The following is a 124790-nucleotide window of genomic DNA, read 5'->3' as shown; positions in this document are numbered from 1 at the left end:
ATACATTTTAGAGTAATAGCCAATCGTGCAACAGAGTTCTACATTCATTCACAGGGTATCATAGCTAGGCTCAGAAACAATCAGGAAGGAAACTTTCCTGTTCAACAAGGAAACTGTGTCAAGTCTCCTGCCATTGCCTTTCTAAGGTGATCTTCTCAACCTTCCCAGTCATTTACATTCATCAGTAATGTTTTCCTTAAGACAATAATCTCTGAGCAGTTCTTGGCATTTCCCTTAAATGGTGGAGGAGCAGCTTAACAATCAATTATACTTGAAAGCAAAAACTCTTCAAGCAAATTAAATTATAGTCTCAAAATATTCCATCGTACACAGCAAGTTTCACAGCTTACAGTTTAGAGCAGGATAGACTTATTTTTCATATTGCAATAAAAATGAATTTAAAAAAATAAAAACATTTGCTCTTGCATCTTATTTAATACATACAAAGTCTTTTTAAAAGCATTCATTCATCATTTTACTTTTTTTAAAGCTTAAACATATTTTGATATAAAAATCAATGAAGAAATAAAGAACATATTCACATTCTGGAGTTTTTACATAAAGTAAACACATAATATGAAGAAAAACAAAACAAAACTGGTTACTATGGCATATAGACCCCTAGAGTAAGAAAAAAATTTTAAACTAGAGTCTGTAGATACCAAGTTGTCTCAAAGATTTAACTTCAATACATATTATTCCATGTATAATTTTTATAATTTTCATAATCAGAAGTCAAACAATTCATTGCACAAATTACTTCTATATATTATAAGCAAACTTAAATCATCTCTCACTTTGGCTGTAAGAGAAGGGAGAAGGGCTTAGTACCCGAGTAAAGCATTTGTCTCCAGTCTCATGGCAGAATTCACAAAAGACTTAGTTAAATGCCCTTTTCAAGTAGCTCTTCTCCCTCTTCCCCCACCTCCCCTACCTCACACAGTTCTTACTAGAATTGAAAACTCAGAGTCTGACAAGATATGAGACAAGGAGACTTCCCAAAATAACAAGTTAACTTTGACAAACTGGAACACACCTATTTGAATATGAGAGTCTTTAACCAGAAAGGCACTCTGCAAAAGTCCTCAAAGACATAAAATCATAGCATTTCTTGTGTAATGGTTTCTCAAAATTACAATCCAAGGAATTATGAGCATAATATTAACATAAAACAATATCATACAGATTGGGTACACAAGTAGAAGTAGTAAATGGCCATAGGAGTCTACTGCAGCACTTAAACTTTTTTCACTCCAAACTCCTTTTTCACTTTCAGTGGCATTGACACTGCACAGCCCAAGGGAATGCACAGTGCAACGTGCACGTGCTTTGCGTGTTGAGAACCAAGACTGCAGTGAAGTTGTCCAATGCAACATTGTCAAGCACTGCCACTAACTCGTTGGATTCATTACATGTTTGATTTTTGGTCATTGCATGTTCAAAAACCTTTTATTTTGCCAAATTTTTCATAACCCATATGGGGTTGCAATCTGGTCTAGTGTTTGATAAACCCAAAGATCTTGGGACAAGTTTTTGGGACAAGAACTCACTATTTGATCAAAACTGCTAGGAAAACTGGAAAATAGTATGGCAGAAACTAAGTATAGATCAACATGTTATACCATATAACAAGATAAGATCAAAACAGATGCAAATTCAAACATAAAGCATGCTACCATAAGCAAATTAGGAGAGCAAGGAACAATTTACCTATCAGATCTATGGAGAGAGACCAAACAACAGACAGCATTACTAGATGTAAAATGACCAATTTTAATTACAGTAAATTAAAATGGTTTTGTACAAACAAAACCAATGAAACCAAGATTAGAAGGAAAGCAGAAAGATGGGAAACGACTTTTATAGCAAGTGTCTCTGATAAAGACCTCATTTCTCAAGTACGTAGAGAAGTCAAATTTATAAGAATAGAAGTTATTCCCTAGTTGATAAATGGTCAAAGGACATGAACAATCAGTTTTCAGATGAAGAAATCAAAGCTATTTATAGTCCTATGAAAAAATGCTCTAAATCACTACTAAGTAGAGAAATGCAAATGAAAACAACCCTGAGGTACCTACCACCTCACAGCTATCAGGTTGGCTAATATGACAGAAAAGGAAAATAATAAATGTTGGAGGGGATGTAGGAAAATTGGGACACTGTTGGTGAAGTTCTGAATTGATTCAATCATTCTGGAGAACAATTTAGAGCTGTGCCCAAAGGGTCATAAACTGTGCATACCCTTTGATCCAGTAATATCACTACTAGATCTGTGTCCCAAGGAGATATTTTGTAAAGGGCAGAGGGAAGGACTTATTTGTACAAAAATATTTATAGCAGCTCTTTTTGTGTTGGAAATTGGAAAATGAGGGGAATGCCCATCATTTGAGGAATGGATGAACATGTTGTAGTATAAGATTGTAATGAAATATTACTGTGCTATAAGAAATGATCAGCTGGCATATTTCAGAAAAAACCTGGAAAGACTTACATGAGCTGATGCAAAGTGTACTGAGAAGAATCAGGAGAACACTGTACACTGTGTACTGTTGTCGTTTGTCCTTTGTTCTCAAAGAGAACCATGATATCATGGAGGTGATGCCGTTACATGCAAGTGAATTGGATTTAAGTGAAGGAGGTCTGTGCAAAGTTACCAGCCTCACTTTTTCCTCTGGAGTCATCTGGGTCCAGTGGCCAGAATGACTGGAAATGGCCCCCGGTACATAGTAACAGCAATACTACATGATGATCCATTGTGAATGACTTAGCTATTCTCAGCAATAAAATGATGAGACAATTCCAAAGGACTCATGATGAAAAATGCTATCCACCTCCAGAGAAAGAGGTGATGGAGTATGAATATGATTTAAAGTATACCATTTTTTACTTTCTGTATTTTTTTCATGTTTTTCCCGCCTTTGGATATGTCTCTTTTTTTACAACATTACCAAAATGGTAATATGTTTTCCATGATTGAACATGTATAACCTATACCAAATTGCTTACTGTCTCAAACAGGGAGAAAGAAAAATTGAGACTCAAAATTAAAAAAAAAATAAGGCTAAAAATTGTTTTTACAGGTATGCAGAGAAAAAATAAATTATTAAAAAACAAAACAAAACAAAATAAAAAATCCAGTATCATAGATTTAAAACATTGACTCAAAACGAAACAGAATGCCAGTCATGTCTGATTCTTCATGACCCCACTTGGGTTTTCTTTGCAAAGATCCTTGAGTGGCTTGCTCATTTCCTTCTCCAGATCATTTTACAGATGAGGAAACTGAGGCAAACAGGCTTAAGTGACTTGTCCAGGGTCATACAGCTACTAAATATCTGAGGCCAGATTTGAACTCAGAAAGATGAGTCTTCCTGACTCCAAGCCCAATACTCTACCTGTGGAATTATGAGACACATGTCTATCACCTAGTGAAGGGGCATGTCACACTCTTGAGTGGACAAATAAACTGCAATGTACCTGTCTGTCTGTAACCTGTGCTGGTTTATTGGGGCAGTGGCTAGTAAGAACCTTGAAAATTCTTGCAACAGTTCTGATGACCACAGATTCTCATCAGAAAAGGTGATTTCAACCAATCTTGGAATATCTAAAGAGGAAGACTGGGGAGAGCCATCACTTTTATCCTCTAAACTGAGAAAACTACAGACAGGTTAGTGTTTTGTACTTCCATATTGTCTGTCTGTTTTATCTTGTGGCCAAGAAAACTTCATGTTTCAGCATGGGTAGTGTAATAGTAATTTAAATGGAGAGATCTTTCTCATTAATTAATAGGCCCATATGGTCTGAAAGCCTGGGTCACATGTGGTGGAAGGAGCTTGCTGAAGAGGCAGAACAGGAAGGGTGGAGTGGACTGGGAAGAAGTGAGTGAGTGGAGTCAGGTCAGAGGGGAAAGAACACAGGTCAACTGACACATTGTGACAGTTGATGGTGAGAAGGCCCTAGCTGGGAGAGGGAAGGTTTGAGACTGACACATTGTGACAGTTGATGGTGAGAAGGCCCTGGTTGGGGGAGGGGAGGTCTAAGACTGACACATTGTAACAGTTGATAGTGAGAAGGCCCTGGTTGGGGGAGGGGAGGTCTAAGACTGACACATTGTAACAGTTGATAATGAGAAGGCCCTGGCTGAGGGAGGGAAGGTTTGCTCTCTGCGTGATCATGTTTATTAACTTCTTGGTCACCATGACAGATTTGGCTTTCTGGTTCTGGGATTTGGCTTTCTGGTGTTTAAATAATTGTTTTTCTTCTGCCTTCTACATGGACAGTCTTTTATATTTTGTGATTGAGAACTTTGCTGGCACATTCATAGTCACCACCAGAGCTGTGAATATTGCCTTGGTGATGCATTTGACATCATGAACAGGATCGCAAAGTAAAGAATCTCTATTTGGAAGCAGAAATGATTTAGAGAAAGACATTAATATCCCAGGATGGGAGGATTTGCCATATTCCTTACTAGGAATATGGCAAAAGCACTGGACTCTATGAAAACTGGAAAGTGAGGTTACAGTAAGGGGAACTTGGAGATCTGGAAAGGTGTTTGCAAGGAATACCAATAAGACCAAGGAAGGAGTTGGCAGGGGTAAGCAGGAGAGGCTGGATTTTATTAACAGCTTACCATATTATGTGTAGAAACAGAGATGAGCTGCTTAAGGAAAAAATTCAGATGGAAAAAAGAGTACAAGAGCAGTTGGGGGAGGGGGGGTCCTCAAGTGGAAGGAAAGGCTGTTCATTTAGCTCAGAAGTAGTTGAAGGCAAACAAAAGAAATGTACATCTGACCTTTGTGCAGACCTAGCCTAGTTGCCACAGTGGCAAAGGAAGTGAAATAATTTTAGAGGAAGAAGTTTCTCAGTCAGAAGCATGCCAAATAGTGAGGAGGAATCAGGAGAACCAAGGAGGTAACTCAGTGTTTAGGGAAATAATTGAGGATTTTATTCAGTAGGAGGTCACAGAAATTTTGAGTAAATTCTCCCAAGGGATGGGAGAATCATAAATATCTTGGATGGTGAGAATCAGTGATGATGGAGCTGGAGGAATAGCTATAGATCCTGTCAACTGCATGAAATTTTTAGGTATTAGTCAGAATCCTTTTGTACAGCAAACTTTTGGAGATCACAATGTGCAATTAGGTAACAATAGAACTAATCTGTTAGCTTTGGCTGCAGAAAGCTGCAGTAAGCTGCAGTAGGCAGTATCCTACTGACTCTATGTGGCCTACTGGAGACAGACCCTGATATTCACTTAGGGACTGTATAAGAAAGTTAAAGGAAGAGGTAATGAAGACTGCCGTAATGACCAAAAATGCAGATACATACTATGATACTTCCTTTGCAATTTACCATAGGAATATAATAGTGAAGAAGGCTCCTCCTATTTACAAGCACTTGATTTTGATGCTAATAATTGGGGAAATAAGGCACCCTATTTCAGAAGTGCTGGACAAGATTTCACAGGTGACTTAAAAGACTGGGGAAAAGACAACATTGCTAGAGAGAAAAGAGTAGATAGCCAGGAAATTAAAAATCAGAATAAATTGACAAGGAGAGAACTGTTTACTGCTCTATTGAGATCAAAGGTAGATTTTAGAAGCATAGATGGTATTCCAACTAATGAACTATACAGAATGTACTGAGAAAAAGGACTTGATATTAGACAAAATAGAGAAGCAAGAACTGCCCCTACAGATCCTGCTGAATCCTTGTATCTAAGTTTATCACATCTTCAGGGAAAATAGGATGTTGGCCAAACCCTAGCTCAGATTAGGATTAGTAGCTCAAGGAATACATGCATTGGCTGGAGTGATAGATTCTCATTATCAAGGAGAAATTATTGTAACGTTCCAAAATTTAGGTGATGGACCCATACAGTTTTGTAAAAATGATAGAATAGTTCAAGTGATTGTTATTCCTTGTGAAACAAGACCACTTGTGAAAACTGACCCTCCTTCTGAAATAACCAAGAGAGGAACTGAAGGATTGGTTTCGACTGACAGAATAAAATTGGGAGCTAAAGTATGGGTAAAATGGAAGCCAGACAACATTCCAAAGGCTACAGAAATTAGAGCACATGGGAAAGATAATACCATAACGATTGTTTATTCAGGAGAGGATGATTACCAAATTGAACCCTAAACTCATATATTCTACCATGAATGAGGCTGTAATAGTGGGTTTATGGACTCCAGAACCACAGCTGACCCTATATCTACCCTGTTTCTGGTTATTGTTTCCTTGTTTTTTGGTTTTTCATCTGTTAAACTTGTTTTCAAGATTTGTTTCCTATAGGCTTAGTACCCTCCACCTGAAGATGCCTGATCCCTTAAGCTGGATGTCACCTCCTATCCATGATGGTGATGTGTCATCTCTGGACATGAAGTTGACCAAACTTCAGATGCCAGTTAAAGAACTGATCTCCCAAATGGGATCACTTGGGGCAGGGACAGCTCTACGTCCAATCTCAGCAGGAAGTAGTTGTGGAAGAAGAGACCTTAACACCTTACCCCAAGATTTTGGGCCCCATTTGTTGAGAGGGAATGATGGGGGGCTTGTAATAACAGTTGCCCCATTGACCTATGTAATGAATATGAAAGATCTTGGGGCCGAATGTAATTGTAATTTAAATGGAAAGATCTTTCTCATTAATTAATAGTCCCATATGGTCTGAAAGCCTGGGTCACATGTGGTAGGAGTAGCTTACTGAAGAGGCAGAACAGGAAGGGTGGAGTGGAACTGGGAGGAAGTGAGTGAGTGGGGTCAGGTCAGAGGGGAAAGAACACAGGCCAACTGACAGATTGTGACAGTTGATGGTGAGAAGGCCCTGGCTGAGGGAGGGGAGGTTTGAGAATGACTTTGGTGCCTGCTGAGATCATGTTTATTAACTTCTTGGTCACCATGATGGATTTGGCTTTCTGGTTCTGGGATTTGGCTTGCCGGCGTTTAAATAACTGTTTTTCTTCTGCCTTCTACATGGACAGTCTTTTATATTTTGTGATTGAGAACTATGCTGGCATAGTCACCATCAGAGCTATGAATATTGCCTGATCCTAATGACCTTATTTTCTGAAGGCAAATAAGCATGTTACTTTGTTTATCTGATGATTGTCAGTCTGTCATTTGTAACAATTGTATTGTCTTGATCATCCTTCCTATTTAAATGTTATATTTGGTCTCTAAAGCTAAGGTAAAACTTGAATGTCTCCTTAGGACTTTCTATATGGGTAGGGTGCTAAGATATCATCAATTCCATGAGAGAAGCTACTAAAATAATGAAGTTCTTTGATGAAAAACTAAGACCACATGGGAGGACCTACAAGTTTGCTTATAATACACTGTGAGTTTTATCTGATCGTGTTCATCCTTCGTTGCCAAAGAAGACCATGCCATCAGAGAAATGATGCATGACTTGCACTTGACTATCCTGTCCCAAAACCTTAAACCTACTATCGAATATATTATTTGACCATCACCCAGGTAAATTGTGAAATTGTATTTGCTAATAGTATGTATTAAAGTTACATCTTTGAGGCTAATTAGCAACATAAAACCTTAGTTTTAAAGATTTTATTTCACATTAGGGGTTAATAAGCAATATGGATATCTGTTAGTCTGGAGTCTTATGATAGCCAGTTTTTTTCTGTTTTTTTTTTTTTTGAATGAACTAACATGTATTCATGGTATGTAGGAAATACCAGAATGTCACTATTCTTAATTTTTAATGATTGATCTCTGTTCCAGGATGAACTTAAATTAGAAAGGATGAATAATATAAAGCTTTATATGTGCTTATTCTTCACTATTATTGCAACAACATGAAAAAAATAATAACATAGCCTTAAGCTGTGCTTAGTGGAATTTTGCTATTTGAGGTGAAATCTCTTCTCCCCCCTCACTTAATAGTATTTTATTTTTTCCAATTACATGTAAAGATAGTTTTCAACATTCACTTTTATAAGATTTTGAGTTCCAAATTTTTTTTCTCCCTCACTTCTTTCTTTCTCTCCTCCCCAAGATGGCAATCTGATATAGGCTATACATGTACAATCATATTAAATATATTTCCACATTAGTCATGTTATGAAAGAAGAATCAGAACAAAAGAGGACAACCGCAAGAACAAAAAAAACAACAAAAAAGAAAATAGTATGTATGCTTCAATCTGCATTCACACTCCATAATTCTTTCTCTGGATGTGGACAGTGAGTCTTTTGGAAGTGTCTTAGATCATTTATTTGCTGAGAAGAGCTAAGTCTATCATAGCTAATCATCTGCACAATGTTGCTGTTGTGTTCAATGTTCTCCTTGTTCTGCTCACTTCACTCAGCATCAGTTCATATAATTCTAGGTTTTTCTAAAATCCACTTGCTCATCATTTCTTATAGTACAATAGTATTCCATTACTTTCATATACCACAACTTGTTCAGCCATTCTCCAATTGGTGGGCATCCCCTCAAATTTCAATTCTTTGCCACCACAAAAAGAGTTGCTATAAATATTTTTGTACATGTGAGTCCTTTTCCCTTTTTTGTGATCTCTTTGGGATACAGACTTAGCAGTCACATTGCTGCATCAAAGGTAACGCATGGTTTTATAGCCCTTTCAGCATAGTTCCAAATTACTCTCCAGAATGCTTGGATCAGTTGGAGGTGAAATCTCTTGGGAATGTAATTTGATATTGTTCTGAGTTTTGATTTCAGGGTATAAATGTCTGCACTGTCAGTAAGCCAATATTCCACCATTCAAAGGAAATGCCATGTGCTTCCCAAAGGAATTACAGTCTGAAAACTGTGGAAGTTTATCTCTGTACCTGAGAAAGTTGAGAGGACAACCTTGTGTAGGCAAAGATAAAATCCTCTTGATTCAGTTTCCCCATTGTGCTATTTCCTTTCTGGACTGGACATTTTCTGAACTGCTTAATTCTAAACCTGGCTATATCACCCTGTGAATGGTGTGGAACTTTGCTGTGTGACTGGCTGTTAACTAGGTCTATTACTTAGTATCAAAGAGAGCTAAGGGAGATTTTCCCCTATTATGCTTATGTATGTGCCCTTGAAGAAACAGTCTTGATATTGACCATGTCTCTCCATTTTCCCTTTATAGCAAATTTCTATAATCAGGGAAAATGAATTGTAGAAATTTTTGTGGCTGCAATCCTAAATTAATTAATAGATGAATGCTCTTTTAGTTACTATAATGAGATGCAAGTACGAAAAACTTTACTGTTTTTAATCTGAATTTATGGCCAACTCCATATCTTAAGCACTTAGGTAAAAATGAGTTCTTAGACTTGTCATCCCCTTGCTAATAGTTACATATTCATGTATAAAATTAGTTTCTTAAGGTACCTCATTCTTTTAGGATGATGTGAAGATAATATGTATTCTCAAAAGAGGGAAACAGAATAAAGATGTAAAAGTTTTTAAATTTTAATGAAGTAAACTTTGAGAAAAAAATATTAAATTTTTTTCCCCTAACCAATATTTACACACACACACACACACACACACACACACACACACACACACCACACATATATCTATGTAAATTGACTTTCAAATGTTTCTCATGGAATATACTGGTTTTGGGTATGTTTTAATAATAACTGGATTAAGGGTTTTACATGTAAAATTGCATGAATTACTCTAAAGAAATCTTAAAATTATGTTTTTTTTTTCTGTTTTGAAATCCCTATCTGTTAATATTAAGAAGGGCTCATTTTACAAGTCAGGTCCTCAAAGATCCTTAAAATTTTTCAGCCTGTTTATAGCATTGTCTACAACAGGTATAAGGTTCGAGTAAAGATAGAAAGAGAAAGTGGTATGTAAAAATTGAAATTCTCTGGACTTTCATGTGTAATTATTATAAGTTCCTAACTTGATGTTCTTCCAACAGGATCAGCTTGAGAAAGTTTGAACTGACTTCCACTGCATGAACCGTTTACTGGAAAACCAAATTTAAGACATAATACAAAATTGTATATTGTCTTATTACTCACAGATTTTAGCAACATTAAATAGGAAATCTCTCCTTACAAACTGGAGGCAGAACAGTGGATTTACTAGGAGGACGCTCCCCAACCCTCCCTGAAAGCTGCCCTGAGAATGAGGCCTATTCCAGAATTTCCAAGGGAAGATACTTCCAGGGATGAGACACATGGCAGGTGAGACTCAAATGTAATGTCTCGTTCAATGGACATTGGGAATGGGTTACAGCGAGATGATGTTATTTAATAGTGATGATTACCATTATATTATTTTGGTTTTTTGTTTCATAGTGTCTGTGTTTCCCAGCAAGAGGGGCATGTCCATATCCCATTTATTTATTGTTTGGGGATCAGGGACATTCCTTCTGCAACTTTTGGTTAACTGAAAACTTGGCTTCATCTTACCAAAACTTGATTTATGGAGGAATAATTTACCTGTTTCTAACATAAAAACATTACCTGTCCAACAAAGGGAATTTTGAGCTTCCTGAAGTGATTTCATTATTTGTCAGCTCCCCTAGTGGTGTGCAAATCTCCCTTCTTAATCCATTGTGAACCCTCTAAATGTAGTTTAATCTGTAATCTCAGTTTACCTATAGACTGGTTAACACTTTGTCTCCCTAAGGGAAACATGAGATTATGACTCTGATTAACTAAATTCGTTCAACTTTTATGACATTGAAGGAAGTACAGGATTATGATATTTTTCTGATACTTATGGCCACAGTGCACTTCCTAGTGTAAGATTTAGCTCCCTGACTTACTCAAATTTATCCCTCTATGAGACATTGGGAAAAGTTTGTCACCAATCTGGTCCTTACCCCTTAGAGGAATTCTTTTAAACTCTAGATGAAGTAGGCAGTGAGAAGAAAAATATTGAGTTGGGTAATTTTAATGAACTCCCTTTGAAATCATAACCCAGCTTTCTTCTTCAGTAATTGTGCTTCTGTTAGTATGAGAATGTTGGGCTTTACTAAGCCTAAGAGAGGGAAATTGATAATTATTACTTATCACTTATTATATTGTTCAGAAAACTTATTATGTTGTTTAACTCCAACCAGAGATTGTCTGAATCCAGAATGTTGTCCAGGAATGCCAGAAATGGCTACAAGGGTTCCCCTAGGCCCTGAACCTCTACCCAAAACAAGTCCACCCAAACTTGTATTTGGGGTGCCTCCTGTGTTTCGATTTTGTTCACATTTTATTGACTTTACATTTACTCATATCCATCTCAAGCGACATTGATTTCAAGTTGCCCTCTTGGCAAAATTGCTGTTCATGTGCTGGTTCCCTTGTCTAAATCCTACTGTATATAATGTAAATTTTGCAGACCTTGAATGAGACGGAGCCACACCTCCCTTCTGGCTTGCTCTCCTCTACTAAATGAATTAATCCATTTCTTTCTAAAACAGATTTTGGGGTTTGATTTTACACTTATCAGCCTAACAACCAACAAAGATTCCAGAGGACTAATAAGGAAATATGATACCCACCTCCTGATAGAGATGAAAGTCCCAGAAAGCAGAATGAGACAAACATTTTTAGGTCGAACATTTGTTTTGATTGAATATACATGTGTATAATGGGTTTTGTTTTTCTTGAGTTTTCAGTGAGAGGTTGGGAATGTTGGTATGGGAGAGTGAGGAGGATCTTGGCTGACTAAAAGAAATAAAATATTTTCAAAGAAATCACCTCAAATTGAGCTTCTTAATTTGGGTTTCATGAACCCCTGTAATTTTACCATAGTTATGAAGACTAGCCAGGTAATAACCACTGCAAATTGCTGTATTTATACATATTCTCTCATTTGATCTTCACAAGAACCTATTCTAATTATTCCCATTTTACAGATGAAGAAATTGAGACAATGTAACTTGCCTAGGATCAGATAGCTAGTTTGAAGCAGCAAGAACAATGGATAGAGTGTTGGACCTTGAATCAGGAAAGCGAGTTCAAATCTTGACTCAGACACTTCTTAGTTGTGACACTGACCAAGTCAAGTCATTTAACCCAGTCTGATTAATTTTCTTCATCTATAAAGTAGCAATAATATAATAATAGCAAGAATATATTAGCAACATATATATTATAGATATTACGTTATATGTTATTGCTATTACATATTTTGTATATTGCTACATATTACATGATATTATAACGATAATAATAGCAATAATAACAGAGGCGTACTTAACTCCCAAGGTTGTTGTGATCATAAAATGAATTATTTGTAAAGCATGTTGCAAACCTGAAGGTGCCACTTAATTGCAGAAGCAGCTAAGTGTTGAACAGATTCTAACTTTCCTATAGGTGAATCTTTACCCTAGGCATAAATCTAGTGCAGCACCTACTGAAGGCTTACTCCTCCAATCTGCCCTAGCAGACTGGGTTCCTAGAAGGCTGTAGCTACTCTTAGCTAGGGTGGTGGGCTATCTACCTGTAGCTTGAGACCCCAGTGGTATGCTTCCAGCAGACTCAATTAGTTAATTAAAAAAGGAATTTACTCAACCAGCATAAGTTGTACATTTTGCCACTAACATACACAGAATGTGAGGATGGAAGAATGGGCCTGAATTTAAATACAATGGTATTGAGGCACAACATGTTGGGAATATACATGGGTAAAGCAACTCCCACCTCTAGAGCAGAAGGGCCCTTAAAAACCTTTCTTTCTCCAGATAATCCTCAAATTCACTGTGGGGTGGAGCATCAACGAGTAGTTGCCCTGCTGGGCTGGACTAGTTCCTCCAAGGTTAATCTGCTGCTGGGCAGAAACAGGCAGATTGCTCAGCACAGAAACTCAGGCCCTTCATAGGGTGGGGTATTCAATGGCCAGTTGAAGTCTTCATCTCCACCCCCAGTCTATGACTTAGCCAGGCATTTTAATGTTCTTTTCAGCTAAACATTACAGTACTCTTATAGTACTAGTTTCCACAAGAGCAAGTCCCCCTGGCCTGAGAATTGGCAAAAATCTTTTTCTCTCTTACTCTTCATTCTGAGGTTAGTCACCTCCAAGAAAGAAGCAGGAGAGATCTTGTCTCTCCTGTTCAACAATTCTTCCTGGTTCTGAGCAAATTTCCCCAGGGAGAGTCTTCTTTTACTTACGGTAATCAGCTGGTTACAATTCCTTATTTCTCTTGGGGGTCTCTGGCAGAAGAGTAGCTGGGGATAAAAAAGCTGCTTAGGACTAGGTTCATTGTTTCTGCTGGCCTATTTACTTGCAGTTCAACTACTCAAGCCTCAGACTCTTTTTAAGGTTCAGGGGTTTTTTCCTTTCAATCTGAAGGTGCTTCACTTTTACATTACAATGTTTTTATTTTCCCCCCTTCAAGCCTTCAGTCTTGCTACATTTAAGGGGGGGGGCACATCTTCATCTATTTATTTTTTAGTTTTCAACTTTCATTTCCACAAGATTTTGAGTTCCAAATTTTCTCCCCATCTCTCCCCTCCCCCCATCCCAAGACACTGTGCATTCTGATTACCCCCTTCCCCCAATCTGCCCTCCCTTCTATCACACCTCCCCCTTCTCTTATCCCCATCTCCTCTATTTTCTTACAGCACAAGATAGATTTCTCTATCCCATTGCCTGTATATCTTATTTCCCAGTTGCATGTAAAAACAATTTTCAACATTTGTTTTCAAAACTTTGAGTTCCAACTTCTCTCCCTTCCTCCCACCCTACCCATCCCTACTGAGAAGGCTAGTAATTCAATATAGGTTATACATGTGTAGTTATGCAAAAGACTTCCATAACTAGTCATGTTGTGAAGGACTAACTACATTTCCCTCCATCCTATCCTGCCCCCCCCATTTATTCTATTCTCTCTTTAGACCTTGTCCCTCCCCAAAAGTGTTTACTTCTAATTACCCCCTCCTATTTGCCCTCCCTTCTATCATTCCCCCACACCTCACTTATCTTCTCTCCTACTTTCCTGAAGTGTAAGCTAGCGTTTCATACCAAATTGAGGGGCACATCTTTATAAAAGAATCAAATAAAATTTGCAAAGTGTTTTGCAAACTTTAACACACCATATGAGTTTGTTAGTATTGCCGTTATTATTTGGTTCAGGCAAAAACACAAGTTCCTCAGCTCTCCCAGTATACAACAGAGACCAAAAGACAGTCAGGCCTGGGATCTCCCAGTTCCATGAGTCTAGCAATAACTGAACAATAACAGTAGGGCTCTTAAGAATTAGTAACCTCTATTTCCACATTGGAGAAAAAATCCTCAAGAGATGTCATATCAGAAAGTGAAAAGAAAATGACTTTTTAAGAATTTGACCAAAAGACAGCTTTCTCCTGAGAGGCATAAAAGGAAGGTATTGTGGAAAGAATAGATGAGGGGGAGGATGTTATCTTTGGGGTTGTTTTGTTACAGTAAGGCAGTGATTCATTCTTGTTTACAACTGTTATAGGACCAAAGCAGCAGTTGGGAAGAGGGGCATTGAGAAGAGAAAGAAAGAAAAGCCAAAATGCTTTTTTGCAGTTACTATTGCTGATTGATTGCCTGAAAATCCAGGAGCCCAGCCAAGGAGAAAAGTGCAGGGTTGGCAGGAGCTGTGGTACACTGTGTATATGTTTATAGAGTCCAGCCTACAGCACAGTGCCCTCCGCAGTCCAGTTGGAGAGATTGCTGGCCACGGCCCCAAGCCACATCATGTTCCCATATTATTAAAGGTGAATATGCTGGGGTGAATTGGGGTGGAGAAGGAAGGGATTTAGGGAAGGGGGAGAGAAGTGAAGATTATCTGGCTGCAGAATGTGTGTCCTTCAGAAGGCCCTGGTTGGGACTGAAGTCAGTGGGTACTGACTTTCTACAGGATGGGAATAAATTATTTTCTTTTAAATCCAAAAGATTACTTTTCTTGTTTTAGGGGCAAATGAGGTATTCCTCAGAAGTTCCCATATAGCCTTTTGGTTATTGTAAGACAAAGAGTTTTTAAAGATTCTGAAGTTTCAACTTACTGTGGTTAGCCTGCTAGAATGGTTGGGAATATGGTTCAGGTCTTTAGCAAAAGAATATTTGTGGAAAATGCTTTCCAACCATCTGGCTGTGAAGTCACAATTTGAAATACCTAAAACTAACTCCCCCTGCCTTTCCCCCTCCCCTCCACCCCACCCTCCCACCTCCGGGAATGTGACCATATAGTTAGTTTCATTTCCTTCCTAGAATTGCCAATTATTAGTATTATTTTTCTTAAACTAGGTTATTTCATGTCATCTATCCCTCTGGCCCAGAAATAACTTGTTCAACATTTCCTTTAGTGAGAGCTGGAGTCTCTTAACGATAAGTGGTATTAAAACGTTGTAAAGCGATATCCACAGGAGGTTTCTCAAGTTGTTGGATGCTCCTCATCCTCCTAATGGGGCAAACCAAAAACCTAGGGGCAGCTAGGTGGTGAAGAAGATGGAATGTGAGGCCTGGAGTCAGGAAGACTCATATTCCTGAGTTCAAATCTGGCCTTAGACACTTCCTGGTTATGTGATTCTGGGCAAGTCACCTTGCCCTGTTTACCTTGGTTTCCTCATCTTTAAAATGAACTGGAGGAAGAAATGGCCAACTGCTCCAGTATCTTTGCCAAGAAAACCCCATCTGGGATCTCAAAGGGCAGGACATGACTGAAACGACTCAATTACAAACTTTTCAGGGGCCCCTTGGAAGAAGCTTTTGTCAGTTGCCTTTTATGTTGAGGGAGAAAAGTGGTGAGCTGTGGCAGTTAAGAATCGTACAATCCCAGAGGTGGAAAGATCTGTACAGATGGCGCTTCCATCTTGCTCATGGTTAAGTTAGAACATTTATGAAGTTGCCTATGGTGTGCTCAGGGGCTGTCTCCCCCAAGCCTGAAGCACTTTTTCTTCATCTTTTGCTCCTGGCCTCCCTCGAATCTGTTAAGTCTCAACTAAAATCCCACCTCCTACCTTGCCTTCTAACCCTCTTAATTCCAGTGCCTTCTCTCTGCTAATTATTTCCTCTTTATCTTGGATATAGCTTATTTGCATATTTCCCTAACAGATTATCTCCTCCATTACTGTGAGTTCCATAAGGGCAGGGACTGTTTTTTTGGGAGGATATCCCCAGAGCTTGGTACAGTGCTTGTCACGTAGTAGACAATATTTATTGACTGGAGATACAAAAAGAGGCAAGATTCCCTGTCATCAAGGGGCTTCCAAGGGAAGACAACATGCAAACAAATATACATAAAGCAAGCTACAGACAGGACAAATAGAAATTAACAGAGGGAAGGCTCTAGAATGACGAGGTGTTGGACAAGGCTTCTTGTAAGAGATGGCATTTTACTCTGGTTCCTTGTCCCACATCTTGTCTGATATATTCCTGCTCCTAGTGCAAATATCTCACGTCTGGCCTAGACTCACCATCCCAAACCTGTTCCACTTTGTGTACCTTCCTAAACATGCTTGGATAGCCTGAGTTCCAGCTTCCTTCCCCTGGAACTCAAACAACTCACTGCATTGTTACTGGGGAGCTTTCAAGATATCTGTTCCCTTCTAAGGTCCACCACATGACTACTATTTCCATGCCAGACTCCTACAGGGTACTTCCAGTTGGCCCTGCCTTTACATGCTATCTTTAAGTATTAGGATGTAAGATATTTGAGGGAAGGGTGCTTACTTGTATTTGTTTATCTGGCACTTAGTAACATTTAATGAACGCTTTATAAAAATCATCTGGAAGTCCTCGAGGGTTTGCCAAGTACAATCTCTTAGTCTTTTACTAAATTCTTCCTTGGTATATGTTTAGGGCTCAAAATAGGGGTTCTGAGATCAGATGATTTAGAGCCAGATGATAATAAACAAAGTGTCATCATAGTTGGGAGACTGTGGGGAACAAAAGACATTGTGGTGTGGCGATGTCAATCAACTTTACTAAGCACTGTATGTATGTATGTCAAGCATTGTACTAATGGGAATAGAAATACTGGGGAAAAGAGAGAGTCCCTCTCAAGGACCTTATATTCTAATGGAGAAAGATAACACACAAAAGGATGCTGACAAGCTGGTGAAGGAAGGAGATAAAGGTACCAGGTGGGGACAGGAGTACAGCCTGGAGAGGAATGAGACATGGGTGCTCTCCTTAAATGGAGGCTCTGGGAGAACCTCAATATGTGCATTCTAGGACTACAGTGATGTTTCAGGATGAAAAGCAAGTTCAAATCCTGCTCTTGACATTTCCTAGTTATGAGATCACGTGCAAATGATTTAGCCCTCTCTCCCAGCCTCAGTTTTCTTAAGAGTTGTGCAGCTGGAGAAGGAAATGGCTGATGACTCGAGCACCTTTTCCAAGAAAACCTCAAATGGGGTCACAAAGAGTGGGACACAACTGAAAATGGCTGAACAACAACAGTGGAAGGAGGGCTGACCTTGGCGTGAAGATGACTTTGCCTTTAACACATTTTGGTTTTGTCTCTGGGTCTCATGCAACTCTCTAAGATGGAGTTACAGACCTGTTGCTAACTAGTTTCCACAATAAAAAAAATCAGAGGCAGACCAAAACGACAAAAAAGAAATGGGGATAATGCCTGTATTTATTTCATAAGGTTGCTGTGAGCATAAAGTGAAAATATATATATGAAGCACTTATAAAAATTTTATTTTTTTTCCCAATAAGCATTTATTTCCCCTCCACCTCGTTTAAAAACAAACACCAAACCCCTGTGACAAATATGGACAGTCAAGCAAAGCCAGTGTCTATATTGTCCATATTCTCAAATGGCTCTCATATCTATCAGTTCTTAGAAGGTGGGCAGTATGTTTCCTCATAGGTCCTCTGGAATCATTTCCTTGATCCAAAGTTCTTAAGTCTTTCAAAGGTATTTATAATGCTGTCATTATTTCGAAAGTTCTCCTGGTTCTGCTCCCTTCACACCATCAGTTCATACAGAGATTTCCAAGTTTCTCTGAAACCATTATTTTCTTATAGCACAAGAGAATTCCATCACATTCAGATACCATAACTTGTTCAAACAATCCTCAAACAATGGGACCCCTTATTTTTCGGTTCTTTGCCACCAAAAAAAGAAGTGCTCTATTTTTGTACTTATGGTTCCCTTTCCTTTCTTTGACAGGCAGCTAGGTGATAGAGTACAACATGCTACACCTAGAGTCAGGAAAACCCAAGCTCAAAGGAGCAGTAAGTCAATTACCACCTATATATTCCTCAGCAAGTGTCACTAACTGCTCTCACTCTCCTTTTCTTCATCTCTAAAATGAGGATAGTAAAGGGGTGCATAGAGTGTTCAGGAGGTCTAGCATCTCTGGTGTGAGGGCTTGCTGAGGCCTTTCCAGGGCTGTTCATCCACCATTACCCAACTCTCACCTGTGGCTCCAAGAAGCTGTAGCATGCACAGCAGCCACACCCTACTAAAGCCATCTTGGCACATGGACTAAACCAGATTGAGGGTAACCGACAGGCCTCAAACTCATTGTTAGCGGGATGTCAATTCCAGGCAAGTGAAGACTTCCCCTGGCAGAATGTTTGGATGAGGACAATTTGTTCCAACTACCACAAAGGCAGCTGAAGCAGGTGCTGTAGAGTGCTTAGAACCTGGTCAGATATGAAGATGGCAGTCATTTACTACATCCTTACTTCTGTCCTGCCCCTGGACTTCGAGAGAGTGCGGAGGAAGACTTGTGCAACTTTGTCTCACACAAATCCACTTCACAGCATGAGTCAAGACATCACCCTGCAATGTCATTGATCTTCAAAACAAAGGACAAGGAACTTTCCAGGGTTGTTGTGAGGATAAGATGATGTTTTGCAAACCTTAAGAGTTACATAAATACTATTATCATCTCTTTGGGGTGTAAGTTAGGTCAAAGAGTATGCACAGTTTACTAATTTGGGGGGCATGAAAGGAGGAAGGAAATAAATATTAAGTGCTTGCTATATGCGTTCAGGGAGCACTATATAAGTATCAGCTATCATTATTAGTAGAGATTGCCTTTTGTAATGAAAACAAGTCTGTGCAGAAGTCTTGCTTCTGCCTAATAGTGAACTACAATCTACATTAGCAAATGATATGTTTTATCTTCAAAGAAAATAAAAATTTTTGGACTGAGGCTCTTGAGACTCTGGGAAAAGTTTCCTAAGCTTGACAAATCACAAAGTCAACTTGATATAAAACTCCTGATTGCTTGGACTGACACTTTTCACCTCCATTCTCTCCCTCCCTATTCTCAATGACACCTGGTAAGACCCTTGTTATCCCCTACACAGACTGTTACAATAGCCTCTTAATCCATTTTCCCAAATAATACATATGGGAAATGTTGAGCACACTGCCTGGCACTTAGTAGGTGCTTCATGAATGCTCTGGGCAGCTGGATGGCTCAGTGGATAGAGTGTCGGTTCTCTTCTTCATATGTTCAAATCTGGTTGCAGACAATTATTAGCTGCTCTAGGGAATGAGAGTAATAACCACTGTCATTTATAATGCAGGTTAGGCTTTGCACAGCACCTTTCTTAATGTTCTCATCTGGCCCTCACAACTCTGGGGTAGAGCACTATGCATGTCATTAGCCCCAGAGCTTAGCTGATTTACACAAGAGGCACAGGCTCACAAATGTCTGGGACCAGAAAGAGCATGCATTTTCCTTGCTCCCAGGCCAGAACCTTATCCATGAACCTTCAGATGGTCACAACCTTATCTTGCCTGGGTCCACTCCACATGATTCACTAGATCCCAGGTAGCAGTGACAGTGAAGACTGAGAAAGCCCCATTGTGCTAGGCAGTGAGTGAATCCTTTCTGATGAATCTATTTCAGCTACTAGGACATTTCCAACACCAGCCTATGCAGACAGATCTTTGGGGACTAAGGTCTGCTGACCTTTGATTTTTGTCTCCCAGTGTGTTTGGAACTCCCCAGTGAAGGTATAAATGCCAAGGAGGTAACCACTGTGGTGATGGGAGGGGTCACCTGCTCCAGGAAGCCTTTTCTAATCTGCTTGGCCATTAGCTTTTGATGCCTTCTCCTCAAACCATGTATTGATTTAGCTACTTACACGCTCCTTGAGGACAAGGACTGTTTCATGGTCCTTGTGACAGCTATCCCAGGAACAGGAGGTGCTTAACAAACCCTTGCTGAACTGACTGTACTACGTATCTTGCAGATGACCCAGGGTACTCTGCAAGGGAAAGGCCCCTCAGTGAAAGAGCTCTTTGACAACAGAGAAGGATCCTGCCCCCAGATTGTTTTTCAGCTAGAGTCTCTGTTGTCTAAGTGACTGAATAACTAAGGGTATATAAGTCACTTCCTTCGCTTTTCTATCCTAAGCTCCAGAATCAGGGGTTGATGGTAGCTCCTGAATCCAAGCCACCAATACTCTCCCAAAATATTAACGAATAGCATGTCCTTAATCAGTTTTCAATTCAAGACATAAAAATCACACCCAGACAAGAGTGATTCCAAAGCTGAGCAAATTTAATGCAATTTTCCCATCCAAGGTAGTGTGGGGATGGTAAGTGGCCCATTTCCATCTTGGAAAATGCAGTAGCAGCTTCCCTCCCTAACCCCACCCCCCTCTGAAATTCAGTTAAATTCAAAATACATGAATTTCAAAACAAACAATTTTTAAAAATATACTTTGTCTAGTTAAGACTTTATGATATCTACCTTGATATAACATCTTCCCCTCCAATTATTACCTTTACCTTTTGTTTATTTCCCTGGTATAGCCTTTCATAGTATTTCTTAGTTCTACCCCTTCTGAAAAATCACTGCTTTCCCACCTGGTTATTTTCTTATTTTATGGTGTAGTGAGCCTGTAAAAAGGATGCTGCACACTTCTAAGCTAACTCTAATTCTCTTAATTAGGTCACTATTCCAGCTTCTGAACAGTCAAACATGCAACATAAGCTCTTGGCCAAAAAGCAGGATTCTAGCTAGTGTAAAAATATATTTTAAATAAAATAGAATTTCTATAGGAGAGAGAATCTGATTCAGTTTCACGCGCCCACAAAGGTTTTAAGATAGCTCTGTACCTAAGGCCAAGTCAACCTGTCTAGTAGATCTATACTAGAAAAGGACTGAGAATGTTTAAGAATATTTACGTGAAAAAAGCTGCTTAGAAATACTGTGGCAGCAAGTCAGAAGAACAGAGGGGGAAGATGCAGCTGGTGCACTAATAAGATGTAGATGAAAACTTGAAGAAAAAGGTGATGATGTAGCCCAATCACCATCAAAAAATAATTCTGAAATGTGATAATTTGGAGACAAACTGATTAACTGTTGCATTAAAAAATCTAGGACTTAACAGTATTTGCCATGGAATTTACTCTGCTGCTTGCTTTACTCAAGGTTAAAGGCTGACAGCCAATACTGTCCTCACTTGAAGTTTGCTCTGCATATCCACAAGTCATGCTATAGTTTGAGATTCTAGATTAAGCAGCTGACCCACCAATGTGGATCAAAACAAATGATCATTTGTAAAGGGGCTATGTCAAATTCCCTATTCCCTAATTCAGGTGCAATTTAGTCTTAGGAGACATTTTTCTTTTCAAGTTTATTTCAGCTTCTAGCTCAACATGGAATGTAACCTATATGAATATTTAATCAGAACTAAATTCAGCAGAAAGCACAGCTGGTAGGACATGTACGCCATATACCCCCACCTAATTTAAATGCCCAACTTGGCTGTGTTGCTTGGTCAGTTTATTTGGCTCGATCTACTGAAGCAAGAGCACTTATGAGGGAGAGGGCTGTTGGTAAGACTCTGGGCAGAAATCACTAAACCTTCAAACTTCAGTGAGACATAATAAAATTAGGTGGAAATAAAGTGGAAATGCTGTTGCCATGTCCATGGTGAGTGTGCTCTGCCCAATTTTGCTTGTTTTGTTTTATTTTCCCCTGGCTATGCCTAGAACTGGAGTAGATGCCACAGTAACATACATCTATGTCACAGACTTCCCCAAACAGGATGATGTTCCCATCCCCTCTAGCAGGGCACATACATCAACAATATTTGATAGAAAGTAGTCATGCTCATCAGTATCCAACAGGACCAGCTTCTGACAATGTTTTCTAGAACAACCAAATGGCTTCTCCAGCTTTAATGTGCCTGTTTTCTTGACCTCTGCAGCTGCTACTGCTCCAAGGGTCCTTTGGTACTCTTGTGTCTAGGAAATTTTCACAGAGATTTCAAACTTTTTCTTAATATAAAAAATTGACCCCAGGACTTCAGTGTGAAATATGCCAACTCAGTAAGTACAGCTGAAAAAATGTAGAGTTAGTTTTGGGTAAATTTGGAAGGCAAAATGGTAATTAAAACATGTCAAGAGGTTAGCTAAATATAACAGTTTAAAGAAAAACCCTTTTAAATACTGCCAATTCCCAGTAGCTGTCCTGGTCATAAACCCCTATAACTCATTAAACAACACATTAGGAAAAAAAACGATCCAAACAATTTCATGTTGATCCTCACTTGGTGTACTTACTTATTCAGTAACCAACCTCACATTGAGCTGGCAGCCCCTGACAACCTCCTGGTGACAGGGGCCACTGTCTTAGCCACAAGTGCTTGCTTAGAAGAGGCTCACTTGCCCCTCTTGCCCCGACCCTTCCTGGAGGGCAGTTTCCCTGTACCTCCGACTGAAGGGGAGCTTGCCGCAGCAATGTTGATCTGTCCCTCCTGGATTTCCTGCCGGGTCTCGGCTGGCAGGTGATTAATTTTCTGCTGGGCTTCTAGGTAGAACATGACATCACGCAGCTGCTCCTGGATCTCTGTGATCTGCATGTCCTTCTGATCACAAGTTTCCTTCAGAATTCTCTCCTCCTCTTTGAGCTTGTTTTGCAGGAGGACTTGATTGGCTCGCAAACACTTGTTCATTTCCTGCTCTTCCTTGAGCTCAGTGGAGAGTTTGGCTAGTTTTACATTCAGCTGTGTGCACCTTTCAAAAAACAGAGTAACACAAAAGCACATTTTCTATTGTTATTACCCTTTCTGCTCTGAAAGCCAATGGGGGAGCCAAGGCTCCAGGGCCTCTTTAGCAGGTAGGCCTTTTCCCACTTTAGTGAGGTAGAGCATTTCACTACCACATTAGGATCAAGAATTTCTGAGCAATACTCTCTCTAGCTAACACATTTAGAGTATCACAGTAACATACTCACGGATTATTTAGAACATTAAAAAAAAAAAAGTATCTGGATTTGAAAATTCATAAGCATGTTATAGCCTAGCCACAACTACTAATCCTTTCCAAAAGTTGTGTCTGTCAGCAGCTGGGTGGGTGCTTGGGAGATGGCAATGTTGATGAGGAAATTATGAGGAAAAGCAGCATTCTTAGAAATTCAAGGGCTCTGACCTCAATGGATATACTGCATAGGGAGGGGGATTATATTCTCAAAATTAATTTCAAGACTAAGTGGCCTATGGACCTCCCTTCCATTCTCTCAGGGCTCATAAGAAATAAGTGCCTCTGAAGGGCACCCAGAAAACCCAGGAAAACTCTTTTAACTCTGTAATACTCGCCTTTCTTCCCAAACACCTGCAACAGGCTTATGTTCTGACCCACAGCTGGTTAATCGTTTGCTTAGTATTCATCACCTGCCCCTTTCATCCCCTCCCCACCCCAGACAAAAAAGGGAGACTATACTAACATACCTTAATCATACAGATATCAAGAGAAGAAGGAGCTCTATTTCACACTATCATTTAAATTATTCTGACTATTAAAGATAAATAGCCCATCTTCTACTCCATAGGAGGTCCAAAAGCAGACAGGGGCTATATAGAAAGGGAGAGTATATGCCAAGCCATGGAAGACTGATGAGGAAAACATTTTTCTAAGTATTAACACTACTTCATAATATCTAAAATGTTCCCATAACTGCTATGGAAATTATTCCATTATCTGAGGACTGACTTGAAAAATCCTTTAAAGACAAATACCTAGCACCAAATACGCACTTTCTTTCCACAGACTGCTTTTCCTTCAGGAGATCATTGAGTCTGTGCTCCAGAGTGTCACATTTCTCAATTGTTTCTTTAAATTTAGTCTTCATGTTGTTAATCTGAAAGTACAAACAGATATCATATCTACACTTCAGGCAGGACAAAGTCCTATAAATGTGTCATTAACAGTGATTATTTTCAGTGGTAGCTTCTAGACTTTGAACAACTAAACTACAACAGAAATGGTCAACACCTTAACCTGCTTTTCCCCACTGTCAAGTATTTTTTCTGCTCCACTTACCACTTTCTCAAAAACACAATCAAAACCCCTTGTAACAGTTAAGTATTGGAAAACAAATTCCCATCCATGTTGGCCATGTCAAAAAACATGTGTCTCATTCTGCATATTAATGTGTCATTAATTTGCCAGAAGGTGGACAGCATTCTTCATTATCAGTCCTCTTGACTCGTGATTAATTACGATGCTGATCAAAATTCTTAAGTTTTTTCAAAACTGTTGATTTTATACTTTTGATGCTATGGTATAAACTGTTTTTCTGGTTGTGCTAACTTCACTTTGTATCAGTTCATAGAAGTTGTCTCTAGGTTTCTCTAAATTCAACTTCTATCTTTTCTTATGGCACAATAATATTGGGTTACATTCATATACCAAAATTTGTTCAACCATTCCCCAACTGATGGGCATCCTTTTAGTTTCTAGCTCTTTGTCACAACAGAAAGAGTTGCTATAAATATTTTTCTATCTATAGGACCTTTTCCTCTTTCTTTGATAAAGAATGAGATCAAACACTTCTCAACAATCCAACGGATCTCTATGCTCCTTGGAAATTGTATCAAGAAAATCAATGAGAAAAATAAAATTTAAAATAAACTCTTGATAAAAAATGTACATGCCACAATAGGGCATAAGAGGATAAAACAAATACAAGAGATATTGCAGAGGTGCCCTTGAGACTTTGCCCTCATGTCCTATGACCAATTACATCTTGCCAAATTACAAATTTGGATTGCTCCCATCCATCCTCCTTTCTTCCTTGTTGTGTACCACTGAAAAGAGCTGCAATCCCTTTATACTTCCCTAGTCACTTTGCTATTCCACCCACCAAAGAAAGTTATTCCAAACATTGTGTTCTTTCCTCAAGTCTCATGGACTCCTCTCTCTACACCCTCTTAGCTAAGAAGATGTTAGCTTCCTATGAGAACAAAAATATCAAGGTGTTTCTCTAAGACTTTCTCTTCTCTCCTCTGCCTTCCTCCTCTCACATCAATCAGATATCATCCTCTACTATCTCTTCAACAGTTCTCAATTATCACTTTTATGCAAATGATTCTCAGATCTCTACATCTAGCTCTAGTCTTTTTCCTGAGCTACAGCCATACATTTACTGTCTCTTGGACATCCAAAACTCTTTGTCCCACAACCATCTTCCATCTACTCTGTGTATATATATCTTGTATGTATCTAGTTGACATGGTGTTTTCCCAAACAGAATGTAAACTCCTTGAGGGCAGTGACTGTTCTTTGTCTCTGTATCTCCAGTGCACACTGTCTGGCACATGGTAAACACTTAATATATTTGCTGACTACTTAGTTATGAGAGAAGAGTCAAAGATAACATGAACAAGGGAGGTAAGAGCAAATAAGGATGCTATAGACAGAAATAATGAACTCAGAAGGAGGAAAAGATTCAGTGGGAAGATAAATAAGTTTGGTTTTGGACATGCTGAGTTTGAGGTTTCCACAATGAGATGCCTTGTAAGAGATCCATGTTTGGAGTTCAAAAGGGAGGTCAAGATGGAGACGGATTTAGAAACGAGACCCATACCATCTGCCCTACTGACATTTTCTCCTGAACATGTCAGTACACCTATGGCCTCTTATTATTACAGGGCAACAAGATTATACATGGTAAAAAGTTTCAGCAACAAAAAAAAGTGCTACAATTAAAAGCACTCAAATTAGAACAACATCTCATCATGAATTAGTTGGAAAGTGTGGTTTGTCCTTGAGTTGATGACAGCTCTTATGTCTTTCCAAGTTGTTTATTTTTACAATATTGTTTTTATTCCATTAATTGAACATCAATTTAAATTTAGTTAATTTTGGCCTTCTTCAGCCAGGTACTAACTTTTTACAAGAAATTAACAAAAACAGACTAAAATGCCAACAAAACCCAAAAACTAATTAAGTAATTTGACTGAACAATAAGTCAAATGATTTCAGTTTTACCTCTTCTCGTGGCAGACTCCCAGCTTGAGTGTCTAAAGGCCAGTAAAAATGTCAAAAAATAGACAGCAGGAAGGAAAACCAAAAGGGCCAAAACAATCTGTCACCTAGACAAACAACTTCTAGTTAAGAACTGTACATAGAAAGCAGAAAACTCATACTAAAAGTCACAGTTCTCTAGGAGGGCCCCATGGTAAGAAGATCTCACTTCAAAACTTTTCTTTGTATTGGTTCCTTTATTTGTTGCATCACTGCTGTGAAGCAACTAAGCCAAAAAAATCCTAAAGGGTAAAATACCATGAGATGACCTTTATGAGTTGTTTGCATAAAGCATCCTAAATTGCAACATCAGTGCTAGTCACCATAAAACCTGTAATCAAGGTTGTAGAGTAGTTTCCATCATATAGCTTCTCTCCCTAGTCACTAATAAATTTCCAGTGGGTTGATCTTTGGCTTTGTCAAGGTCATCTTCCATGGCAGTTTGAATGGAATCAGTTAATTTTTAGGGATTACTGAAAGGGTAAGGAAAGTACAACAGTTAAAGTGGTACTTTAATGACATACTTAGGGTGGAGAAGGGGCTGATCCTGGGCTCTTCTCAGGTTATTTCAGATGAACATAACCTCTAGTTAGTTTTACCAAGCCAAAGAGGCTTCAAGTACGGGCTCAGAGATGAATTATAGTGATGATATACAAACAAGTATCATATGAGATCACCTGAGTGAGAAAGCACTAACAACTAATAGAGGGAATGCCAACAACCAAATACCCTTGGAGAGCATACTCTTTCCCACCTATTACAATCTACAAAACCCCAACGAGTATGAAATATTTTATAAGTTATAAATCCTTAACATTAAGCATTTCTCTTGTTGGGAAGATTACAGTATCTTTGTTTTTTTCTCTTATTAAAGATGTGGCTGTGACAGCATATTTTGAGCTTATGTCTATTAGGAACTCAACAGATCTGGTTCCTCCTCTTTCACAGGTTAACTGGCAGGTAATCCAAGGGTCACTTGACAACTAGGCACTAGCCCAAGCAGAGAGAGACTGTGCCTTGGATCCTGAGGTCTGGGAAAGGCCTAATCCAACTGAAAAGTAGTTCTCAGTTCTAGCTTTGCAATATCTACAGTGATTCCACTTAACAAAAAGGAAGGTCACAAAATCCTTTAATCAAAATCATTTTAATTCACTTTAAAAGAATATGCCACCCATTCCACTTTACGAGGAACGGAGAAATTATAAAAGATTAAGAATCACCATACTAAATACTCTTTTGGAACCCAACCACCTCCTTTCATCCTCTTTTTCCAGAGTGCCTCACACACACTAGGTGCTTAATAAAAGCTTACTAAACTGAACCCTCCTCCCACTCAAGGAAATAGTGTCTGCATCAATAAGGCACATGGTAGGAAAAAAAAATTTTTTTGACTTGGATCATTGTATTGATAAGTCATTCACAGTTGTTTCACTATACAATATTGTTGTTACTGTGTACAGTGTACTCCTCATCCTGCTCACTTCACTCTGCATCAGTTCATGTAAGTGTTCTCAGTTTTTTCGAAACCATCCTGATTGTCATTTCTTATAGCACAACCATATACTACAACTTGTTCAGCCATTCTGTAATTGATGGGCATTCCCTCAATTTCCACTTCTTAGTTACTCCAAAAAGAGCTACTATAAGTACTTTTTGTGTAAACAGGTCCTTTTCCCTTTTTTATGATCTATTTGGGATACAGACCTAATAGTGGTAATACTGGATCAGTTTTATAGCCTTTTGGGCATAGTTCCAAATTGTTCTCCAGAAAGGTTGGCTGCATCACTTCATAACTCTACCAACAATGCATCAGTATTCCAATTTCCCTACATCTTCTCCAGTATCTATCATTTTCCTTTTCTATCATATTAGTCAATCTGACAAGTGTGAGGTGGTACCTCAGAATTGCTTTCATTTGCATTCCTCTAGACAATAATAATTTAAAACATTTTTTTTTTTACAGAATTGTAGATAGCTTTGATTTCTTCATCTGAAAACTGCTTCTTCATATCCTTTGATCACTTATCAACTGGTGAATGACTTGTAGTCTTATAAATTTGACTCAGTTCTCTATACATCTGAGAAATAAGGCCTCTATCAGACATACTTGTTGTAAATTTTCCTCCCAGTTTTCTGCTTTCCTAATTTTGACCGCATTGGTTTTGTTTGTGCAAAAACCTTTTGACTGAGTATAATCAAGGTTATTGATCTGACATTTCGTAATGCTGTCTCTTGTCTGGTACTAATATGATAGGTAAACTACTCCAAGCTCCCCTAATTTGGTTATGGTATCACCCTTTATATCTAAATTTTACATTATCTTGGTATTTGGTGCATAACAAATTTCTAAAGTCCTAGTAAGTTAGCCAAATCTTGTTTCCTTTAATTTACAATGGTGCATACAAAGCACCATTGTATGTTCCTAGGAATCATGGTCAGGTTCTGAGCATTAACTACTTCTAAGTTGCTGAACCATATGGTTAATTCAAATGACAAGCCTCATACTCTTAGAAAAAAAACCCTACGCACAGCACTAGATAAGTTAAGATTAAAAACAAAAAAGGCTGTCTTCAAAATTAAGATGTGACTTAAATGTTTTTACCTAATAGGAAAAACACTTTTTTCTTTGGATAGCAGATTGGGAAGGGAAAGATTTTAGAACTCATCCTCCTCCCAAATTTTCCCTTCTCCCCACAATGTTAGAGACCAAAACAATATTTCCCCAGCTACCAACAAGGAGACTTACTTCCTCAGCAGTATCTTTTTCTATCCGGACTATCTTGTTTTCCCAGTAGATTCGTTGAGATTCTAGCTGGCTTGTCAGTAAATAAGAGTACTAGAACCAGAAAGAATAATATAGATATGAAATAATTGTTGGCAAATTGCTGAAATCCATTTAGAAAGCTGAACCAAAAATAATTCTGTAGAAACCTATGAATAAAAGTTACAACATTTTTATCTTGATTGAACCTACTATTCTAAAAGAGCTGGATTGGACTCCATACTTTTCTGAATGACACATACATATACACATATGCATGTATGTATATTTCCTAGCATGTATGACTTATGTCAGCCATATCTAATGGACCATTAACATAAAACTACATATGGTCATAATGTAAAAGAAGTAAAAGGCAGTATGATGTAGTGGTATGACTGTCAGCTTTATTGTTAGGTTCAAGTCCCGCTGGTGATACAAACTTGCTATGTGACTCCCAATGGGCAAAAAATCATAAGCTCTCAGTCCCCTCTTTAAAAACGTCTTTTTTTTTTATAAGATATAAATGAATTGCAGAACTTCATTAGGGAAAAGAGTTTCCACACCAAGAATTCCACCTCCCCCATGCTAACTACCAAAGTAATGACATTTATATGGTGCCTTGTGAAGCCAATATGTGTTAGTGTTATATATGTGTGTTAGAGATTATTAATATTATGAGGAAAACATGACTGCATTAACTATTTTCTGGCTTATTTTTTCAATACCCCAAGTAGTATAAAATTCCAGGCATTATCAGATTTGATTTTCTTACAATCAATGTAATGAGAGAGTGAGAGAGAGAGAGAGAGAGGGGGGGGGGGAGAGAAGGAGAGAGCGAAAGAGAGAGGGAGAGAGAGAGAGGGAGAGAGAGGGAGAGAGCGAAAGAGAGAGGGAGAGAGAAAGGGAGAGGGAGAGAGTGTGTGGAGCTTAAAGGAAAGGCTTTTTGTAGAATATGGTGCTTAAATTGAAATTTTAAGGAAAGTAGGAATTTTAGGGGATTGAGATGAGGAAGTGGATTGTAGGCACAGAGCACAACCAAAACAAAGGTACAGAGACAGGACGTGAATAGTCAAGGGTGATGAACAATGAGAAAGGGGGTTTAGATGGATCATAGAATCCATCCAGAAAGGTAGTGTGCATCCCCATTGTGAAATTTTTTAAAAAATAGACTTTATTGATACATTTTTTACATAGCCTGGATTTCCCCCTTCTCACTTCCTATCCCTTGTAAAAAAGATTTTTAAAAAAGAGGAAAACCGATCAACAAACTGAAAAGATATACCATTATATATGTTGTTCCATACTTGTGGATGGTTCTCTACTTCTAAAAAAGGTGTCTTCTCTCCTCTTTTTCTTCAGGCCAACCAAGCTTGGTTTTTGTAACATTTAAAGATTCTTTGTAGTTGCTCTTCTGAATTACATTGTTGCAGCCATCGTAGCTTAGGGTCTACAGGCACATGCCACCATGCTAAGCTATCATAGCTTTCTGATTGGTCTGCCTGCCTCAAGTCTCTCCCCTCTCCAACCTATCCTATACTTAACATTAACAGAGTTAATGTTCTGGGCTGATTATGTCATATTCCTCCCTCCCCACCCCCCAATAACCTGCATGGTCTTATAACTTCTAAGATCAAATATTAAGTTCTCTTCAGGGCCCATAAAGCCCTTCACAACTGAGATTCTTGGAACCTTTCCAGTCTTCTACCTACTCCATGACGCAGCCACCCTGGTCTATCTGCTGTTTCTGGAATATACTATCTACCAACCCGGCACCTCTATGCCCAGAATACTCTGCTCCCTCACTTCTGCCTTTCAGTTTCTGCAGCTTCTTTCAAGCCTGAAGCTTAAATCCCACCTTCTACAAGAGGCCTTTCCCAGTCTCCCTGGTGGCTAAGGCATAGGTCATCTTCCAACGGAGTATACGCTTCATGAGGCCTGTTTCTGATTTGTTTCCCCAGTGCTTAAAATAATGCCTGGCACACAGGAGATGCTTAATAGATGCCTGTTGATTTGCTGACTGACTGACAGACACCCCTCTTCTGCAGACCATCATGATTTTTTGCGCTTGGACTACCACAATCACCTCCCCATGAGTTTCCCTGCCCCAGCTTCCCCCTCTCCAATATGTTCCCCACAGTCACCCCACAAATATTCCTAAAGCATAAGTCTGACAGTGTCACTCCACGGGTTAAGAAATTTTCCTAGTTCCTTACTGCCTCTAGGATAAAATGCAAACTCTTCTTTGGCCTTTAAAGCCCTTCACAACTTGGCTCAAACCTATCTTTCCAGGCTGATTACACAACACTCCCTCACCATGCTGTGTTCCAGCCAAACTGGCCTATTTGCTGTTCTCTGTACACAACATTCCGCCTTCCGTCGCCACACCTTTGCACAAGCTGTCCCTATGCCTGGAATGCGTGCCCTCCCCTTGAAATCCCTCGCTCCCTTCAAGATTCCAGTCAAGTGACACTTCTCATACATAGCCTTTTTGGATTCCTCCCAGATGTCAGTGGCTTCCTGTATTTATTTTGCAGTGACTTCTCTGGGGATAAAGGGTACCTCCAACAGTCTTTGAGGGCAGGGACTGTTGCACTGTTACCACTGCATCCAGCCCCTAGCACATAGTAGGTTTTTAATAAATGCCTGTGAAATTAAAGTAGGCAAGAGCAGAAAATCAAATGATTTTCATATGAGAAGTGGTGTAAAGTTGACCACTAATCTATTATAGCTATTTAGAGGTGGTAGATGTGAATGAGGGCCACTGATAATTTCAGGATCTATTATTTGATTTGAGGAGTTATTCTCTCCACTGAAGCAGATAGCAACTTATATAACTTAATAAATGGTCTCCCTCCAGCTATAGCAAAAAAAAACTAACCAGCCAAACAAACAAGATATTACCTTGTAATGATGAGGCTCATCCACTGACATAAAGACATAAAACATCAATAGATCCATACCTGGCGCTTACAGCCTGAGCCACCCCCAGGCTGGCCTAGATTGCAGGAATTCAATATTACTTCCACATCCTAATGAGGCATCACAGCAGGAAGAAGGTGAAAATTGCACTGCTCCTACTACAATATACTGGCATTTAAAGGACAAGAAGTAGGGAGGCCTAGAGAACGCCACAAACAAAAATATGCAGGATGAAAGGGTGTGAGGGGTTGTGATGAGCAGGTGCACGTACTCTAATGAAATCACTGATCCACTGAAGTATTTTCCCCAGCAATGTGGAGAATCTTTCTTCAATTGTTTTTGAACCAAGAAAACACTATTATCAGCTTCACCTAACAATAATACATTTCTATTTGGGGACCACCTCCCCCCATACCCCACATATGTATAGTATTCTATGCACAGTTATAGAGCACTTTACATGCATTATATCAGCCATTTGAAAAAAGCAATTCTTTAGGTCATTTGGCACAGGTAGAGAAATCTGTAAGGTCAAAGGCTGATAAATCCAAATTCAAACAGTGTTTGAAGTACTAAACAACAAAAATAAGTACTGATTCAAGAACTCAAATACTTTACCTCTAATTGTAAGGCATCTATTTTCTCTTCTTGACAAGTATCACCCTCACATTCATATTGTACTATCTTTCCATCAGTTTTACTTGCGACTAATCGATGAACATAATTATCTAGAGGAAAAAATAATCAAAATAGTTTTCTTAAGACACAAATGGGCCTCTATAAGCTTTTAAATCACAAAAAGAACTTTCCTTTGAAATTTTCTAAACGATGGGGTTGGTAATATTTTGTTCAAAAAAGGATTAGTTGAGGCTCTGCAGTTTCATCAGTGAGAGGTTTGGCAGTAGTAGGGTATAATTACCATGCTGTTCAAGTTCATAGGGACACTGAACATGTTATACTGTCACGCCAGTAGAGATCAATGTTTGCAGAAATTTAGAAAATATGACAGCTATTCACTGTTGGCAACAGAGGGAAGCTAAAGATGCCTGCTCCTAATAAAAATGGGGAGGCAGACTGATAACAAAAGTGACAGCAGTGTGCTTGTACCTCCAGCATAATCCCAGACTCGGTGATTGGTTAGTTGCATTGCATAAGTGTGCTGTGTTTCTTCAAAGTGCTTGTAAGCATGCCGACTTACATATCGTCCACATCCTATATGGCCACATATCAAACAAATCCAGAGGTTCTGTCAGTAAATCACAAAGGCAACCATTAGGCAATGTAGCTGATAAACCTGGTACACTGTGGCAGAGACAGTGTCTGAGATACAGATGGATACTTTGGTTTGTACCACCTTCAAGAGTTCTGAACAAATCCACTTTGAGACCCACAAACCAATGAACAGTTGTAATGATAAATCATTTCCCGTCTTGTTGGAGAATACTAAGAAAACAGCAAGAGCAAAGTTTCAGAATTGTATTAAGCACATACCAATTAAAAACAGAACAGATAAAAGCATCAAATCACAGTAGAATATTAGAGGCATATTAGAAATGAGGTAAGCAGTAATACTTCCTGCCTGATCCTTAAAAAAGATTTTAATGTAGACCCCCAGAGGATCAAGTCAGCTCAATAGGACCTAAAAGGAATTTAACTGCACCCAGCAGAGCATATTCCCAGCTAAGTCAAGATGAGTTCATTACTCTTTTAAAATCCATTACTTACTTCTTGAACTCCACACTCAAAACATTTATTTTCTTCTACAGGTTCTGGAGTTTGACAGTATCTGCAAACAGGACACCTATCAGGGTAATCACCAGAAGACAGAGGAAGATAAAGAAATACATTTCAGATGAGATAAAAGAGCATCTTTTAGTATAAGAACAATGAATATAATCAGAGAGTACATTGCTAATAACCTGTCTTCCCTTTTCTTAATTTTTTTAATTAATTTTATTTATTTTCAGTGTTCTACAATCACTACCATATAACTTAGATTATTATTTTTCCCTCCTCCCCTCCTTCTCCAAGATGGCATACAATTTTGTATAGGTTCTACACATACATTCCTATTAAATACATTTTCACTGTAGTCATGCTGTGTTGAAGAATTAAAATGAGTGGGAGAAATCATCTAACAAACCAAAACACAATACACACACACACACACACACACACACACACACACACACACACACAAAATGATCTGCTACATTCTGCGATTGAATTTCATAGTTCTTTCTTTGAATGTGGAAGGCATTTTGCCTTAGAAGACAATTGGGAATTTTTTTTAAGTCCCTGCATTGCAATGAAGTTCCAAGTCTACCACAAAAAACTCTCGCACACTATAGTAGTTGCTGTGCACAAAGTTCTCCTGGTTCTGCTCCTTTCACTCAGCATCAGATCATTCTTTCCAGGCCTCTCTGAAGTCTTCTTGTTCATCACTTCTTACAGCACAATAGTATTCCATTACATTCATATACCATAATTTATGCAGCCATTCCCCAATTGATGGGCATTCCCTTGATTTCCAGTTTTTGGCCACCACAAAGAATGCTGCCATAAATATTTTTGTACATGTGGGACCCTTTCCCATTTTTATGATCTCTTGGGGATACAGTGCTAGAAGCAGTATTGCTGGGTCAAAGGGTGTGCACATTTTTGCAGCCCTTTGGGCATAGTTCCAAATTGCTCTCCAGAATGGTTTGATCAGCTCTTGTGTACAGTGTCAGGCATTGGTCTATGCCTAGTTTCTGCCACACTTTTATCCAGTTTTCCCAGCAATTTTTGTCAAACAGTGAATTCTTATTCCAGAAGCAGGGGGCCTTGGGTTTATCAAACAGTAGATTGCTATATTCATTGTCTACTGTGTCTTGAGTACCTAGCCTATTCCACTTGTCTACCTTTCTATTTCTTCGCCAGTATCAAGTGGTTTTGATAATTGCTGCTTTATAATACAATTTGAGATCTGGTAGTGCTAGGTCACCTTCCCTAGCATTTCTTTTCACTAGTCCCCTTGATATTCTGGACCTTTTGTTCTTCCAGATGAATTCTGATACTATTTTTTCTAGCTCTAGAAAATAATTATCTGATAGTTTAATTGGTATGGCACTAAATAAGTAAATTAATTTAGGTAGAATTGTCATTTTTATTATATTGGCTTGGCCTCTGACTTTATTTGTGTGAAAAGTGTCTTGTAGTTGTATTCATATAGTCCCTGGGTATGTTTTGGCAGGTAAACTCCCAAATATTTTATAGTATCTACCCTAGCTTTAAATGGGATTTATCTTTCTATCTCTTGCTTTTGGGCTTTGTTAACCAATACACAGAAATGCAGAAGATTTGTGTGGGTTTATTTTGTAACCTGCAGCTTTGCCAAAGTTGTTTATTATTTCAAGTAGTTTTTTACTTGAATCCCTGAGATTTTCTAAGTATATCATCATGTCATCTGCAAAGAGTGATAACTTACTTTCTTCTTTGCTTATTCTAATTCCTTCAATTTCTTTATCTTGTCTAATTGCTATAGCTAACATTTCTAGTACCCCTTTTCTTCTTTTTAAAAAAATTATTTATTTAGTATATTATTTTCCCCCAATTACATGTAAAAATAATTTTTAACATTTGTTTTTAAAACTGAGCTAGAAGTTCTTTCCCTCCTGGTTTCACTCATTTTGCTTTACATCAATTCATGTAAGTCTTTCCAGGTTTTTCTGAGAGCATCCCACTCACAATATTTTATAGCACAATAGTATTCAATCACAATCATATGCCACAACTTGTTCAGCCATTCCCCAACTGATGGGCATCCCTTCAATTTCCAATTCTTTGCCACTAGAAAAGGGTTGCTATAAATATTTTTATACATATAAGTCCTTTTCCTTTTTTTTTTTTTTTTAAACCTCTTTTGGGATACAGACCTACTAGTGCTACTGCTGGATCAAAGGGTATGCACGGTTTTATAGCCCTCTGGGCATAATTCTAAATTGCTCTCCAGAATGGTTGGACCTCAATTTTTTCACTTCCCCTCCAACATTTGTTATTTTCTTTTCCTGTCCTATTAGCCAATCTAATAGGTGTGAGGTAGTACCTCCCTTTCCCCAGATAAATTAATTTTAAAATATAATACAAAGGATAACACTCAACTTGCAAATTTATAAGTGAAGAACATTACTTATCCCAAGGATATAATATGAGAAATATAAGATATGGATATGAAAATTTTATGAGTAAAAAGGCAAAGGACAATGGATGAGAAATGAGGGAGAAGCCTAGATCATACTACGAACTGTTTTCTATTTTTCTATCTAGAGTTCAAGACCAACAGTCAGAAGTCACCAAGTCAGAATTAGGGATTTAAGATAACTTATCAAGTTTACTATCTAAGGTTACTGATTCTTTGAGTGTTTTACTAGCCATCTCCTTCCTAAAGCCTTTAGTTTAAGACCTCAGATTTCACCCAGGTGGGAATCCCCTCCCACTGATATAGACTGCAGCCTCACAGTGACTCAGCAGATGACACTTCATGCACAGTTAGGGCCAAAATAAATTCATCCTCTGGTGGCCAACCTAATAATAAGCTTCTCCAAATATATTTAGGCTGGTCTTTATATTGCATACATGTGGATCATTTCAAGGCTTAAATTTTTAAGCTTTTCCCAGGGTTATACTTCCTATAGCAGAGGTGGGGAACTATGTGGTTAGTTTTGCAGAACTGTTTTAACAAAATTCTTTGTTAGACGGGAAGGGAAAGCATATATTTGGAAATGAAGATGAAGTAAAAGCTGAAGATACCAATAAAAATTAAAAACAAGAAATCAGCTTCAATCTCCACATTCAAGGCTACCTTAGTTAGCTGAACCATCCTATCATAGCTTTTACCAAATAACAAAAACCACCATAGATGTGCTTTCCGATATTCATAAGGCATGCTACTGTACAAAGATCATCCGAGGCACCCAGGTATAGCAGCAGATAGAGCACTGAGCCAGGAGTCAAGAAGACTTCTAGAGACCAATCCAGTCTCAGACACTGAGTGGCTATGTTCCTGGCAAGTGACTTAACATCGATTTGCCTCAATTTCCTCAAATGCAAAATGGAGATGATAGAACCTACCTCAAAGGATTGTTGTGAGGAGCAAGTGAGATATTTGTAAAGAGTTTAGCACAGAGGCCAGCACATAGTAGGTGCTTAACTAATATTTGTCCCTCCCCTCCTCTATCTAGGTAAATATTAAGTAGATCATGCTTGCCCCATTATAAATACAGAATCAGCTTCCAATGCAGTTTTCAACCACTAATGTCTGAGATTCACAACTTTTTTTGGGGGGTGGATCAAGCAAAAAATCTAAACATTTTTAAAAACCCAAGATTTTCATGCAAACTCTTGGCTATAAACACTTTGTCATTTAAGTTAAACAGCAATGGAAAGCGAATTTATGGTTAAAATGTCCAAATTACCTGAATTAAACAAGTCTATGGGTGATATCACTAAGTTATGAAGAAAAAGAACCTAAAACAAAGCCTTCAGTCGAAGACGGTAAATAAAACTATTATGAAATGGCAACAACCAGGAAGAATGCTATCTATTTGACACAGGCAGGGGGTGAAGGGGGTGTAAATATTTTCTATTACTTCTACTGTGGATTCACAATTTTTCATAAGTTACTAGGAAAAAGAAAGCCTCAATGCTCTCTGAACTTCCCCTCCTTCTCCTCCCTTCCTTTGAGGGCAGGTTTGCTTCTATTTGTGTCGCCAGTGCTCAGCAGAGTGTATTACAAATATTACCTTTTCTTTTCCCTCAGAACAACCCTGGGAGGTATATGCTATTAGTATCTGCATTTTACAGATGAGGGAACTGAGACAGGCACTGGTTACTTGGCTTTTACAGGATCACACAGCCAGCAAATATCTGAGACCACATTTGGACCCACTAGATCTTCCTGACCCTGGGCCTGGTGCTCTGTGCACTGTGGCGCCCCCTAGCAGTCTCTAAATTCCTTCACCTCCTGAGTACATATTTCTGTATCTGTAAAAGGAGAGGGTTAAGACTAGATAATCCCTTCCAGTCAGTGACACTTGACAATGGACGAGCTGAAGTTATCACAGAGTTGACACAGAACTCTTCGCCAGGTAGCTGACCACACTACAGAAGGCCAAGGATATAGTCCGGCTGCTATATAGGCAGAGAGCTAAGCCTCCTGATCACAGGCTGCTCGGTAGTTTTCACAGGCAACTGGCAAGTTGCTGACTTGTCCTTCAAGGCAATCCCACCTGCTAAGTCATCTGAAATATTATAAGTAAGAAACCTGAAACATGTCTTTCGCTTGGCAATGACCATGACCTTTGGCCAGTGAATCCTAACACTCACAACAGATTAAAACGGCAGGCAGCTGCTGCTTCATTGATGAGAAATTTGGAATAACAAGCCAAAAGTGTTAGATGGCAAGCATGATTATGGAACAAGATTTGGCCAGGGCATAGATCATGTAAATGAGAGCTTCAAATTTAATCATTAAGCTTCTGGTGAATGAGAGAAAAGAATAACTCATGATGTACTGAACAAATTCCACCAAAGGACTCAGAACCCAAATTCCATGCTGCTAAAGAGAGTTTGGTCCAAGAATGTTGATTATTCTAAGGAATGACAGAAGAAGAAAGGAAAAGGGAAGAAAATGAAATCTGCTTAGTACCAACCTCAATTTGTAAAACTGAACAGAAGATCAAGACCTTTTTTGTTTTTTATTCTAAAGAGACTTGTCAATGCATGATATGCCTCTTAGGAATAAAAAAATGGTAGAGCTTAAAAATAAAATTTAAAAAAGCCAGTATACTTACGTAGTATCATCCCAGCGTTGTAAACACTGGCTATGAAAACTATGGTTGCATAATGTAGTAAGTATTCCATTCACAGACTCATCCATCCTCTCTAAGCATACTGTGCATTTAGGGAGCTCTGTCAGGTCCATCACTGGGAGGCTGGCACCCTGGATATAAATGAAACCACCACGTTTCATTTCAACAAGTTAGGAGTTCATAAACTGTCAAAGTAGAATGAACAGACTGCTACTAACTAGAAGTTTAAATTCATTATGAGAGTTTTCAACCAAAAACATACCAACCTCCTGTTTCTAAAGTCCATGAAGACATGGGTCTGGGAACAACAACAAAATATATAACACCTTGATTTATTCAGAAAAAGTAGCCATCAAAAGTAGCACTATCAGATGCAAGTTCACAGGCAAACTGACTTTTTAAACTCAATATTCCTCATTTTCCCAATATCTTTTATGTTACAGTAACAGTTACCAAGTTTGAATAGCCCTAGAAATACACAGGCACTTCTGTGTTATTTAGCTGGTAACAATCCAATAAAATCATCAACTACATAGACCCCCTCACCCTTAATAGTATTTTATTTTTTTCCAATTACATGTAAAGATAGTTTTTGACATTCACTTTCATAAGATTTTGAGTTCCAAACTTTTTCCCTTACCTCCCACCCCTCCCAAAGGTGCCAAGCAATTTGATATAGACTATATAGGTACAATCATTACATGGACTTTTAATATAAATATAGTACATGATGAAAATCATCTTCTATTTCCAGAAGCATTTTGGAAAGATCCTCAAAATTTAATATTCATTTTTTTCATAGCTGGCCAATAAGTTCGTTTTGTTCAGAGCAAAAGTGCCTAACTTGAGGCTCAGAATTTATTCTCAACCTAACAATGTAGTAGTCTAAATAATTTTACCTCAATCAAGCCTAATGCAAGGTAAAGAATATTAAGTACTACATTTTGGAATAATGTAAATCTAGAATGTAATGCAACTAAACTGATAACTACTCAAGTGACAATCAACTGGGGTGAAGAACTGTGCCAGAAGGCACCAGATCAGGGAGATTACAAGGTGCTTTTCAAAACTGCAAATACTAGCTATGAAGGCATGGGAAGAGGATTTATTGTTGATTCCAAAACCAACCCAAATTCAACTGTCAGAGCTTCACTTGATTAGCACTGACAGTGACTTAACATAGTTATTTTTTGTTATGGTTGATATATTTTTGTAAACTAAACTATTTTACCATTATGAACTTATATTTATAACAATTTAATATTTACATGATCTTTCCTCACAATATCCCTGTTAATGTATCATTCCCATTTCATATATGATGACAACAGGGCTCAAAAAGGATGACTTTTCCCCAAGGCTTTGGACCCATGTTTCCTGAATGCTTTTTTCATCAAATTTCACTGCTTATGTCCATTTCTAGAAATCTTAAAACAGGACAATCCTTCAAACTTACATCTTCCGACTTCACCACTTCAGCCCTCTCTACATACACCAACTGGCAAACATCTTCTTCTATTGAATTAAACTGTCGACCATTGCATGCCATATAAAAACTATCTGCATCAGCCTATTAATATAAGAAAGGGAAAGAAAAAATAGATTACACAGAGGAAGTGACATTTTCTCTACATTTAATATGTGTGTACCTCCAAAGAGACATTTTCAATACTTTTATTTAGAAAAATTAACTCACTAAAAACAGACAATCGAGAGGCACATCACAGGCTATCTGAACCCCTCTCAGGTTCCCACCTGTTCACAATGTTCTCTGGGCCACAGACATTTTCTACTTTAAGTAGCAGGAAATATTTAAACTCCGAAAGCTGACAGCTATTCAGATTTTAATATTCAACTGGAAACAAACAGTTTCCCCTCTTGATATAATTCCTCCTCCCCTCTCGATATAATTCCTCCTCCCCTGCTCTCCCCATAAGCATTTTCATAGAAGCTGAAAAACAAATCTCTTTTTGCAAAGCCTGGAACCAAATCAGAACCGATGGACGCTTAAGATGAGTTCTATTAAAAACTGTCAACAGTCATGTCAGAGGAAAAAGGCATCAGTGCAAGTGGAATAAAATAAAGAAAAAAAAACCCACCTTCTTTTCAGTAAGCAAAATATAGCCCCCAAAGGGCTGTCACATAAAGGTCTCATCTTGAGGGTTCAAAGAACTGAATGACCAATATCCAATATGATAGTTAAAGGGGCCCAAGTTTAGACTGACTGTAAAATAAGTCATTCTCTAAGGTTCCTAGGGATTTAAAGACAAGTGGGAAGGGAAGACACAAATTTTTTGGCTCCTACAGAGTAAAGCTGCTACAAGGATTAAGAGTCTGTTTTCTTTCCTAAACACACACACCTTTAAAATGGTGAGATGGAATATGTTTGTGTGGGTAAGACACTGCCTTTTGGTCTGGTCTTAGGAGACAGAGAACAGATGACTTCACTAAAAAAAAAAAATAGCCTTTTAGGAGCAGTTGAGAGAGCTGAACTCATTTAGATGTCTCATCACCTTCCATGTTGTAGGATCAGCAAAATTTCGAAAAAGGTACAAACCTAAACACAGGAAGTAGGTCTGCATCAGCTCTACCAACCTATGTAGTTTGCTTTGTTATGGTACTTAGTAGCAAAAGGAAACATCACACGAATCTATCACCACAGAGAACCTACACAGATTCAGAAAAAAGATTCCCATTATCTTTGGGAAACAAAGAAATGTTCTTCATCCCAAAGCTCTCAGTACTTTATCTTACAGGACCAGGAAGTTTTTAGAGTGCTCTTAATGCCCAAAAAGGATGGAGATTTAATTTTAATTATCTTGATTAAGTTTATTAAATGTAATCAAGTGAACCAAGCATTTAGAGGACTGTCAACTATTAGCTTCACGTTTTAAGGTGGTATTCCTCCTCCCCAGAAAAAAATGTCTTCATAGGCAAAGTACTTCTTAATCAACTCTGTAAGATGTTAATAAGCAGAATTCTCTATTACACCGATATTACAAAGGAGAAAAGGGCCTCCTTCATTCTCTCACAGACACAGCTTTTCGAGGAATGTGTAATTATAAAGAGGCACCTTAAGACAACTTAATTCTTGTCTGGAGAAATTAGGGACAGCACACTACGTAACCAGACACATGTGAGAGCTCCTCTGAACCATTATACTTGGCCAAACTGGCACAGATTGCTGCTGAGACGAGGCACAAACGCACCTCATATCACTCCTTCTCATGTCTTTCTAATATCATTCAGGCCCAGAATTCGTCATCCAAGGAAAAGAGAAAGGGTAAAAGATATTGGGCATGAAATAAGGAAATAATCAAGATGGAATTTTCTCTGCTTCATTCAATAATCAGAAACACTACACCCTTTTAAAAAACTTTTCCATCACAAAGGACACTGTGCATAAATCTTGCACATCTCTAAGGCAGCTGTTTGAATACAGCATCCCCTTAAATGAACCTCTTACTATTAAAAATATAGCCTATCACCTTTTTTTTTTTTTTTTTTTTTTAGGCAACTGGAATTAAGTGACTTGCCCAGGTTCACACAGCTATGAAGTGTTGAGTGTCTGAGGCTGGATTTGAACTCAGGTCCTCCCAACTTCAAGGCTGGTGCTCTATCCACTGCACCATCTAGCTGCCCCCAATTTATCACTTTTTATAAAATGACCAAGGATATATGATACTGTTTATTTTGGGGAACACTAAAAGAATTCCTTTTTGGTCTAGAGTCCAGTAGGTCCAGGTGACCTACTATATAATTCCCAACGAAAGGCCTTCTAGAGAGCTCTAAGCATTCTGAGGCTGAAAAAGGCTGCCAAACTCTGCCCTATCATGCACTTTCTTTTGTCAAAAATGCAAACAAATTTAGAACTCCCTTCACAAGCCCGAATGAATTATAAGTTCTTCACCTATAAACTCAATTCCCCAAAGGTCACAGCAAATGTTAGTAAACACACCTGTTCACATGGTCTACAGAATAAAGCCAAGGAAAACAAAATTTCACATGAGGTTGGAAAAGGTACAGAGCAGCTCTACTGATTATAAAAGACTGAAGGAAAAAATTTAAGAAATTAAAAGATGGCCCAAGGGAAAAAATAAGTCCATACACATCACTTTTTAAGAAATGATACAAATGAGACAAATTTGTACTTATGCTGTGCTAGTGGTTTACCAGGTGCTAAGAGCGGACTGCTAACACTTCTAGGAAGGGCCTATTAAAAAAACTGGAGGTTAGAGGGGTATTATATTGGAGTAATGCCCATTCTAGCAATGTCAGATATCATTTGGTGAGAATACAGACTTAGTGATACCAAGGTCATAGAATAACTCCACATGACTTGTTCCTGACCTTGGACTTAATCCCTAAACTTGGCCAATAAACATCAGCACTTTGTTGCAGAAGGACTAGATGGATGGTCTGCTACAATAGCAAATCCACCATCTCTTCTAGAAAAACAACTCAAAACACAGTCATGGTGGATCAATAGTCATCTTCATGTACAAAGAATGGTACTTAATTACTTGGAAAAATTTGTAAAAAGAATCGCAAAATGCCTAGATTAAATTAACAAGTGGATAAACTTGGTGATCCTGGTAGTCTCAAAGATAAGCCATAATCCTTTTAGAAATGTGCTTTTTTGAGCCCGTTCACATCTTTTCTCCATTTGGTCAATACACTGATCTTATGAATGTAAAAGTAAAGAATCTGTTTTCTGTGCTGACAGTCCCAGGTCAAATAATTTGATGGTTAAATGGCCACTATGATTGTTCAAGCAAAAGTCATTAAGATATACAAAGAGCTGGAGCTAAATCTTGTATAAACCAGTAGCTTTCTTCCTTTCCCTACATCTTCATCCCACTTCTTCCAGAAAGTGCAAGACATCATCTAAAAAGAGTTTTAGGACACCATATGCTCAATTTGCAGTTTCCCAATGATTTTTAAAGGAATTTGCACATGTAGTGAAAGTGACTGATTTAAATGCTCTTAGATGCTTAGCTTAGACCCATGGTTTTTTTTTTCTACTTGTGAAGTATGTCTCATATGGACAGGTGCTACGGATGTATACGCTCAGCATCACTGTGTAAGTGGACTTCACAAGATGTTTTCTCTTTCTGATGCTGTAAGAGCAGAGGTGTCAGACTTGAATTTCGACCTGAACTATAACTGGGAAATGTTTAACAAAATGAATAAAAATACAACAAAGTCAATTTATGATTTCCTAAGTCAGTATGTGGCCTATGAGCATTTGGCATCACTGTTGCAGAGCATGTAGAAAACACAGCGCCTTCCTCTCCAAGTCTGCTCCCTTCTGGTCACTGTGCGGCTGCAGCTGCTGCTGGTATCAGTCTTGCATTCTTTTAAGAAGGAGGGTGGTGGGAAGTCTGTACACCTGTGGTGACAATTATGTCCTCCCACCCACAAATTCTTGTGATCTGTCAGAGACCAAGGCTAATAGCACTGAAGACACACCTTTTTCCACCCAGCTAATCTGGACTCCATTTAATTAGGGCAAATTTAGGGAGGATTTTTTACTGGCAAGATGAAGGAATCACTGTGACAATTTTAAACTTTGGCCCAATTTAAACAAAATATGTCAGGTAAAAGAAAAACACATCAATGAAAAAGGGCATTATAATTTTCAAATTATCTGAAATGTTAAATGTTTTTCTAAGTTCTTTCTTCAAACCAACAATATGATCCACACCTAGCAATTAACTGAATTTTTGGACCTTCTTCTTTCGCCTAATAGTATCATCCTTTTAAGAAGTAGAGAAAAAAAATATCATTTTATCAAGCTTCTCAGTATTTACCTATGACAGTGATTCCTAACCTCAATTTTGCAAGTTTAGTAATCTCAAGAGGTAACAACACCTGGTCTCTCACATCTAAAAACTAACTTTAAAATGATGTGCCTCAGCACTTTTACAGGGGAGGCAAAGAATTGCATGTGTAGGGAAAGAAAAACAGAGTACTACAATTCTAAAAAAGATAGGGATTACTCATTCTACTGAAATTATTACTAAATGAAAACTAGACTATAAGTCACCACATGGCAAAAAAAAAAAGAGTAGGAATTCCAATAGTGTTCACATTATTGGTTATGTAAATGGAGTTCAGTTCACAACAACATCCTAGGTTATATCCAGAAATATGTATTTTAAATATTTTATTTGAAAAGTTTCTGATCCCATACTGCTAGAATCAAGAGTCACACAGTTCCAAATACAGTTTGTGCAACGAAGAGATCTTTAGCATCTTAACTCATACCTGTGCGCTGAACTTTATCAGCACCATATACTGGTTTGGAGTAGAGTCTCTGATTATTTTCATGTGTTCAATGACTTCGTTAAAAGGAGCCACAAACTTCATGAGGTCATGGCTGGTCATTGTAGCTGGGACTGTGAGGACGCACAGCATAGCGCTGCGACGCACATCTTCTTTTAAAGAGGTCATCTTACTAAAGAGACAACAATGAGATTGTCTTGAATAGAGTAGCCATGGTGAGTCTGGACAACACAAATGAGACAATGCCCATTTTAAGGTCAAGTTAAGAGAAAGAAAAAAGGCTATGTCTCACTAATTGACTACTTACTTTATTGAGAACATACACACCCAAAGGGCAAATGATCACTTCAAATTATTTGTACAGTTTAACAAGTTTTAAGACTTCCATATCTTTTGCCCACTAGAAAATTTTAATCTTTTTAGTTAAAAAACAAGTTACATATTTGTACTGGGAAAATATTCATCACTTAAAAAAATCATCTACCACTGATTCATCTAGAACTCCAGCTGAGAGGAGAAGGAGCGGGAAGAGGAAAGCAGAGCTTTGAATGTAAGAACACATTCAAAAGCATGAGAATATGCACGTAATGCCTTTGCAGTTTTGAAGATTATGGAAATTATTACCCCAACTACAACAAATGCAGTAGAGAACAAGCTATTCTACATTTTAGTTAACCTTTGAAATGGTACAAATTAACTTTAGCTGCCATGAACCAATTTCTAAAAATGATTTACCAAAACAGTTATCACTGAAGAATTGGCAGTTTCATTCTTCTCCCAGTAGAGTCCTGACAGGCACCAGAACATCAAGATGTCATTCAATAGGCTACTAAGCCAGGAACCAATTATCAGTCATTAAGAGCTGATCATCCACTTTGTAGATGCTCTAAATAACTTACCTACCTATCCTCCCCCTTTTTTTCAAGCAACCTGCCTTTGGGTCACTTCACTGCACTGCTTGTGAGTTACTGCACCAGAGGAGGGACTTGGAGAAGTAGACAAAATGTTTCTCAGTTAATTAAGTTGTTGTAGCAGCTTTGGCATAAAGTCTGATAAGGTAAGAAGCTAAAACTGCCTAAAATGAGATTAGGGATTCTCTGTGGAATTCTATTAGCAATGTTAATAATACTCTCCCTTCCAAATATCTAGCCCAACTATTACTTTATAGGAAGACTAATACTACTACTAGAAACTCTCTATTAACAAAGAAAAACATCAGATCTTAGCATCAGATCAACTCTAGTGCCACAAAACGAATTATCACAGAGGCAGCACTAAGGAAATGTTATCACTCTGAAGTTCCATTTCTGGTCACAAGGGCCACCAGCCCAGAAACCGGGTCCCCAAGCCTGCCTCAGAGAGAAAAAAGACTCTTTGGCACTTGTCCAATTCAGAAGGAAGAAGGCTTTTCTTACTTTGTTTTGTAGAGGTGCATTATGCCATGAACTATTTCGACTGATGGGTTTCCACTGAAGAATGAAATCTGGTCCGGAAGTTGCTTAGAGGGAGAATCTGGAGCAATTTCTTTACTGTGATCTCCATGTCTACTTTTCTCAGGAGACGATGATGCCTCTGAAGACTTTCTTTCTTCCATTTTAGTTTTCCTCTCATCTTTCACAAATCAAAAGTTTTGATAAACTTTATAAGGTTATAAACTGTATTAGGAGGTTAATTATGCTCAAAGATTCTAATTTCACATAGGTCCAACCAGAATTTAATAATATCACATATATCCTTCCTAAAAGATTTTTCAGCCTTTCAGAAAACATGCCTTAGTTAGATTTTGTGGTTTCAATGATCATATCTGGCAAAGAAAACATACTACAATTTGAACAAATTCCCCAAATAATCAAATATATGTATGCAAAAAATGAACCCTAACTTCAAAATGTAATTTCTATTTGCCCCTCAAAAAATGAAATCAACACTTTTGATAACTTCCAAGGACTTTATACTTATCAGGGTACGCTTGTAAACAGATATTTTATACGTATGCTCAAAGCTAACATGTTTGAAAAGTAGATCTACCAGTTTTGGCCATTTGAGTTTCTATACTGATCCAATTCCTCTGAACAAAGCATGTCAGCAACACAATGGAAATGGACAACAGATTTATTTGGACTGACCACTGATTTGTGATTCAGTTATGAGGTAGTTCCTCTACTACTGTCAATAAAGGCAAACCTAATTTGTTAGGATTCATTTAAAAAGTACTTGAATTAACATTAAATTACGATCTAAGAGACTGAAATAATAGGTTTACTGAACAGGCATGAAATAATCATCCACAAGCACAAAACAATCTAATAAGTGATTCAAGACATTTCAAAAACTTACTTGGGTTAGATTTTATGGTTTCAATGATCATATCTGTCATTTCTCGCCGGCCAAGATGTTGGTGTATAATTGCTGCCTTCTCCACTGGCGCCTTTCCTTCTAAATGGACCTTAGCTGAAGCTAGTGTCTTTTCTTTGATTTCTTCATCAGACATCTCCCTAACTAAGTAAAACATAACTAATTAGTGTCTCATAGTGACTGTCCAGATGGCAAAACAAACTCCTCCTCACGCCAATAAAAAAACAAGCAGATCTGAGGAATAGCACAGTCACTGTGTAGCTTCTATATTATTAGAGAAGTCAGGAAACTACCTTTTCATTTTCTTTACCAGCCTGGGACAAAGCGGGAGAGGGAGAAGAGGAAGGGATGAGAATTTAATTACCTATAAACATCTGTAGGTCTGTTTTAATGACATGAACTGGAAGAAACCAGCCACAAAGAGAGTCCTGAAGGAAGTTATATTGAGCCCCAAGTTAACATGTCAACTGACAGATTTGTAAAGTTTTTTTTTTAATTACTAAGGCCAAGGTTTGAATTTGTGATGTTAAGCACCATAAAAATATTCTGTCCTAAAATAATGTGGTTACAGTTTTCAAAGCACTATCATATAGATTAGCTCGCTTGATCCTCAAAATAATCCTGTACAATATGTGTTACCATTCTCCATTACAGAATCAAAGAATTGGAAGAGACCTTCAATATCATGTAACACAACTTTATTTCACATGAAGACAACTGAGGCTCAGAGAGATTAAGAATCTTACCCTCATGGCATTCAGCAGGGAAAGGAAAGAACTCTGAACCAGAACCCGACTCCTCGCCCAAGTTCCTTCTGTGATTTTACGCTACCTTGTTGCAGAAATGAAGACACTGAAGGGATGACGATCACAATTTGCCCCTGCCTAGGAGTGCAACTCCTACTCAGACCCTTCCCTAAGTGGGCTGCAAGAGGTCTCCCAAAGTACTGGAGGCCCCTCTTGACTACTCGACATTTCAAAAACATCAGGGGAGCATACACTATCCATCTTCAGAATCTTTTTAAAAAATGACTGCAGTTGTTCCTAATTCCTTCTTTGTCAAAGGCTGCAGCCTGCTCACAAACACCCAAGGCTCTCTCCCCTACCCTAATCCGTCGGAGACTACCATTCACAATTCTTGGCCATAACACCAGCACAATACTGGTATTACAAACATGTGGCCTTTGTTTCAAGGAACAACTTGGGGTCATTTAGAAGAACCTTGGCATTTCCCAAATGTATTCCATCCTGCTCTTTTCCCGGTTCCTCTCAACGTACACTTGCCAAGTCTGTCCAAAGGACCCGAACTGACAAAGAAGCACTAAAGGTGCCCTCTCAGAGGCATGTCAGGCTAGAGCGCCAGTACCCTTCCTCCACTCGGTTTTTCTGTGCCAACCTTCTGGGCTTACGGGTCTCATTCAGGAGGTTCTACAATGGAGTTTGATGCGAGCAGGGCTTACATCATTCACGACAGAAGTCCCCTTGGAAATCTCTCTTGGACTTTACGTGGGATCTCCCACACCCAGCCCCTCTTGGAGCTTGCTTTGTATACACCTGTTGCACGCTGCCTCCTCCCTTAAAGCTGAGAGCTCCTGGAGGGCAGGGGCATCCCCAGCGCAGCGACTGGCACGTAGGAGCCCTGAGTGTTTACTACCTGGCCCCACGCCTAGCCCGACGTGAACGTCCCACAGCGGGGGGCTGGGCGCTCCTCGCCCTTGGAAAGCACTACTGACCAGTGGGCAGCTGGGGTGTTGTACCCCCCATTGTGGAGGTCTTGGGGGGGTCACACAGCGGCCGCTGCGCCTCAGAAGAGGGAGGGGGTCTAGCACTTGGGGCAGGTCCTCTTTGGGAGGGGAGGAGAGAGGAGGAGGGGAGGTTTGTGGGAGGAGCCTAGAGCGAACGCGCTTGGGGGGGAGGGGCAGGGAGACCCACCCGAGACGCTGGGGAGGGGGCAGCCCCTCCCCCACCAGCCCCCCTCCCCCTGGAGGGCAGGGCCCCGGCGGCGCCGCTCCCGGTCCGGGCAGTGGGCACTCACCGGCGGCCGCGCTGAAGCCGAAGCCGGCGGGCAGGGGCGAGTGGTCCGCGAGCTCCAGTCGGATCACAACCAGTGACACACTCATAGGGCGGGCAGGCGCAGCCCGGCGCGGGCCTCGATGGGCCCAGGCGGGGACGGGACGGGCCGGGTCGGGGGCGACGATGCGGGCCCCTTCCCGGACGGTTGGGGAAGGGCAGAGGCGCTCGCCGCCGGACTGGTCAGGGAAGGCCGCCGCCGCCACCGCCGCACGGGCGGGCGGACTGCCTGGCGGGCTGCCGGGGCCCCAGATGCCGCGGCTGACACGGCCGGCCCCGCGCTCCCTCGGGCGCTCGCTTCACCTCCGAAGCCCGACGGGAAACGAGCGACCGAGAACGCCCGCCACTTCCGCCTCCCGGCCGCCGTCCGCTTGTCACTGGCGTGAGGAGAGCCACGTGACGTGAGGGGGCGGGGCCTGGAGCGGAGGCGGGGCGGAGGGGAGGGGCGGTCACGTGAGCAGAACGCTCGGAGAAGGTGAGCACGCACTCACTCCCTGCTCTGTCCTCCACTCCCTCTCCCCTCCCCCAGCTCCTGAAAAGTCCCCCTCCTCTCCCCTCCCTCCCTCCCTCTCGAGGGCTTGGGGGTGGGGGGAAGCTCGTGGGGCGTGCGCCAACGGGCCGCCGTTAGAAGCGTTAGGGGACCCGACTGGCGAGGGCGGGGTTAGAACACGAGAGGGGCGGGGCCGGAGCTCTGGGGGCGGGGCTTATGCTGGGGGCTTTCCTCCTGTCCCTAAACTAGTCAGTTTCCAGGACTTCAGGTGGCCTGCCCAGTACAAAGAGCGTTGGTTTCTGAGTCTTAGGATCTGGGTTCAAATCCTACCTCGGCCCCTTCCTCCTCCTATGATCCTAAGCAACACTGGCTCCTTCCTGGGCCTCAGTTTCCTCACCTGCAAAATGGGGGAGTTGGACCAGATGGGCCTTAGAGCCCTGCCCCTGAGATTGTAGGGTGTCTGAGGGCCTCTGGCCTGGATTTGGATTCCAATCCTATCCCTCCAAGCCTCAGTATCCTCAAGTCTAGCAACCTTTGGACAACATTATTCTGCCTAGTTGCCTGGAGGGGGGGGCACCTGAATCAAGGCAGCAAGCACTTATTAAGTGCCTACTCTGTGCCCTGGCATGTACAAAGGACACAGAAACAGTCCCCAGCACATTGCACTGACTGAGGTGTTTGCAAAGTGCTTGACATCGTTTTCACCTCCTTTGATCTCCCAGTGATTCTAGAAGGAATCTACTACAGGTGTCGTTGTGCCTGTTTGACTGCTGAGAAAACTGAGGCCCTGGAGTTATAAAGTCAGTCAAAAAGTCAATGAGTTATTCAGTAGACATGAAGCACCACTGTGGGCCAGGCACTCTGCCATATCTTCTTGCTGTCTCTCTCCCTTGACAAGCCTAGGGTATAAACAAAGAATGTCTGAGCTGGAAGGGACTCGGGGGCCATTGAGTCACCATCTCATTTTGCAGCTGGTAAAACTGGCTCAGAGAGAAGGGACCTGCCCGAGGTCCCACAGTCAGTTGGTGCCAGAGCCAGGTTCAGGCTCTCCTGCCTTCCGGTCCTATCAAGCATCAGATGGCTGCAGCATGTTTTATGCAGGAAGAATTTTACCAGTGTCTTGTTGAAATGTCCCTCTAGTAGGAGAAGCCAGGATAGCAGAGGCTTCCTCTGTTGTCTCATCTGGCCACAGAGGTAATTCTCAGTTTTAGAAGGTTAGGTGGGTTCTTCTGACCTGGAAGGCTAGGTATGGGCCACCTGGGACTAGCCTAGCGCCATATAGAAAGGCTGATCAATCCTTGTGTGACACTAGGGGCATCACTTCTCTCCCAGCCTCAGTTTCCTTTTCTGTCAAACAGGGCTAATAAATGGGATTAATTTTTTCTTTACTCCCCCCACTAAAATGGGGAGGAATCATAGACTGGGCTAGGTGGAGAGAACACCCTTTGTGTATAAAAGTAAGTCAATCCAGTGCAGTCGACCCTTCATGAATCCAACCTTGACAGAATCAACAAACCTTTATTAATTGCTACCTTGTGAGTCAGATGTCTCATAGGCATCTCAAGCTCAATGTGCCCCAGATGGTTCTCTGTCTTTCCCCACCATCCCATTGTTCTTCCAGACTTTGCTCATACTACCAAGGCCACCATCTTCCTTTCAGTCCCCAGGCTCAGAGCCATCCTTGATTGCTCAGTCTCACCTCACGTATCCAGACACCTGCTATTGCTTGTCCTTTTCTCTTGTGTATGTCCTCTTCTCACCACTCACCCAGCCACCATATTGGATGCCAGAGTATACTGGGGTCACTAGGTGTAAGTAGACTGGAAGACAGGTTATGAAAAGCTTTGAAAACAAAACAGGATTTTCCTTCTTTTGATTTGGAGAAAATGGAAGCTGGGGGCCATCTCCAGTCATCCTGATTTATATCTGGCCATTGGACTTAGGTAGTGCTGGAGGAGAAAGTGAGGCTGGGTGCCTTTGCACAGCCCTTACTCGCTTAAATCCAATTCACTTGCAAGTCTTAGCATCACCTCCCTGATGTCATGGTTCTCTTCAAAAACGAAGGATAAAAAAATAACAATATGGAACCACCAGAAAAGGCTGATGTGATCAGCTCTTTACTTATAACAGATACACTTGATAGCAGAGTGGAAAATAGATAGTAGTGGGGAAAGACTTGAGGTAGGAAAATCACTCAATAGCCATTGCAATAGTCCATGTGGGAGGTGATGAGGGCATGTACCAGGGTAATGACAGTATCAGAGGGGAGACAGGAGTATGCCAGAGATGCTAAAAGAAAAAAAAGTCAGAATGAACAGAATTTGGCAACATGGGGGATATGGTGGGGTGAGGGAGAATGAGTTGTTGGGGGTGGCACCTAGGTTGCCAGTCTGGGTGACTGGGAGGAGGATGGTACCCTTGACAGTAACGGGGAAGTCAGGAAGAGGGGAAGATTTTGGAGAAAAGATAATGAGTTCAGTTTTGAATGAGTTTAAGGTGTCTATAGGACATTTGGTTCAAGATGTCTGATGGGCAGTTGGAGAATTGAATCTGGAGGTTAAGAGAGAAGCTAGGACTGAATAAACATGTGAAAGTAATTTGCATTAGACCTTATGAGTGAATCTATGGGTTGATGAGAGCACTGAGGGAGATAATCTAGAGGGAGAAAAGAAAAGGGTCTAGTTCAGACCCTCCTAGGACATCCATGGTCTAGGAGGGTACTTGGATGAAGAACCATTAAAGGAGAAGGGGGTGGTCAGATAGACAGGAGGGAAACCAGAAGAGAGTGATGTCCCAAAAACCTGGAGAAGGAGAAGGGAAGGAACAGTCATGTCAAAGACTGAAGAGAGGTCGAGAAGTATGACGATTGAGACAAAGCCAGTCTATTTGGTCAGTAAGACATTGGGCTGAATGATGAGATTGGAAGCCTCTGCAGAGATTTCAGAAGAGGAGAAGAGGAAGAAAGACTGAAGGAAGATGTCTGAGGGGCATGAGATGACTAGGGGTGTAGGGGAGAAGAGAGAGCTCTTTGCTAATGGTCTATTTTTTCAGTGAGAGGCAAGGTTCTGAATGGAGAGGGAGTAAGGAGGGGAAACCATGGGAAGTTGGAGAAGGGATGAAAAGCTGCCATTGTGAGTGGGATAATGAATTGGTTAGGGAAGTGTTTTGTTTTTTTTAATTAATTTATTTAACTTTTAACATTCATTTTCACAAAATTTTGGGTTCCAAATTTTCTCCCCATTTGTCCCCTCCCCCCATGCCAAAATGCTGAGCATTCTAATTGCCCCTATCACCAATCTGCCCTCTCTTCCATCATCCCTCCCTTCTCTTGTCCCCATCTTCTCTTTTGTCCTGTAGAGCCAGATAACTTTCTATACCCCTTTACCTGTATTTCTTATTTTCTAGTAGCAAGAATAGTACTCGACAGTTGTTCCTAAAACTTTGAGTTCCAACTTCTCCTCATCCCTCCCTCCCCACCCTTTCCCTTTGGAAGGCAAGCAATTCAATATAGGCCATATCTGTGTAGTTTTGCAAATGACTTCCATAATAGTCGTGTTGTGTAAGACTAACTATATTTCCCTCCATCCTATCCTGCCCCCCGTTGCTTCTATTCTCTCTTTTGATCCTGTCCCTCCCCAAAAGTGTTGACTTCAAATTGCTCCCTCCTCCCATTGCCCTCCCTTCCATCCTCCCCCCCCAGCCTGCTTATCCCCTTCTCCCCCACTTTCCTGTATTGTAAGATAGGTTTTCATACCAAAATGAGTGTGCATTTTATTCCTTCCTTTAGTGGAATGTGATGAGAGTAAACATGTTTTTCTCTTACCTCCCTTCTTTTTCCCTCCACTAAAAAGTCTTTTGCTTGCCTCTTTTATGAGAGTTACTTTGCCCCATTCCATTGCTCCCTTTCTCCTCCTGATGTATTTCTCTTTCACCCCTTAATTTCATTTTTTAAAGATATGATCCCATCCTATTCAATTCACTCTGTGCTCTCTGTCTGTGTGTGTGTGTGTGCGTGTGTGTGTAATCCCACCCACTACCCAGATACTGAAAAGTTTCAAGAGTTACAAATATTTTCTTTCCATGTAGGAATGTAAACAGTTCAACTTTAGTAAGTCCCTTAAGACTTCCCTTTGCTGTTTACCTTTTCATGCTTCTCTTCATTTTTGTGTTTGAAAGTCAAATTTTCTTTTCAGCTCTGGTCTTTTCATCAAGAATGTTTGAAAGTCCTCAATTTTATTGAAAGACCAATTTTCCCCCTGAAGTATTATACCCAGTTTTGCTGGGTAGGTGATTCTTGGTTTTAGTCCTAGTTCCTTTGACTTCTGGAATATCATATTCCACGCCCTTCAATCCCTTCATGTAGAAGCTGCTAGATCTTGTGTTATCCTGATTGTATTTCCACAGTACTTGAATTGTTTCTTTCTAGCTGCTTGCAATATTTTCTCCTTGACCTGGGAACTCTGGAATGTGGCCACAGTGTTCCTAGGAGTTTCTCTTTTTGGATCTCTTTCAGGCGGTGTTCTGTGGATTCCTTGAGTACTTATTTTGCCCTCTGGTTCTAGAATCTCAGGGTAGTTTTCCTTGATAATTTCATGAAAGATGATGTCTAGGCTCTTTTTTTGATCCTGGCTTTCAGGTAGTCCCATAATTTTTAAATTGTCTCTCCTGGATCTGTTTTCCAGGTCAGTTGTTTTTCCAATGAGATATTTCACATTATCTTCCATTTTTTCATTCTTTTGGTTTTGTTTTGTGATTTCTTGGTTTCTCATAAAGTCATTAACCTCCATCTGTTCCATGCTAATTTTGAAAGAACTATTTTCTTCAGTGATCTTTTGAACCTCCTTTTCCATTTGGTTAATTCTGCTTTTGAAAGCATTCTTCTCCTCATTGGCTTTTTGAACCTCTTTTGCCAATTGAGTTAGCCTATTTTTAAAGGTGTTATTTTCTTCAGCATTTTTTTGGGTCTCCTTTAGCAAGGTGTGGACCTGCTTTTCTTTCATCTCTCTCATTTCTCTTCCCAGTTTTTCCTCCACCTCTTTTACTTGATTTTCAAAATCCTTTTTGAGCTCTTCCATGGCCTGAGCCCATGGTATATTTATTTTGGATGTGTGGGATACAGAAGCCTTGACTTCTTTGTCTTTCCCTGATGGTAAGCATTGTTCTTCCTCATCAGAAAGGAAGGGAGGAATTATCTGTTCACCAAGAAAGTAACCTTCTATAGTCTTATTTTTTTTCCCTTTTCTGGGCATTTTCCCAGCCAGTGACTTGACTTCTGAATTTTCTTTCCACACCCACCAGGCCTCCAGATCCTCCCAGCCAGTGCTTGGGGTCTGAGATTCAAATGCTGCTTCCCAGCCTCAGGCCTTTTGGTGGGGGTGGGGCTGCTATTCAGTGTGAGATTAAGTTCAGGTGCTCAGGTGGGGGCAGGGCCACCACTTGGGGCTTAGTTCCCTCAGGGGGTTTATGCAGAGACATTCAACAATGGATCTGAGCTCCTGCCTGCTCTGGGAGCCCCTATCTGCTGTTGCCCCTGCTGCTGCCTCCCGAGGGGGCCCAAGTTATGGGGACACACCACTCCCCTCGACCAGCCAAAGAGACCCGCTCACCGACCCTTGTCACCTGTGGGTGGAGGAACCTGCATGGTCACTGGAGATTCTGTCCCTGAAGCCTGCTCGGATTGGCTCCTCTGGGTGCTGCACAGCCAAGGCAGGGTTGGCCTCTGCTCTGGGTCCAGTGAGTGACGGACCTTTCACGTCAGGTTTTCAGGTCTCTCTGGAACAGAAATCTCGTCCGCTCCGTTGTTCTGTGGCTTCTGCTGCTCCAGAATTTGTTGGGAGTTCTTCTTTACAGATATTTTATGGGCTGTGGGTTCGGAGCTAGCATATGTGTGTCTTTCTACTCTGCCATCTTGGCTCCTCCCACTCTGGTTAGGGAAGTGTTGCTGGAGTGAGGGATCAAGTGTGATTATGTTACATGCATTTGAAGTAGACCCCATCAGCATAGTGTTGGGATTTTGTCCAGCTTCCTTTGGCACACAAGAGTAGGAGTGAAGACATTGGCTAGTGGGAGTGCTAGATAGAGGAGGCTTGGCAGTACAAGATCGCCCATTCAGTGAGGGAATAAGGGACTCAAGAGAAGACGGTGGCCAGTTGGACTAGTTCATTGAAGGGGTCAAGATGAGGGAGGGAGAAAAACGTAGCCAGGGTAGGGATTTTTATTGTGTTTGTCCTTCATTCTCAAAGAGGACCATGCCATCAAGATGATGATATGACTTGATTTGAGTGAGGGAGGGCAGTGTAAGGTCACCAACCCCACTTTCTTCTCCTGAGCCATCTTGGTCCAGTGGCCTAATATTCATCAGGATGGCTAGAGATGGCCCAGGATGCAATGGGAGACCCTTGCCCTTTCAGGCTAAGGTCTTATTTCATTCTCACTTTGAGTGAGATACACTCATTCAATAAATAAGCTTCTTTAAGTAGTAGGGGTAAATGGCTTAGAAAGAACCAAGGGGTCTTTGGTGAGAATGAAGAACAAAGGGAGGGCATGCAAGGCACAGGAAGAGGTGAAATGTGTTTTGTACACACTTACATAGCTTTATTATCTTATTTGTTGTCACCTGTGATCGACTCTAAACTCCCTGAGGGCAGACACTTTCTATATCCGTAGCACTTAGCCCAGTGCCTGACACATAGTAGGTACTATATAAATGTTAGCTAGCCTATATTATATATAATAGAGATAATGTATATTAACTATTTTACATAGCTGTTATTAATTATTATTGATTGATCAATGTAGTTTTCTTGAATCAAATAATGCATTCCCTTTCATTTCTCTTTCCCTTTCTGCCTCCTCTGTATTTCAAGACAAAAATGAGACAGTCCCTGTCCTTACATTCTACTGAGAGAATATAGATGAGTCAATAGAAACTGTATACAAAGTAAACTGAAAAAGTAAGAATTAGATCTTGTTATCCCCATTTCACAAGAAGTAAATTGAGGCACAAAGAGTCAGTAAAGTCAGTCCACAAGCATTTATTAAGCCTGTGCCAGGTACTGTTAAGTCTAAGAAAGGCGAAAGCAGTCTCTCTCCTTAAAGGGCACTCAGGATATAGGCAAGGTGAATGGACCGAAGAGGGAGGCAGTGGCAGCTGGAAAGAGAAAGCTTCCTGCAGATGATGGAATTCAGGCTGAATCTGGAAGAAAGCCGGGAGAGTGGAGCCTGGGAGGAAGAGCTCTGTTAGCTCCAGAGGGATGATCCTCTGACCACTTGGAACTTGGGGGGAGGGTCTGAGTAACTGCTGGGAGAAGACCTTACATCTAGCCTGCATCTTCTCAGTAACATGGTAGCAGCCAAACCAAACCAGCTGAACTATGCTTCTCTCATTCTTCCCTCTTGAATAGCTCCAGTCTCCTCATGGGCTTCATAAGGCTTTTCCAATGCTCTCCCGTCCTGTGGGCCTGGAGATCTGCCCGACCCAAGCTGACCCAGATCCGGGCCCAGCCCCCACCTCGATGGAAACACTCCGGACGAGGCTCCTACAAAGCTGTGATATTTGACATGGGTGGGGTGCTTATTCCCTCTCCATCCTCAGTGGCTGCAGGTGAGCTCCATGAGGTTATATCTCTTGCCAGGACCCTGAGGATGAGGTTGAGTACCAGCCAATAGAAAGCCATTCTCTTGTGATAGAGGCGTCTGAGTCCACATTTGACTTCCAATCCTCTTGCCTTCAGGGCTGGTACTCTGTCCACTACAGTGGTGCAGAGGAAAGAGAGCAGGGTCTGGGGGTTGGGATCCATCCTCTGCCACTTGCCTGTGTGCAAACCTTCTGCAGGTCCACTCTCCTGGCTGGGCTCCTCTTTACTATCCAACAAATGAGGAGGTTGCAATAGATTCCCTCTAGTATGCACCTAGCTGTGAGAGCTAGGATCCTAGAGGGACATGTTTTAGCTTTATGTGATTGACTCCAAAGTCCTGAGGGCCTGCTTCAAAATGATAATAATAGTAGTAGTAGTGGTAGTAGTGGTAGTAGTAGTAGTAGTAGTAGTAGTAGTAGCTAACATTTATATAGCTCCTACCATATGCCAGACACTGTGCTAAGTGCTTTACAATTATTATCTCAGAGCATTGTCATCCCCATTTCACAGATGAGGAAACTGAGACAGACAGAGATTAAGAGACTTGCCCAGGGTCACAAACTTAGTAAATGTCTGAAACTGGATTTGAACTCAGGTCTTCCTGACCTCAGGCCCAGTGCTCTATGTCACTAGCTGACTGCATTGGAGCACTACTTAACGGAGTATTTGCTGTAAGAAAACTGCCTTTAAGGACTGTTTTTCCTTGGTTTTTTTTTTTAAGTCTAAACCAGTGATATCATTGGTATGGGGAGCTTGTGAGGCAGAAACTCTCTCCTCCTGTACAGACAGATAACTTTTCTGTAGCTTAAAGCCCCAAGGGGTGTCTGGTGCACTGAGAAGTAAGTCCGTGTGCATTTACGAAGCACCTGCCATGTGCCTGGCATTGGGCTCGGTGACTTGGGGGGTACAGCCTGAGCCATTCTTTGTCAGAGGGGTACTTGAACTGTGGCCTTCCTCACCCAGTGCCCGTCACATGTACTAAGCACTTAACCAACACTCATTGATAAACAGATGGATTCCTGCATCCACTGCTGCAGAGCGCCTCTCTCAATGCGATCATAACAGCTTTGAAACAAAGATAGAGGTGCCATCAGTCCCTGTGTGAAGAGGCTTCCAAGGGATTTCTGCCCTAGTGGCTGACTGGCAGAAGAGAACAGTAAAAGACCTGGTGCCTTTGAGGAAAGTGGTGCCAGGATGAGCACGGCAGTGTGTGCCGCTGTTCAGAGGGTGCCCAGCACAGGCTCCTGCTATCCAGCCCCAGTGATCCCCCTCTAACACACACACATGCATACACACACACACACATGCACACACATGCACAATGCACATTCACATACATATACACATACACTCACGTGCACATATACACTTATGCACATGCACACATCTGCATGCACAATACACTTACACACATATACACCCTCACACATACTCCCACACACACTCATACACACTCCTGGAGAAGGAGACCCCTTCAGGAGCAGTCTTCTCTGGGGAAGCTCAGGGTAGGCACTTCGTTCTTTAATGGGCGGGTAGCCTCAGTGCTTCTGAAGGGAGCATCTGACTTTTAGGGGGTGAGGGCATCTGGTCTGCTTTATTCTCCATCTCCCCTCATAAAGGCAGTAGGGGGTGTTAGTACTCATGGGACCATTGAGTAAGAATAGATCCCAGCGACCCTCCAGTGCAACCTCCTCATTTTGGAAACTGAGACCCGAGAGGTCACAGAACCTTCCCACAGTCACCCAGGCTGAGTCTGGATTCAAACCCAGGTCCTCTGATGCCAAGCTTGGTGTTCTTTCCACAGCTCCACATGGCCTCCTGTTTGGGGGTGAAGGAAACTAAAGAATGACAAACCAACAGACATAAAGACAGACAGAGAGGTAGAGAAGAAGCTTGAGATTTGGAGTCAGAGGGTCTGGGTTTGCTCATGCAACCCTAGCCAAATTACTTCCCCTCCAGCCACCTCCAGGGGTGGGACAAGATGGTCCCTAAGATCCCTTCTAGCTAGAAATCCTATAACTGCTACAGAAAATAATATAACTAGAAACAAGTAGACTGAGGAGGCATGAGCAGAATGTCCCCACAACCATCAGGTTTGCAGAGGTCCTGGACTTAGTTACCATCTGCCAGAGAAGTTTATTGTCAAGTTGATTAAGTGAAGAGGTTCTTCACCCCTGTTTTAGACAGGCGTATTCCTGGAGGCTCCTAGGATCTGAGGCTGACAGGCATGCATCAGGGAGTCCAGTGGGATGCTCAGGGCCGTTCTTAGGGCTCGCCTAATGACTCACTCGAAGAGAGTCCTCTGGGCCTATCACTGTCCCTGTCTGCAGTTTCCTCACTTGGTGTCCCAGGTGTCTATGAACTTAGCAGTCTTATCCCTGACCATATCTGGGAGGATCCTATATGATCTCCTTCCACATTCAAGGGAAGCAGGCACTAGGCAGGGATGGGACCAAATGACTTTGTTTGACCCCAGCTTCCCTGGGATTCCTGGCCCCAGTTGCTCTGCCGCTGTTTCAGATAGAACCATGGAACTAGACATCCTCATTTTGGGCTGTGGTTGCCCCATGGGGCTTTTCTGCTTTCTCTAGCTTGGGAGGTGCAGAATTGTATCCCTTCTGGAACAATCCTCAAGGCCCTCATCACTGGTGGAGAGAAGGGGCCCTGGATGAGATTCATGAGAGGAGAGATGATGGTGGAGGAATTTTTACAAGAGTTTGGGACACAGTGCTCCAAGATGGTGAGTGAAGGGAGCAGATTTTCCCCTGGTGCTTGTTTTCATGGGGGTCTGGTATGCTCACTCATTAAGCTGCCTTTGATCCAACTTTGCAAACAGCATAGCATGGTAGAGGGTTGGATTGGAATTAGGGGACCTGGGTTCAAATTCTGTTGCTTTTTACTCCCAGTGTGACAACTTAACCTTTTTGGGTCCTGTTTCCTCGTCTTTAATATGAGGATGTCAGAAGATATCAGTGATACTCAGACTTTTTGGTTTTAGGATCCCTTCATGTTCTTAAAAATGATTGAAGACACCCCCACACCCTCCACCAAAAGAGGGAGTTTATGCAGGTTACATCTATCAATATTTGCTGATTTGAAATAAAAATATAGTCTTAGTATTATTATTATATTTTTAGTATTATTATGAAAGCAGTTTTGACTCCATGGACCTCCTGAAATACCTCTAGCAGTCCATGGGCCACATTTTGTAAAAGAAGGGGGAATACACATTTATATGGTGTCTATTATGTGTCAGGCACTGTTACAAATATTACTTCATTGACCCTCACAACAACCCTGGGAAGCAGGGGCTATTATTATCCCTATTTTTCAGTTGAGAAAACAGAATTAAAGTGACTTGACCAAGGTCACAGGTCTGAAAAACTTTGGAGCCTGGATTTGAACTCAGGTCTCTCTGTCTCCAGACCCAGCGCTCTAATCCCCTGCACCTCCCACTGCATCATCCACTGGACTAGGTGGTCTCTAACATTCCTTCGAAAACCTAGTTTTGGTGTGTTTCCTATTTTGTATGGTGCCGTGGAATGGCTGCTGGACCTGGAGTCAGAGGAATTGAGTTCAAATCCTAGTTCTGCCTTTTACTACTTGTGTGACCATGAGCAAGTCACTCCCTCTCTGGATTTCACTAACCTGGAAAATGAAAGATTTGAGTAGGGTACATCTTTAGACATGAAAAGCAAATGAAAATAAATATTCTTTACTGACGACCTACTAGCAATTGTTGGCCTTAGGCCCAAGGCCTATCTGCATGGCTAGTTGAACCAAAATGTGTTCAAATCAACTCATCTATCAACATGGAGTGGCTAAGGCAGCAGGATACAGGTTCAAAAAACAGAATACTCCCTTCTCACAATGAGCTGACAGTCTAATGGGATCAAGCCCGTATAAATACGTGCAGCATAAAGGTAAAGTGAAGCCCTACAGATCTCTCCTCTCTCCTTCCTCCCTCTGTCTCTCTCCCTCCCTCCTTCCTTCCTTCTCTCTTTTCTCCTCTCCCTCCTTTATCTCTCTTTTTTTCCCTCTCTCTCCTTCCCTATCCTCTTCTCTCTCTGTCTCTCTCTCCACACACATACACACACACACACATACATTTGGGCCCTAACAGTTGGGGGATATGGAAAGGCTTTTTGCAGAAGACAGTGCTTAGGCTCTGAGGCAGGGGTAAGGAGGGAAGGCCCTCCAGGTGTGAGGGATGGGGAAACAAGAGAGTGACTGTTGTGGGCGACCTATTTGACTGGATCAAAGATGGCGGGAAGGGGAGTAACTGCCCAACGAGGCTGCAAAGATCAGTTGGAGTGAGGTGACAAAGGATTTTTAAAGCTAAACAGAGGAATTTACATTTGATCCTGGATTAGATTGAGGAGGGCAGCCCCATGGTCAGACCAGCCTGGCTGCACCACATAGGTTGAACTGGAGGCAGGGAGTCTGAGTTGGAGGCTGTTTCAGGAATCTCAACAAGAGGTGAAGAGATCCTGAATTAGGGGAGAGAAAGGGTCAGATGTGAGAGACAGATTGTGGAGATAATGGCAGCAGACTGGAGGACTGGACAATGCTGGAAATGAGCCTGGGAGGCTGGATGTTGCTGCTGCCTTGGACACAGGAAGTAGTGAGCCTAGGGGCCAAGATGATGAGTTCAGCTTTGGCTACAGTTTGAATGCAGGGACATCCAGTTTGAATGTGCTGTAGGGAACTGGTGATATGGGACAGAAGCTTAGGACAGCAAGCTCAGGGCCCAGATGTAGATGTCTGGGAGTCATCTGCACAGAGATGATCATCAAACCTGTAGGAGCTGATGAGGTTACTGAGAGAGGGGGAGGGTAGAAAGGGAGGAGAGAAGGCCTGAGATGTGGGGACCGCTCAGAGCTGCAGGGTGTGGCAGGGATAGGAAGGGCTGTTTCTTTGACGGGAACCAACAGTGCTGCAGGTAGAGACATCCAAGCCTTTACCTGCATAGGACTTTGATGAAAATGGCTCCATTTTGGGACTCCTTTTGTCCCATCTCCTGTTCCCTTCTAGCCTCAGTTGTTCCATTGGTCTGGTAAGGGAATGTGTCAGTGCAGAGGGGACCAATCATACTCTGTACTTCAGCTCCTGAGAGCTGACCTGCCCATAGTCTATGCAAAGGTTTGCCAAGTACTAGACTGTATAGTGTCAGCATTAGATAGATTTAGATATAATAGATATAATTACATACATATATACATTACATACATATAATTACGTGCATATATACGTATAGTATCAGTATTATGTAGATATAGAAATATAATCACATCTGTCATCTATCCATCCATCCATCCATCTGTCCATTCATTTGTCTGTCTATCTGTCCATCCATCCATCCATCCATCTCTTTATATCTCTATCTCTTTATCTGTCTGCTCATCTTTCTATCTGTCTCCATCACAAGAACATTATGAGGTAGCTTTTTTTATCCCCATTTTACAGATGAAGAAACTTCAGCTCAGGGAGAGTACTTGACTTGCCCCAGGTCACCTAGGTAGTATGGGTCAGAGATAGGATTCATACTTGGGTCTCATCAGGCTCCCACAGCCACACTCTGTCCACCCTTCCCCATTGCCTCCTGACATCAGAACCTCCATGGGATGGTCCTTTTGGCACAGACACCGTAAATTCCCATCCCCAGAATTCAAACAAAAGAACTCGAGCAAGCTGATCCTTCTTCTCTATAATCCTTACACAATTTTTATGGAAAGGAGAGACCTGCGCAGGAAAGCAGCTGACAGCAGGGATTTTAAAAATAAAGCTCCTTCCAGATTGCGGCAGCCCAGACTTAGCCCCGGCTCCAGCCTTCCTCCGTCTGCATCTGGGCTGTGATGATAATCACGAACAGCAGAAAAATTACACTGTAGCTGTTTATTAGCCCTGCATTTTCTGAGTTGAATGTATTTTTTTGGATAAGACCTGTGAATGTATTAGTGTAGGAAGCCCTCAGTGGGGCAACCCCCTGCTTAAGGCAGAATTTTGCCTTCTCTGTGACTTAGGGTCTCAAAGAGTCCCCCAGGGCACTGAGTGGTGCTGTGACTGGCCCAGGGTCAGCAGAAGGGAAATCTGAGCTGGAGTGTTTTCAGTTGTCTTCTAATTTTTGAAACTTGGTCATATAGTAGTAGGAAAAGAACTCCTATACCGAGGGTGGGGAACCTGCCGCCTCGAGGCCACATGTGGCCCTTAATAAAAGGATTTGTTCTGTAAAATTTGGACTCAGTCAGAAGGCCACATCCGAAGACCTACAAGGCGACATGTGGCCTTGAGGCTGCAGATTCCCCACCCTTGTCCTATATTATTTGGTAAAACTGAGTATCTTTCCCCCCAGCCATTCAGAATAAATAGGAGTTTACAGTAACTGCAGTGCAAAATTCAGGCAAAGTTCTAAGGGGGATGATTCCCTTGGGTAGTTGTAATTGGCCTACGCCATGGCCACCAGGTAATAATGATCAGGGGCCTTTTCCTGGACTAGGGAAGGTTTTTTGCCATTACTGCTGCTGCTGCTGATTGCTAGGTTTTTTTTAATCTCATTATTTCTTAGATAAAGGCGCCGGTTCCAGTCGACTCGTTTTTTTCTCTGCTGACCAGTAGACAAGCTGCGAAGCAGTTTTCGGTGATGACAGAAGCAATAAATCGAATCCGGGCAGGAGGCCTGAAGACTGCAGTTCTTAGTAATAATTTCTATCTCCCCAGTGGGGAGAGCTTTTTGCCCCTGGACCGGAAACAATTTGATGTGGTAAGGCAGCTGGATTAAAAATAGAGTAGAAATTGGACCCCTCCCCCCTTCTCTCAAAGCCCTAGCTGAGATACCTCATTCTGGCAGGCTTTGGATGGAGCCAGTGCTTTCTGACGGAGGAACTCGGCCAAGGCAAAGTCTTGACAAAGTCAATGTACTCTTCCCAAGGTCAAACACTAGAGGGTTTGATAACTGAGCATGGACCTCAGAGAGTGGCTAGAGAGGCCTCAGTTCTGGAAACTCTGTAGTGAGAGGCTCCACTCTGGCCTTCACATCAGCAGCCCCCACCCTTTCCTCATGGGAGCCCTGATGGGAGCCCTGGTCCCACTCTCTCTCTCTTAAGGCCAGCTCTATTCCTCTGCCATTCTGTGACCACTTTCCAGAGTACTCAGGCTGGCCACAACTTTGCTCACTTGAGTGTCCATCTTCTTTGCTAGAAGATTATTCTCTCTGCAAAGCCTTTTATTTAAGCTTTGGAAAAATGGGTCAGGAATAGAATTCAATTGCACAGATAGTTATGAGTCCCTACTAAGCACCATAGAATCCATTCATTGCTAGCCAATAAGCATTCACTGAGCACTTGTTCCCTTGGGCCAGGTAGCCCTGAGAGCTAGGGCTACAATGACAAGGAATGAAATAGGCCCTGCCCTCAAGGGGCTTCCCCTTTCTCCAGGGAGGTAGGAGGTACAGACATAGTCAGAACTACACTATATCTTACATGAATACTAAGTCAGCTGGGGAGGGCTGGGAAGAGCAGGGTGGGGGCAGGGATTGGGACAGGCTTCCCTAGAAGGTGTCTATCCCTTGAAGACTTTTGAAGGAAACAGGGGCCTATGAGGTGGAGGGGAGAGGAAAGTGACTGTTAGCTATAGCCGGGGCATGGAGACAGAAGCAGGAGCGACCTGGGCCATTGGAAAAGGCTTCAGTTAGGAGGTGACTTGTGAGCTAAGCCTTAGGGAGGCTAAGGATTCCACAGACAGAGTGAGGGATTACCTTCCAGACACACAGGTAGCAAATGAGATGCCAGGTTCAGGAAGCAGCAGATAGACCAGTCCTTGGGAAGTGGAGGCCAGTGCGATGGGATCTCTCTGGAAGAATGGTAGGGGCCAGCTGAGGAGGGGCTTCAGATGCCAAGCTGAGCAGTTGGTGCTTTGACCTAGAGGCTATAGGGAGGTAACGGGGGAGAGGCAGAGTCAGACTCTGCTGTAGGAAGATTATTTGGCAGCCATGTTGGAGGATGGATTGGAAAAGTGAGAACCTGGGAGAGGGGGGTCTAGTGAGGAGGAGACTATTCTAATACCCAGGAAAGAGAGGGCAAAAGCCTGAGCTTGGGCCATGGCTGCGTGAGTGGAGAGAAAGGGACCAGGTGAAAGGGAGATTCCAGAGTAAAAGAGGAGTGCAGGCAGAAAGCTAACGTGTGAACGTACAGCTTGGTGAGGCATAGACACATATTCCTGAAAGAGTCAAATAATAGTGTAGAAGCAAACCCCCTTCTGTCCAGAAGGCCTGCTTTCTGTCCCATTGTCCTTGGTGCAAGGTGCCATGGAAAGAGCGTAGTGCAGTGCCTTAGCATATAGTAGGTGCTCAATACATGTTTATTGACTATGGACTGATGAATGTCGGGTCAGAAGACCTGAGTAAAAGCCAAATCAAGACCTGCAGACATTGAAGGATTTCAAAGAAGGGAGGGGTCTATGTTGTCAGAAATAATGGGCAAGAACCACCTGGAGGCCACTCCAGAAACACAGGTACACAGGGTGAAGGACTGATTTATGACGCTCAGGAAGCCCCAGCTGTCTCTGAGCAGCACAGCTGGATCTGGCTGTCTCAGGGAGTGTGTCACCGGGAAGGGGAAATACCTCGACTTAAGGTGTTAGCTTCTGAGTAGTATCTGTCAGGTCATCAGCAAGTGTTTATGAAGCACCTACTATGTGCCCAGCACTGGCCTAAGTACAAAGAGAGGCAAGATGAGTCCTTGTTCTCAAGTTGCTTATAGTGTAATAGGGGTAGACAGTCAGACTTGCAGGAAGCCAGGAGGCAGAGACAAGGAGGGAGAGCATTCCAGGCATGAGGACAGGCAGGAAGATGTCCCAGTTTGGAGATGAAGTGTTTTTGCCCAGGAGGCTGGTGGCACTGTATGGAAGAGGATGGGTTGGAGAGTTAAGGTGTGAAGACTGGAAGCATCGTAGGAGACAGGTAAGGAAGGGCTTTGAAGGCCAAACAGAGCATGTTTTATTTGCTCTTGGAGATGATAGGGAGCAGCTGGAGTTTATTGAGCAGGGGTGTGTTGTGGTCAGACCTGCATTTTAGGAAAATCATTGTGGTGGCTAAATGGAGAATGGATTGGAGTGGGGAGAGATTTGAGGCAGGCAGACCTCCCAGCAGGCAATTACAATAGTCTTGGTGTGAGGTGGTGAAGGTCTGCACTAGGGGGCGGACTGTGTCAGAGGTGAGAAGGGGCTGTATTTGAGAGAGACTGCAGAGGCTAAATGGACATGCCTTGGCATCAGCTTGGGCAGTGAGTGATAGTGAAGAGTCCAGGATGACTCCCAGGTTGGGAGCCTAAGGGACTGGGAGGATGGTATTGCTTTCTACAATAATGAGGAAGGTAGCAGATGGGGAGAGTTTGAGGGAAAGATAATGGGTTCAGTTTTAGACATGTTGTGTTTAAGGTTCCTGTGGGATATCCTGTTCCAGATGTCCAGTAGGCAGCTGGAGATTCCTGACGAGAGGTCTTATTGACTTGTGGTGATATTTAGAAGGGGCGGCTCTCCTGATGTGGCTCATTCAGAGTTTGAGATGACCAGGTAGAGAGGTGAATACCGGGTCACCTAAGATACTGCTCTTAGAGGCTAGTTCTGTTGTTCTGCCATTCCAGGATGACTTGTGGTGATGATGATGATAGCAATTAAATAAGGGATATGAGGTTTACAAATTGCTTTACAAATATTATCCCATTTAGTCTGCACAGCAATCCTGGGAGGTAGGTGCTATTATTATCCCCATTTTACAGCTGAAGAAACTAAGGTGAACCAATGTTAACTGAATTATGGGTCACGCAGCTACTAAGCATCTGAGCTGAATTTGAACTCATGTCTTCCTGACTCCAGGACTCCTGACTTCATTGCTTAGCAAGGGCTAGTCCTCAGGACCTGGACTACGGTTGTTCTAACACTCATCCAGGGAGTTTGCTCTATTCTAAGGGAGCCTCAGAGTTTTGATTTTAGGGGTTCCTGTAGCTGTATAAGGTCCATTTTCTAGTAGACACTCCCTACATACATACACACACACACACACATACACACACACACACACACACACACACACACACACACACACACACACACACACACACACACACACACACACACACACCCTCACTCACTCACGCTCCCACATTCCCCAAGAGAAGAAGTTCAGTTTTCCAGAACTGCAATAAATAGAGCACTGTTATCCTGGTACCTTCAAAGGTTCTGTCCATACTTGAATTCTCAAGTCAGTATCAGAACCTAGAGAGCTTAGGATGAAAAGGAGGGGATAGGGTAGGGATGGGTTAAATCTCAGGGCAAATCATCTTTACTACATCCTTTTCACTGTTATAATTCCCATCCAAGAGGATATATTTTAATATAGTTTATAAATTAACTAAACTTTCCATATCTTCCTAGAGGCAGTGTAGCATAGTGACTAGAGAGTCAAGAGTCAGCCAGGAAGACCTGGGATCAAGTCCCACTTTTGACCCATGCTTTCTGTGTGATCCTGGGCAGGTCACTGTTGTTGGGCCACAGGAAGAGCCCTGAAGCTGTAAGATGCAGTGCCTGGGCAAAGGGAGTTTCCTTATCTCAAGTCCCCAATACCATGGAAATCATAGACCTGGTCCCCAAATATTGGTCATCCAAGGATTATGCTGGGAAACACTGAGACTAAGGCCACATCACACTTCATCCAGAGCCCTGCATGAGGCTGGAGGTCCCATCACAGCTAGATGGGTGATAGTGTATGTACCATTTCTTTTTCTTCTTAGCGTAGAGGGTTCAGTGTTTCAGGCTCCTCCATTAATCAAGGAGCATATGTTAAGTGCCTACTATGTGCTGGGCACCGTGCTGACTGATGAGGTGACAAAGATAAAAGTCTCCACAGACACGCCCAGTACGTGTCTGTTGTACCTGCTACATAGTTTATAATGTTAGAATGTACAGGATCTGTAGATGATACCACAGAGTTTGAGAGCGAAAGCACTAGCACTTGGTAGGAATAGGAGGGGGCAGGAAAGGCTTCAGGTAGAAGCCAGTGTTTGAATTTTGAAGGAAGCCAGAGCTTCCAGGGCATGGAAGTGAGGAGGGTGTGCATTCCTGGCTGAGACCCAGCATGGGCAAAGGTGTGGAGATGAGAATGTCAAGAACCACAAGTGAGCCAGTGTGGCTGAACTGTAGAATATGTACATGAAGGGAAGGTGATATGTGACAAGGCTGGAAAGGGAAGAAGGGGCCTGGTCAAGACTTAAAAGCTTAACAAAGGGGTTTGTGTTTTATTCTGGAGATATTAGGGAGATGCTGCAGATTGTCACCATAGTTCCATTAAAAACAAAAAAAAACCACCCAAACTATTGTACTATAAACCCAAAGCACAACATAGGATAAAGCTTTTTTAAGCCTCACTCCAATAATTTGATCGTGAATTCACTCGGAAATATTTTGTGTTGCATCACAAAACATAAACCCAACTTTGTTAGAACTTTTGTGCCTTAGAGTCTGAGTCTGTGACTCTGGATGTGCAGAGCCATCCGAAGACTTCATTTGGTCCCATTCAAGCAAACCAGGTGAGGGGCAGCATGCCCAGCAGGCATTTTGGGGGAAATCGGTGCTTCTCTCTGCTGCAGGTGGAGCATTGGAAGGCCAAACCTCCTATACCTTGTTTGTTACTCTGCCCTACCATTTCTCTGGGACTCTTAATGAGGTTCACTCCAGTAGCTCAGGATCACAGCAGACTATGAGGGAGAAACCCTAATTATGGTTTCTAACCTTGTCTCCAAGGCCTGTACCTCTGGGCCCTGGGTGTCTTTCCTGTCACCATAATTCTACAGTTCCAAGAGCACTTAGCAAGCAACACAATGGAACAGGTCATTCATTTGGGGCCTTTTGAGACAAAAGTGGGCCCCTGGCACATCGTGGGTCTCCTTTCTGATGGTTTCTCCTAATAACAGGGGTTATTGAGAGCTGTTAGCTAGGAAGAAACCCTGCTCAGCTTGGGGGTTTCATAGGAGTATAGCTCAGTGTTCCCAAATCCTTCAGCCTAAGCGGGCCTTGTCTGTCACATTGTACAAAAATTGTCTCCATTTCAGCAAATGTGCTAATCTTCATGGTGAAGAGCCACATGGCTGGTTTTCTGAATGTTTATCTGTGTCTCCCATGTCCCTTTTAGGTTGTTGAATCCTGTCTTGAAGGGATCTGCAAGCCGGACCCCCGTATTTATAAAATATGCTTGCAGCGGCTGCAGGTGGAGCCTGCAGAATCCATCTTTCTTGACGACCTCGGACATAATTTAAAAGCAGCTGCCCAGCTTGGTATTCACACTATAAAGGTATAGAATCAATCAGCCAATGAGCATTTATTAAACACCCACTGTGTATGTGCTAGGTACTGTTAGAGGTGCTGGGCAGACCTTCTGTGCATTTCATAATATATAATATGATATTATATATAATTAGATGCATAATATATGATTGGATATACTATATAATAGCAAATAACAACAGCACCTGGCATTTCTAGGGCATTTTAAGGTTTACAAAGCACTTTATACATGTTCTCTCACTTGAGCCTCACAACAACCCTGTAAGGTGAGTGCTGGTGTTATCCCCATCTTACAGATGAGGAAACTAAGCATGAGAGGTGAGGTGAGTCATTCAGAGGCAGCTAGGGAAGGGACGAAGAGAAGGGAACAAGCATTATTAAGCACCTACTTATGTTCTAGGCACTAGCTAAGGGCTTTACAAATATCTCATTTGAGCCTTATGACAACCCTGTGAGGTAATTAGTATTCCCCCTGTTTTATAAACCGAGGCAGACAGGGTTATGGGGTAGCCCAGGGTTACAACAGCAAATAAGTGTCTTGAGGTAAGATTTGAACTCTGGTCTTGCTGACTCCAAATCCCACTCCCCCTTAGAGGGTAATTTGAGAAAATCATAGGAAGAGTCACTTTTAAGTCTCACAGCTTCCCAAGGACCAGTGGAAGAGGCACAAGACGGCAGAACAAAGTCTGATGGTTTGATTGGAGGTTGGTGGTCGGCAGTGTGATGTGTGGTCACAAAGGAGAATGCCTTCTGCTGTCCTCTGCCCTGCTTGTGCCACTTTGGGGTATGCCATGTTTAGTTCTGGGCATCACACTCTAGGACAGACATTGAGTAGCTGCAGAGAATTCAAAGTCCAGAGGGACCTTGCGCCCATGACACATGAGAATTGTTTGAAGGCCCTTGGGATGCTTATTCTGGAGAAGAGGAGACTCAGAGGGGTCATGGTAACTCTCTTGCATCTCCAGTCTTGCATGAGGAAGAATCTGATGTATTCAGCTTTATCTCAGAGGGTAGAACAAGGAGTAAGGAAAAAGCACAAAGGGCCTAATTGAGTCATGATATCTCCGTCACCTTTGAGACATGGAACCAGTTGCCTGAGCCCACAGAGTGGGTTCCCTTCTTCCTGTAGAGGCTGGGTCACTCCCTGTAGGGAGTTCCTTGTCTTGTGTGGGCCATACTAGATGGCCCCTGATGTCCCCTTTGAGCTCTGATGTGTTGAGAAGAAAACCCATGAGTCCTTGCTTTGTCATCTGACAGCCACAACAGGGGACGCTCTGAGCAGAAATCAGAAGCATCCTCCTTTGTGACCTCTCAGTGCTAGGAAGTGTTGTCTTTTCTGGACCCACTGTGTACAATTAGAGGCTTATTGGAAGTGGGAAGTCTGTCTGTTCCTTTGCCTCAGTTGAATGTGTGCCTTTTACCTTCGAAAAAAAACCATTATCTAGAACTTACAGAATGGCTGGCAGGAACAGGGTTAGGGTTGATGGTTGGTAAATGCTAAAGTCTTTTTTTTTTTTTTTAACACAGGTCATTGATGCAGAAAATGCCTTAAAAGAGCTAGAAACCTTCCTGGGTTTTCCTTTGCTGAAGACTGTTCCAAACACCTGCCCTGTGAGGAAGACAATGGAAATTCCAAGAGATTCCCTAGAGAAATACCTCAGAAACCTTCTAGGAAGTCAAGCAGCAGGTATCTTACATTCTAGTATTGTGTTTGAAGACCTGTTTTCTTAACAGGTCCATCTCTCATCTTGTGTCTGGCATTGGTCTAGGGGTTTAAAGGCCAAATGAAGTATAACAGGCATAGGAAAAGCCAGTGGTGGGCCTAGGGGCTCAGATAAAAGCAAGCTCTCCATTCTTTCAGGGGAGAGTTAGCAAACTCCTTTGTAATCCTGTGTCTCCAGACATGGCTCTGAGAGGTTGTGAATATTAGTGCATGTGTCTAAAGGTTGTTGAGTTGAAAAGATGATGAAACATCCCTTGCTCCTTTTGAAGGAAGATTGGGGATGAGGGAGCAGGATGCTGCATACCCTGTCAATTGCTCTTTCTGAGTTGGTTGGTTTTGCTTAATTGTTTTTCTGTCTTCAAAGGTGGAATGAAGCTATGTGTGTATGTGTGTGTTTATAGAGGGAGAGAGGAGGAGATATATCCAGAAATGACTGGGATATAAAAACGAAAGGAGTCAGTAAAAAAAAAAAGTTATTTAGGAGAGACAGGTACTTTGTTTATAGAAAGTCTGATTCCCATGAATTCTTAGGGAATTTTAAACATTTTTTAAAATTTTAAATTAAAAAAAATTTCAGTTCCAAATTTTTTCCTTCCCTCTATTCCCTTCCCCACCCATTGAGAAGAAAAGATATACAATACATAATATTCTTGTGGTCACATAAACATATTTTGATGTTAGTCATGTTGCAAAAGAAAACAGACAAAAAAAAACACCAGGAAAAATAAAGTAAAAAAATTATCCTTCAATCTGTACTCACTGTTCATCAGTTGTCTCCCTGGAGATGGATAGCATTTTTCATCATGAGTCCTTTGGAATTATCATGGATTGTTGTATTTATTGAAGTAGATAAGTCTCACAGCTGATCATCATTAGTTTCCAATTAATTTTTAATCTACCCTTCCATGGTCCATTATTGAATATAATTTTTATTGCATCATGATCTGAAAAGGATGCATTTAATAATTCTGCTTTTCTGCAGCTGGTTGTGAAGTAATACATAGTCAATTTACGTTTAGGTGGGTTCCATGTACTGCTGAAAAAAAGGTATATTCCTTTCTGTTTCCATTCAGTTTTTTTTCCAGAGGTCTATTATATCTGACTTTTCTAAAATTATTTTCATCTCCTTAAGTTCTGCCTTATTTATTTATTTTTTTATTAAATTTATCTGATTCTGAGAAGAGAAAATTGAGATCCCCCATTAGCATAGTTTCACTATTTCCTCCTGTAACTCATTTAATTTTTACTTTAAGAATTTGATTCTATACCATTTGGTGCACTTATGTTGAGTATTGAGATTATTTGATTGAGTATGGTACCTTTTAGCAAGATGTAGTTTTCTTGCTTATCTCTTTTAATTAGGTCTATTTTTACTTTTGCTTTGTCTGAGGTCATGATTGCTATCCTGCTTTTTCTATATTAGCTGAAGCATAATAGATTCTGCTCTAGCTACTTAATTTTACTCTGTGTGTCTCTCTGTTTGAAACGTATTTCTTATAGATAACATATTGTCAGCTTCTGGTTTTTAATCCACTCTGCTATCTGCTTCCATTTTATGGGTGAGTTCATCCCATTCACATTCATGGTTATGATCGCTAACTGTGTATTTCTCTCCTTCTGATTTTCTCCTCTTTATCCTTCTCTCTCTCTCTCCTCCCTCCTTTCTTTCTCTTTGTCTCTCTCTCTTTCTCCCTCCTCCTCCCCTTTTACCCTGTTCCTTCTCAAAGGCGTTTTTTTCTGATCACCACCTCCACCAATTTATCTTCCCTTCTATCAGTTCCCTTCCTTTCTATAATACTCCCCTGTAGGGTAAGAAAGATTTTTATACCCAACTGAATGTATGTTATTCCCTCTTTCATCCAGTTCAATGAGAGTAAGGTTCAAGCATTGTCCACCACCCCCACCCCCATCTTCTCCTCCACTGTAAAACTCCTTCATGCCTCTTTTATGTGAGATAATTTACCCCATTCTAACTCTCCCTTCCCCCTTCTCCCATTATATCACTTTTCTCATCCCTTAACTTTGTTTTTTTTGTTATTATCCTATCATAGTCAACTTATACCTGTGCCCTCGGTCTACTCCTTCTAACTGCCCTAATAATGATAAAGTGCTTAGGAGTTAGAAGTATCCTCTTCCCATAGAGGAATGTAAACAGTTTAACCTTATTGAATCCCTTATGATATCTTTTTCCTGTTTACCTTTTATAGTAGTTTTGTATTTGAAAGTCAATTTTTTTTTTCAGCTCTGGTCTTTTCATCAGGAATGCTTGAAAGTCCTTTGTTTTCATTAAATATCCATTTTTCCTCCTGAGACTCAGCTTTGGGTGATTCTTTGTTGTAATCCTAGATCTTTCCCCCTCTGGAATATCATATTCCAAGTTGTCTGATCCTTTAATGTAGAAGCTGCCAAATCCTGCATTATCCTAACTGTGGTTCCAGGATATTTGAATTGTTTTTTTCTGGCTGCTTGCAATATTTTCTCCTTGACCTGGAAACTCTGGAATTTGGCTATAATATTCCTGGTAGTTTTCATTTTGAGAGGTAATTGGTATATTCTTTCAATTTCGATTGTATCCTCTGGTTCTAGGATATCAGGGCAGTTTTCTTTAATGTTTTCTTGCAATGTGATGTCTAGGCCCTTTTTTTGACCATGGCTTTCAGGCTTTCCAAGAATTCTCAAATTATCTCCCACTATCTATTTTCCAGGTTAGTTGTTTTTCCAATCAGAGATTTCATATTTTCTGTTTTCTCATTCTTTTGATTTTGTTTGTTGATGTTTGATGGAGTCATTAGCTTCCACTTGCCCAATTCTAATTTTTAAGGAATTTTCTTCAATGAGCTTTTGAACATCTTTTTCCCTTTTTTGTGCTTCCTTTACCAAGCTGTTGACTTTTTTTTTTGTGATTCTCTTGCACCACTCTCATTTCTTTTCCTAATTTTTTTCTACCTCTCTTTGAACTTTAAAATCTTTTTTGATCTCTTTCACAAATTCTTTTTGGGCCTGACTCCAATTCACAATTTTCTTTGAAGCTTTGCTTATAAACATTTTGACATTATTGTTCTCTTCTGAATTTGTTTGAATCTTTCCTGTCACCATAGTAACTTTCTACGATCATGTTCCTTTTTGGTTATTGTTGTTTGATCATTTTTCCAGCCTATTCCTTGACTTTATGTTGACATTGCCTCTGTTCCAGGGGTGGAAGAGGTACAGTCCCAGGCTTTAGTTTTTTTGTTCTGCTATTTTCAGAGCTAATTCTGGCACCTGTAAGTTTCCAGCTCTTCCAGGGTGATGTGATCAAAGGAAAGGTGTAGTCACCATTCTCCTGGCCTATCTTCTGGTCTATGAGCAACCATAAGTACTTTTTTCTACCCTACAACTGTGACCACGGTCTCTACTCCTCTGTGGCTATAGGCTGCGGTGTGCTAGTGCTTCTTCTTGCCCTGGGACTATGCCCCAGAACCGTGATCCAAATCTACGTATGGGCAAAGCAACTGGATCCTGCACTCAGGGCCAGCAAAGGAACCTCTCTAATCTTTTTCTGACCAGTTTTCTGACCCCCTTGCCAACTGTGGGCCAAGAGCTCTTTAAGTTGCTGTTGCCAATTCAGTTGCCCCCAAGGCTTGCTGCTATCCTGCTAAAGTGTGCACTGGACTGCACTCTATTCTGTCTCCTATGTGATAGACCTTTTCTGTTGACTTTCTAAGTTGTCTTGGACTGGAAATTTGTTTCATCCTATCTTTTTGTTGGTTCTGCTGCCCCATGATTAATTTTTAGGTGTTATTTAAAGTTTTTTCAAAGTAACATTGGGAGAGTTTAGGTGAGTCCTGCCTTTTCTCTGCCACCTTGGCACCACCTCCAGTTGATCATCATTCCAACATTGCTGTTACTGTGTACAGTGTTGTCCTGATTCTGCTCCTTTCACTTTGTATCAGTTCATATAAGTGAAACTATCCTGCTCATCATTTCTTATAGCACAATAGTGTTCCATTACATTCATATACCACAACTTGTTCAGCTATTATGTAAGTGATGGGCATCCCCTCAGTTTCCAATTCTTTAACACCAGAAAATGAGATGTTATAAAATATTTTTGTACATATGAGTTCTCTTCCTTTTTTAAATGTTAACATTTATTATTTATTTTTAATATTCTTTTCTTTTCAAATTTGGAGTTCCAAATTCTCTCCTTTCTTCTCATCCCTGCTTTTACCCCCTTATCAGTTATACATGTGAAATCATGCAAAACATTTCTACATTAGCCAGAGTTTAGAAAAAAAGCAATAAAAGTAAAGAAAATGAGAAAATTATACTTCACTTTGCACCCAGAGTTTTTCAGTTCTCTCTGGCCTTTTATATATTTATTCATTCCATTTATTTATTTATTTATTTTTAATCTCTTTGGAATACAAACCTAGTAGTGATATGTCTGGGTCAAAGAATCTAAAGTTTTATAGCCCTTTGGCCATGGTTCCAAATTGTTCTCCAGAATGCTTGGATTAGTTCACAACTCCACCAACAATATATTACTGTCCTTATTTTTCCATTTTCCCTCCAACATTTGTCATTTTCCTTTTGTCATGTTATTCAATCTGAGGAATGTGATTTGGTACCTCAGAGTTGTTTTAATTTGCATTTCTCTAATTTTGATTTTTTCAGAAAACTGCCTATTTGTATACTTTGGCCATTTATCAATTGTGGAATGGCTCTCATTTTTAAAAATTTGTCTCACTTCTCTACATATTTGAGAAATGAAACTTTTTTAAAAAAATTTATTTATTTTTAGTTTTCAACATTCATTTCTATGAGATTTTGAATTCCAAATTTTCTCCCCATCTCTCCCCTCCCTCACCTGAAAACACCATGCATTCTGATTACCCCTAACCCTAATCTGCTCTCCCTTCTATCACACCCTTCCCTTCCCTTATCCCCATCTTCTCTCTTTTCTTGTAGGGCAAGATAGATTTCTATAGTCCATTATCTATATTTCTTATTTCCCAGTTGCATGCAAAAACAATTCTTAACATTCGTTTCTAATACTTTGAATTCCAACTTCTCTCCCTTCCTCCCTTCCCACCCATCCCCACTGAGAAGGCAAGCAATTCAGTATAGGCTATATATGTGTAGTTTTGCAAATGACTTCCATAATAGTCATGTTGTAAAAGACTAACTATATTTCCCTCCATCCTATCCTGCCCCCTATTTATTCTATTCTCTCTTTAGACCTTGTCCCTCCCCTAAAGAGATTACTTCCAATTACTCCCTCCTCTCATTTGCCCTCCCTTCTATCATCCCCGCCATAGCCCATTTATTCCCTTCTCCTATACTTTCCTGTAGTGTAAGATACATTTTCATACCAAATTGAATGTACATATTATTCCCTCCTGAAGCCAAATGTAATGAGAGTGAGCTTCACTTTTTCCCCCTGTTTCCCCTCCATTGAAAAAGCTTTTTCTTGCCTCTTTTATGAGATAATTTGCCCCATTCCATTTTTCCCTTTCTCTTCACAATATATTCCTCTCTCACCCCTTAATTTTGTTTTTTTAAATATCATCCCTACCTATTCAACTCACCTGGTGCCCTCTGTCTATATTATATGTATATAATCCCTCCAATTACCCAAATACTGAGAAAAGTTTCAAAAGTTACAAATATTATCTTTCCATGTAGGAATGTAAACAGTTCAGCTTTAGTAAGTCCCTTATGATTTCTCTTTCTTGTTTACTGTTTCATGATTCTCTTGATTCTTGTGTTTGAAAGTCATATTTTCTATTCAGCTCAGGTCTTTTCATCAAGAATGCTTGAAAGTCCTTTATTTCATTGAATGACTATTTTTTCCCCCTGAAGTATTATAATCAATTTTGCTGGGTAGGTGATTCTTAATTTTAATCCTAGTTCCTTTGATTTCTGGAATATCATATTCTAAGCCCTTCAATCCCTTAATATAGAAGCTGCTAGATTTTGTGTTATCCTGATTGTATTTCCACAATATTCGAACTGTTTCTTTCTGGCTGCTTGCAATATTTTCTCCTTGAGCTGGGAATTCTGGAGTCTGGCTACAATATTCCTAGGAGTTTTTCTTTTCGGATCTCTTTCAGAGGGTGATTGGTGGATTCTTTCAGTATTTATTTTACCCTCTGGTTCTAGAATATCAGGGCAGTTTTCCTTGATAATTTCGTGAAAGATGACGTCTAGGCTCTTTTTTTGATCATGGCTTTCAGGTAGTCCCATAATTTTTAAATTGTTTCTCCTAGATCTGTTTTCTATTCAGTTGTTTTTCCAATGAGATATTTCACATTGTCTTCTATTTTTTTATTCTTTTGGCTTTCTTTTGTAATTTCTTGGTTTCTCATAAAGTCTTAGCTTCCATTTGCTCCATTCTAATTTTTAAAGAACAGTTTTCTTCAGTGAGCTTTTGAACCTCCTTTTCCATTTGGCTAATTCTGCTTTTGAAAGCATTCTTCTCCTCATGGGCTGTTTGGGCCTCTTTTTCCATTTGAATTAGTCTATTTTTAAAGGTGTTATTTTCTTCAGCATTTTTTGAGTCTCCTTTAGCAAGCTGTTGACTCGCTTTTCATATTTTCTTGCATTGCTCTCATTTCTCTTCCCCATTTTTCCTCCCCCTCTCTTACTTGATTTTCAAAATCCTTTCTGAGCTCTTCCAGGGCCTGAGACCATTGCATATTTATTTTGGAAGTTTTGGATGCAGAATAACCTTGACTTTTATGTCTTCCTCTGCTGGTGTGCCTTGTTCTTCCTTCAAAAGAGTGGAAGAAGATACCTGTTCACCAAGAAAGTATCCTTCTATAGTCTTATTTTTTTTCCTTTTTTGGGCATTTTCCCAGCTAGTTACTTGACTTTTGAGTCCTTTGTCAAGAGAAGGGTATACCCTAGGGACCTGTAAGTTCACAGTTCCTCCAAGGTGGCACAATCAAGGGAGAGGAGTTTATTCCTCTCCTGGCCTACACTCTGGTTTGTGAGTAGAATTCCCTCTCCAGAGCCTCCACCAGCTCCACCAGCCAGTGCTTCATCTCACCCCAGGACTGCCACTCAGGGCTGAGATCCAGATCAGCTGCTCGATTCCCCCAGGGTCTTTAGGCTGAGGTCTCCAAAAATGGATGCTGCTTCTGGAATGCCTGGAACCAGGGCTAGGGGAGGACCCTGCTCCCTTCTCACCTAGGTGAAAGAGCTTTCTCACTGACCTTTGAAGCTGTCTCTGGCATTTGTGGGTTGAGGGATCTGGGAACTGCAGCTGCTGCCAGTGGTGCCCTGAAACCTGCTCCAGTCCTGTCCCTGCCACATCGTGTGGCCAAGGCTGGGCTGCACTCCGATAGACCTTCCCTGTGGGCTTTCCAGGCTGCCTTGGGCTAAAGATTATTTTCAGTCTGTCATTTTGTGACTTCTGCTGCTCTAGAATTTGTTTAGAGTCATTTTTTACCGGTATTTTTATGGGTTGTTGGGGGAGAGCTTCTACAGGTTGTCTTTCTACTCTGCCATCTTAGTTCTGCCCCGCCAAGAAATGAAACTTTTATCAGGGAAATTTGTTGTTAAAACTTTCCTCCCACTTTCCTGCTTTCCTTCTAATTTTGTTTGCATTGGTTTTGCTTGTGCAAAGCCTTTTTAATTTAATGCAATCAAAATTATTCATTTTATTTTTCATGAGCACCTCTGTCTTTTGTTGGTTCATGAACTCTCCTTAGCCATAGATCTGATAGGTAATTTTTTTCTATACTGCCCTAATTTGCTTATATCACCGTTTATGTCTAAATCATGTACCCATTTTGAGCTTATCTTGGCATATATTGTGAGCTGTTGCTCTATACCTAGTTTCTACCAGATTGCTTTTCCAGTTTTCCCAACAGTTTTTGTTAAATAGTGAGTTCTTATACCAATAGATAGGATCTTTGGATTTATCAGACACTGAATTATTGTGTTCATTTGCTTCTGTATATTGTGTGTGTAATTTATTTTATTAATCAAGCATTCTGTTTTTCATCTAGTACCAGATTGTTTTGATAATTACCATTTTGTAGAATAATTTCATATCTGCCAAACTGCTTTACTTCACCTTTTTTTCATTTATTTTCTTGATATTCCTGACCTTTTGTTCCTCCAGATGAATTTTGTGATTAATTTTTCTAGCTCAAAATAATTATTTGATGGTTTAAGTAGTTTGGCATTGAATTAGCAAATTAATTTAGCTAGTGTTGTCATTTTAATTATATTAGGCACAGCCTACTCATGAGCAATTAATATTTCTCCAGTTCTTTAGATCTGTCTTTCTTTATGTGAAAAATATTTTGTAATTGTATTCATAGAATTCCTGGTGTCTTGACAGGTAGACCCCCAAGTATGTCTATAGTTTAAGAATTTTTAATGTGGACAATAATGGTCTGTTTTGTGAAAGTGAATTGAACCTTGCAGGATTACAAATTGTAGCAAGTTTCCTATGCATCCTACAAACCTTCCCTCTCATTTTTTGCATTCCTATTCTGGAAGAATGTATGAATCAGACGGAGTTCCTGGGACCATTGGAAAAGACCATTGGCTTCCTACCTTGTTCCTTGGGAAGTCATTTCTTATATTTCTTTACCACTGAGTTTCTGTTGATTCTCTGCCCTTCTGGCCAATGTCCAGATTTCAGCCTGGAAAAACCAGATCATAGTCTGTTTGCTAGTTAGGTCCAAGATGTCACTGTGGTTAACTCACTGACAGGGGAAATGGCATTATCTCCATTAGCAAAACTATTTAATTACCCCTCTCGGCTCTCATTTGTCAGAAGTGGTTTGGTAGGGTATGGGGTAAAAAAAACCAACTCTTTCTTCTGAAGGCCAAGAACATTCTATTTTTAACAATATGGGAAATGGTTGTTTCTGATGAATATAACTATGAGCTTGCCTTCTTTGGAAAAGGGCAGCAAGGAGAGATGTAATACAATACTACAATTATAATATGATCAAAGAAATCACGGAAGTGTCAAAACAGTGCCCTTCGCCATGGCCATAACTAGGGCAGGGCAAATGTGGCATTGGCCAGGGCACTGAAACTTAGGAGGGGTGGACAACACCTGTTGTTCTTCAGCAAGAAGAAGCAACTGACTTTTCTCCTCTTTTGGCCAACCCATTCTTTCTTTCTTTTTCTTAATATAATGTTTCATTTTTCCTCAATTCCATGTTAAAATAATTTTTTAACACTTTTTAAAAAGCTTTGAATTCCAAATTCTTTCCCTTTCTCCTTCCTTTCCTTCTCCCCACCCCAAGAGCAAAAGCAATCAATTTAGATTATACATGTATAACCATGTAAAACATTTCCATATTAGTAATTTTGTACAAAAAGACTCAAATAAAAAAAGAATGAAAGGAAGAAAGTGAAAAATGGCATACTTCAGTCTGTATTTAGGCAGTATCAGTTCTTTCTCTGGAGGTGGATAGTGTACTTCATTATTAGTTCTTTGGGATTGTCTTGGATCATTGTATTGATGAGAACAGCTAATCTGTTCACAATTCTTCATCTTACAATATTGCTGTTACTATATACAACATTCTCCTGGTTCTGCTTACTTTACATTGCATCAGTTCAGGTAAGTCCAGATTTTTCTGAAGTCATCCTTCTTGTTATTTCTTATAGTGCAATAATGTTCCATCACAGTCATATACCACAGCTTCTTTAGCCATTTCCCAACTGACAGGCATCCTTTTCATTTCCAATTCTTATCCACCACAAAAAGAGCTGCTATAAATATTTTTGTCCAAATAGGTCCTTCCCCCCTCTTTTTTGATGTCTTTAGGATATAGACCTAGCAGCTATATTGCTGGACCAAAGGGTATACACAGTTTGATAGTCCTTTTGGCATAGTTCCAAATTGCTCACCAGAATAATTGCATCAGTTTACAACTCTGCCAACAGTGTATTAGTGTCCCAGTTTTCCCACATCCCCGCCAAGATCTATCGTTTTCCTTTTTTCATCTTATTAGCTAATCTGATGACTGGGAAGTGGTACCTCAGAGTTGCTTTAATTTGCATTCCTCTAATCAGTAGCTCTAAATCAGAGCATTTTTTCATATGGCTATAAATAGCTTTGATTTCCTTGTCTGAAAACTGTCTGAGTAACTGACTTTAGCACCCAGTTAGCAAGAATAGTTAATGAAAATCAAAGGCCACCAAGTGGTGTCCTCCGCCTCTCCTACTTCCATCAGAGAAACCACATCCCAGGTGAGCTTCCCAACCAGGCCCTACCTTGCTCCCTCCCAGCTTCAATGTCCAGGACTCTTGTCCAGAGGGGCCAGACCTTGGGCATTCCTTGGCTCTCTCATTCAGTTTCCCTTTAAAGGTGATTTTAGGGTATCTTTCATGCTTCTGCCCCAGATGCCTGATCTTCTAAGTATGGCTCTGGTCACTAATCCGTTTTGATTCTGGCCCTGCTCTCTAAGGGCCAATCCTGTTTCCCTGGAGTCCCCACAAGTATCAGGAAGAGGTTGAGGGGTCTCTTCTTCTCTGCCTTCAGCTCAAGTCCCCATTGGGTTTGTCCCTCCCATTTTAGGGGCCCATTGACTAGCACTCTAGTTCCACTTAATTACCTATCATCATCGTAGTTTTTACAAAGGGATTTTTACTTCAAAGATGTAGCAAGAAAAATCATTCAACATTTGCCCATCACCACCAGGGCACAATCCCTACCACCACCACCTCTGTATCCGAGTGGAGGGGAGCAAGGAGGGAGAAGAATTATGCTCACTACTTAGCTCAGTTCCTGCATATAGTTTAATCCCACCAACATTACGTCCAAAGCCCTGATTTCCTGTTAGCTTCTGATGGGCTGGCTGCAATACCTGGTCTGGATTCCTGGTCTCCTAGATCTCCATAGCTCAAGCACCTGGCCCAGGGCAGATTCTCCACTCTCTACACCCGGAATGGAAAAGAATGAAGGAAAGGACAAAGACTGAGGCACATTGTGGGATGGGGAGGGGGCCCTAAAGCCCTTCCCTCTCATATCATACATAGTATGAAGGAGTCACCTCTTTCCTCAGATGTGAATGCAGCAAAAGCCTGAGTCAGGTAGTTTTACACACACCAACAATTCTGGCTGCTTCCAGTCACGTGGTTGGCCAACACAGAATGTCCACAATCTCCAATTTCCCAGAAACAGCTTCCAGCCTCTACTCATAGAGAGGCACCATCTCAGGGGATCTGGGTGTATGCTACACCCCTATTCTATTACCTAACCAACCCTAAATGGGTGCTGTAGGGATTTCATCCTTCTAGTGTGGGATGTAGAAATGCCTTTTTTTTTTCTCTGTGGGAAATAGTCTCTTCTGGGGTAAAATTGGAGAGAAAGGATATTTTGTCTTTTTTTCAACCACCCTTTTGAATTTTGCCTTTGTCTTTTATGGTTGCAGGTCCGTTGGAAGTCCTGCAGTTCAGCCATGGCCAGTCCAATCCAACTTATTCCATCCGGTTGGCCAATCACCACTTGGTCCTGAGGAAGAAGCCACCAGGAAAACTCCTTCCCTCTGCCCATGCCGTGGAGAGGGAATTCAGGTAATTCCTCAGGGCAGCATACTCCCAGCCACCCTGCTAGAATCCTAGAGAAATGCTTTAGAAACTGAACAAAATACAAGGGTAAATGTTTGAGATATTTCCGATCACTTAGGGTGCCATACGTTATTTATGCATCTCATTCCTTCTGTTTCATCTGTTAGCATTACTGTAAGGGCACAGTCGTCTGTGAGTAGCTAGACTTCTCCAGCAGAGCTGGGGGAGGGGAGTGTTCCATTATCCATGCACTAGCTGTGACCATCTGTTTACCTCCTATTTAATTCCTGCCATCCTTTCTTCTTCACCCACCTTGGACTGTATGACTTGTAATACACCCTGTGTAGAATAGTGGCAATGTACTTCAAGACAGTTTGCTTTGTCAATAAAGATTTATCAGGCATGTCCTCTGTACCAAGCACTGGAGCTACAGGTACAAAAACAAAGTCAATTCCTGCCTTCAAGGTGCTTCCAGTCTATTTGGGAATAGGATATACAGAAGAAAACCAAAAAGGAAGGGATGGGCTGGAAGGGATCTGCAGAGGGGCTTGGTGGAAACATCAAAGGAGTCCTCCATCAGTGCAGGCAATGAGAAATGAGGAGCTCATTTAGAGAAAGAGAAAGAAAAGGCCCCAATGAAAGGGGCCTCCATTTGGACCTCTCATGAAGGGAGCAGCATGGATGAGAGTGTGTCTCCAAGATGGTAGCCAGGCCCTCTCTGGATGGAGCGCTTCTCTGGCACTCCCTTCTCAGCCCAAGCCTAGTGTTCTTCCATAAAGGAGAAAGGCTGCCCAGAATGAGAAGTACTGTTGTGATTCCAGCTCTTTAGCCCTCCTCATTTGCTTACCTTCTTTCTTAACTTTGTGTTCAAATGTTGCAGCCTAACATGACTCTGAATCCATGCATCGTTGCATAGACTAATCCCTTAACTGGATGAGTGGTCTGAATATTTTGGATAATTGTTTGTCTCAACTATATAAGGAAGAACATTTCTGCCCTCTTCCATCATTCGAGTTTTCCTTAAGAAGTGTTTTTCCTGATGTCTTTTGCCTTTACATAAAATCCCTCTTCCCCCTCCAAAGTATACAACAAAACAAGACAATTAAACAAAAACATCTCTTGCAGTGAGTGCTTCTGGTAGTAGAAGACATTCCTTTGTCATAGTCCTCAGAGTGCTGGAACAGAGGGGATGCCTTGCCTTATCTCTTCTTTGGGAACTCCCTGGCTTTTTTAGTTACTCAGATTTCCCTGAAACGAGCTTTTCATTTCCATTACAGAAGTCATTGCATCTGTGCTCATTGTGTTGTATTGGTTCTGCTTATTTTAATCCATTTAAGTTCATAAAAATCTCCCCAAGATGCTCTGAATTTCTCATATTCATTATTTCTTACTATATATTAATACTCCATTCCATTCAAGTCAGTTTTTTCCTTTGTACCTTAATTGATGGACACTTACTTTGCTTCCAGTTCTTTGTTTCTACAAAAGGTACGGCTGTGAATATTTTGGTATTTGTTGGTCGTTTCTCTTGTCTTTGACTTTCTTGGGGGTTCTCATTATCTCCCTCTAACCTCTATCCCTCAAACTGATCTCAATGGTCCTGTTATTGAGGAGGGACCATCCTCCTGATCCCTCAGGCTTACAACTTCCAGTCAGTCTCTAATCACTCAAACCCCTTCCTAGCTGTTAGGGTCTTCCCTATGAGGTTTCCTTCCATTTTCATTTTGTAGATCAGGGCTTCTTAAACTTTTTCCACTCTCAACCCCCTATATGGGGTCATAATGCACAGTTTAAGAGGCACTGGTGTAGATCTTGTAGGAACCTAGTTATTTACCTGTTGTCTCCTCCATTAGAAAGGGAGTTCTCTATGTCCAGGGACTCGGTTTTTGCCTTCCTTTTCTCTCTAAAGGTTTGCACCTTTAGATGCAAATGGTTTAATGGATGCTGTTGACTGACTATTCCCCCTATTTCTTACTTTTTTTCATTATTCCTCTTAAGAGTCTAGATTTTTTGTTTCTCCAAGTAAATAATTAAAAAAATCTACCTCTATAAAGTATCTTTTGGTATTTTGATCAGTATAATACTCAATCTGTATGTAAATTTAGGAAGCATGTTCATTTTTATTATATTGGTGCAGCCCAGTCATGAGCAATGGATGCCTCTCTGCTTATTTCAGAAGTTTTCAGTCTCTATGAACAATATCTTTTGTTCATATTTGTTGTTGTGTTTGTCCTTTGTTCTGAAGAGGACCATGACATCAAGATGATGACATGACTTGCAGTTGACTTTGATTTGAGTGAGGGAGGGCTGTGCAAGGTCACTAGCCTCACTTTCTCTTCCAGAACCATCTGGGTCCAATGGACTGGTATTCATCAGGATGACAGCAGATGGCCCAGGATGGAATGTGGGACCTTGGCCATTTTAGGCTAAGGTCTTATCAGGCTCTTACTTTGAGTGAGATACACCCATTCAATGAATAGGCCTTTTTGAGTAGTTACTCAAGGGATGGCCCCTTTTAAGAAAAGAAAAAATAAAAAATAAATCGAACTGGGAGGAGAAGACCCTCAGGGTTCCTGGGTAAAAGAGAAATAGTACCCATACTTCCTAAGGATCATCCCAAAAAGATGCTCATCAAGAAGACCTTAGTACTAGTAGCTTTGATTTTTCTGGTATGGGGGATTCCTGGTGTGAAAATTTCTTCTAGTGACCCAGATCAGCAACTTATCAGTCTCTATGCTTTTGACTGATTGGAAAGTAACTTGGTCATGGCTATGCAGCTAGAATGGGGCCACTGGGTGGTGGAGAGGGGACACAGAGTGCACAGAACGCTGTGCTGAGAGTCTTAGAGACTTGAGCTGAAGTCCAGCCTTAGACACTGTCTAGCTATGTGACCCTGGGCAAGTCACTGTCCCACTGCCTCAATCTCCTCACCTGTAAGATAGGGATCCTAACAGCGCCTGCCTCCCAGGTTGTTGTGAGGAAAAAATGAGCTAATTTTTGTAGAGGGTTTTGCAAACCTTAAAGTGCTGCATAAAAACTAGCTATTATCATTACTACAGCTATTATTATTCCTGTCTCCAAGGCTAGTTTTCCATCCACCGTGTCCTGATGCCTGACAAGGTGCCATGTTACATTCATTGTGTTAACAAAAGTAGGGGAAAATGATCAAATTCAATATTGGAAGAGATGTAAGGAAGCAAGTACAACCGTACATCTGTGGTGAGATCATAGACGGGGCAGACTTCTTGGAGAGCAGTATAATGATAATAGCCCCCAAACTAAATGTGCCTCTTGACCCAGGGACCCAGCTAGGACAGTGCTCCAAAGGCTTCTTAAAAAGGAAAAACAAACCACTTGGTAGAGAAATGTCCATAAATCCTTTAGTTGTAATAGGAGGTAATTAGGAACACCTTACAAGTCCAATGGTTAGAGAAAGGCTGAGTAACTTATGGTGTAGTAATACACTAGGATGTTATAGAAATAAGAAGTGATGTGTGGAGTGTGTGTGGAAAGACTTCTGTGGAGAGATTCAGAACATGCTCAGCAGAAGCAGGGTAGCCTGTATGTCAGTATTTCAGTGATCTGTAGGACTCCTCTCCCTACAACAGCCCTCAGTAACCTGGAGGATGATCTTCAAACATTTCTGGGGCTGAAACATTCATTTTCTACAGTCAACCTGTTTGAACCTGTTGATTCTGGGCCTTGGACATAAAGGTCATCTGCACAGGCCCTGTCCCCAAACATCTTGCTAAGAGCTGCCTCAGCATGCCCTCCACCAATGTGGCCTTTGAGCTCGTGGGGACAGCTAGCTCATTGCTATGATGGAGCATCAGAGTAGGACATAGAGTTTAACTCTACGTGTATGTATTCATATATATATATATATATATATATATATATATATATATATATATATATATATATATATACACACACATATACATATAGGTTTGTATACAGACATACATATATATCAAGTAGGCTGCACCACATTTTAGTTTTGTCATTTCAGTCATATCTGACTCTTCATGACTCAATTGGAGTGGTTGGCCATTTCCTTCCCCAGCTCATCTGACAGATGAGAAAACTGAGGTAACCAGAGCTAAGTGACTTGCTCAGGGTCACATAGCTACGAAGTGTATGAGTTCAAATTTGAACTCGGGTCTTCCTCACTCCAGGCCTGGTGCTCTATCCACTGCACAACCTAGCTGCCCCAGCAATAGTGTACAACATTATATATAAGGGATTAGGAAAAAGAAACAGTCATATATATAGTCAGAAGACAAGATAGACTGGCTGTATGATGAGAGTGAGGGATGACCAATGGACAGCCCTTGTGCTCCTCTGGTGTCCTCAGGGTGTTAGGAGAACACAGGAAAAACCCCCAGAATGTGAAGTGAACCTATGACAAACTTAGGGGACAACCCAGGCAAGCATCACTCTGGATGAGCAGACCTGGGTGGATTGGAGGGAATACTCTCATCTGGGAGAAGGCAGATCCATTTCAGCATTGAGTATAATGACCTGATCTATATCTGGCCACTGGTCCCATATGGCTTCCTCACTTAAATCCAATTCACTTGCATGTCATGGCGTCACCTTCCTCATGTCAGGTTCCTCTTCGGATACAAAGGACAAACAGTGTGTGTGAAACACACAAAAATATGGGGTGTAGGGAAGAGAGAGGGAGAAAGACAGAAAAAGAGAATGAGAGAGGAGAGAGGAAAAGAGAGGGGAAAGAGAGAAAAAGAATGAAAGGAGAAGGAGGAGAAAGGAGAGAAAGTGAGAAGGAAGGGGAAAAGAAGGAAAGAGGAGAGAGGGAGAAAGACACAAAAGTGAGAGAGAGAGAGAAGCAAAGGAGGAGACAGTGAGAAAAAGGAAACAAAAAGAGAGTGGTATAAAGGGAGAGAGGGAGAGACAGAGACATAGAGATGCAGATGTATTCAAAAGTGGCCACTGAACACATACGTTGGTTGTGCCTTTGATTCTGCCATGTTAAGCATGTGTGTACGGCACACATTAAAGGATTCGTAGCTGACATTTTTCTTCTTTGGCGTGGTTATATGATTGTCTTTTTTGTGGATGTGTGCTTGGTTAAGTTAATGACAAATTTTAAGAACATACATTCTCAGCTCAGTTGGGACTTGCCTCCCTCTGATGGACCAGTGACCCTGCCTCTTTTGTGTCCATAGGATAATAAAAGCCCTCAGTGCTGCTGGAGTTCCTGTCCCCAAAGTTCTTGACCTTTGTGGGGATTCAAGGTAATTTGGGGATTTTTTTCCACTCAGAGCAAGGCTTCTGGGATGGTGCAGGGCCCTAAGATGGCCCACCCATGCAGTTTGCTAAGTTAAGGATAAGGAAAACTTAGATGAAAAAGGAGAAATGGAGGCCATGTAGCCATCTTCTCAGGAACTCAAAAATGTTTGAATTGTATAACAAGATAGGAGGGAAATGTTTTATTTTCCATGAGTAGAAAACAACTTGCATGGGCAATTGTCTTTTCCTAAGTTTAATTAATTAAGTTTAGTGTTTATTACTGTTTCTGAGGCAATTTTCCATGTGACTCTTTCTAATAATTAACTGGACAGGGTTAAAGCTCCCTTGCAGATAATCTGAGAGTGCTCTGTGGTAAGCGACCCACTGATAGCTTAGGGACTTGTCATGAGGGTGCAGAGGAAGGGCAGTGTAATTCATGCCACAGACCATCACCTTTGAAACTTGTTTGATGGTTTCTTCATGTGGACAAAGGGTAGGCTTGAGAGAAAACCTCTGCTGCTATAGTCTTGTGTCCCACAGAAGGGGAAAGAATGTCCAGCCATGTGTGGGTCTGACCCTTTTGTTAACATTGAGATCATTTGTGAACATAAGAAAACAAGAGTGATCATCTAAGAGTCTTGTCTGTGTGCCTGCAGCATCATTGGCACGCCATTCTACTTGATGGAGTACTGCCCTGGGCAGATCTACAAGGATGTCTCACTTCCAGGCATGGAGCCCAGCCAGAGGAAGGCCATCTACTCCGCCATGAACCAAGTGCTGTGTCAGCTTCATAGCGTGGACATCAAGGCAGCAGGCCTGGAAGACTATGGGAAGCATGGTAAGGAAGCAGTTAGAGTCCCTTTGTTTGTGAATGCTGTTGCTAGCGAATTTTTTTATATTTGTGGAGTGACCAAATTTTACTTCTCAGCCCTATTTTAAAGGTGCCTCCTGTGTACTGAAAAGCTGATGGTGTCCTAGTTTGCATTAAGAAAACCACAGTGTCCTGAACGAGGGAAGTGTTAGGCTTGCTGTCTGTCTGACCTGAGCCCTATTCAGACACCTCTGGGATATTGGGTCCAGTTCTGGATGCCATATTGGGGGCACAATGATGATGCAGAGGATCCAGAGGATGGTGATGACAGTGATGACGATGGCCGGGTTGGGGAAGGGCTATGAAATTAGCCACATAAGACTCTGCTAAAGACATCAGGGGTATTTAGGCTAAAGAAGAGAAGATTTAGGGGGGGAATATATGTAGAGGGCCATCATCCAAAAGAGGTGTGGACCTGTTCTTCTTAGTTCCAAGAGAAAGAACTGGGAAGCCCTGGGTTTGGGTGCATAGGGGCAGTTTTTGACTTGATGTCAGGAAAAACTTCTGAATAATGCACAAGGTCCCAAGGTGGGGGAGGCTGCCTCAAGAGGTGGTGAGCTCTCTGTCACTGGTGGTATTCAAGCAGAACCTCGATGAACCTTTGTTGAGGACGGTGCAGTGGGGATTCTTGCTCCAGTGCGGGTTGGGCCGCAGAACCTCCACCTGGAGATTCTGGGATTCTTTGGGATTGCCCTTCTCAGGTTGAGTTCCCATTAGTTGCTCTTTTCACCCTGGAACACTTTTATATCACTCCTCTTCTTATTCTCTTCATACACATACACATTATAAAACTTCCCATTCTCTCGTTTTCTTTTACATCTTCAACAGTGAAGGCCAAAGAAGATTAGGGGAGGGGAAGGGTCTTTGATTTTGTCTCCTGAAGCTCATTTGTGCAGGGGCACACAGCAAGTGAGTATTAGGGATGGGCTTTGGACCCAGGCTTTTCTGACTCGAACCCTAGGCTTGCTACCTCTCAAAAATAGGAAAAATGCTGTCAGATTTGGTCCATTGTTTTGGGGTGTAGGCAGCGCCCTCTGGTAAAGGGAGATGAATGAACTGTTCATGGACTACTGCAGACCCTTTATGAGGGAAACCTAGGCTGTCCTGTATCAGGTGTGCTTTGTTACTTTGAGCATCTGCACAGAAACCAGGGATCCTTTCACCCACATCATTGGAGACCTAGACCAGATATGAGGGGAAATGATCCCAACAGATCGGATCCCCAAGAGGCCCCCAAGGTTAGTGAGCCCAATCCTATTAGGTTAGAGCTGGCTTCCTGACTATGGATCTCTTCTTGTTTCCATTGCCTTAGTGTGGGAGGTAGTGAAAAACACACAAGCCATGGAATCCATCAACACTGTTGGACCTTGGGAAAGCTACTTCTCTATGGCTAAGTGTCCTCCTGTGTAAGACATCACTAGTGCTATCTGCCTTGTTTCTCAGAAGTTCATCAGTCCATGGCCAGCAGTCAAGGGACCCCGGCACAGTCACTAGCTGGCTAGGTGACCTTGGGCAAATCACTGCCCGTCTCTTGCTCTCATTTTCTTCATCGATAAGGTACGATGAGGAGGCTGGAGTGGTTGATCTCCCAGCTCCAGAACGTTATCATTTTATGGTTCTAGGAACATCATGAGAGTTAAATGAGATAAACTGTGTGAAAATGTTTTGGAAAAAGTCCAAAACAAAAGGTTAATGGGAGATATTATATAACTGGGATTAATGGTTCAGTCTCTTTTGGGTGATGGTAACTGAATGTCCTGAATTCATTCACCTTCATCGTTTCAGAAGCCCCAGTGAAGTCTGGGCATCAAGCCCCATAATAGGAGTGTAGAGAAATGATTTCTACTGACTCACAGCCATTCCTAGAGGCACTTTTTAAAATTGATGAGCATAAAAAAGTTGACTGATATTTCATTTTTAACAAACAAGTTGAATTGGACATTCTCACTTCTTTCTGAGAATTTTGTCTAATTATGTCAGAGCTCCAGCCTAGAAACCTGCTTCTGAGAGCTGTGGTTGAAGCAGGTGGCAGACAGAGCCATGAATCAGGGTAGGCCTGGGTCTGGGAAGAGGGCTGGTCTTGACATTAATTAAATTTTCAGCTGGGCAGGGGTGGAGTTGGACAGTTAGTCCCAAGTCTCGTCACAGAAAGCGTTTGTATAGGGCAGAGACAGCAGGTCAGCCATAGAGTCAGAGGCTGGCCTGGTCCTCCCAGCAGAGATTGACTGGTACATTGAAGAGTTCCAAGAGACCATAATTGTTCTTACAACTCTGGAGGACAGACCAGGACCAGTCAGTTGTCAGCTCAGCTCAAACATTTCTTTCCTACTCTGTTCACGAAGCTCATGTAGTCGCAGAATTTCAGAGGTGGAATCTCAGTAGCTCTAGAGTCCAATTTATCCCTGACCAAGAATCTCCTCCACAGTATCTGAAACAAATGATTGTCCAGATTGCTTGAAGACCTCACTCCTTTGGTTATGAAGAGTTGGAGGGGGAAGGAAATGTAGAGTCAGGGAATTCCCCTGTTCCTCAGTCCCACTTGATGTGTTTGATTCCTCACTGGACATCAGAACCAGGTTTTCTGGCCTGATTGGGAACACCCTGAGGCATCCCCATCACAGAAGACCTTGAAGTTATTTTCCTCGTCAATAGGGGAAAACAAGGGGACTGGAGTAATTGACTTCCCAGACCTAGAATTTTATCATTTTATGATTCTAGAAATACCATGAGAATTAAATGAGATAAAATGCGTAAAAATGCTTTGAAAAGGTACAAAACAAGTGTGTAAATGGAAGATGGTGGCATCATTTAGGCTTTTGTTGTCTTTACCAGGTAATCGATCCATCTTCTGGGGGATTGGATGAAAAACTTCATTTATGTCCATCTGATCATTCTCAAATAAGATTTACAAGCTCCTTCATGGATTAATTTTCAAGACTTTTGAAGTCTTTGGTGTAGCCCACCTGTATGCTAAACTTCTTTGTTTTAGGGGACTATATTCAACGCCAGGTTCAAACCTGGACCAAGCAATACCGAGCCACAGAAACCAGCACGATCCCAGCCATGGAGCAGCTCATTGAATGGCTCCCACAGCACCTGCCCAAGGCACAGAAGACAACAGTGGTGCATGGAGATTTCAGGTAGAAACCAATGACAAAACAGGAGAGATTTTAAAGTGAGAAGGCTTCATGATTAGCTGAAGGCTGTTTGTGTGCCCTGGGGCAGATTTCACTGGTGGATTGGATTGGATTTGTAGTTAGAAGGTGTTACGCTTTCTCGATCAGTTACAGCCCCCTGTCAGTCTCTCCAAGCAGGAAGGGGAAGACCTCCAGACTTGACCCAAAGGTCAGCTAGTGATTGACCAGGTTCTCCTTTTGCAGTATTGAAACCAACCATATAGAGCCAAAGTGACTTGCTCAGGCCTTTGATGTGTGGTCAGTTGCTAGCAGAGCCAGGAGGGCCTGGCATCCAACCTGTGCTTCTGGCTTGAACCTGTCTTGCTTTGGAACCGACTAATTACATTTTTGATTATTTGTAATGTTTTTCCATTCACATAAGCACTTAGGAAGCCAGAGTGATCTGTACCCAGGCCAAACTAGAATCTTTCTAATTATTTTAACCCTTCTCTGCCCTAGAGAATGGAGAAAAAGCATTTTGTTGAGCAAGTTTTTTTTAAAAAAATAGTATTTTGAAGATAGAATTTGCATGCATTTGAAATCAGTCTTCTCTTCCCTACTTTATCAAGTACGATTCCCTCCCTCCATCCTTATTGTGAGGGTTTTGGCCCATGGCCTCCTGGAATAATTTCTTCTAAGGCTCGTAGGCTCAACTTTCTTGGAGCAGTCAAGGTTTGGCTGCAGTGGGCATATGGGTGCCATTGTCCTCTGCTGGCGCATTGGGCCCTCAATGATATCCTCTGTTGACTCTGACTGGAAAAACAAAGATATTTATTTTTTATCCTGGGCTTGGTTTGTCTGGTCCTCATGTGTGGCATCTGGGGTTGAATTTCTTCTTTCATTTACTCTTTACCCCAAAGCCTCTAGACTAGGAGACTGTCATTATAGTGGGTCTGAAACTCACCAGGGCATCAAGACTGAAATTGATGATACCATGGCCTTCATTTTCCCATAACTGCTGGTCTGGACAAGACTCACCTCTCCATCATTTGACAATACAGAGATCCAATACATATTATTAAACTCAAAACTTCCACAAAAATCCACAGCCTTCAGCCCCCTTGCCCGCTCATTTCATTGGCTGGAGTGATGTAGCCATTTCATAGGCCATAGGATCATAGGCCTTGAGCTGAAGGGGATCTCAGAAGCCATCAGTCCAACCCCCTCCTCTTACAAATGAGGAAGCTGATGCCCAGGGAGATTCAATGACTTACCCAAGGTCATTCAGGTAGCAGGATTGAGGCTGGACTCTAGAGCCAATGCTTTTTCCATGGTACTGTGCTGCCTTCTAGTAGTAGTTTCTAAACATAATTGAGTAGGAAAAACAGTGGACTGGTCATCAGAGCTTCAGGCACTAAATGAAGATGTGGGTTTAATGGAGATGATATCCATGGTTTCTCACAGCTCTAGGCTAGAACATGACCTTACCACTCACTCAGTAGATCCAGGACAAGCTGTCTCCTCTGTGAACCTGAACTTACCCATCTGTAAAGTGAAGTAGTTGAACTAAAGAATTTGTAAATAATTTAAATAATCCAAATAATTTAGAGCTGGCCCTTCTGGCTCTAAAAATCCTGAGAATCCTTATAGTTTATTGGAAATGTCTGAGATAGGGCAGCCCATGGAATATTGGCCTGGTGCATGGCCGGTGCTTCCCACATATTTGTCGTGTTCATGTTTTTCTTCAATCTTTCTGTTGCTTCTTTAGGCTAGACAACCTGATCTTTGATCCAGAAAAGGCTGAGGTGCTCGCTGTCCTCGACTGGGAGCTATCTACATTAGGAGATCCTCTCTCCGATGTTGCCTACAATTGCCTGGCTCATTATTTGCCATCTGATTTCCCTATCATAAAAGGTATGAGCTGTTGTGGAGGAGGATCAAAATGCCCACCCTCCCCCACAGATAGCCATGGGAAGGGAGGCGCCTCACTGGGGTTCGGTTCTGGGAGGAGATGGGGAATGAACAGTGCTTTGGCAGGAAGGGCTGTGGGAAAACAACTTAACACAACTGGGAAGGAAGAGGGGGGCATTGGTTGGGCAAGTGTGGAATACACAAAATTCCACACTTTTAATTTAATGTCCAGATAGTGAGTATAATAATAAATTAAAATATCCAGATATCTTTTCAGCCATCTATAGTCCTAGGGGAAGAGAGTGGAAATTTCCATTTGTGTCCCCAGTAGACTGACTAGAAGCTCCTGGTGGGCAAGGACTGTTCTGCTTCTGCCTTTGTAGCTATAACACTTAGCACAGTGCCTGGCACATGGTAACCACTTAATAAACGTGGATTGACTGACCAATTGATTCATTTGTAACAAATTTTCCTCCCCTCACTTTTAGAAATCCCCATTTTAACAAGGTTTCTCACAAATAGACAAGGCAAAAGATTCTTCTGAGGTCATATCTTCCTGTCGCTTGAATACTGACCACAAGGTAGATGGGAACTCAGAAACTGGGCCTTCCCAGCCCACTTTCATTTAGTTGAACCTGTAGGAGCCAATGTGGAACAGTAGTTCCTGCTTGACTCCAGTTCCCTCAGGGAGGAGGGGCCACTGGAATAATGTGTGAATTCCTCCAGTGAACTTCAAAGCAGATTTCCAATGAGTAAACCTGAGAATCATGGGATCAGGGGAGGCTAGATTTAGATCTGGAAAAGACCTTGGAAACCATCAAGTCCAACCCTCTCATTTTACAGCTGAGGAAGCTGAGGCAGAGAGAGGTTAAGAGACTTGATGAAGGCAGTATATAGGTAGGCTGTGAACTGAGGTCTGCCTGACTTCTCTCCACAATTCCATGACGCCTCACAGGGATCTCAAGGGAGAGTGATGACATTGGCTGTCGAGTAACAAACTGTTTCTTTCTTGTTTCTCAGGTTTGAGTGATCTGGATATTACTCAGCTAGGAATCCCTACTGCTGAGGAGTATTTCAAAATGTATTGCCATCAAATGGAGATCCCTGCAGCTGAAAACTGGAATTTCTACATGGCCTTCTCCTTCTTCCGAATAGCTGCCATCTTACAAGGGGTGTACAAACGTTCTCTCAAAGGTAAGCAGACCGCAGAGCTACAAAGTTGCCCTGAGGGTGTGAAGCAGTAGAACTAGCAGAGATCTCAGGGCAGTCCCTCAAACCTGAAGGCTGGCCAGGCCATCCAGGGACAGGCCCTGTGCCCTTAGAAGAGCCCCTAGACATCTGGGGGAAACAGGCTGGGCCAGGATTTCTGAGAGAATTGATGCACTAGCCCAACTCGAAAAACAGGCTCTTTCCTCCTAAGGAAGCATGAGATGTGCATAGTGGGGAGAAAAGGAAATGATGCTGAGAGTTTGTTGCCTTAGCTTCAGCCTAATGGAAAAGTCAGTTTCCTCCCTCTGAAAAATTAGACTTGTTGCCACATTGGTTGGTGTACGTGTCCGTGTTTGCATTCATTTCCCCAGCATGTTCACATGCATGTACATATTTCTGTGCAGTGTCTGTGGATAATATCCTCTGCTTTGATCCTGGGCCAGTTACTTAATCCCAGCCTCAGTTTCCTCATCTGGAACCTGGAGACAGTACCAGCATTTAGCTGACAGGGTTGTGGTGTTTGCAGAGTACTTACACATGTTGTCTCATCTGGTCCTCACAATGACCCTGGGCGGGGGGGAGAAAAGATAAGAAACTCAGGCTTGGAAATGTCGAGTTTGGGATACCAGTGGGAAATCCAGATGGAGGTGTTCTGTAGGCAACTTTGCCATCATCTGTGTAGGGAGGACAGTTGAAGTCTTGGGGAAAAATGGCTGAGGACATTGGGACTCCTGCCTTAAGGGTCTAGGAATAGGATAAGAAGCCCATGGAGACTGAAAGGGAGCAGCAGAAGAGGCAGGAGGAGAACAGGATGTCTCTGAAACCAAGGGAGGAGCTCGTAGCCAGGACCAGTGCTGGTCAGGAGAGTCAGAGGCTAGCGAAGGGTCTGTGTTGGACTGGGCAGAGGAGGAGAGAATCCTGGGTTTGCTGAGGAGATGATTGCTACAGTATCAGGAGAGAAGCTGGCTGCAAGGGGCCATGGAGAGCGTCAGGCTTAGACTGGGTTGTGGGAGGAAGGAGAGATGGAAACCGGGCCTCATCCCCTCTCAGAAGGTGAGTCAGAACTTGTTATTGGGCAGGAAGGGTAGGTCTACAGAAAGACACAATATTGTAGAAGAGATAGAACTATGTGGCTCTGGGGCCTTTTAGGCACCTGAGCTTGTTACATCATTTGGGGAGGACCTGGCAGGCAGGAGGCCAGTGCAAACATTCAGGGCAGTGAGACTTTTGCCAGAACATTCTAAGTGGAAGGCAGACATGAAAATTAATAAATTACTGATAAGTCCACCAGATAATCAGATTCCTTAACAATAAAAGTTCCCTGCAATATCCTCTCCCTTCCTTCTGGGCAGAAATGATTTATCTATGTTGGACACCTGAGAGTCTATGACACTTTTACCTCTTTGACCTTATTCTTTTCCAATAACTGTGTGAAGGAGGCCACATGGGTCTAATTATCACTATTTTACACATGAAGAAACTGATCCTCAGAGAGGTTTTTTTTTTATTAATTAATTTGTTTTCAGTTTTCTACAATCCCTTCCATAACTCTTAGATTTTCTCTCCCTCCCTCCACCCTTCTTCCCTGAGACAACATGCATTCTTATATGAGTCCAAGCATACATTCTTACTAAATACATTTTCACCTTAGTCATGTTGCATGGAAGAATTAAAATGAATGGGAGCTCATAGCTGACGGTACTAAGATTTGCCAAAAACTAGGTCTTTATATTCTTTTCATCGTTTCCCTTTTTTCTTGATTCTCTATAGTCAGTGTAAAATGCATATAATTCAATAAAATGACTGCTGAATCCCTCCAGAGGAGAGAGGGAGACAGTCAGATGTACCCCTGATTCCCTCTAGATGTTTTCGAAGTGCCCTCTCTTGGACTTTGCATTCTGCTCCAGTGTCATGTAACCTGGGAAAACTTACTCTACCTCCGTGGCCTGAGGGTCCCTATCCCTTGAATGAGGGGATTGGAGGAGACCTTTTGGTCTCTTCCAGCTCTAGAGCTGAGCTGTAATCTGACATGGTCCCATCTGTCCTCCTTAGACCCTCCTCTGTAAAGTAGGATGACTGGACTAGTTGGTGACACTATGATTCCATCACACTACTGTTATCGTCATCACCACCACCACCATCGTACGGTTATCAATCTTAGCCTCCCTGAACCTCCATTTCCTCGGCTGTACAATGAGGGGGCTGGACTCGACAGTCTCTGAAGGCCTTCTCTGTTCTAAGGATGCCTCCATCCCGGCCATTGTTAAACAGCCTTTTCCCATCATGAAGCTCTTTGATTTTTGATGACATTGATCCAATAAAGGAGCCCCACTGAGTAGCCAGGGTCCTTCCTGGAACCTTTGCATGGGCAAATGCCACTGGCTTGTCCCAAGTCTAGCCTAACAGGAAGTCATCTGACCTGTTTACTAGGCTCTCCAAGAGCCAGACGTCCCTTGATGCCAGAGTTGGTCACCAGACAGCATGTCTACACAGATCAATATGTGTGTGTGAGCACACCTGGACCCTCAGACCCCAGACTCAGCTCTGGATCCCTCTCATCAGCCGTGGCTGAGTGATTTTAGGGGACATCAAGCTTTATAGCTTTGCAGAGCTGTGATGTTTGTAGTACAGGTGCCCCCCCTTCCCCCTCAAAGACCACTTTTGGGAAGAGCGATAAGCCATAGCAGTGATAGTAGTCTATCAGTCCCTTCTAAAGCCCTGGCTCTGACCAGGCAGGGATTAGAATTGATTGAAGCAGGAGCAGTGAGCTAGAGCAAGAGACATTAAAAGACAGGAGACTGAGCACTCTGAAGAGGGGAAGGGATCTAATTATGGAGAACAACATTACAAAGCTCCTTCCTGCCCACTGGAAGAAGGGGAAAATTGCTCCTAATAAAACTGAATTCAAATATCATGTCTTTTCCTTAGAGGTGTCAGGTGTATCCTGATAATGATCTAGAAAGGAAATGAATCCAGCACGTGCAGGAAGATTTAAATAGTTATCATGAGCCAGACTTCCTGCTGAGGTGCTGAAGGGTTTGGCTCACAACTCACACAGAGCAGCAGAAATGAGTATTACTGCGGCCCACGACTTGTACAAAAGGACAAGCTTAGAAGAAGCAGCCACTGAAAATGATGACAGCTGGGAATAGTATTGGGCACTGAGAGGATGCATTTGCTGAAACTAACTCAGTAAGAAAAAAACAGTCTCTTTAGGATGGGTGGCCGTGGCCAGACACAGGGGAAACTAACAGGAATGGGGGTGGCTGCTAGGGAATGCCATGCTGCCCAGAGATCCTGGCCTGGAGATAGGAAGACTCATCTTCCTGGGTTCAAATCTGGCCTCAGGTACTTATTAGCTCAGTGACTCTGAGCAAGTCACTTATCCCTGTTTGCCCCAGTTTTCTCACCTGTAAAATGAGCTAGAGAGGAAAATGGCCAACCGATTCAATATCTTTGCCAAGAAAATCCCAAATGGGGTCATGGAGAGTCAGACACAAATGAAATGACTCAACAACAACCAGTAATGACCAAGTGAAGGAGGGAGGGGAAGAGACCGTGGATTAGACAAGGATTCAGGAATGTGGCGACCACCCTCCTGATCCTGTTGGGGTCAATGGTTTTGGGATCACTAACCCCTTATGTCTTGATTTTGGTCAGGTCAGTCAAGCTCGGCATCTGCAGAGCAGAGTGGAAAACTGGTTGAATTCATGTCTAATCTGGCATGGGACTTTGCTGTCAAGGAAGGGTTTCGGATCTTCAAAGGAATGCCAAATACAAGACAGCCTACGAGATCCTACTCTCAGTGGGCCCATTGGAGGCCGCTGCTAGCCCTAGACAGGACAAGTAGTCAGGCCACGTTTTCCAAGGCATCTCAAGCAGCTGCTGCCAAAGGGGTCCTGATCATCTCTCCAGAGGCCCTCTCAGAACCAGTCAGGGACCTCCACCACAGGCTGGAGAAATTCATAGAAACCCATGTATATCCCATTGAGCAAGAACTGAGAAATCACCAGATGTCTGAGGCCAGATGGACACCGCCTCCGCAGATCGAAGAGCTCAAGGTAAACAGATCTTAGGGAGAATCACCTTCTGCCAAAATGGCATGGAATGGTAAAACCATCACTCTTGTGTTTAAGAAAACTATATTGCTATATTTTACTTTTCTGTCATTTTAATTTGCAAATAGAATATTCCCTCACTCCTGCCCAGAGAGCCATCCCTCAGAATGATGAAGAAAAAAAAAGTAGATAAGACTAATTTCTCTTCTGGGGTCATTCTAATTACCCAGCATTCACTCTTACAATTTTGCTCCTGACTGGGTTCTAGTTCTTGTATCTTTTGTCATCCCTGTCCTGCTCACTTGGACTCTGCATCAGCTTGGAGTTTTCTCCTACTTCTCTGATTCTTGAGCCATCATTCCTTGTAGTGCAGGACTATTCCATCCTTCATGGGCCTCAGCTGGCCTGGCCATCCTCAGTCCCTGCACATCTCTGTGGGTACCACAAAAAATGCCCCTGGAATATTTTAGCCTATATGGGAACATTCATTCTGGCTTTGTTGGCCAGGCAGAGATCCGAACTGATTGACGCAGGAGCAGTGAGCAAGTGACTTATTAAAAAACAGAAAACTGAACTCTCAGGAAAGAGGAAGAGTCTAATTATGGAGAACAATGTTATAAGGGTCCTTCCTGCCCACTTGAAGAAGGGGAAAATTGCTCCTAATAAAACTGAACTCAAGCATTATGTGTTTTCCTTAGAGGTGTCAGGTGTATCCTGATAATGATCTAGCAAGGAAATGAATCCAGCAAGTGGGGTCATGCTAGTCACCTTTTTTTTTAAAAGCATAATTCCGAATTGTTTTCCAAGATGAAAATCCTGACTTTTCACTGAGCCCAGATGTTCTGTGTCTCTGACACTTCTGTGCTTTTGGCTGTGTCTGATGTTAAAAACCAGATCAGAGACATTAAATTATCTTGAATATCTCTCTGTCTGTCTCTCCCTACCTCTTTTCTCTTTCTCTCCTCTTTCTCTGTCTCTTTCCCTCCCTCCTTCCCTTCTCTCTTTTTCTCTCCTTCTCTTTTACTGTCTCTGTCTCTCCTTCCCTCCTGATCTCCCTCTGTTCTGTCTGTCTGTCTGTCAGTCTGTCTCACTCTCTATCTCATCTGATGCTTGAGAGACAAAAGCCCAGGGTCCCAGCTCCTGTTGCACTAGTGAAGTCTAACCCCACGGCAGTCCAGGCAGTAAAGGCAAAGTCTCATTGGGAGGGTGCATCTGGGCGTGAGTTGGATGAAGGCTGCTCTCTCTTTCCCAAGATCGAGGGCCAGTCTTTTGGTTCTGCTGGGATCTCCTAATGTGCCTCTTAATCATTACTTGGTTTCTCCTTTTGCTTTTTGGGTTCACAGACTTGAGGTTTAGCATTAAACCAGGATGGCCAGGGTAATGACCTCAACATGGGTGGTGGTTGCAGCTGGTCTCTGCCTGCTTTCCTTCCTGTTCTTTTGGGTGTGGATCTTTCATGGATCTAGGCTAAATTAGTCACTGATGTTCTCTCTTGGCACTCCTGGACAGGAAAAAGCCAAGTCTGAAGGGCTGTGGAATCTCTTCTTGCCAGTTGAGACGGACCCTGAGAGGAAGTATGGTGCAGGCCTGACCAATCTGGAATATGCCCATTTATGTGAGCTCATGGGCAAGTCCATATATGCCCCAGAGGTACCTACTTTTTGGTCTACCATCAATCAATCAATAAGCATTTATTAAGCCCCTACTATATGCCAGGTACTGTACTCTGGGGATACAAAAAGTGTCATAAGACAATCCTTGTCTTCAGGGAACTTACAATTCAATGCGGTATATGACAAGCAATGAATATATGCAAGATAAAGAGGAAATAATTAACAGAGGGAAAGCACTGGAATGAAGAGGGGTTGGGGACAGCTTCCTGTAGGAGGTGGAATTTCAGCGGGGACTTTAAGGAAGCCAGGAGGCAGAGATGAGGAGCTAGAGCATTCTAGGCCTGGGGAACATGGGGCGGGGGTGGGATGGGGTTGGGCGGGTGAGGTTGGGATCAGTTATGAAGGGCTTTGCCAATCAGAGCATTTTGTATTTGCTCCTGGGGCAGGGGCGGGGGAGGGGTGACATGGTCAGACCTGCTTTTTAGGAAAATATCTTTAGTGGCTAAATAGAGGATAGACTGGAGCAGGGAAAGACCAGAGCCAGGCCGACCGCCCCAGCAGCTATTGTGATACTGCAGATGTGAGGTGATGAGGGTCTATACTGGAGGGGTGTCAGTGTCAGAGGAGAGAAAGGGGACACATTAGAGACATGTTGTAGAGGGGATGTCCAGAGGCCTTAGCAACAGCTTGGATGTCGGGGGAGGGTTAGAGATAATGCCGAGCTCAGGGTGACTTCCAGGTCTTGAGCCTGAGGGGCCTGGGTGATTTTAATGATGTGGAGAATTAACTGCTTGTAGCTTATTGTCTTGGAGATGGCCTAGGAAGGCGGGATGTCTGGTTCCAGGTGGCAGAGCCAGCCTGTGTCCGAGGAAGTCCTTGATCCTGCATCCTGGAGCTGGACTCCTCCCTTCGGGGCTCTTCCTCCTGGACTTCGCTGCCTTTTTCTCCTGTGCCCCAATGAGTACTGATAACTAGCTTTTAAACAAGAAGCTCCATAAGAGCCTAGTGCTGGACAGAGAACAGGACACTCAGAGTGGCTAGAGCATGGCCCGGAAGCACAACTGGATGAGGGAGGCTCCATTAGGGAGGCAAGTGGAGGTGGAAAGAAGAGATGGGCATGGGAGAGCATATACTTTCTTCTGGCTTGCTTTCCACAGGTCTTTTGTCCCTGTCTTCTAGACCAAAGGGGCAGAAAAACATCTCTCTGACGCTGTGAACAAGCGTGTAGAAGTCACTGGTACATGTAGTTTTCCCTCTTTGCAGATCTTTAATTGCTCTGCCCCTGACACGGGAAACATGGAGCTGCTGGTGAGATATGGAACCGATGAGCAGAAGGCCCGATGGCTCCTTCCTCTGCTGGATGGAAAGATTCGCTCTTGCTTTGCTATGACAGAGCCACAGGTATAGACCAGAAGCAGGCACCTCCCCTTCCCTCTCATCCCAGCCGCTATTCCCTAGCCTCCAGCCCAGGATCCATGGGTAGATTTGAACTCAAGCCTTCTCTTCTTCAGGTTGCTTCATCGGATGCCACCAATATTGAATCTTCAATTAAAGAAGAGAATGGAGTCTACGTCATAAATGGTCATAAATGGTGGATATCAGGTAACTGGCTTCAAGGCCCTTTTAAAAAATAGGCTTTGGTCTGGACTGTCTTTGTAAAAGGGCTCCATCATCCCTAGGCCAAGCCTAGGGTCCGTAAAGAAATGAAGGGGCCCTTCGGACCCATTTGCAGGGAACTCCAGGGGCCTGAACCTTTCTGTTCACTGAAGGGACATTTAAGCTCCAGAACAAAAGGATGGCTAGCTCTCGGGGATCTGAATGTTGGCACCATTGCCCTAAAATGGGAGCTGGATTCATTGCACTTTCCCATACCCTTCTCTCACCTGCAGACCAGAAAGCCTAGCTTGGCCTCCACCCCTGGCATTGCTTTTCTCCTCCCATCCACTCTCTGGGCACCGTGCCCCCAGCCTCAGAGCTCCACGTCACAGCTCAGCCAGCTCTGCCTCATAGGCCCTTCCTTCTGTTGGGCTACTTGCGGGCCTCAGAATGGAGCTCAGACTGCAGCATTTCTGGATTAACCACTCGTATGCCTAGGGATTCAGTCCTTACAAGGACAGAGAGGAATTGGAGCCTGCTTCTGATGCCCTGAAGATCTGCATGGGCTTGATTTGCTCCCTTCTTGTTAATTGGTTCTATTATAGTAATAAGTTTGCAGGGAGGCTTGGTAAGCTTGGAGTCAGGCGATCTGCTTCTGTCTCTCTCTTTTCCTGGCAGGAATCCTGGATCCTCGTTGCCAGCTCTGTGTGTTTATGGGAAAAACAGACCCACTTGCTCCAAGGCACCAGCAACAGTCAGTACTCTTGGTTCCCATGGATACCCCAGGGATAAAAGTCCTCAGACCACTGAGCGTGTTTGGGCTGGAAGACCCTCCAGGTAAAGCCCAGCAACCTCCGAGGGCCTCATCCACAAACACCAGCATTAGTGCTCCTCTAAGGGCTCTTGGCTGGGATCTCCCCAAGGCTGCTTGGTAGTATGGCAAATGATATTGGAAATGGAGTCAGGAAAACCAAGTTGGAATCCTTACTCTGTGACCCCAGTGGGGATGCCTTATCTCTGAGACCTCCTCTGTGACAAGGGGACAAGGATAGCATCCCCTCCCAGCGTGCATGAGGGTCAGATGAGGTGACCCACAGATGACTCTTTACAATCCTTAAGGCAAGAGAGAAATGTTTGGCAGTAGTGTTATTTTGGCCACCAGGTGGTTCCATAGTGCACAGAGCCCACAGGTTGGCATCTGCAAGATTCTTCCTGAGTTCAAATCTGGACTCAGACCCTTACTAGCTGTGTGACCCTGGGCAAGTCACTTCACCCTGTTTGCCTCAGTTTCCTCATCTGTAAAATGAGATGGAGAAGGAAATGGCAAACCACTCCAGTTTCTCTGCCAAGAAAACCCCCAATGGGGTCATGGAGAGTTGGACACAACTGAAAAACAATTAGCGTTCTAGAGATTATCATTACCATCACCGTTATTATTATCACTAGGAGTTGTAGTTTTCGTGGTGGTGTCATCGTCGCCATAATTCTTCTTTGCCACAGTGTGCTTCTGTATAAAATTCACATGTACAGACCTCCCCAATTCAGTCTAATCTCAGGTGGAATTCCCAGGCTCACTCGTGGATTCATCTTCTTCTTCAGCTTATACTTTCCCCATAAAAGGTGAGTCTGCCTCCGTGGAGCCTGAGGAAGGCCCCAGGTACCACTTGTGGTTCCCACATCTCGAGTATAGAGAAGGTTGCCTTAGTGTCATGGATACTATATTCAGGCTGGTCATGTGATCCTGCTCTTCTTGGCTAAAAATGTAAAACTTGTACTGGCTTTGTGGGCCAACCCTGCTTTGCTGTCTCCACTCTCTGAGAGGCCCTCCCTGCATGAAGATCAGCAGATGCCATGTTTTCTAGGTGCCTGAGCAAAGTGACTGTTTGAATCCATTTGGTCACTTACTACCTAGGTAACTGTGGGAAGGTCAGTTCATCTCTCTAGGCTTGCAAAATGAAGTGGTTAGATTAGACTGAGGGATTCTGGTCCCTTCGGCCCCTCAGTCAATGTCCATGTGAACTTCTGATCTTAAGTTCCTAGGTTTTTACTTGGAGACATCTGTCATCCCTCTTCACTTCCTGGCTTAGTTTTAGGCTTTGGTGAGAAGCAGAATTAGCCCTCTCCACGAGGTGGCCAAAGCAAGGAGAGAAAGCGGAAAGGACCTAAAACCAACCTGAAGGAATCGCTGTCGCACTATATCTTCTGCTAAGAAGCCATGGACCTAACTGGGTTCCCTTTCTGTCTCTTTAGGTGGTCACGGTGAGGTCCTGTTTGAGAATGTACACGTGCCTAAGGACCACATGGTCCTGGGCCCTGGCCGAGGCTTTGAAATTGCCCAGGGCAGGCTTGGCCCTGGGAGGATCCATCACTGCATGAGGCTGATTGGGTACTCGGAGAGAACGCTGGCTCTCATGAAGGAGCGGGTGGGTAGGATCCCTTCTGGTCTGCTGAGTTCAAGTCCCTGATGCTTCCTTGGCTGATTCCATGGGAATTAGTGGAGGAGGCAAGGTGAGGTCTTCACTAGAGAAAGCAAAGAGATATTTGAGGCTTGGCTTCACGTTGGATATCAGGCTGAAGTTAGACACTTAGGGCAGAGATACTGTGACTCATTCCCTTCCCTCTCTGCCCCATTGGGCAGGACCTGGATCTGATGAGACCAAGGGGTTACTGGGCTCCCCCAGATCTGGAGCCACAATTATGAAGGCCATATTCCTCTTGCTCCCAGTGCCTGGACTGTGTGGCCCTCCCCTGATTCCCTCCACCTTCTGTTTGGCCCGGAGCTGAGGACTAGGAATTCTTCCTTTGGTGCCAGTTGGAAGTCTGAAACCAAAGGGCAAGCTGAGCCTCGAGTTGAGCCTTTAGCTCTTTTGCCAGGAACAAGAGTTCAGGTCAGTGGCATCCATCTCGCAGAGGTGAAGCCAGCTCTGGAGACCATGTGAGCCTTTTACAAGAGTGTCTGCAAAGGAGAGCAGCAGGCCTTGTTAGCGGGTGCCTGCCGGTGCTGCTCACGTTTCAGTTCCCCCTCCCGACTTCTCTGCCCCACACTTGACCATTCCCAGCTCAGACCAACTCGACAACTTGAGTTTTTCTCAATATACAGGGAATCCCTAACCCTGTACGCATCCCAGGCAATACATTCCCATCCTGCCCAGCACTCAGAACACAGAGCAAGAGTGGATTCTAGAATGTCAGGCATAGAATCCTGTCCACTCCTCCCACAGCTGAAGAAACTCGAGCCCAACTCAGGAAAGGGGCTGACCCAGGGTTATACAACTAGCCAGCGGCAGGGCTGGTGTGTGGCAGGGAGGCCGAGGGGGCTGGTCAAAAGGGTTCTGGCTTGGAGTCAGATTAATTACATACTGGTTCTACCATTTACTCTACTGTGCCCTTAGACAGGGCACACTACAGGCCTCCAAGGCCCCTTCTAGCTCAGAAGTTAGCAAGGATCCCATATTTGTGGTCCAGGGGTCTTTCCACAGCCCCATTAGGTCTTTCTTCACAGCTCCCAGGATCTCTAACCTTATTTCTCGGGACGAAGCTGCCTCTCAAGTAACATGTAGCCCTGGGCCCACTGATCAGCCTGGAGGCTGGGCCACAGTGGGGCTTTAGGCCTTAGTAGCTTGTATATCACATATACATACATGCACACACGCACACACACACAAAACCCCTCATACATACACATATACGCATACAGACACATACACACACTTATACGCGTACAGATACATACACTCATATGCATATACTCACATAGAAACATACATGCAGACATACAAAATATTTATACACACACTCACTTATATGCACATGCACAGACCCACATATACACAATCATACACATATACTCACACAAGACACAAGTGCATACTCATACACATATACATATGGACACACATGTATACACATAAACATACATGTACACTTATGCACAGACACTCATTCACATATACTCACACAAATATACACATCTACTCATGTACATATACACTCAAACACATATATACTCACACAGAGATATGCACATACATAGATACACATATACTCATACACATATTTGCACACTCACACAAACCCAGATAAACACACTCACATACAGAAACATGTACACCACACTCACACACATGTACACACAGATACACAGACACTCACCCAAACACATGCTCTTGCAGACACATACACAGACATATACACACATACAGACATACATACATAGATGCCCACACACTCAGACACAAAGACAGGAGATTCAAAGACAGTCCTGACATCTGCCTGGTGGCCTCTTCTCCCTCCGAGCTGGGAGCCTTTGCTTGCAGCAGGGCCAGACCAGTGCCTGATTCTTCCCCACTTCCTCACTTGGCATCGTTTCTGTAAAGAGCAGAACTAATTCTGAGACAGGGCCGAGGGTGTCCTCCTCTCCCCAGTGGAATGGGACCCATTGCTCTTCCCTGCTCCTGGCCCACATTGGCTACTTGCATATCAGAAGACTACTGCCACATTTTTACCTTGAGGTGGTGGAGCCCAAAGTGGGGGACAGTGCCATGTAGATGCCCTCTGCAGAGGGCAGTGCGATGGGTCTGGCCAGAGTTACTGGCCCTCCCAAAGCATCTTGGGCCAGCATCCAGGCAAAATTGAAAATGGGCATAGCCCTCCCACTCTTGCCCCCACCTTCACCAGTGCCCCTCCCTCTTTTAGTGCCCCTGCTTCCTCCTCTCATGACCTCATCCCAGGTCTTGCCATCTCCCTTGGCCTAGGAGAGGGTAGAATGGCGTTTGTGTGATGGAGCCTGGACCATCTTTAAGGGCCTTCGGTCCCTGTGTTGCAGGTGAAATCCCGAGTGGCGTTTGGGAAGCCACTGGCGGAGCAGGGCACCATTTTGGCCGACATCGCCAAGTCCCGGGCTGATATTGATCAGGCAAGACTGCTTGTGTTGAAAGCTGCTCACCTCATGGATGTAGCAGGAAACAAGGTACATGCTTCTAGACTATGGGGAACAAGAGACACCATTTACATTGTTAAGAACAGGATGCTCCAGGTGGGAAAGGACAGGTGGGTGTCATCTCTAGAAGCCAATATCTAATCTGACCTAGGGATCCTGATGGACCAAAGTTTTGTCTGAATCTCAGATAGAATTTGAGGGGATAAGAATAAAATCATACACTTGGGCACAAAAACATCAAGTTCGCTAGTATAAGAAGGGTGTGGCATGATTAGTCAGCACTGGTTCTAAAAAGCAGTGGGGGCTTCAGTGGAGCACAAGCTCCATATGAGTCAGTGTTGTGATATGGTGGCTAAGAAAGTGGGGGCTGCATTTCAAAGGACCCAGCTTCTAGGACCAGCAGGGAGATGAGAGCCTGGCTGTCCTCTGCCTTTTCCAGACCTCATTTGTGGCATTGTGCTAAGTTCTGGGCACAAGGTAAAAGATCATTGATAAGCTGGAGGGCATCCTAAAGAGAGCTTTGTTTATTCTTGAAGCAATAGGGAGCATTGAAAGGTCAATCCTGTCTCTCCCTCGGCTGGTCTGAGGTTCTAGGTCAGCTGCTATGGTTTCCAAGGTTCTATCTTGGGCACTCACCATGCCATCCTTGGCTTTCCTTGGTTTGTCCAGGCAGCTGCTTTAGACATTGCCATGATCAAAATGGTGGCTCCAACCATGGCCCTGCGAGTGATTGACCGTGCTATTCAGGTGAGTATGAAGCACAGAGGACCGATTTGTGGGTTTAAACCTATAATAGTCAGACTTTACAAAATGAAAAAGGCCTTTGAATTCTTCCCCTTAGCAGCACCCCAAATCCTAGGGACATAATTCTAAATCATAGATTTGGATCTAAAAGAGACCTTTGAGGCTCCCTAACCAAGAGCATACATCCCTTTCACATGTGTCTAGGTCAGTAAACAGTAGAATTCTTTCCAAATCTAAGGCTTCCTGCCCCCATATCCTCTGTCCCCACACAGCCCGAGAAGGAGAAGTTTTCTTGGCAACAGTTTGTTAGGTGGGGCTGCTTAGCGAAGGCAATACTCACAATGACCGAGTTGGCACTTTCATCAATGTCCTAGGAGTCAGGACCCTTCCCAGACTCAGTCCCAGAATTTTATCATTGAATTTGGTGTGCTGGGCTTGAGTGGTAGGACTGCCTCTCCAATTCCCACTCCACCGCTGCTGACCCCATTTGACCTCTGTGTGACCTTGGGGAGGCCATTTAACTTCCAGGCTTCAGTTTGTTCATCTGTTAGATGAGGGTGTCTGCTGTCCCTTGTGGCCCCACAGTTAGCCCCTTAGGGAGATCTGTTGCATGCTTTCCCCTCTCACTTCCTGCTGTGTGTTTCAGGCCTTTGGAGCTGCAGGACTGAGCACTGATTCTCCCCTGGCCCAGTTTTTCTCTTGGGCACGAGCGCTTCGGCTTGCAGATGGGCCTGATGAGGTTCACAGGACCACGGTGGCGAAGATGGAGTTAAAGCGCTAGGTCTTTGCTCTGTGGCCATCAGCAGCAGCTGCAGCAGTGCCATAGCTGGAGGAATTAGGAAGCTTGGGGATTAGGAGTGATGTAATTTAGAAACATCTCTGTGGTTGAGGGTGTCAGCCCTTTGGTTGTGTTAGATCTGGAACAATCACCATGACATTTTACTGCCTATAGGAGAACTCCTTATGAGAAACATCTCATGATGCATGAGAGGCCAGGGCTGAGAGAAGCCACAAAGCTGGCATTGGCCTCTGCCGGCCTGCCTGCCTGGGAATCCAACTGGGGTGGTACTTAGTGGCCCTGAGAGTGAACCAAGGACACTAAGAACTAAGGCCTGCTAGAAGGGTGGCAGTGGGGGAACTACCAGTTCTGGGCCTTCGTTTGCCCAATGGTGCCCTCTTCTGCCGTCAAGAAACACCTGATCCTTCAGAGAGGATGGACAGCCCAAGGGGCCCTGGAGTTCTCCTGGAGTGAAACTAAGACCTGGCCCCTGACACCACCCTCTCAGCCATCTCAGGGGCTCCAAATTGTGTGCTCTTAGATTAAAAAATGGAAAGGAGATTGAAAAAATGGGAAATAAATCACATGATCTTGGGGCGTGTTTATAAAATGTGGACAACATTTAGAATAAAGCATTTTAATTTTGTCATCCCTCTGCATCAGTACTGAAGTCATCACCACTCATACTTCCATTGACATGAGACTCTTCCAGGGCCCTGGCCTCTTTCCATTGCTCCACCCTCCAACCAGACCTTCAGAGACCCTACTCTGGAGGAGCTAAGCCCCCAGATTCTCCTCAGGCCTGCATCTTGACCCTCTTTTCCCTTCTACCTCTGACTCTGAGAACTGTGGTTAGATCCCCACCACTGCTGTCTCTGGAAGGACTGCGTCCAGAACAAAACACTCCTGCCTGGCTATCACTCTCCCCCACCTCCATGCTTGGTTTCTTCTGTTAAAATGTCACCTCTTTGGGGGCAGAAACTTTCAGATTTGTATCCCCAGTAAATCACTGGGAGAACATTCCTGCCTCATCTTCCCAGTAACTCCGGGAGGTAGGTACTCAGGGAGTTTTTATTCACATTTTACTGATGAGGAAACTGAGGTGCAGGGTGGTAAAGTGAATTGCTAGTCAGCGCCAAAAAGGGTATTTGATCCCAGCTTCCTCTTAGTGGTTTGAGATTGTGATGGAACCTCCCACCTTCCATCAGTCACGATATTATTTCTTCGTTTAATGTTCATGATTTGTTGTTGCTCACTCTTTTTAGTCAAGCAAATTCTTTTTGGGATGTTTTGGGCAAAAATACTAGGGGTATACCATTTCTTTCTCCAGCTCATTTTACAGATGAGGAAACTGAGGCAAACAGGATGAAGTGACTTGCCCAGGGTCACATAGCTAACAAGTGTCTGAGGCTGTATTTGAACTCAGATTTTCCTGACTCTAGGCCCAATGCTCTATCCCCTGTGCTGCCTATCTGCCCCTGTGTTCATGATAAATGCCATCAAAGAAACAATTGTTTTTGGCACATGAAGGGTATTCTAGTAGAGGAGAAACACCTACAGACCTACATTCAAAGCTTAGTATTGCCACTTACTAGTTGTGTGGCCTAGGGTAAATCTCTTCCCCTCTTTGGGCCTCAGTTTCCTCATTTGTAAAACTAAGGTAATAATAGTTGTACTCCCTGGAACCTCACAGCCTTCTTCTCTGCTTCATGTGCCTTGGACTTATTACTTGACTGCGTGAAGAATCTTGTGATTTCATCACAAGAACTTCCCACATGGCAACTCCCTTCACTGACAGAGATCTCATCCCATTGAGGACTTAGTAGGTCATAGAATTGTAGACTGAGAGGAGGGAGAAGCTTTAAGCAGAGGTCATTGACTCTCTTAGACTCATTTTACAGATTAGGAAACTGAGGCATTTAGAGATTAGCTATATAAACTAGCATTTGCAAAGTACCTTTTCTCACTTGATTCTTGAGATAGGCCTGTTATCCTGTATCCTGTTATTCTGTAGATAAGGAAACTGAAGCTAAAAAAAAAAAAGTTATGTGACTTGCCCTGTATTGTAGCTAATAAACTTTAGAAGCAGAGTTCAAACTTAAGTTTTCCTAACTCCAAACCCCATACTCTAGCTACTATGCCATATTGTTTTTAAAGGAAAGAAAGAAAAAAACAACGTTCATTTGAAATGATGAGATTCACTTCTGGGTAGATCATGAAAGCGTTTCTCTTAGCCCACTTTCTAAGAACCCTGACTGAGGACGTGATGTATCTGGTTTATCTCCCAGAGTGATATGAGGGTGTGAGGGGGAGCCTTGGGGACCCATGGAGGAAGCAGAGAGCAGCTGCCCCTTTGTGAAAATCATCAGAGCTTGTGCAGAAAGGGGGAGACTTTCTCCTATTCACGAAGCCCATTACTGACTTAGAGACCCTGATCTGGGTGCTAGTCACCTCAGAGAATTACCTGGGCCATCCATCTCTTGAGTTACAAGGTTAATCAAGCCAACTTCCAAGTGGAAGCTAGTTGCTACTCTCATACCAGATGTCAACCACTATCTAAGGTCTTGTTTAGTCATTTCAGTCATGTCTGACTCTCCATGAACCCATTTGGGGTTTCCTTAGCAAAGATACTGGAGTGGTTTGCCATTTCCTTCTCTAGCTCATTTCACAGATAAGAAAACTGAGGCAAAAAGTGTAAAGTGAGTTGCCCAGAGTCACACAGCTAGTGAGTGAGGTCACATTTGAACTCGGGTCTTCCTGCCTCTAGGCCCAGTGCTCTATCTATTTCAACACCTATCTGCCTGCCTAGATCCAGGAACCTATGATTCAGTAAGAGTCCAAAATCCAGCCTCAGAAACCTATTAGCTATGTGACCCTGGGCAAGTCACTTAATCCCAGTCTGCCTCAGTTTACTCAACTGTAAAATGGGGACCACAATGGCACCTACCACCCAGGGATATTTTGAGGATCAAATGAGATAATATTTGTAAAGGGCTTAATGCAGTACCTTGGCATACAGCAGGGACTTAATAAATGCTCATTCCCTTCCCTTCCTATGGCCTGAGGTTAGGGAGCCTGGAGAAACCTTAGGGAGACATGATGGTTGTCTTCCTAACATCTACTGTGAGCCTTGTGGGCTATAAAATTCCAACGTAGCAAAGTCATTAAGGACTCCAAGCATGATTAATCAGTTTATTATGGAGCCTGGGGGTTACCTAATGAATTGGGTCCAAAATCTTCCTCCTGATCTGGGATTGCCCCCCATCTTCACCCCCTTGGGTACTAATTACTTTTATACACTTTGGAGAGTACTAAAAATGGAAAGAGGCATTACAATTCACTGATTGGTCAATTCTAGAAGCAGGGAAATCTTATGGGTGGCTAAGGGGAACGTCCATCATAACTACTTTGTCAACACATTTTTCACAGGTCATCAGCTCCAGGTCATCTCAGCAGGGGCTTTCTAACGCTCATAAGACCCTTTAAACAACCTCTCAGGGCCTTCTCCAAGTCATAAGACCCTAGTATTTGAACAGCAGCATCTTAGGGTACAAGGAAGTTGTGAGTTTGAAGCAAAGGTCACTAGAGAGTGGACAGTAGTGATTCTTAAGCGTGAGGGGGTATTGTAGCTGATGGCCTGCGTCCCCACACGGCTCTGTGATATGGTGAAGAAGAAAAACACAGGAGGTGGGAAAAGATAAACCAATTCCATTTATTGATCTGAGGGTTAGGGTATATATAGACAGAAACTGCAAGTCTACGTGACATTCTGCTCCTGTCCCAGAGATTTGGCCAGTCTTATTGTCTTTAAAGACTGTTAGCCTAGAGGGCATCTATTTTACATATCCCTTGTTTTCTGTAATTCTCTTGTTTGTCTCACAGAGACAGCAACATCTGGGGGGCATGGAGAGCCATTCCAGAAGATAATGAGCAAGGTCTCAAAGAAGAGTTTCTCCGAAGGTCTATCCTGAACTTGTCAACCGCACTCCACCCTGGCCCTCAACAGGGTATTGCACCAGCAATATACCTTATTACAGCACCTTTTACAGTGGAGGAGTGTGGAGATTTCCAGCTAATGTGAACCTAGCTGATAAATCAAATACAAGTAATCAATACATGGTAGATTAATCATTCATAACTCTTATCCTAACAGCAGTAACATACATAACTAAACCTTAATCCTCTTCTGCTTAATTCACTAATACAACCACTGATACCCATCAAATCACAATAAACTGAGTAAATGCTGATTAAGATGAGTAGGGGTATCAAAATAGTTGTCCCAACCAGTCACTATGCTAAGCTCTGGGGATGCAAAGAAAGGCAAAGGACAGTCTCTGCTCTCAAGGACCTGACAGTGGAATGAGGGAGATAATGGGCACAAATATGGAGGAACTAGCTACAGACAGAATAAATAGGAAATAATGAGCAGAGAAGTCACAGGAATTAGGAGGGATCAGAATAGGCTTCTTATAAAAGGTAGGACTTTGGGGCTTGAAGAAAGGCAAGAGGCAGAGATGAAGAAGAAAAGTGTCCAGACATGAAGGATAGGGAAAATGCCCAGAGCCAAGAGATGGAGTGTTCTAGTCTGGATGATAATCCAGCAAAGGAGACTGAGATTGGAGAACCAGAAGAGAGAGTGTCATGAAAACTTAGAAGACGGTATCAAGAAAAAGAGGGTGGTTGACAGTGGAAAAGGCTACCTAGAAATCACAAAAAATGAGAAATGAGAAAAGGTCACTAGATTTGGCTATTAAGGGACCATTGATAGCTTTGGAGAGAGCCATTTTGGTTGAATGATAAGAAGGGGAGAAGAGGAAGTAGAGGTGTTTATAGACAACTTTCTCAAGGAACAGTGAGTGGACATTACAAAAAGGCAAATTTAGACCTGGATTTTGAGGGAAAATTCCTAACTTTTAGAGGTAAGAATGAACTCAAAAGACTTTTTGTTATCCATGTCCACACAAAGCACTTCCTCAGGGCTCACTTTCCCCAACTGGAACTGGCTGGGTGAGCTCCCAGAAGGACCGCTTCTTCAGATTCAAATGATAACCTTGTGGCGTGACTGCTACTAACACTATAGCTCACAAGCCCACATTCATGTTCTTCTCTTTAACAATTGGCCAGTAGACTCAACTGGTCTTTAGAAAAGACATTGACTCAAAGGGTTTAAAAAAAACACAATAGTTATAATACCTCTCAAAACCACACTTTCTCAAATTATAGACAATTTGTGGTAAGTGAGAGTGAGCACAGATTTAAAGGGAAGTAGTAATGAAGCACACACCCATGTGTCCAACGCAACTCACCACCCTGGAAAAATAAGGACTTAATGCCGTTTCTTCAGAGAGTCCTTACTTATCTAAGAATGTCTCCGACCTTTCTCCTAAATGATTTAGCACCTAGAGCTAATTAGGGAGGTGAAAAGACTTAAATGTGACAGAGGTCTTAGTAATTCAAATCTGTCCTTTATGACTGTCACTCACTTTCTTACATAAGTTGTCTATATGGAGTCCGTCCTCGTGTGCTGGCAGCCTTCCTTCTATTTTCATAACGTTATAGGATGTCAATGGAATATACGGACAGTTCATCTGCTCTCTTTCACTCTAACTACATGACTGAATGATTTTTTTCTTTCTTACATTTGAGGACATCCAGTCAATAAATAAATACTTAGTTGTGACGTCAACATCCAGTGACAAACACAATATTTAATGCATAAACAAGAACCAGAAGCTCACAACCCCTTATTCTTGTATATGTAATCATATGTTTGTGTTTGCCAATGGATGTTGAGTATAATTTAAAAGAGAGAGAGAGATAGACAGACTTGATGGGGCTTAGTCTTGGTGGGGCAGCCAGGTGGCCCAGTAGATAAGAAATGTGGGAAATTCCAACCTTGTCCCAGCTACTTTCTAGCTGCACAAGTCACTTAGTCTCTCCTAAGTCACAGTTTCCACATCTATTAAATGGGAATAAATAATAGCACCTACCTCCCAGAGTGCTTATGAGCATCAGGAAAAATGACATTTGTAAATCATACATTTGGTGGTTTGTCATAATTCTCAGTCTACATCATGAGGTTTCAAGGAAAGAATTTACCCAGCTGTAGTTAATTCAATTTCTTCTTTATTTTGGAGCCACCAGGCTCCTGAAGATTGATTGGAAAGGAAATGAGCAGATTGCCTTTCCTGCTAATATAGCAATCAGGTGACTCAAATAACCTAGAAGGAACATGATGCTAAGTAGACATGGTCAAGAACATCAAAGAAACCTGAGAAAAAGGAAATCTAAGCTGATCCAAATCCCAGTTTCCAATATTTATTTCCTTGAGGCTGGAGAGTTTCCAAACATAACCACTGGAAAATTGTTAGTGTTTTACCCTGATCTCTGATGTATACTTCTCCCTAAGAGAGTTCAGTAGAAATGTGTGACTCTTAATGAGGGTTCAGGTGAGGACAAGCCAAGCCCAGTCTGGTCATAATTGTGCTCAATCAGTTTTATTCCAAAATATGTAGCATCTCACCTCCAGCCTTGCTTGCTTGGTTCTGTTCGGCTATGACCTACTTTGGGAAAATGAATGGAGTGTGATCCTGCAGTACCAGTGAAGTTTTTTATCACCATTATTATTTTTTGTTATAGAGAGACAGATGGAGGATAGATGGAAGAGAGGGCTGAACTCGATCTGTTTCTGACTTGTTTCTGACACATAACTAGCTGTGTGACCTTACGCAGCTCCCATGACTTTTCTGAGCCTCAGGCTATCCTCCAAAAGTCATAGACAGGCTTCAATCTGCCGTGGTCATGAGAATTTCCCCATCAGAAATTCCCACACTGATATAATCACAGATCCTTGCTGTGTTGCTGTGTAGCCTAGTGTATACAGTATTACATTGAAGGTACTTCCTGTCCACATCTTGTTTCCAGGCTTCCAGCTCTAATGAGAGCTCTGTTGGCAGCTCCTGAGCTGTGACTTGGATGGTCCTACTTTAGCATGTCAATTTTGTTTTTTCCTTTTTTATAAGTTAATTTATTTTTAGTTTTCAACATTCTCTTCCAAAAGTTTAAAATTTTCTCCCTCCCCTCTCCAAGACAGCATGCAATGCGATATAGGCTCTACCTATACATTCCTATTGAACATTTTCACATTAGTTATATTGTATAGGAGAATTAGAATGAATGGGAGGAACCATGAGAAAGGAAAAAAGCAAAACAAAACAAAAAGAAAATTGTATCCTTCACTCTGTATTCGGACTCCATAGTTCTTTCTCTGGATGTAGATAGCATTTCCCATCATGAGTCTTTTGGAATTATTTCAGGTCCTTACATTGGTGAGAAGGGCTAAGTATCAAAGTCAGTCCTCGCACACCATGGCTGTTACTGTGCTCTCCTGGTTGTGCTCACTTCACTCAGCATCAGTTCATATAACTCTTTCTAGGTTTTTCTGAAGTCTGCCTGCTCATCATTTGTGATAGCACAATAGTATTCCATTGCATTCATATACCACAACTTGCTCAGCCATTCTCCAACTGATGGGCATCCCCTCAATTTCCAGTTCTTGACCACCACAAAAAGAGCTGCTATAAATATTTTTGTACATATGGGTCCTTTTCCCATTTTTATGATCTCTTTGGAATATAGGCCCTAAAAGTGGTATTGCTAGGTTAAAGGGTATAGCATGTCAATTCTTGCTTGCCAAGTACCACCTCCCAATGACAAATAAACCTTCTGCTCTAGAAACACCAGAGAGAAGACTGAGATGTGACTTACCAAGGCAGCTAGGTAGTGCAGTGGATAGAGCCAGAAAAGCATGGCCTCAGACATGTATTAGCTGTGTAACCTTGGGCAAGTCATTTAACTTCTGTTTGTCTCAGTTTTTTTATCTGTAAAATGGGGATCATAATCTCTTAGTGTTGTTGTGAGGATCAAATGAGATAATATTTGTAAAATACTTAGCATAGTGCAGCACATGAGGCAGCTAGGTGGCACCACAGTGCACAGAGTGCAGGGGTCTGGAGTCAGGAAGACTTATCTTCCTAAGGTCAAATCTGACCTCACACACTTGCTATTTGTGTGACCCTGGGCAAGTCACTTAACTCTGCTTCAGTATCCTCATCTGTAAAATTGGGCTAAAGAAGAAAATAGCAAACTACTCTAGTGTCTTTGTCAAGAAAACTCCAAATGGACTCCCAAAAATAACATCTGGGTGTGTCCCCAAGAAACTGACTCTAGTGCCCTCTAACAAAGATTACTTTGTGCCCATAATCACTGGTTGACTGCTTCTTGAAAATGCAAAAAACTGGATGATATTACACAAATAGAAACTTGTAGTAGACTTGGGGCAGGATTAAGGCTGAAGAGTATACCCTAAATCTCTCAGAGAACTCAGAGAAAGGATTAAGAAATTAGCTCCGCAGGGTCCTCCTCTTTGCTCTCAAACTTTTCAAAAAATTCTGAGCAACAAGAATAGGGAGAGATTCATGATTCCAATCGCAGAACTTCAGGGCGGAAAATATGCTGGACCAGAGGTGAGGAGGACCTAGGTTCAAGTAGCTGTGTGATCTGGACCTCCATTTCCTGATCTGCAAATGGGGATAACAAGAGCCCTTACCCCTCAGGGAGGTGATTAGGATCAAATACAATCATGCTTCAATATGCTTTCTAGAAATATAAATTGTTACAGAAAAATCAGATTTTATTACTATTACCTTCTCCCCATTTAAACTCATTAGGAATCTCAGGGTCCAGAGACCTTCGGGAAGACATTTGTTATTTCCTCTTTCAGAAGCTGAATGAGCTAGATTTGAGCATCAAAGAAATATAAAAAGGCACCAACAATGTTCAGAAGCATTTCAAAGCCAAAATCTAGAGATAATGTAAAAAAATAAACTGTTGGAGATTCAAGGGTCTATTCCACAATCCTCCCTATGCTCCGACTCATGAAAATGCAACTCCTTAATTCTGAGTCAGCTGCTTGATAGAGGAGCTAGACAAAATAACAGGAAGCTGGTTAAAAGTAGCATTTTTGTTCTGTCCCAGCCTGGAGATAAGACTGGGGTAGAGTACTTGGACTATTAATAGCAGCTCATATTTGCATAATGTTTTAAAAGTTTACCCAGTACCTCCCCCAACCAACAACCCAGCTTTGTTACTTTCAATTTATGAGGTCCTGTTCTTACTTAGTCATTTTCAGTTGTGTCTGATTCTTTGTGACCCCATTTGGGGTTTTCTTGGCAAAGATATTTGCCATTTTCTTCTCCAGCTCATTTTACAGATGAGGAAACTAAGGCAAACAGGCTGAAGTGATTTGCCCAGGGTCACAAAGCTAGTTTGTGTCTGAGACTAAATTTGAACTCAGGTCTTCCTGACTCCATAACACCAGTGTCCTATCCACTCACTGGGCCACCTTGCTGCCCAAGACCTTGGGCAAGTCAGTTTCCTCAGACAAGTAAGTTTCCTCAGCCATGTCAGTTTCCTCAGGTAAGTCAGTTTCCTCAGTCATGTCAATTTCCTCAGGCAAATCAGTTTCCTTAGGCAAGTCAGTTTTCCTCCTTGGGCTTCACTTCTCTCAGACATAAGATGAGAGGTTTGGATATCAGAGATGTCATACACAACTCCTTACGGTGGGTGAGCGCATGGGGCCACAACACCCTAGAGTGTACCCAAACTAGATTAAAATGTAACTGGAAGATATTTAATAAAATAAATGAAAATACAATAAAATTGGTAATATTACATTTTAAAACTAAGTTAATATGCACCCCACAGGGATCCTGATGTATGGTTCAGTGGGCTCGCTTTCTATCTGAGTTTGGTACCATTTGACTACATGAATGTAGTCCATACATACTCTAAATGGCTGAGGTCTCTCCTAACTCTAAATCTAGAATTCAATAAAGCAGGCAGAACAAGAAGGAATTTCACCTACTTGCATAGGTCCCCAGAAGACTGTGTGTTCTCTCTCATTCATGATTCTAGGGGTAACCCTGAGGAGCTATATATTTTTTTATCATTGTTACTCCTAAGCTCCCTGAGTTGTGCCCACCATTAACAAGCAGCCAGGCAGCTAATTAGCTTTTACAAAATGTACCTGCCAAGAATATATATATTAAGAACATCGGGTACAAGCATTCCACCCAAACCTGAAGTGCAGTCTCCTCTTATACACACAAGATTCATGAGATGAGAGCTCCACAGCAAACGGGCACTTCTCAGTTCCTAATCCAGGGAGTATTGGACTGGAACCAGGCAAGGCATATCTATATAAGCTTCAAAGACTAACCCTCATAGACCAGACCACCTCTATCTTTTTCTTCATGTAGAACTCACCAATTTCCCCACTGACTGGGTAGCCTACCTGGACTCTGTTCCTTTGCTGAGTTCAAACACAGAATTTCTTAAGGGGTCTCATTCCCTGAGCCTGTCTTTCCTCAGTTCACTATCTTTTTACTCCCACTATAGCTACTTCCACCATTGTCAGCCTCCATCATTATAGGAACCCACTGCTACCATCGCTATCCACTACTAATGGGACCCCTGCCTGTCCCCAAGTCACAGGATCACCGACACATCTTCAATTTCCATTTGCTTAAGATCAGAAAGAATAAACACAAAGAGGCAGCCATATGCACAGCTATGGTAGCTGGTTGAAAGACGAGGGTACTGTCCCTCCCTCACCAAACACTCTTAAGTTGTCCTGCCTACTTGTAGCTGCAGTGAAAAGGAGATCAAGAAGGAGCTCCTTTTGTATAACCCCTTCAGTTCTAGTTTAGCAACTTTTGAGTCACTATTTCTTGACTCTGAGACCAATTAGGAAACTTTTCAACATCTTGCAACATAGGCCCTTTAGTTACAAATAACCAGAAACAGGCTCACCCCAAGTTTCTACATAATAACTTAGGCTGAAACTAGACAAGGAATATTTTTGTGTGTTTCAAGTACAGGCTCCATTACACAAGAATTATTATCATTGTTTTACAGAGGAAGAAATTTAGCTGACTTAGTAGCAGTCTAATTTAAGCCTCATAAAGAGACAACATGATATTGGGGGAGAAATAGTGATATGGGAGTCAGAGGATCCATGTCTAAATCCTGTCTCTAACACTTGACCTTGACAAATAATTTAACTTTGCTGGGCCTCAGTTTCCTCATCAGGAAGCCAAAGAAGTTGCTGACATCTAGGAAGTGCTACTACCACAGTAAACTAGGAGAGCTGTAAAAACCCTGTCTCCCTCTCCTGTAGAAATGTGTGAGAGACAGCAAAAAGTTAAGTTTCCACAGAAGTTACTAGTTGAAGTCATTGAGATTAAGTCAGAAAATAGGAAAGCTGACTGCAGGTGGACTCAACCAGTCAGGAGACAGACAGCAGCCTTCAGAAAAGTTAGAAAATTTTTGATAAGAAGGTCCAGGCCTGAAACTGGCCTGAACCAGTCGGGGAATATGACTGGGAATAACCTGGAGAAAACTTTTTTTCACTCCGTTTTCTTAATGAACCTCATGTATGTGGGGGCGGAGCCAAGATGGAGGAGTAGAAAGACGCACATACACATAGCGCCGAACCCACAACCCACAGAACGGCTAGAGGGGACCAACTCACGGTGAATTCTGCACCCAGAGGCCACGGAATATTGGAGCGAGGGAGATTTCTGTTCCGGAGAGACCTGCAAACCTCTCGCAGGGGGTCCTTCGCGCTGCGGACTGGGCGCCAGGACTGGGAGCAGAGGGCAGCCCTGCAGCGGCCGTGACACCGTGAGGAAAAGATCTGAGCGGGCTATGGGGACGGGATCTCCAGTGGCCACGCGGGTCCCTCCACCCACAGAGGGACCTGCAAACCTCTCGCAAAAGGTCTGTCGCACTGCAGACGCGGAGCCCAGCCCAGACCTGCGGCGGCCGCGGCTCCGAGAGGTACAGATCCGAGCAGGCTTCAGGGATGGGATCTCCAGCAGCGGCACAAGCCCCTCCACCCACAGGTGACAGGGGTCGGTGAGAGAGTCTCTTTGGCAGGTCGAGAGGGGAGTGGGGTGCCCCCATGGCTCGGGCCCCCCTGGGAGATAGAAGCTGAGAGGCAGCTGCAGACAGGGGCTCCCCAAGCGGGCGGGAGCCTGGATCCATTGTGGAAGGTCTGTACATAAACCCCCTGAGGGAACTGAGCCTGAGAGGCGGCCCTGCCCCGACCTGACCACCTGAACTTAATTCTCACACTGAATAGCAGCCCTGCCCCCCCAAAAGCCCTAAGGCGGGAAGCAGCATTTGAATCTCAGTCCCCAAACGCTGGCTGGGAGGACCAGGAGGCGAGGTGGGTGTGAGGAGAATATTCAGAGGTCAAGTCACTGGATGGGGAGAATGCCCAGAAAAGGGAAAAGAAATAAAACTATTGAAGGCGACTTTCTTGGAGAACAGACATTTCCTCCCTTCCTTTCTGATGAGGAAGAACAATGCTTACCATCAGGCAAAGACACAGAAATCAAGGATTCTGTGTCCCAGCCCACCCAATGGGCTCAGGCCATGGAAGAGCTCAAAAAGGATTTTGAAAATCAAGTTAGAGAGGTGGAGGAAAAACTGGGAAGAGAAATGAGAGGGATGAAAGAGAAGCATGAAAAGCAGATCAGCTCCCTGCTAAAGGAGAACCAAAAAAATGTTGAAGAAATTAACACCTTGAAAAATAGGCTAACTCAATTGGCAAAAGAGGTTCAAAAAGCCAATGAGGAGAAGAATGCTTTCAAAAGCAGAATTAGCCAAATGGAAAAGGAGATTCAAAAGCTCACTGAAGAAAATAGTTCTTTCAAAACAACAATGGCACAGATGGACGCTAAGGACTTTGTGAGAAAGACAGATATCACAGAACATAGCGAGAAGATTGGAAAAATGGAAGATAATGTGAAATATCTTATTGGAAAAACAACTGACCTGGAAAATAGATCCAGGAGAGACAATGTAAAAATTCTGGGACTACCTGAAAACCATGATCAAAAGAAGAGCCTAGACATCATCTTCCATGAAATTATCAAGGAAAACTACCCTGAGATTCTAGAACCAGAGGGCAAAATAAATATTCAAGGAATCCACAGAACACCACCTGAAAGAGATCCAAAAAGAGAAACTCCTAGGAACATTGTGGCCAAATTCCAGAGTTCCCAGGTGAAAGAGAAAATATTGCAAGCAGCTAGAAAGAAACAATTCAAGTATCGTGGAAATACAATCAGGATAACACAAGATCTAGCAGCTTCTACATTAAGGGATCGAAGGGCATCGAATAGGATATTCCAGAAGTCAAAGGAACTAGGACTAAAACCAAGAATCACCTACCCAGCAAAACTGAGTATAATACTTCAGGAGAAAAAATGGTCTTTCAATGAAATAGAGGATTTTCAAATTTTCTTGATGAAAAGACCAGAGCTGAAAAGAAAATTTGACTTTCAAACACAAGAATGAAGAGAAGCATGAAAAGGTGAACAGCAAAGAGAAGTCATAAGGGACTTACTAAAGTTGAACTGTTTACATTCCTACATGGAAAGACAATATTTGTAACTCTTGAAACATTTCAGTATCTGGGTACTGGGTGGGAGTACACACACCACATGCACACACGCACACATACATAGAGACAGAGTGCACAGAGTGAATTGAAGAGGATGGGATCATATCTTAAAAAAAAAAATGAAATCAAGCAGTGAGAGAGAAATATTGGGAGGAGAAAGGGAGAAATTGAATGGGGCAATCTCCCATAAAAGAGGCAAGCAAAAGACTTATTAGTGGAGGGATAAAGAGGGGAGGCGAGAGAAAAACATGAGGTCTACTCTCATCACATTCCACTAAAGGAAAGAATAAAATGCACAACTCATTTTGATAGGAAAACCTATCTCACAATACAGGAGAGTGGGGGACAAGGGCAGAAGCAGGGTGGGGGAGAGGATAGAGGGGAGGGCATGGGGAGGAGAATGCAATCCAAGGTCGACACTCATGGGGAGGGAAAGGATCATAAGAGAATAGAAGTAATGGGGGACAGGATAGGATGGAGGGAAATATAGTTAGTCCTATACAACACAACTAGTATGGAAATCATTTGCAAAACTACACAGATTTGGCCTATATTGAATTGCTTGTCTTCCAAAGGGAAGGGGTGGAGAGGGAGGGAGCTAAAGAAGTTGGAACTCAAAGTGTTAGGATCAACTGTAATGTTCTTACCACTAGGAAATAAGAAATACAGGTTAAGGGGTAAAGAAAGCTATCTGGCCCTACAGGACAAAAGAGAAGACGGAGACAAGGGCAGAGAGGGAGGATAGAAGAGAGAGCAGATTGGTCACAGAGGCAATTAGAATGCTTGGGTTTGGGGGGGGAGGGGAGAAAAGGGGAGAAAATTTGTAACCCAAAATTTTGTGAAAATAAATGTTAAAAGTTAAATAAAAAAAAAAAAGAATAAACCTCATGTATATAAGCAGAGACAACCCACATAAAATTATCCTTCTATTTTCTGATCACAGGTCCTATATTAAAGCATGTTTGAGATGGGGTATCACACCAAGGGTGGTTATGTAATGGGCATGTAGAGAAGATGGTGACCTAATGGAGAATGGACCAATCCATCTCCTGGTGGGAGGATCTGTCTTGAACTAACGATATATAGCTCATCTCACTTCTGTATTCAGGGCTCTTCATTCCTAAGGGAATTGAGCCTCTTTTTGGTCAAAGGCATTCAATTCCTCTAAACTCTGCTGTAATAAATTTTCCTTAATACCTATTAGTGTCAAGAGTGTTTCCAACAAACCTTTACCTATTCTTCTTAAAGCCTTTGCTCTGTTAATTATCTCCAGTTTTTCCTGTAGATATAAAATTGTTGGGGGTGTAAGCTCAGTTCCATGTGGACAGTCTCAGGTAGGTAAAAGTGAGGACTTCTAAACCTTAGAGTTCTCATGAGGCCCCCCAGGGAACAGCTGGGAATTGAGGTGTGAGACCCGGGCTATCTCGTGCATTTCCGCCTCTTCCCCGTGGGAAACTTGCTGGGGAGAGCATCCCGCCCTCGAGATTAATCCATGGTCTGAGCACACCTATTGTTGTCTAAGGGCTGAGAACAGGCACGGTATTCAGGTGCAAACTATGCGGCAGGAGAGCTTAAGTAGGGTCAGGAAAGCCTGAAGGCGCTCTTAGCGCTGAGGGGCCCTTAGAGGACAGAAGGCCCCTCTTCCCTCTCCCCTCTTCCCTCTCCCCTCTCCCTCTCCCACTCCCAATTCTCTTACTGTAAGATCTTTGCCTCCTTGGGAAGAGGATTCCTCTCTCCTGAGGAAGAATTCCCCCTGCACATGTAACCAAGACCCTGAATAAAGCCTAACCCTTGTTCGACTCTGGAAAGTCTCTTCTCTCATACGTTTATCTGGTTAGGCCAGCTGAAGACCTGCGACAGGTAAGGAAAGACTCGGGTAGCCCTTAGGCCTCTAGGCCTGACATAAAATGATTTATATGTTGGTTCCTAGATTAGACTGTGAACGCCTTGAGAGCAGAGACTATATTAACCTTTCTTTGTATCCCCAGTATCTAGCTCAGTGCCTGGCACACA

At 42.3% G+C, this 124790-nt stretch overlaps 2 protein-coding genes and 1 long non-coding RNA gene across 8 annotated transcripts; 2 read left to right on the top strand and 1 right to left on the bottom strand.

The window, feature by feature from the left end:
- Positions 1-3701: 3701 nt before the first annotated feature.
- On the top strand, positions 3702-12068 carry LOC140499268 (uncharacterized). 2 transcript variants are annotated; one of them, XR_011965331.1, is made up of 3 exons: positions 3702-7485; positions 9905-10172; positions 11408-12068. It is a non-coding gene; the product is annotated as an uncharacterized lncRNA (long non-coding RNA). The 2 variants fall into 2 exon arrangements; XR_011965332.1 differs by having other exon boundaries at positions 3708-7485; positions 10010-10172.
- Positions 12069-20416: 8348 nt separating this feature from the next.
- On the bottom strand, positions 20417-49765 carry BRAP (BRCA1 associated protein). 3 transcript variants are annotated; one of them, XM_072600441.1, is made up of 12 exons: positions 49403-49765; positions 47351-47508; positions 46429-46624; positions 44996-45185; positions 40182-40295; positions 38708-38856; positions 33600-33675; positions 32982-33120; positions 32493-32602; positions 28938-29027; positions 23920-24023; positions 20417-22900 (listed from the first exon to the last, which is right to left on the bottom strand). In XM_072600441.1, the coding sequence occupies exons 2-12, from the start codon at positions 47502-47504 to the stop codon at positions 22546-22548; spliced, it is 1677 nt and encodes a 558-aa protein (XP_072456542.1). In that variant the 5' UTR covers positions 47505-47508; positions 49403-49765; the 3' UTR covers positions 20417-22545. The 3 variants fall into 3 exon arrangements, with proteins under 3 accessions (XP_072456542.1, XP_072456540.1, XP_072456541.1); XM_072600439.1 differs by having other exon boundaries at positions 47351-47512; positions 49403-49761; XM_072600440.1 differs by having other exon boundaries at positions 49399-49661.
- Positions 49766-49860: 95 nt separating this feature from the next.
- Positions 49861-109889, top strand: ACAD10 (acyl-CoA dehydrogenase family member 10). Of its 3 annotated transcripts, none has more exons than XM_072600436.1 (21): positions 49861-49912; positions 57331-57530; positions 60156-60304; positions 64130-64324; positions 69746-69904; positions 71425-71584; positions 83014-83155; positions 88342-88410; positions 89062-89243; positions 92266-92416; positions 94161-94306; positions 95324-95497; positions 99173-99573; positions 101080-101220; positions 102447-102584; positions 102695-102785; positions 103458-103616; positions 105030-105202; positions 107605-107748; positions 108388-108465; positions 109109-109889. In XM_072600436.1, exons 2-21 carry the CDS (start codon positions 57344-57346, stop codon positions 109241-109243), a joined length of 3174 nt encoding a protein of 1057 aa, XP_072456537.1. In that variant the 5' UTR covers positions 49861-49912; positions 57331-57343; the 3' UTR covers positions 109244-109889. The 3 variants fall into 3 exon arrangements, with proteins under 3 accessions (XP_072456537.1, XP_072456538.1, XP_072456539.1); XM_072600437.1 differs by lacking the exon at positions 49861-49912 and adding an exon at positions 56792-56880; XM_072600438.1 differs by lacking the exons at positions 49861-49912; positions 57331-57530; positions 60156-60304; positions 64130-64324 and adding an exon at positions 68092-68321.
- Positions 109890-124790: the final 14901 nt, after the last annotated feature.

The sequence above is a fragment of the Notamacropus eugenii genome, chromosome 4 (assembly GCF_028372415.1).
Source record: "Notamacropus eugenii isolate mMacEug1 chromosome 4, mMacEug1.pri_v2, whole genome shotgun sequence".
Lineage (NCBI taxonomy): Eukaryota > Metazoa > Chordata > Mammalia > Diprotodontia > Macropodidae > Notamacropus > Notamacropus eugenii.
This window is presented reverse-complemented; position numbering and strand designations above follow the sequence as displayed.

What these genes read in the sequence shown, in the direction of transcription:
- BRAP (XM_072600439.1), bottom strand. Translation starts at nt 49,487, where the DNA reads ATGAGTGTGTCACTGGTTGTGATCCGACTGGAGCTCGCGGACCACTCG. An exon ending in AAGTGGTGAAGTCGGAAGAT is followed by an intron (nt 38,857 to 40,181) that starts GTAAGTTTGAAG and finishes ATTTATATCCAG; the next exon opens with GGTGCCAGCCTCCCAGTGAT. An exon ending in TTGAGTGTGGAGTTCAAGAA is followed by an intron (nt 33,121 to 33,599) that starts GTAAGTAATGGA and finishes ATTTACTGACAG; the next exon opens with AACCTCTGGATTTGTTTGAT.
- ACAD10 (XM_072600436.1), top strand. Translation starts at nt 57,344, where the DNA reads ATGGGCTTCATAAGGCTTTTCCAATGCTCTCCCGTCCTGTGGGCCTGG. An exon ending in GTGGTGCATGGAGATTTCAG is followed by an intron (nt 92,417 to 94,160) that starts GTAGAAACCAAT and finishes TTGCTTCTTTAG; the next exon opens with GCTAGACAACCTGATCTTTG. An exon ending in AGTCCATATATGCCCCAGAG is followed by an intron (nt 101,221 to 102,446) that starts GTACCTACTTTT and finishes CCCTCTTTGCAG; the next exon opens with ATCTTTAATTGCTCTGCCCC.